A 114070-nucleotide genomic window follows, 5' to 3' on the forward strand; every position below is an offset into this window, starting at 1 on the left:
ACAATCAAATAGTTTATACTACAAATCATATTCAGCTATTGCACAAAAAATGTAGTTATGAGTCACTAGTAATGTCAAAATGTTTAGTGTTGTAAAAGGTACAATGTTGGCCTTTGAAGTGCACAAGTACTGGAACAAATACACTCAATTTAAGTAAAAGTACCACAGAATTGTACTTTAAGAGCAGTAATTAAGTGAATGTGTGTTCATACTTTCCACTACTAGGTGATTTGGTTTCATTGCACTGCTTAGTCATCTTTTATTTATTTATTTTCACTGATGGAGTGGTGTGGATTGAGATAATTTCTATTGAAAATCTGAAAAATCGTATCTAATCGGACTCGGTTTCTTTTCACCTTGAAGGGATCCACCTTCTCAAACATCACAATCTGAGCCAACAGCATTCATTGTTCCATATCAAGAACGATCAGTCTGATTCATACAGATGATTACTGTGGCCCACACCTACAAATTCTCAGATAACCAGGCAATATAAGTTTTGGATTTCTGGTTTGCAAGGTCACTACTCTGACCATTGCAGCGGTTGCCGGTGAAATCCTCCTCACTCGAAGGTATTGTGGAAAACTGTTGAATTTTCTGAAAACCAACTTGATTGGATACTTAATTATTAATTTAACCAATGTTTGAGATGTGTTAAATGTAACATTCTGTCCATATCCTTTGCTAGATTTCTCAACTTTCTGCAAGAATGAAGGCTGGTCACAAATGTCTGTTTTTCCAGCATGTTTTGCTATCTGTCATGTAAGTACTATATTACATAAATGTAAAGAATATGTTGTTTTTATGTGTAAATAACAAGTACTACAAATGCTGCAATTTGATGGCACTGGGGTTATTGTAACAATCAAAATCTTCTACATCATCAGCCTTTTGTGCCACGGGAAAGACGTTTTCTTCAACGACAACGAAAACCTCATACTCCCTGGGTCCTACAATATCGCGTGGATGGCAGGCGTGCAGGATTACCGCACCCTGTCGCTCTTGACCATCCCTGGTACCCACGACACCATGGCCCGCCACGGAGGCCCAGAGGGCAAATGCCAGGCTTGGACCCTGAACGATCAGCTGAGGGCTGGCATCCGTTTTTTGGATCTCAAAGTGTTCGCTCTGTTTGACACCCTCTATGTCATGCACGGTGTGATGTATCAGCGCAGCACTTTCCAAGAGGTCCTGGACACAGTGAAAGCCTTTGTGTCCGAGTTCAAGACCGAGGCCGTGCTCATTAGAGTGCAACCGGAGCCTTTAGAGAAATCAACAGTCAACAACAAGGTGCGGAGTCTGATTGGCAACGACCAACACGTCTGGGTGACCTCTGGGATGCCCAACATGGGTCAAGTCAGGGGGAAGATTGTCTTTTTGCAGGAGAGCACCTTCACTCTAGGGATCCCTCTGGTAGAGACAGAAGGTAAAAGCAAGGTTACCAACGTTAAAGATAAAGACAACAGAATAATAAAACAGCTGAACCAAGCCAATGAAGCCTGCGGAGGGGATAATGCTGTGATGACGTACACCAGTGGCACTGGCTTCGGGACTTTCGGGGGAATGTTCCTGACTCCAAAGCGAGTGGCTGAGAAAGTAAACCCATGGCTTGATCAGTACATGAGGCAGTTTTACCCTAACAATCCCAGACCATGTTTTGGTATCATTGCCATGGACTTCCCTGGCATCGACCTCATTCAAACTGTTATTAATGTCAACTGGGGCGGTGTGGAATAGGGGGTAGAGTGGTCGTTCTCCAACAAGACGTTTTCCGGCTTACTCTTCATTGTACACTCTAGAAAGAAGTAATAAATCTCTTGTAAAGCCAAACTGATTCTTTACTCTTCACTGTCAGTAGATTTCTCGAGAATGCATTATTCACAATTGTTTTCTGACCATAATTAAGATATAAAATAAAGATTACTGCCTCCTCCTCATTGATTTGAAGTCTTGTTTGCTAAGTGACATCACGTCTCTGAGTCTTTGTCTGCTACGTCCCTGAGATACGTCCACTGGGAGAAAAAGGGCGTCACACGTGTGAACGAGTCCAGGAGAACAAACACAGAGGAACGTGATGGTGTCACGGAAATAAAGAGTTTATTCACAATATAACCAAATAAATAAAAGGTGAGATGGCTGCTGAATGGGAGCGTCATCTTCAGGAGCCAGGAGGCATTTGCATTAAATATTATTGAGCCTTTATTTTAACATAGAAATTTATAATAATTAAATTACAATAGATAATAACAACTTGACTGGCAGTGAGTGGAGCACACAGTCGCATCGAGGCCAAACTTGTCTAGATCTTAGAAACATGAAGTAAGAATATAAATGAAAAAAAGAGTCGGTCTCAAAACTGAAATTATTTTGTAACAAAAAACACCGGATGCAACAATAATTGCATACGGTAAATGATTAACATTGTTTGATGTGGTGCCTGATGAAGGGAAAACACAGTTCATGCACAAACCGTCAGTGAAGGGTTAAGGTTTTTCGGAGGAGGTGCTTCTGGGAACAGGCAGCCATCATGTTTCAGCTCCTCTGAGCTGTAACTGCGCAGTTGATATTAAAACCAGAATCATTTCCCCCATAGGCTCGATTCTTCTCTCACAGCCAAACAAGCAGGTGAGTGTCCACGTGTCTGCTTGTGTTTGTAAAGTGTTGTTATAAAATGTTGTGTTGCTGGGTTTGGAATTTACCTGAGGTGAAACGAAGAACAGATGGATTAAAGTAAAACTGATTTATTTAATAATAAAAACATCTGAGAGTTAATAATCGAGTCTGCTTTCAGAAAGTTATTTTGTCTTAGTGAAATGACCCCGATGTATTTGAGCAGCCGTCATAATAATAAGAGCGGTTATAATTCCCCTAAGGATCAGGGAAGGAAAGGAGCTTCCATGCTTCCTAACTTGTTTATTATTTCCTAGCAGAGGAAACATTGGACCTTTTAAGGTAAGGAGAAAATGCAGCCCCACAATTCTTTGCGGCAGCCACGCAAACTCCTAGTTACACCCGGACACATCCACACAAAAAATAATCCAGAACTGAATCCTCATAGGATCAGGTTTCTTCTCTGTCACATCTGTCCAGTCAACAGCGAACATAATGATATCATAGTTCACAACATCCTCATCAGAACCAAATAATTTAAATGTAAATATCATGATCCAAACTACATTATAATATAAATGTCATCATCAGAACCAAATATTATAAATAACATTTTTCTGCACTTGAGGTTTTCTCCTCGTATATTTCTCATATTATTATATTATTTCATCAGTTCAGTCCTCTTTGTTTATTTTCCTTTTGAATTAAATCTATTTCGTTCTTTGTTTCTGTATCTGGTGATTAAATGTTGTCTCTGTATCAATGAAAACATCTTTGCAAAAACGGATATATCAACATCAATATTGTGGTACTGCAACCAGCCACCAGGTGATGATCAACATGTTATGGTTTCATAATTAAAGTTCATATACCGTCTTGTCTCTCGTCTCAGTCTCAGGAAGGATGTCTGTCTCCATAACCAAAGGCGAGGGGGTCACTGTGTTCACTATGACCGTTGACCCCAACAATTCCTGTCCGCCACTGTGCCAAATCATCAAGTCCCTCTGCTACAGCCCAGTGTGGTGCACTGTGTCCCAGCGGCTGAGGACGGCTCAGAGGATGTCTCAGTCAGTACTCGGGGTGAGTTACGACCTTGATCCTTTGTCTCTCAGCAGGATTTTGATCTGCAACCGTCTGCTCTACGTTTCTCTGAGAACTTGAACTCTTCTTTTTATGAAGCATACTTTCTTTTCCTCTCTGACTGGTCCAAAAGCTGCTCAGTATTGTGCTCATCACATTCCAGTCATGTGTTCGTCTAAAATACCACGAAGCTACGTCTGGTAACCGTACAGATGTTTGAAGTCGTGTTCAAACTGTGTTTCCTGCTCCACAGGCTCTGCACATTATGACCGGTTTGCTCCACATTGGCCTCGGAGTGATTCTCCTGAACAGTCAAAGTGGCTCTGGGTGGGTGATGGACGTCACCTTGTTTCCTGTTTGGATGGGAGTACTGGTGAGCAAGCTTTTGTTGGATTAACTTCTAACAAATGTCCTTTCGTGTTCTTGTGACTAGGACCAAACTGAATTTTCCTCTGAGCTGTGTGTAAAAGTGAATTTCTAAGATCTCTCTGTCTCCTCTCTAGTTTACTTTATTCGGTGTGATGTGCATTCTCTCGGAGAAGTTCCCCAGTCTGTGTCTGGTGAGTATTCCAGATTATTTCGTCCATCCTACATGTAATGTCACAGAAGAAGCTGGGTGCTGTTTGTTGCTGTGATTTTGTGTCTGTTTTTCCATTTGGTTTCAAAACTGACAAGACTTGTTTTCTAGGTCAGCATCAACGTGATCCTGAACATGACCGGAGTTGCTTTCGCCTTAACAGCCATCGTACTCTACAGCATCAACATGGCAGACGTGAGCTTGTGGTGGATGTGTCGCGATGACTATTATCAATTCAATTACGACGATCAAATCTCCACAACGTCTACAGAGAAGAACCTCATCCAGGAGAGGGGCCGCATCCTGGAGAGCTGCATCGGTGGCCGACATCTGGCTCTGGTAATCTTTGGGTAATTTCAGCAGACAAATTGAATAAGATAAAACATTTATTCTTTCTTTTGCAGATATAAAGTTAAAAGTTACCATCAATGATTGTCATCTCCAGACAGCTTAAAAAAAAAACAGGACACACAAATGAAACAAAAAGTTGAAAATGATTAGTCCACTGACACAAAGTTAACCACATGATTGTTGGTCAGACAAAACCCGCGTTTTAAGACGTCAAGTTGGACTCTGGAAAAGTTTGATGAGCATTTCTCACAGTTTTTAGATTTCTTTTGTCATTATTGTGAATGTTTAAATAAATGCAATCATGAGAGTCTATCATTTTATAAGATTTAATTAATGCAATGGACAAAAAGTGTTTTTCCCTTACCACCAGATGCTCCTAAGAGGCATCAATGGCGTGTTGATCGTCCTGTCGGTCCTGGAGCTCTGCATCACCATCAGCTCTGTCGTCCTGGGGATCAAAGATCTGAGGAGCAAGGACAAGGGAGAAAATAAGGTAGATTATAAAAAAAGAATCATATTTCATTGTTGAAGCTGTTGTTTAACCAGGAAGTGATGACACACGACACAAATAAGTTTTCTTTCACTTTTTATCCCACGTTCGAGCCCTCGTGTGTGAACAGGGCTAAAGTGTAGGGAGCCTCAGGTTATGATCACTTTTTCAAAATAGTTGACTTGAAATTTAAAAGTTTTAATATCAATTAAAAGAAAAGTTTGACATTGTGAGTATAAGTGCAGGTAGAGCTGTGTGGACAGAGCCCGGCTGTTTCTCTCTAAGCTACACGTGCTATGCTAATTGCCTACTGGCTCCAGATTCATATAGAATGAACAGATGAGAGATGAGAATGCTGTGGATATTCTCATCTGAAGTTTTCTAGTTTATTTATGGTAAATAAATCCTTTAAGAATTTGTGAGTAGGCAAAATAATATACATTCCCTTTAAATCTGCCGATATAGACAAAATTCAAACGGCTCCACATGTCACACACATGAATACGAGACCCCTGAATATGTCGGTTTTCATCAAGATTTATGAATTATTCTCTGGGAAAAGAGTTAAAATGTCAAAAAGATAAAAAATCCTGAAAATCCTGGAGTTGCTTAAAACTGTATGGGTCCTTTCTAGACCCGTACATCCTTCTATTAATTTAAATAGAAATCTGTTTATGAGTATATGTAGTGTGTGGTAATGTGATATTCTTGAAAACATACAAAACATTTGTTCCACTGATTCTTTTCCTCCCTCAGAAAACAGGCGACCTGGAGCAGTACCAACCACTCCTGGAGGAAATCAACACCAAGTAACACTAAAGCCTGAACTAAGAGCTCTGCGATGTACAATCAGGTACCAGGAAGTGTACTAGTTTGCTTTTGTGTCATTGTGTGTTTCCCTTACATCAAATGATTTAACTCCGCTAAACCACTTTTTCTACAGGATTTTGTTAGAAAATATATTTGTACTAGCTCTGTAGAGTTTTGTCTATAATCTAAACTGTAAATGCTGCTTTCAATTTATTAAAGAAAATTGATTTAGATTTGTAGTGACACATGTTTTGTGTTTCAGTTGGTTTGCAGGGAGAAGGGAGATTCATGCATGTATGTATCTGCATGTGGGTCAAGGTCTGATATGCATTTCCTTTGCTATTATATAATGTTAAAAAATAAAGGTTTCAAAACTATTGACTACACTTTCGTTGTTGTATTTCTGCAGTTAACATTATCATGAAAGCTTTAAGATTAAGTTTGAGATGAAGTTTAACTCAATTCAAATTACAAATATTTCAGTTTGTCCAAATGCAGTTTCTGTTTAAGTTTAAGTTAAATAAAATGATCCTACGTGGATATTTTTATGCTATCGTTTACAGAAATTACACAATTAATTGAATAACATAAACAGACAGACACACACACGTATGGTCTGGTCTGTACTGTGCTACTTTGAGGGGTAATGATGCTGTTGCGTTAAATCTAATGAAGAGGCTTTTATTTTGAAATAGTGTCCCACCTGGGCGGGGGCGGTGTCTTTTGCAGTCAACTGAAAACACAGGGTGTGAACTTGTGTGTGTGGGAAAGTGTTTCACGAGGAAGCAGAGCAGGTGAGTTCTCATACAACACTACACAACAAATGGGAACTTTTTAAAAAGACGCCACTGAACTGGGACATTTTAAAAATGGATTTAATGTTTTTAGGGTCTGACTCAGTGTAAGACGATGGACGATGGATAAATAAATAAATAAGGTAGCATCCATGATGATATGATTTATTTTAGTTTAAAAACTATTTGAACTGGTTGTTTGTGTGTGTGATGTAAGAGATTTTAACTGAAATCGTCTTTGTGGCGGCAGTTTGAAATGTGACAGCGAGGAATCAAGTGACAAACAAACTAATGCAGCTCTACGCACATTCTGGGAAACCCCTCCCACCAGATCTATTTCTATATCTATTGATTTATTTGTGGATAAAAAAAAAAACGCACGGTAAGAAAGGCATTTATATAATTTTAGCGTAATATGCACCTTCTTGTTTTCCCTTCTCTCGTTCTCAGTGCGATGAGGAGATTGATATGTGGTGGAGGTTACGGAGGTGGAGCTCAGATATATACAGTACATGTCATATCTTGTTTGTTGAGTTGACGAACAAGCTACACAACTAAATGTCCCTCTTGTAGAACGGAATAACAGAGGTGAGAACAGACCACTTGGAAAATGGGTGCACCAAAATAAAACACAATCTGATATAGTGCTGATCCTTTGAGGGTCGATGGAGGAGCTGCAGCTAAATCCCCTCTGACATTAGACGTATCACAGGTTCAACATACAAACACAAACAACCATTCACACTCACCTTCACACTTAACTTATAGTCTCCAATTGACGACAATCCACATGTCTGAGTCGGGATTCAAACATTCTTATGGTGACGCGACAAATATCTGATATAATCAAGCTAATTTAAAGGAGACACGGACACAAAGTACAAATTTGGAGACTGTATCTAAAGTTGGAAGCCATGACAGCTTGTGGAATCCGAATCATCTTGATAACCCCCTAGTGGCTAGTGGCAGTACGGGTCATAAACAGTCATTAACAATAGATTTTTCTCAAAGATGGTGTCTGTGATTTCAGGTCGTTTCCATCAAAGTATGAATTTTTGAAATGAAATAGGGAATTGACAGCTGAGACTGACTTGTGATTGGTCGAGCACGTTTATCAGCAGGATCTCACTACATGGGCTTGTTGTCTTGAGCCAGGCTAGCTGCTTCCAGCCTTTTATGCCGAGCTATGCTAATCTCCTCCTGACTTCATCCTTGACACCTACAGACATAATGAATCTTCTCATCTGAATAAGAAAAGCTAATTATTGTTATTTCCCTATCAAGGGACATATTTACAGTAGCCTACCTTTCCAGCAGCAGGTGTGTGTGTGGGGTCAGGAGCGTAAAGGATGTCTGTGACTCTCACCAAAGAGAAGGAGGTGACCGTCATCACCATAAAGGCCGACAACAAGAGCCTGTCTCCACCGCTGTGGCAAATCCTGAGGGCTCTGTGCACCAGTGCCGTGTGCTGCTCCGTGAACCACGAGCTGATGAAACCCTCCGTCACTGCGATTCTTGGGGTGAGAAATAGAAAAACATTATAAAACAACACATGTTCCATTGGTGGATACATGAATTGAGCAAAACATAATTCACACGCAGAGCTGCTCTTAAGATGGAAGGGTTTTGAATCTGTTACAGACGATCCAGATCATGTCGGGCATGTTCAACATGGCGCTCGGGCCGGGACGACCTTCCCTACACCCTTTGGATCTGACTGATATTGGTGCTTCTTACTGGCTGGGTGTTGTGGTAAAATAACATTATTATTACTCTCAGTGATGGAAGTACTCAAACATTTTACTTTAGGAAAAGGTACAAATAAATAGACTAAAATCTACTGAAGTAAAATAACTATATTAACCCATATTATATTAACGTAGAACTTGAATAAAATGTAAGCATTTGCATTAAAATGTACAAAAAGTATTTAAAGTAAATGTGAGAGTGTGTTTGTCTACTACATAAAAACTGAAGTAGTACTTGAACACCTACGTGAGACTGCACTCAATGTACTGAAATGTCCCACCACTGATAACATTACAATGACAACAGAGGGAAACTTTTGATAATTTTATTTTAGAAACAGGCTTATTCACCTTCTAGCAGAGAGTCTGAGGTGCAGCCAGCATGATGTTAGCTGAGCTTACAGGGGAAATGTAAATTTGGGTCAACATTTTTCTTTCAACATAACACAGCTCTTCATCTTTTCCTCCAGTACACTGCAGCTGGTATCTCATCCATCTTGGCCGGACAGTACCCTTCTCCATGCCTGGTGAGCAACGTTCTCCAAGGTCCACCACAATTTTCTGTCTCAGGAGATTTTTCAAATATTCTCAGATGCTTTTTAAATTGAAGGATTTCTTCCGTGTCTCTCAGGCGATCTTCACCGTGATCGTGAACATGGTTGGTGCAGTGTTTGCCTTCACTGGCATGATGCTGTACAGCATCGAACTGGGCCGAGTGTGGGTCTGGTCCCATTATGATCGTCACAGCATCAGTTTACAGGCAAGAATATTAACAATTATTATTCCTAAAATTACAGTAAAGGACAATACAGCTTCACTACTACCATTGACAGTCACAAGTCTATTGCACTTAGCAAAATAAGAAAAATAAGTGTATTTCTCATCAAAATTGGCTAATGAGAAAACAAAGTACATATAGTTAGAGGTAGTAAATGTATAAATATTCAGTATTAATGTTGGAAATTGCATAAACTGTAAAGCAGGACAACGTGTTCGGGTTTGTCTTTTTTTGTGAAAGAATCCATTTATGACTTGATTCACTTCTTGTCCAAACAGAGTTTATTGGTGAACTCTGAAGCTGTGTCCGTCCTGCTGGCCGTTCTCCAGCTGCAGGGTTGTATTGGTGTTGCTGTTGTCTGCAGCAAGGCTGTGATCGTAATGAAGAAGAAAGAGGTATGAACCAAAAAATACACAACCATTACAGATCTACAGCAAACTGCTATCGGGGTCTGTACAGGTTGTAGACATAGACTGAAAATATGGATTTCCTTCCACTATCTTGCGCATGTGTACTTTGACTTTGTTTGTTCCATGTCCCATCCAGTAATAAGGAAGAGACAGGATTTGTGATCTATACTGCAGCTGGCCACCAGGGGGCAATCAAGGCACCCTTGCTTCACCATCTTTATAAATAGTCTATAAGTTGTAACATTTGTAAGAGATAACATCTGGATTTGTGTATATGGTGCTACATTTAGATTTTTGGTTAGACCCAAGAAACAATTTAGGAAGATGATGGATATCAAACAAGTGCAGAAAAGGGCGAAATCAGGAAACCACAGTGGCAGCAAACTGGAACATTGGGAAACAGATAAGATGTTCACAGACGCAGTGGGAAAGGAGAGTTGGGAGCACAGAGACTATGATAGACAACTGAACTCAGGTGAAACACATGAGAGACAGTCACTGAGGTGGGAACACCCGACACAGACAGGAAGTAAAACATGCAAGAGACAGGAAAAGAAGAGAAGCTTCAAAGTAAAACAGGAACTAATCCAATAGCTTTTAGACGTGCACTGAACTCCGGATAGTTTCCTGAAATCCTCCACAAGGGTAAAAAGGTCAACTTAGAAACATGATGATATTCTGTGGACAAGGGCCAACTCCAGAAAATGTCTGGAGCCAATTGTGCAGATGTGCTCCAGAGTTCATGTCAAAAAGTCTAAACAGAAGAAGATTACAAGATCAAACCGAATATCACAATTACAGCATTTCCCTAAAAAAGCCCCAAAAATCCAAAAGAATTTCAGTGGCAGAATCATGACTATGAAAGTTGATGTATGTTTTGTTTCTCATCCCATCAGGCTGGAGAACGTGTTGGAGATCAGCAGCCGGAGTTACAGGATATGCTCCTGTCCAGTTCCTGTGCTTAGAGTTCGTCCTCCAATCAAACCACAGATCTCGTAGCTTTCCTCCTTTATAGATGTAGATCTGCAGGTTTGTTAAGGTTTTGTTGGGCGAAGGAAGAGCAACTTTTCGCAAGTGCAAGTGTTTAATTAACAGTTTCTGGGGCTGAGGAGTCTCATTCATTTCAACCCAACACGTTGCTGCATGCAAAGCCACCTTACATATCTAATACAACATCACAACACTTTGTTTTTTCAATGAACCTTTGATTTAGTTTTAAAGTAGATTTTAACTGCTGTGCATGCAATAAAATCAAAGTACACATTTGCTGTTTCTTCATTCTTTGTGTATTTCCTTCTTTTCCAGTGTTTTAACCATTTCTCTGCTTCTTCAAGGTCTTTTCTTCATCATAAAGATGCACTTGAATTCATTCTTTATTCACTCCCTCAGCCGGGGATGACATTACTTGCCACAAGGTGGCGCTCATTCTCTCAATATAAAAGAAAATCCCTGTCCATCAAAGCGCTGGTTCCTTGTTTGTTTGTTTTTTCTTGTGCACAGTTTATTTTGAGCAGAATTCAACATATTCACCAACATCTTCATTCTTGTCTGGTCCCAGTGAACGTTTGGTCGATGAGTCAGGTGTTTCTTGGAGATAATTTTACAAATTAGAAGTAGATCAATTATGTGTTTTACCTCCTCTCTGTTCGCACACAATGCAAAAGCAATATATTGATATATATTGAATTTTTTTAACCCGAATTCCATCGCCGGTGACTCTCGTGCCTCCACTGTACTGTGGGTAGTTCAAAAATAGCTTCTATGAGCTGACAGGAAATTGTGGGATTCTGCTGCAGTTTAAAGAAAAACAAAAACACATCCTCAAACCACTGCCTCACACAACAATGTGCACACAGTCAGACTTTCCTCCAGACTTTCAGAATTAAGTATCTGAACATGGCAGACGCACCTGTCTTGTTTTTGAGTTTTCAGCCAACTACACTCAAAATGACAGCAGGTGCCTCGGATCTGCAAGTTGACTCACGCTGAATTCCTGTTGAACAACGCGGCTACAAACACACAACGTGGCTTAAGGCAGAGCCACAGGTATGTCTGTGTTGTTCATATATCATCAATCCTGAGGAGTGAGGAATCTGCATGTAAAGGTACAGCTTCCACTGCCAACATCCAGGAACACAGGTATTATCAAACAGAGACTAACCTCAACTAACAACAGCGTATAAGTAATGAATTATTTATTATTTGATAGTTTGAACAGTTGAAAGTAAAAACTGAGATCACAGGAGATATTTACGCTGAACTTGAGGCTTAAGGGCAGAGGATGTCACACCCTGTTAAAGCCCTATGAGACAAATTGTGATTTGTGAATATGGGCTTTACAAATACAAATTGATTGATTGCACTTTACTCTACGAATCTTATTTGAATGCAATTCTCACAATTCTCCAGCTGTGAGCCTAAATTCATAGGAACTGACTTGTGAACAGAAGGTTTCTGGTTTGAATCCAGGACCAGTAGATAAAAAGCTACAAGAAAAGTAGAGGAACAACTAGAATGACACTGAGCAAAAAAAAAAATGAGAGAGGCTAAAACATAATATCCATAGGGAACAACTAGGCTTTATACCCGTACCCAGAAAAACAAAATATGATATTTACACAAAAGGCACGTGTGCTGATCAGAATTGATTTGATTTGAAATGCAAAAGATAACATCATTAAGCTTATGTGTGATTTTTTAACACATCTTAAATAATGTGTGCTAAAACATATGATAGCATGTGACAGCATGATAAAATCACTAATTAAGTGTTTTCTGAGAGTCAGGTATCTAACCACAGGGTTTCCTATGGGAATTGAGAGAGAGAAACCAGTTTGGGATTATTTAACTGATGTGAGAGGAGGAGCTGTACAATCTGGGTCGACTCCCTGTTTGTCTTTCTAAGGAAATTCAGATATTCAAAGATGAAAGGTACTAGAGGTTGAGGAAGACGCCTCGGGGTAATTTCTTTACAACGTCCCCAGACACCAATCTGTGGTAGCACCTCCAGCATTCCATAGTAGAGAACTTTCTTTGACACAGCCAGATCGCGGTGCCACACCAACCTGTCGGGTCTTGCCCTGACATCGGAATGTGGATTGAGCACAGAACAGTAACGAGGGCGAAGACGGCGACCAGGGGCAGTTCTGGCTAATTGGAGGCCCTGGGCAAAGAACATTTTTGAGGTCTCTCTCCCCCCCCCAACAAAAAAATAAACAATCCCACCAACCAAAGCACCAATCCACTCGAACCACATACACACTTAATGCGCCATGTTATGTGAAACTGACATTTATTGTGAATAGAAACAACTAAACAATAATTCCATTCATAATGATTAACTTTACAGCAAAACGGCTGGTTCTTAACATCTATTTTGACTGTGTGTGTGTGTGTGAGAGCGAGAGAGAAAGAAAGAAAGAGAGAAAGAGAGTAAGTGAGTAAGTTTGTGTGTGTGTGTGTGTGAGAGAGAATGAGTGAGTGTTTCAGTGAGTGTGTGAGTGAGTGAGAGAAAGGGAGACATGTGAGTGAGTTAGTGTTTGCGTCACACTAACCCAGGGGTGGTCAACCTTTACTATCGAAAAGAGACATTTTCCCCCCTCTTCCCCCAAATTCTGTAAGTCTGGAGCCACAAAACATATTTGATAACACCGGTTATAAAGTTATATATATAGATATACAATATATATAAAAACTATAGTTTGTTGCATTTCTTAAATTATAGTACGACAATAAAAAACTGTTGACATTTAACTGCTATTTTAACCTGTTACAAAAAAGGAAAACACCAAACTCTTATGAATAGGAGGACAAAATACATGTGTAGGCCTACTTTGAAATAAATGAAAAACAGAAATATGCTTTTTTTTTCTGATCTCCAGCTGGGTACTTTTCAGCAGATGCTGTGTGCTTGCTCTGTCTGGAAATATCTTTAAACATTATATTTCTTATTGTTTACTAATTCCTCGCCACATATCAAGCATACAGGTAAACCTGCATCGTTGGCAGTGAAAGCACTATAGATTAGAGACCTGCAGGGAAGAGCGCCGGGACGTAATAGGATGTGACGCATATTTTAGTTGACTAAATATTAAAACAAAACGTGAGAGCAGGTCAGGCCGGGTTGAATTGAAGCTCGGTACCAACCATCTGCAGCTTCTTCTCTGATCAAGAAGCTGCTGCGCTGATCTCTGATCAGCTGAGACCAGAGAAACTCTGTGTTTTCAATGTTTCCACTGTTAAGAAGCAGCCGGTCAGTCACTGAGCGGCTGCTTCACGTTAACGTCCTCTAATCTCACTGTGTATCTCTGGGCGAGTGAGCGGGGCGGGGGGGTCTCTCACTCAGCGACACACAGTGAGATCACAGCTCGTTCCTGTGGAGCAGCCGGTCCGGTACAAACAAGACATGGTGTTCAAAAACTAAGTTGTAAAGAAAGTACGATGAAGCCTGTCTTACTCTTGGGTTCACAGTGAATGAGGGAGGACACGAGGAGTCATTTATTTGAATTATTAAAAACAAAAAAAAAAAAATTAAATAGATGAGGCCCCCTGCTGGCCGAGGCCCTGGGCAACTGCCCGACTTGCCCAATGGAATGCGCCGCCCCTGACGGCAACAGAGGTGGCGAGTGAGGACGAGGGGTTTGAACACAGAGAGTAAAAGTCAAGAGGTTTCTGGTTTCAGATGATTTTATCATCATCTCTGTCAGTTTACTTGAAGCAGAGGCCTCAGTCTAAACATGAACACCCATGGTGGCAGTGCAGCAAACTGTGGACACTCAGAAAAGACCACACAAAGCTATACATGCAGAATTAAGATCTGTAGACCTGAGATGAAAGATGACGACAATGAGGATGTCAACGAGATTTGAGATGTTTTGTTGATGAGTCGCTGCTGATGTCGATGTGCTGGAAACAAAAGCACTGGATTTGTGCAGAAAATGAATTTATACATAAAGTCCGGCCTCCTGCTGCTCTACCACTCGTTTGAACGTGCAGGACATTTCCCCACGTTTGATTCAGACGATCTCCTGCTGCTAATTCCAGAAAGAGACAAGACACACTTATATTTTATTAAGTTCATGTCTAAAAACAGCTAAAGTCATTTTATTAATTACCGTTATAAACCAGAGCTGCTTCAGCCAATTTCCATGTCTCGTCAATAGCAGCATTTTCCCATAGAGCTGAAAGCAAACTTCTCTGATACACAAGAAGTAAATAAACAGAGGTACATCCAACTGTTTGTTTATACTAAAATCTACAGATGACAAACTTTGAAGACTCTTAAAGTTGATAGTGAGAGGAATCCTCCCTGAGGTGAAACCCAACGTTTTTCCGGCCGCTGCTGGAACACTTCACCGAAAAGGCTGATACAGCATCCGACCCACAATCCTTCAGGAGGATCAAGGACGTTATCATGGACGTTTACATGGGAACATATTAGTGTCTGACTAACTTCGTTTTCTTTTGAAGTCTTTTCTACTTTGCTCTGACAAACACAAGCTCCTGAACTGAGCTGCATCCAGAGCCCTGAGCTGACCATGCCTTTCAGAGACCAAGCCCCTCCCCCTCACCGGCCCACATGCACCCTCGGATTAAACCAAAATGGCTGTTTTCTCCATTCACGCTGAATTAAGTGTGCGTTCTGGGTTGCATCGTGGTGCCGGGTGCCAGCACAATGTCTTCCTGCAAGTCGGACGACTCTTTCCGCTGCCGCGTGATGTTTTTCTGCGTTCCTGAGGTCACCTGATGGGGCCGGCGCTCAATGCAGGACTCTGTGGCCAAATGATATTCGTGGCAGAGTAATTCTGGTCTGATGAGCAGCATCACTTCACCGATTCAACCGTTTTGGGTCGGCGGCCCTTCAACCCACCTGGGCGCCGACAGGAATCAACCTGGAGCAGCAGAGGGAGGAAGGAGCTTCTGATAGATCTGTGGTTTTTATTATTACCTTTAAACTCTCTGTCTGTTTTATTTGGATATTCAAAAGTGATAACATTGTTTTCACTTTGTAATTCGATCCCTATTTCATTCAGTTTGTGAGATTTTACAGCTTTTTAAGTTCACCAGAAAAATTCTGATCCAAACTTCGACAAGTGGAAAAGTTTGTCCGTGTGGATCAATTCAGGCCGTTTCTGTTGGAAGCTTCTTTTCTGCTGATGCAGCAGAGTGAGCGTCTGGGTGAGCACTGATGTAAGTGGCTGAGCTGCCAGTGGAAAATCCGAGATTTTCGGTTCATTAAGAAGCAAATGGAAACTTGAATTCCTGCTGTCTCAGCTTCGTTCCATTGGCAAACAGGTATCCACACAACAAGCTCTGTCTCCTCCCTGCGCCAGGAATCATTTTCATCAGACACTGTGAGCCACCCGAGTTTATGACTCTGCTCTTTATTTGAGAATCTATATTCATTATATAAAGCAGTTCCCTTGTCCTAAACATTATATCATCCATGTTACTGTCCTCTTGCACCTTCTCCATTTGTTTCACGGAATGTCACGGTATCAGTTCCTTCTTGTTTTGGCCTCAGTCTCTGACTTTTCCCTGGTTCCTCTCAATCTGTTCACACTTTCTTGTGATAACAGGCTGGATAAATAAAATAAAATGACCTTGAACATGTGGCAGTACACCAGAAGTTCTCACCCTTCAATGGCCAAACAAAGCAAAGTGTGTGTTTGACCTCATTGTGAGAAACCTACTGTTTTATCTTCTTCTTTGATTTCATGATCGCCACATTCATTTTGTGATGAAGTCAAATGTGTTAAAAGATTGAGTTTTCAGGCTGGCATGAATGGTCAGAGGTCAAATTCAGCACCTAGATATCACCTTTGCAGAGGATTAAATGAATTGAGGTTTAGGGTTAGAATTGAGATACAGGTACTGTTTTAGTCGCAGTGTGTTTCCTCATTCGATCATAAATTCCAAAACTTCAAATCAGTTTATCTCATTTTTGAATATATGTTTATATTTGAACCTTGGCTCTTGACCCAGTTTCCTTCTGCTAACGTCCATGCTAAGAAAAAAAATAAACATGTACATTTAGACAAGGATCTGTGACCCACTGGTTTTCCTTTGCACTTGTTGGTTTGTGTCTGGCCACTTGAGCCTATGTGCCGAAGATAGAAAAGCCACAACCACGTAATTACTGAGCACTATGGGTGTTTCCTCACCAGCAAACCAGAATATCCTCTTTCTTTCTAAGCTGTATATCATTGTGACACCTCAGAGGAGTTGATATTAATATGGCACTTCTTGTTTTACTTACTCTGCTCCTGATGCTGACATCTGACTTTTCTACGGCAGAAAAACACTTATTTTGTGCAGGTTTCCAGTTTAAGAGTCAACAACATGTTACAGAAATAGATAAAATAGCAACACTTGACTTTAACACCACTAAAAACTGGTTTATAAAGTTATATCACATTGTAGTTGTATGTAAATATAAGTGTTATCATATGAACATGTGTTGAAGCTGCAGTATAAATAAAGAAAAGTTGCAAAAAATATATAAATTGTCTTAATTAGAGATTTATTCAATGTTTAATTATTTCTCAAAGCAACAATTTAAAGGGGACTTGTGAAGTGTTGATTCTTAGAAAATTAAATGTTACCAAAAACGTGAACATGGTGAGTTTAGAGAATAATCTACACACATTTGGACAAATTAATGTGTTCAGATATTATCAATAATATATTTTTTCTTTTAAACAATAAACAAACTGCAACTGTACAAAAACATACAAACCGATGATGTGTAACTTGAGTTTATTTGGTAGATTTATTACATTCACTGCTGAACCAACAGCATTTTGAACCTTAGACGACTCACATCCCAAACACACAGATTGCAAATGGAGGAATGAAAAAATGAAGGTGAAAACATTTCCCCAAAGTAATCTAAGTAAATATTGGGCTTGTTCTTATCAGATGATAAAATGTTCAAAAGACAGTAATTGAACTAACAAAGTTAATAAACACATTATACAAAGGAACCGATTTCAGTGGCGTTCAATAAGACAACACAAAGAGAACAGGTCAGTAATGCAAAGGATATTTCTGCAGTGTCAGTGGTTAGATTATATAGATTTAGATAGTAAAATCCCCGTAAATCTAAATAAAAAAGTAAATATTCTAAAAAAGTAAATGAAGTAGAGATTTTCTCGAGCAGGTACAAGTAACACACGTGAAGATTTGACACAACCAGCGCTGTGAAGGCTTCTGCGTGTTGACAGAGTGATGCCGTCACAACGCCTCGGAATGTAAATAAAGTGTCATGGGTGCCATGTTGTTTGAGGCCTTTTGTTTTCTTGTGCTTTACAGCAGCCAGTTATGAGGTTTACTACTTTTCTCAGAAGAGGAGAAGACTCTAAGTTCTTCTGTCAGAGTCTGTGTGAACGTCAGGAGCCATTTTCTCTCTTGGTTTGAGTGAATGTGCCTCTGAGTGTCCGCAGCAGGGTGAGGTCACTGCTTATCACTACAAAACATGATGTGTGGACGACAGATGGATTCTTGTTTCTCAGGATATCCCCTTGTAACAAAACAGCTAATCCTCCTGAACTTTACGACTACGGTAGAAAATACAATCATCTAAAAACAGAATCCCTTAGCTTCGATATTGTCAAATTTCAAAATCCACAAATTTCATACCAAGAGAGGAATCTAGAACATAAGTCACGAGAGGTGAGTTCTTTAGAGAAGGAAGAAAATACAACTATAAGAGATCAGGAAGTAAGAACTGTTGGTTTCTGCACCTCATCTCTCTAAGAAACAAATATCAAACATTCATAGAAAAGGAGGAAGATTAACTTACAAAGACGATTGAAGGCACACACTGTGTAATATGAGAGGCAGCAATAGACTCAGTGATTACATCTGTGCAAACATCAAGAAACTTGAGTGACTTGAGAGTTTTTGGAGCATCTGAAACTTTAAGAGGAGTGAACGCAGACGAAAAAGTTATTGTGCTCCTTCCAGTAGTGGAGATCATCACTGAAGCTCCAGGAGCAGGCCAGGTCCTTGCTGGTTCTCACCGTGTGGACCATGCAGTCGCCGGGTAACTGCTCAAACAGGGACTCAGCTACACTCTTCACCGTGACCTTCTTCTGACTCTCGATCAGCTGCTGGATGCGACTCCCGTCCACAGGCTCAGACGAGGAGCTGTAGGACACCCAGACGTTGAGTTTCTCATCCGATGAAGGGACCTGGAAGCGGCTCTTCCCCGTTGGGCAGTGGAAAACCTTCTTCTTCTGGACGAACATGCCTGAAGGCGACTTGAACACACGCACGGACCAGCCGACCCAGTCGTACTTCTTCTTCAGATTCTCTATGATAGCATCAGCTAACTGCTGACTGGTTAAGTGCGACTCGTCTCTCACGAGTCGAAGGGAATCCAACTCGGCCTGTTTGGGGAAGCTGACGATGCAGTCCTCGATCACAGCGTTCATTTTAACTTGGATGGTGTTCATCTTCTCACCCCAGGTTTTCAGGAGTGCATCATCCTCGTCGTACCCCTTCAGAGCGGCGTGGCCCAACAGAGCGATTAGTCCGATGCAGAACAGCTTCTTGAGTCTGGCGCAGAAGTCCTCCACCGGCCGGCGACTTTTCTCCTCGTAGTTCAGGGTGATCTCCAGCACAGACTCCCCGGAGAAGTTATCTCCCGTCACCACGTTGAAGAGGGTGTTCAGGTTTTTGTCGCCCCCCGTTTTGGCAAAATGATCCAGGAAAAGCTTCTTCTTGACTTCTCTGAACTTGGGTTTGGCGTTCAGGATGTCCATGTACTTCCTGAACTGGTTGGTGATGTTCTCCTCCAGTGAGAAATACGCAATATCCATGCCGCTCTTCTTGATCTCATCGTTGATCCGCTTAATCTCCTCGGACACCACATCAAGACGCTCCCGAACTTTCTGAAACTGCTCCTTCATGAACGTGGCCTCTTTGCTCTCCACATTGTCCAGAGCCAGTTTGACAATCGGAGCGGCGATGGAGAAAATGGGGAAGAGGTCGCCCGCGATACTGGCCACCACTTCGGCCCCTTGCTCAAACACCTCCATCACAGTCTCCACCATGTCCTTTCTCTCTGCTACTAGCTTCTGTAGCTGGTTTGCCATCTTTGCCGATGTTGTTCCAAGCTGATTCTGACAAGGACAAACATGGGTGGTTAGAAATAGTTGATCCAGTCAGAGAAATACAACCCGGGCTAAATAAAAAGAGGCGATAGGAGTGACAGAAACAAATGTTGGGTTTATTATATTCACTTACATTTCTGTGGCAGTGCTGTCGGCCTGTGGCTCTCTCCCCTGCTCCTCTCACCACCCGGTGAAAACTGATAAGAAAAGAGAGAAAGAGCCGAGTGAGCTGCTGGGCACACCCAGTGAGCAATGAGTCAACAATGCCAAGGGAGTTCTGCAGTCACAGAGACGCAGTGTGGGTTTACCTGTTACGTCAATAGTAGGAAATAGACTGTTTCAATAAAAGGCTCATGAAAGTTCAAAGTTTATAAAGTTTCTGAAATATTAGGAAACATTGAGGAGCTTCAATACCAAACCTAACCTACTAGTAAAATACATTACATGGTCAAATAATATACTGTAAAATAGGAAATTATGTCAACATGAAACATTTAAAGGTTCAGCGTGTAGAATTGGCAGACATCTAGTGGTGAAGTTGCATGTTGCAGCTCACCTCACCCTCACCTTCCAAACATGAAAGACAGCCTGTGGTTACCTTCAGTCGGCATAAAAACTCAAAAGGTGTTTAGTTTGTTAAGTTTGGGCTACTGTGAAAAACATGGAGGCCTCTGCAAAGAGGTCCAGATGCTGATGTAAATACAAAGAATTTAAATATAAAGTATTTAAACATAAAGGCCCCATTCTAGTGTAAAGAAAACAATAATTTGTAAAATTTAGATGAAACACACAAATTAAAACGTCAAAAGTATTATTTCATATTCATTTTCTGCAAATAGATTCCTTTCACTCACTTATCTATCTCATATTGAATCCCCAAAATAACAAACTACTCCTTCAACTTTGAGCCAAACCAGACGAGAGGTCCTAAAATCGTAGTAATGACGCATAAATAATCAGTATTCTGTCATGCTTGGTGATAACAGTAACTTCCCATCTTGCACTTTGTCATCTTAAATACAAGCTGTGCACATGACTTGGAAAATCTAGCACAGTCGCTGAGAGTAGGAACAGATGATTTCACAGGCATGTTCAGACTTGTCCTTCTATAAAACTGGCAATGAGTTATTCGGGTGGAATTATTGACAATCTGGTACAACTAGTCACTGGGCCTCACAGAGTCAGATCATATTTCATTGCTGTTATGAACCTCGTCCCGGGTTAATCTTTACATCTTGTTCAGGTTTCTGAGGCAGGAGCTGCAGCAGCACAGTTCTCTCCCTCCGCCTCAGTCGATACGAAGGCAGCGGGCGTGGGAGGTGATAGAGTGGACGCGGTGAAACCTGCTGGGCAAGGGTGCGTTTTACACTGGAACTCAGCAAGTTACCACAGCAACAAGACACTGGAAAGCAACCCGTCAGCTGGTTTCGGCCCTATGCTGAGGTCTGCTTGGTCCCGGGGGGGGGGGGGGGGGGGGGGGTATCTGGCTACAGGGGGGAGATAAGAACCGATCCTCCGTCTGATACATCGCACACGTCTGCAGCCGCGCAGATTCTATAACTGTGATTACATTTCAACATCTCAGACCAAAGATGAATCACCTTCCTTCTTCAAATTAAAACAGTTTGATATCTTGTGAAATGCAGTGATAGACGAACTTATTACATTACTCGTATGAGTGTACAGTAAAAAGCTTAGTTTATAACCTGACTCAGTCCACCGGCGTCACAATCTGTCAACAACCACCTCTAAAATCAACTAACTGACAAATTATGTCTCAATCTTTTAATCTGCAACAAAAAACAAAGTGGTAAATCACCCTGTTGTGACTATTTGTTGGTTCGGAGCAGTGACTCAACACCCAACTTAAAAAAAACAACATCATCTGTATTTAGCATTCAGTTCTGTGCTTGTGAAACAAAACAATATCCAGTATGTTAGTCAATGAGCTTCAGAGGAGCTGTCAGGTTTAAATCCTTCAACATAGCCAGGCTAGCAGTTCCCCCCTGTTTCCAGTCTTTATGCTAAGCTACAGATCCAGCTTCATTCAGACTTAAACAAACTATTTCTTTAAGTTATTCCAACATCAACAACTGAGATCTGAAATGACAGCGAGCTACGTTTGTGAGATGAAAGATGCAAAATGCTTGAATAATTTTCTTGTAAGATTTGACAACAGACACAACAACACACATGAGATTCCATAAGAATGTCTGGGCATTGCCAGTTACTACATCTTATTTGATTTGACTGTGATAATACTGTGATTCCTGTTTTCCACTCATCTGTTCTCTCTCTCTCTCTCTCTCTCTCATCCTCCCAGGGGTTGTGGAGCTGCTGCAGTCTTAAGTGCACGTGAGGCACCTTTACACAGTTAGTTCAAACATAAAAGTGCTCTGAGAAATCACATTTTCAGAGACAAGGCGCTGCACAAACTGACGGAACAGAGACTATTGATAATCACAGGCAGCACAGACTTTCACTTGTATGCCTATTCATATTCAGACGTAGTGGAAATACATATTATACTGTAAAACGTACAATTCCAACACACTCTTACTTATTCCCATTGTGTGGTATTACGTATTCCCCACTAGAATACGCGTTACAGATAAAAAAAACATATTATAATCAAATAAAATACAAACAATATTTAAAGGTTAAACCACTGTCAATAAAGCAATTGTCTCGATGGGATCCTTTGACACACTTGTGAGCAATTGTACTAAAAACTGTCATTTCCACTTTAGTTATTCTCCTTTAAATAACTGTGTAAGATCACGTTTACCAAAGCCTGTAGTTTATAAGAATGCAAACAAACAAAATAGAGAACAAACCTATTTGAACTTTCAAATAAACAAGTTCTAAGTATTTCCATCCTGAGCAATAACAGCAAGATCTGCCCAATGAAACATCTGTACAATATTACAATATAATCACATATCATTCAAAGGCCCTTTACTGAGCAGTACCTTAATATTTGATATTTTATGTACATTTATATAGTTTATATATTTATATTAGTGGCATGTCATATTTGATGGTTATTTGATGGTATTGGTAGTACAAGTAATAATCAAAAACTGTTAATATACCAGTGTATGAGATGCAATGATCTCAGGTAACATGTTCCCTCATAGGCATTTTATAAATACTACTTCCTCTCACAGAAGTAGGATTAAAAGCAATAATGAAACCAGTCTGAACACATCAGGTGCTGGGAACCGTTTGGCTCTGGACAGATTCTAAACAGTTCCAGTCCCAGATTCTTCCTCTGAACATAAACACGAGCTGCGTCCCTCCCTGAGTCAGCTGACTCTCCCTCAGCCAGTGTGGCCACAGAGAGAGAGAGATAGAGAGAGAGAGAGAGAGAGAGAGAGAGAGAGAGAGAGAGAGAGAGAGAGAGAGAGAACCCTCTCCCACGTTAATGCGTCTGTTAATGGAGAACATATCGATCCCACACAGAACAAGGCCCCTAATTGTATTTTGTCGTCCAGCCGAAGCACAGAGAAGCAAACAAACATGGCAGGTTAACACCACAGATCGAGCTTTGGTTACCCGCACGTGGACGACGACGCCTTAAAAGTTGGACGCTTCCTGGAAAAAAGTGAAGCGGATCTGGCAACCAACGCCCCGCAGCGAGAGAGACACTTCAAAGTTTAAACTGCGTTAACAACATGTGCAGATTCATCCAATCACCTGTTTCACGTTATTACACGAAGATGCTTTTATGACACGTGTGAGTAAGTTGGGAGTTTTTAAAGGCTCGTGCGTAAAAGAGGATAGAAGACGCACGGTTATGTAAACGAGCCACTCGCGAAAAGTGGATGAAAGTAAAGCGAACATTCCCCCCCCCTGACGTGTCCCGTCGTTACTTCGCAGTTACTCGACGCGTCCCGGTTCACTTTGAGAGGTTTAGATCAGACTCACCTTGAAGAGTTTGCGGAAGAAGAAGTTCAGAGACACTTCCAGAGAGTTTCTTTCTCCTCCTATTGGTCATGTGGCTCCTCGCGTTACAGAGCAGAGGCACACCCAGTCAAACAGGAACACACACACACACAAACTTGGGTGGTGGATGGAAAACAGTTGTGTGAGTATAACAGGTTGTTGCTGTAGCGGTTATTCATTCTGAGGAAACCTCCACCCTTTTGATAAACACGGACATGTTGGCTGAAATCCAGAAGGTGCTATTAAATAACCAGTGAAGACAGAAACATTCATTTTGGTTGTTTATTGCAAATCAAAGTGAAACATACATAAGTGTCTCTGTAAAGATTGTGGACTAAAGATTTCCCCCGCAGAATGATATATTGCACCAAAAGCAGCGTCAAATAAAGACAAATATTGGATAATTTTACTTATTAAATACACATTTGTATCCAGGAGTGGTCACTTGTGTGATACACCTGGAGGTATTAAAAGGAATTAATGATAACAGGTACCGTAGATATATCAGCTGGCAGACTAATATCGTCGTATTGCCCACCCCTGGTCATATCTAATCTTTATATGGTTCATTACACTTAAAGGTAAGATTGGTTTCTTATATATGTAAATCTGCTTCACTTCATAACAGTCATCAAAAAAAAAAAAAGGACCGGTCATTTCATTTCGTCAGTCAGTGCACGTTCATTTGTTCTGTAGCTTTGACAAGAAGGGGGGGGGGGGGGATTTATCGGTTGAATATTTTCCAGAATATTCAACCCGAACTTTAAGAGAAGTATGGCCCCTGAAATTTCCAGAACACCCTGAAGCTGCTGTATCATCAAGCAGAGGAAAGATTTACACTGTTTGTAGAAGAATAAAATTCCAAGTGAGCAGACAGAGCAGATTATACATCAACACAGACAATATTTACTAAACTAAATGTCTTTATCTGATTGATCGGATTTCCGGGACATTCATGAATGTGTTTGTAGCTTGATTCTTTGTGTATGCAGCTACAGTTTGTGTGTATTTTTTTTGTTTTGTCGGTCTACTCAGGGTGGATACACAGGTAGGCTCTCTTGTCTTTTCCAAAGTAGTAACAATCCTCAGGGAAGTTGTTGCTCTCCACCACCTCCTTGTAATGGCTGACCGCGTGGACCAGGCAGTTGGGTAAGCTCTTGTGCAAAGTCAGAGCCACCGTCATCATGTTCCCCTTCATCTTCTGCACCTCCAGCTGCTCCTGGATCTGTCTCTTGTTGAAGGGCTTGGGGTCGACACAGAAGGAGACCACCACTTTGAGTTTGTTCTTGGTCAAAACGTCAAACCAGTTGGCACCTCCGCTGCCGTGGTACTTCTTTCCTGCAAGCCAGTTGAAAAAGAACACGCGCTCCTTGTCGCTGAAGGCCCTGATGGACCAGTTCACCCAGTCGTATTTCTTAACAAGTGAAGCCAGGAGGGATTTGGTCAAGCCGGCGTCAACAGGGCCGGAATGCTCCTGAAGCTGGTGCTCCATGTCCACCTTGGCTTGCTCTGCAAAGTTCTGTGTACAGTCCTCCACTGCGGCTTTCATTAGGTTCTCCACGTCCTCCATGCGTCCCTGCCACTTCTTCACCATGTCCTCGCCCACTGCCCCTTCCTTGAGGGCAGCATGGCCCATGACGGCGATAATGCCCACTACAAAAAGCTTCTTCAGGCGGGCACAGAAGTCCTCAACTGCTCGTCTGCTTCTCTGCTCTGTGGCTACCACTGTGTCCAGCAGAGGGTCTCCTGAGGTGTTCTCCCCAGTGACGGAATTGTAAAGCGAGTCCAAGTTCAAGTCGCCCTCTGTGTTCTCGTAATGGCTGAGGAACTTCTCCATCTTCTTCTCCCGGAACTTCGGCTTGGCGTTGACGAAGTCCTGGAACTTTTCGTACTGGCTGAGCATCTGTGCCTCTCGGTCAAAGTTCTGCTTGTTCATCGACGTCTTCTGCAGCTCCAGGGCAATTTGATCGATCTCATCTTGGATTCCCTCGAGTTGCTGGTTGACCATTTCAAATTGCTGGGTCAGGTAGCGAGCCTCTTTGCCATCCGGGTTGTTGAGAAGCTCGGCCGAAGCCACGAACACGGCCTCCAGCACGGGATGAAGCTGGCCCACGGTGGAAGCCAGCACCTCGGAGGCCTGCCCCATGATCTCCACACCTTTCTCAATCTTGTCCCTGTTCTGGACGAGCCAATCTGCCACACTGTTCATCTTTGCACTAGGTTTTTATCACGCTAACTAAGCTAATAAGATTTCCACAGCCAGAGACCTTGGTGGTTCCTGAAAGTAGAAGAAACACGACACCCTTGTAAAGTTCATGATAGCGTGACTTTATGGCATTTCACAGAAAATACGGCTCTTGTTTTGGTTTTGGTGAGATTTGGCAAAGCAAGAAATCCATCAGCTGATATGAAGTCATTCTTTTTCTCACAGGACATTTTCCTGACAAACAAAATCCTACAATGGAGCCGGCAGGTCATGTCAGCACATGTAGGCATCGAGTTGCATGCCGCACCCTCAGAGCCGCAGCTAATGACAGGGACTCGCTCTTTTAAACCTTGGTGGCATTGACAAAATAAAAAAAGGAACTCATTGAGATACATAAACAAGGCACATATGGATAGCAGCTCAGAACAAATATCAAACATGGTTTGTGTGCTCATGAATTATGACGCGAGGTCTTGTGCAACGTTGCAGCACTGGCCCTCCTGGGTGTCATTATTTCACTGGTCTAACAATAGCAAACACACAAAACTAACACAGATGTTCACAACATGGGAAATACAAGGAGGGGATTTACGCTGGTAACGGTAATATGCTATCTGGTGTAAAATATGACCTAACTGCTTTCTCCCATTCCCTGGAGTCCATTTCCAGTTGAGAAAAAGGCACACCCAGGGCTGAGGAGAAAATCCCCACCACTGCACTTGTTCAATAACGCAATCGCACTCTTCCCTCCTCATTACAGCCTCAACGTGATTAAAACCATTGTAGAGATATCGGGTTTTTAAAGGGTTCCGTGAGAAAAAGATACAAATGCAGATTAGTTATAGAAAATAGGCTCAGCAGTAGTTGCTGCAGGGATGAGATCAGTGGTGTCATTTTACAGCGTTTCCTATAACCGCACTAATTAGATTTACTTAATTCAGTCACATGTCATCAGTGTGTGTGTTTTTAACACATTTCTGTGTGAACCAGCTAATGAAAATAACACTCAAGGACACAATAAAAAAATTGAAGGTGCAATTACATAACAGACTGGAATCCCATTCTGACAAAAAATTTCATAAAAAACAATTAAAGTAAAAATACTTACTGAGTAATTATCTTGCTTTGTGTTTGGAAATATCTTCTAAAGTTTTTCTTCTTTTTAACACAAATAGTAAAATAGATTTTTGTGAGAGGAGAAAAGAAAAAAGGCGAGTCCCACACAAACAGTTGATCAAACACTGGTCTCCTCTTTCACTGTGAAACACTTTGCTGCGGAGCTCTAGAGCTTTAATGGAGACCACGTACGTGCGTCTGTAGCAAAAAACCACATCCCCCAGAGGACTCATCTCCACCTCGGAGCTTTCACTGGAGCCAGGGCCGTGTGTTCAACAGCAGAGAATTTCAACTTTTATGGAAATATTAAGTATAAAATCAACGAATATAATAAAGGCCAAGTTTCAATAATGGAGAGAGAAGCTGAACAAACAATTATAATTTCATTTTCTTTCTTTCTTTCTTTCTTTCTTTCTTTCTTTCTTTCTTTCTTTCTTTCTTTCTTTCTTTCTTTCTCTTTCCTTCTTTCTAAATTTTTCTAATTTTTTCTTCCTCCTTCCTTTATTTCTTTCCTAGTTTGTAGATCACCACAAAATGATGGTAAATTGGTGAAGTAGATGATGGGGATGCAGAATCAAGAATTAGAGCAAAAGAAGATAAAACTCACCTTTCTAGTTAAATATCCAGTGGGATAGAGTCCAGTTATCCAGTAGTCCAGCTGTGCCTGTGAGCACCAGCCTCTTTGGGATGTATATATAGACTCTCTCCCTCTCTCTCCCTCTCCCTCTCTCTCTCCCTCTCTCCCTCCAAGTATCTGTCTGTGTCTCTCTCTCTCTCTGTCTCTCTCTCTCTATCGTTCGTCACTCCCCCTTTTGGAACTCCTCCATCCCATTCCAGCATTCCTCAGAAACCCACTCAGAGGGATGAGGGGCCGGCACTGACACAGATAACATCCTGTAAACACCCCCCATGCAGGGACACCATGCACCCTGGGAAAAAAAAAATTGTTGCTAGTTTTTTGTGCATGTGCAAGTATGTAAGTGTGTGTGTGTGTGGGTGTGTGTATGTGTTTGAGAAAGAGAGACAAAGAGAGTGAGAGTAAAAAAGAGACCAGTCACAGTGGGGCTCAGTGAAGTGGCCCATCAGGACAAAACCCCTCTTGTTGTGGCTTGGACGAGGTTCCCATGGTGACTGCACTGGTTCCACCGACTGTGGCAGAGTTCAGCTCCCTGGGTCCGGAGCCCGTTAGCACCCGAAGTAACAAAAACACAAAACACATCATGCACGACGGTTCAAGGCTGAATAATCCTTTTAATTAGTGATGGAAGGCGATTGGCTGCTGGAGTCATCAGGGAGGACGTTCGCCCTGCAGGGGCCGAGCTCTCCGAATCCGTCCGTCACAGACTGAAAGACGCTCTGTGTTTCTGAGCACACGCCATGACAGCACACACAGACACACACACACAGCTCCATGTCACTGTCAGCTCAGCACAGATAGTCGGGAACAGGAAGAGGAGGGAAGGATGTCTGCAGTGAGTTGATGCCGGTCAGCCGGTGGAAGAGGGTTTGGCGAGCTGGTCAAACCGCCTCGCTCCGGTGTCGACCCACTGTCAGATCTCACACTTAACGCGCCATCAGAAAGCAGAGAGTTCAGCTTTCGCAGGGACTCAACAGTATGTGGCGTGATGGGTGGTACACGCTGATGCTGGAACACACACACACACACATACACAGAGTCAAGGCCTGAGCTGGATGACCTCACTTGCTCCCTCCGAGTGTTGTGCCGGGTGTTTGTTTCCCAGACAGAATCCCTCTAAAGAGCTGAATTTTTGCTGCCAAAGAAAAAAAACAATTGCACAACACTCACATGCAGCGTCCCGACATTTGGAGCCTGAGACGTCGGCCTGTTTAAGAGGCTCTGGCTGCAGCGTCGATGGAAAGTGTTGGAATCTGTAGCGACGCTTTGCCTTTGTAGTCTGTGGCTGTGTGGGCTCCCCAGGTGGAAACATGGCTGAAGTATTTGAGATAATGACAGCCAGCTGAGGGGAGACTGGCAGGAAGTGTTGGGTGCATCTGAACCGGACATGTTAGAAAAGCTAAGTGCTGGGAATCTCTCTCATGATTCATAATCAGGGGTCGTTTATGTTCATTTTGTTAATGCTTGCATCTATTAGTGGAGATCTACACCTGCCTGTTTTGGTTGCAGTTTTTTTTCCTGAAACTGTGAAAAGTGTCATGGTTGTTTTTCTCTTACGTTGAGTCGTACCAAACGGTCGCCTGGTAATTCAAACTTACCGTTTTTCAAAATCGCACCAAATTCAACCCTGCACTTCCTTGGGCCCTTCACAATACATAAGCCAAATTTTGAAGCCGATCAAATGAGCCATTATAAAGATTTCTGGAATTATTAGATAGAGTTGACTCTCATGTTTACAGTTTCAGGAGATATGATTGATTCCACCAATATCCCCAAAACATAAATATATTCATCATAAAAAGATGCTCTGAATAAAAATCTAATTTTCATTAATTTGTGCTGATTCATATAAACATACTGAATATATTCAAATAATTAGGTTGCTTTGTTTCTTTGTAATAAATTAATATTCTACGAAAGTACAAAAGAGGAAAAAGTATATTCTTCATACATTTATTTGATTTTTCATTACTATTTGCTCTCTGATGATAATAAACCTAATGACAAGATCCAGTCCCAGAGGTCGGGCTCTCTCTTGTTTGTCTGGATCAATGGTAAATGACTTCCTCGTCCGAGGAAGCTATATTGACCACTTCTTATCTTCTTGACCTTGTCTGACGGCAAACGCTTCCTCCTCACCACAAGATGTCTCCTCAGCTCACAGGAAAACCCCCCCGGTGGCTCATGGCAGGGCAGAAGATACACAGTGTTTTCTGGAAACAGCGGCTCGGTGATGTGTGAGAACATCAATAGCACTATACCTGAGAGCATTAGAGAGAGATGAACGATCATAAGACAGAAACTCAAACAGGCAGATAAAGACGCTAAGCCTGAAATACAAGGCTTCATTTTGGCAGAGCTTTGAACAGAGCTCTGCAAAATGTTAATGACCTGCTCAAGCCCGGACCCGGTGCCAATTTATCCTGCTTACTGTTGCACAAACTGCACAAAAATGCACAACCTTATTGGTTTTGTTTCGTGTACTACATGCCCACTGACAGTCTCTCTCCTGTCCTGTGCATCCCACACTGCACCTGAGGAGTGCTGTGTGAATAGAAAGTCGTTTGTGGGAACGGTGGGATTTAGCACCCGTCACGCCGGATTTGGCCGGCTCCCATGGGAAAGTAAGTGTGGGCAGGACTAACAGGTGTGGTGGAGGCACCTGAGCCTTAACACCGCTCCCGGTGTAATGGAAGCTTGGTTGTGGGATGTGGCCAGAGGCAGACAGAAAGTTGGTCCGTGTCCAGATTATTAACATTTCCCTGGAAACTGCAGGTATTTGAACGGTAGGAGAGGAAATATCTAAATGTGCTCAAGCAGAGAAATCCTGATGAGCTGCTGAGGTGTAAACTGCTGAAATAGCATCTGTCCACTGTGTGATTCATTACCAGCCGCCATCGAGAAACATAATACATGTAAAATGATTTGAGGTTATAGAGTAAAACATTATCTTTTGCTTACTGCAAGAATTTCATGATTACTTTCCTGCAGCTGCGGAAGGAAGTTAAAACCTTAATATTTCAGGGTGCTCACATAAAAAAGTGATAAATAAATCTTTTGCACGATATCAGCATCAAACCAACAAGAAACAAGTGAATGAATGAGCAAAGAATGAACTGTTTACACCTGGAATAAGGACAGGATGTGTCAGGAGTCATGAGTCATGAGTTGGGTCCGGGGGAAATCTCCAGGTTGTAAATCCGGGTTTCCAAACATTCAGGAAGAAACATGTTGAACCCCTGGAGGCTTCTCTACCGACCCTGCTGGCTGGCCGCGGTATAGGTCATAAGCTCCAACTCATCCATGTTAGCAGACAAGACATGGGCCAGTTTTAAAGTCCAATTAGGTACTTCTCACACTGATGTTTGTTCAAGTGACCCGCGATTGGTTGAACATGTTTTATTAAAATCTCTTTATTGCAGCTTCACTACACTGTTGCTAATCTGTAATCAGGGGAAAAAACAAATTTTGTGATAAAGCAAAGTACATTTAAAAAGTTTACTTGTAGGAAGAAAAGCACATGAAAGTTATTAGAATGAATCTTAATGGAGTTGTGAATGATCAACAGCATTCAAGTGGAACATGAAAGTCTTTTCAACATTTCCTGCCAGTCCATCCAGTAATTGTAGAGATTTTCAGTCTCCACACCCAGATTGTAACTTTCAGCTCAGTCACTTCCTGTTCGTCTCTAAATTCCTCCTTTGAGTAATTCTAGAGATGATGTCAGCAGATGTTGTCTCACAGGAACACCTCTGGTTTTGGTTTGGAGGTGCTTTCAGTCTGAGTAACTCCGGGTTTCCCGCTCCGCTCTCCAGATGTGTCCGGGTCATAGTGAACCGGGTGTTCAACGACACGCCAGCAGAGAGGGCAGGGACGGAGGGAAAGTGCTTCCTCAGCAAGTTTTGTGGAAAGTATAAGTGACAGGGCTTCTATCAGCTCCTCGTTGATGATTGTTCCCTGCTTATCTTATTCTGTTACTTGAGCAGTGGGTATAAAGTCCCAATGAGATCAGGTTTTACCTTAATTAAAGACTTTTAAAAGCTGATCCACATTTTTTTCAACTATTAAATTTACAGTATCATGATCCACCTTTGGTCACCTTGCCCTCTTTTTTATTGAGCCGTCGTGTACAGTTTGCTCATGATCCACATCACCAGCGACCTTTGACCGGTCTGAGTCACGCAGCAACGATCTGTATGCACAACAGGGACTCCGGCAGTCGGACTCGCCAGGAGCCCATCTGTCACTCAACAGGATCAATATTAACTCGAGTCAGATCTTGGGAAACAGATAAAGGTTTTCGGAGGCTGGGAGGAGGTGGCTTATGGATCGCAGGCGGATTCATCCCCCCCCCCCCCCCGAGTCCATCTCTGCCCTTACACCAGTGAGTCAAACCACCTTCAAGCTCCACGTGAATTGGAAACCCAATTACTCATGCTGGCAGACATTTGGGTTTAATCATATTCTTGTACTGCTGATTTACCGAAAGCCTCCAAGAAGGACGTGCATCTTCTGCGGTGGCTCTGAAAGGCACATCACAAAACACAACGAATCACAAACACAAAAGCATTAACATCTAGTGGAAAAGGTGAGTATCTGCCATAGACAAGGCTTGTCTGGCATTTGTCTAAATCTGGGGCTATAAAGGGGCTTCAATTTAAACACTGATAATTCAGTGAGGTGCACATTATGTACAATTAGCATTATCATTTTTTTTGTTAGTATTGCTTGTAAGTGAGTAGTAAAAAAAATAAGGGTCCTAATATGACAACTGCACTTCAGGGACCAATCAGATTTCCGCTGGGGCCAGAGCCCCCTGGCCCTGCCTTTGGATCCGCCCCTGATGGGTGCATGGTTGGCTAAATGTTGACAAAACCAATTTATGTTGTTTAGTGATTTAATTTAGTGTTTTCTTTCATTTCACTTTGTGTTTTGTGATCTGTTTCCGTTGTGAATTGCACTTCAGGGCCACTGTTATCTTCTGATACACACATTGATGTGACAAAATGTATTAAACGTCTGCCACAATAAAACTGTTTGGTTTTTAATGTTTTCACCATTACATGCTCCTGGTTTTCACCTCGTTGAAAGGAAGCTGCTCTGTCACTGAGACTATCACAGCACTGACTTCACAATGATGCACAAATAAGAAGTAGAGCAACAAGAGAACCATTTTGTTAAAGACAGGCCACATGAATGTTAGCATGTCGAGACTTCCGGGACTGAGAGAGAAACGAATGCAGAGGATGGAGCGTGTTTTAAAGAGCAGATCAATACAGCACTTACCAGTGTTTTTTCGCTCTGGACAAACAAACAGCTGGGGGTCTATTTATACTCTGACTGTAGATGGGGGGGGGTTACCTCCCTAAATGTTGAGGTTACACATCATCAACCCTGTCGGCCTCCTTCCAAAATTACAGCATCGCAAAAACCACAGCGTGTTAGTCACATTTAGAAGCCTCCTACACGAAAAGTCAAATAAAGAAAAAGCCCACACTAGTTCCCTGAAACCAGTAAGGTATTCCAGTAACTGGTCTTGGTTTCTTCTCACACCCGATTGAGTAAATCAGTGCTGACTCTGCAGAGAAATCCGATTTCAACACAAACAGTTCCTGGTAACGAGGCCACAACTTTGAGTGATTTGATCACCGTTATTTCAACTGCTTTGAAAATTCCCATTTAACATTCCACTGCTGCACGTGTGTGTCACCTTTTTGTGTTCTGGCAGCCGAACCAAGAACCAGACCAAACGGCACGGCAGCAGAGATGATGGTGGATTTAATGACGCCATCAAGCAACAAGACGCCCAATGCTTGAGCACCAGCACTTCAACTCTACCGAACAGCTATCGGTTCACGTGTTAAAACTCTCTAGTTGTTTCCAACTTCGATCACGTGAAAGCTCAAATCCCCTCAAACTAAACATCATCTCTGTTTGAACGGCTGCCGAGGACCTGAGGTGAATCGTGAAAATTCCAGTTCTTCCCACTTGCGTCTCTAAGAAATGTAAGTTTTTGTCGTTACACCAACATGTGTCCGGTGAAGCAGAACGTAAACTCATGACTGGAGTTGATTAAATCTGCTCCTGCGTCTGATCCTCTGTGTGTTGATGCTCCCGTGAGGGTTTGGTGTAGATTGTGAGTGTGAGCACTGGAGCTGTGTGACGTGGGCATTTCCTGGTTCTCTCATTCTCACGCTTTTACTCATTCCCTTGTGGTCATAATGCACAACTTCAACCCCCCCGCCCTCCATGTTCATGTTGCACAACCAGACGCACTAACGTCTGTAGCTGATGAAGTCAAAGAAAAGGGGATTTTTTTTTTTAGATTAATGATTTCCAGTTTCTTTTAATATATAACAGAATTCCTGCAGTTATTTACGAGAATGAAACTTTAATTCATTATTCCCTGATCACAAAAATATGTGCCAAGTGTGTTTCTTTTATTTTGCAGGCATTGTTGTGCATTTACTAGATTTTCATCCTAACTTGAACAAAGAAAGACAGGATGAGAAAAGACAGACAGAAAGGTGAAGAGCTGAAGATTACACATGAGGAAAGACAGATGGATGCAGCAGAGCAAAGAGTCGTGTAAGTGAAGGTAAAAGATAAACAAGGAGAAAGATTCATATTCTGAGACTCTGACGGGGCCGATGACCTGCTGCAAATCAGAGGAATCTGAGTGTGGGGGGGTGTACACAGACCTTGACGAGGGTGCAGGCAGAGAGCGAGGGCATCGGGGGGGGGACGAGTTGGAAAACACAAGGGAAATTCTGAAGCGCTGCAGATGGCCAGGACACGTGTTTACCACCTGATGGATTTCCAGTTAAAAGCTTTGCTGACAGACGGATTCCCCAGACGTTCCTCCTGCAGCCAGGCACATGAACGTCCTGTAAAAGATTTAAACATCAGGTGAAACTGACATTTAAACTGATCTGCAGCTGCACAGTCCATTTCTATCATTACTTATCCATTTACAGGACATTAAGGACCATTTTAATGATGGTTGACAAGTTTGGGAAATGCAGAAATGTACACATCAAGGTTATAACATTTGAAGACTAAGACAAATAAGATCAAGGAAATGAATAATAAGGAAATGAAACTGTAAAACAATAACAGCTGAAACAACTAGCTTTTTTCTCCACAATTAATAATCACACAACCCCTCAGGTTCATCTCCTCTCCTGGATTTACCTGACTGCAGATCAAACTCCACCTCCACCTCAAAAATCCACCTTACAGGTCCACCTGGTTAAGAGCAATTATTAACTGACCTACATCTACACCACGTCGACCCTTATCAGGTTCAGAAGGTTTTACTGGTGCATCAAGGCAACGCTGACACATCAGTAACACAGAACTAAACTCAGAGTCATGTCAGTGCTCAGCCCCGGGCTCGGAGCTGCAGCCGGTGTGTCAGTGAACAAATGTTTTAAGGCTTTTTATCAGATTAGTCCACTCAAAGAGCAGCAGGCTGGTCGATGCTCACTCGGGCTGATGGGTAATGGCATTATCCTGCGAGGGGCCGGGATTGGCAGATACTGGCGGAGGGAGCTATCTTTCCATTGATCCCCTCTCCCCCTCCAGGGCCGCTTCGACGCTCGCCTCCATATCCAGTCTTTCATTTGTTTATGAAATATTGATATTGGCTGCTGTCTCCTCTTGGAGATGAAGAGATCCAGTTTGATGGAAAGGAGAGTGTTTGGGGAAGGATGGTGGAAAAAGACGAGAGTTGGATTTTCCTCGGCCTGAAGTCCCAGGAGAAGAAAAGGGAAACGCAGACGTTTACCTGCTTCCTGGTGAGTGGGACAAATCAGGATGAGGGTAATGATCGCTCTCGTCCCTCCATTTTCTCTACTGCTTATGCTTTCAAGCTTGTAAGGGAAGTGGAGCCGGTCCCAGCTGCCATTGGACATTAAGTGATACACACTGGACACGTCCCCAGTCTTCAATCACCTAGTGTGACACTGAAATACTAAATAATAAAGATAAATACTTGTTATAAAAATGTCCATTCATATATTCATTATGAAAAACAGAACAAAAGCCACAAAAAGCAGATTTACAAATTGTTAAATCCTCATCCTGGCAACAGACGCTCTAAAATCTGACTGTAGAGCTGTGTGTCGACAGCGCCCTCTGTCTGTGAACCCCCTGTGGTGCCTCAGCAGATTTCACCCTTTTCCTTTTCAGAAAACATTTCTTTAACCTTTCCCCCTCAACCGCAGAACAAACTCCTGCGGATGGAGGCGGTGGATCTCATCAGTAAACAGAAGCTTCAGTCTTCTAATGGCAGTCTGGATTGACGGGCTACCACAGCCAGAGCCTTTTACGCAGGGGAAGAGCCTCCTGGATCAATAGCTGTTACCTCGGCAAAGCCCACACAACCACTAATGAATCCACTGGCTGACAGCACAGGCTGCCACTGCTCTCCATGTCCATACAGGAGGAAAAACAGGGAAAGACCCAAAGCTCCTTGTAATTAATATTAAAGTTTACATCCAAAAGCCGCGAACACATTGAATTAAAACGTTTAACAGAAGAGTTTGGAATGATGAGAGAGTTTATGAGAAGAACGAAGGTTGGACAGTAAAGAGAAAATCTGTACAGAGGAAAGCTGCCAGGTTTTTAAGAGTAAACCAATTGGAACTCATCACCATGGTTTCTTTACACCCTCTTCCAGGACGTTTTATAGTTTGTCTTCAGGTCGAGATCCTCTGGCAGAGGTCTTTTAACTGCTCAAGATTCTCGGCTGAAGACTGAAGGGAACAGAGCTTTTGAAATAAAAGCTCAGAGGCTCCGGCGAAAAACCTTCCAGAGGAAATTCAGCAGGATGAGTCGGTGGTTTCCTTTGAATCGAAGCTTTAAAAGATCGTGTTTTACCACATTCCCTGATTTGAATGCTAAAAATGTTTTCTTGGATTCCATTATGCTTGTTTTTGTGTGTTTTCTATTTGTAAAGCACTTTGTGACCTTGCTTTGACAGGTGCTAAATAAATAAAGGTCTTGTCCCACAGCAGGTGCAGTTGTCTGCTTTGTGTTTGTCGCATTGTGTTGCGTCATCTGTCTGTTGTGGTGTCTGTGGTGCGTTTGAGGACTGAGCTGTCGTCTGGCACACCCGTCTGTCTCACTGTCTGCTCCTCATCTTCTGTTTTTTCAGGGTAAGTAGTGAAACGTAGAAGGTTAGTCACCTGTTTGGGATTTCTCTCATTATAAGAAGGCTTCATGCCAACGAGGTGGCAGGTGCACAGTGACGTGTGTGTCTCTGTTGTGTAGTATTTGGACAGTGACACACTTTGGTGACACTTTTGTGACTGTTGAGAGTTTTACACTTAAGAGCGTTAACATCCACACTAATTCAACACTATATGTGGCATTTTGAAACACTGTTTATTGTTGTTGTGCCATCTTCATACATAAACACACTCAAATACTTCAATTGCATTAATGTGGGGTTGGAATAAAATATATTTTTGGCAGGTAAAATTAACTTGAAATCCACCAAGTCAGAACAACTCACACAAGTTGCAGACGTCATCATTTTTTTTATCAATTAATAATTTTATAATCAGCTAAATTAATTTTAATATGAACTTTTGTCAAAAACAAACTGTCGATCAAGTTTTAGCCAACACAGATGTTCTTACGATTAACGTATTTTGAGTTATTTATGAGCCGATCACATCTGATCCACTTTCTTTGGTCCTTATCGTGCAAATATTGAAGCTACAATAAACACATACAAACACATTTGGTTTACAGCGTCCATGTTTTTTCACATTCCGACTATAAAACACACAAACACACCAAAGTTAGAATAATGACTTCACTCCTCAGGAGCTGGGATCTTCTCAATATTCACCTTGTCGAGATTAAGACGTTTAGATTGATATCAAACACCCCCCATGTTTGTAAGGGCTATTAGCTTAGCTTAGCTTAGCTTAGCATAAGCTCCAATGTCCAAAAATACATCCCACAATGTCACCAAAGCTCAACAAATATAATAGTTTGATATTTTAAACAGGACAACATTTGCTTTCATATTGAGTCACGACTCTTCATTAATTATGAAGCAGTCAGTTTGATGATGTTTTCATAAAGACTGGAAACTGGGAAACCACACTGAACCAGAAATCGCAGTTTCATTTACTTTTACACATAATTATCTTAACACATATTTCTATCCTGATGCCTCATTACTGGAAATAAAGTAATGATTTGATCACTAAAACATTCCAACTCTTCTTTTGCATGAATAATTTGGATTTCGTGAAATTCAAAGCAGTTTTCAGGAAAAAAGTTCACTTCACCTTCATTTAAAATTTGAATAATTGTGGCTTAAAATCAGATCAATGCACAAATTTGATTCCTCAAAAAAACCGATATCCCTCCAGCAGAAGCCATTTCACACACAGAGAGAAACGATGACACAGTCCACTTCCTCCTGCACAGCGATGTGTGTCCCAGATAAAGCTTGATGGCTGCAGGCTAGAGTTACGACAGAGCAGCTGAAGACCCTCCAGATCCTCTGAGATATTACACGATGGCCGCCTCCGCCCGCTCTGCACCTACAACCAGGCATTACGACTGGGGCACCTTTCTGCAAAGCCAAGCACTTCGCTGCTCGTCTGCAGGATATTAGCTCGGCCAGAGGTTATTCATAGACTGTGAGAGTGGAGCTGCGGTCAGGAAATGCTGACTTACGTGTAAATATCCATTAAATTAGTCGGAGTCGCTGCTGCTGAGGGAGCGCGGCCGGGTTCTAATGGGCAGCGACACTAACAGAGCTGCGTAAATCACATTTGTACAAGAAAAGAGAGACAGATATTAGATTATACTTGTTCACGCGTCCATTCATTATTTGTAATTTGTCAATAATTGTCATAAGGCATAAAAAGAATCCGACCATCGATCACGCACTTTTATTATCATGATTTGCTTTGAATGCAGAAGCTGGTGAGGTTTTAGTTTCTGAATTGAACCAATTTACAACTCTGGGGTCTATTTGTCTTTATTGTGATATAGTTACAGAGAAGGAGACACAGGAAATGGAGCGATAGACATGAAGTAAACAGTCCAGCTGGTCAGGAGTCAAACCAATGCTCCCAATGCTCCCATCTGACCTTTCCATGGTTTGCCCTATTGGTTTGCCCCTGATGCACCAGTAGATTAGAAAAAAATTCTAGAAAAATCACAGTAGAAATATGCAGGAAAAACTTAGTGGGAGCAAAGATTAAGAAAGAAAAAGTGTCAAACACACATAGGTAGAAAATTTGATATAAATGATGAAACAAATGAAGATTGTTGCAGCTAAAATCCAACCCACAAGGTATTTGAAGGCAGCAGCGGCTCTGGGGTCCAGTAGCTTTGGTTCAGGCTCAGCGGGTCTGACGTGTCGGGGAACACAAGGCACGTTGTCTCGTCTCCGCTGCCGAAACTCGGAGCCTCTTTGTTTCTCGTGCCTGAAGAAGTAACCTCTGCGCTTCCTGTCACAGTTAAATAGGCCAGTCTGCTGAGCACAGACAAAATGGGAGCACGGCTCTGCAGATGCAGCCTCAGCAAAATGAAATCATCTCTTCAGAGGCAGTTTCTCATGGGAGACTGGATTATGACTGTGATGCTGAGGTGCAGTAAAAGCATAAAGACACGCCCTGTTTTTACATATAGTGCTAGTGCAGAGACTCTTTTAGTTGAACTGGTCAGTAACTCAAAAACTAAAAGTACACACACTTAGTGACATGGTTTATAATATGCGAGCGGTTAATATTTAAACAGCTGCAGCATGAATAAATAAATACATTTACAGGAGAAATGTCCATAATTCAAATATCTACTGTAAAAATAGTAAATTAACACTGACAGAAAATACAAAATAAAAGTGCATTTAGTCAAAGATCTGAAATAGTTTGAACTGCAAAGCTGAATATATGTAAATACTATATTGGCTGATACTACTGATACTATAGTACCAGTACCAATTAATACTCAAGCCCGATGGATATGAAGTTTAAGGGGCCTATGAATTCAGAGAATAATTCATGGACCTTGATGAAAAAATGTTTTAGAGGAGAATACTGTATTTTGAACTAGATCAAAATGAATTGATATTGATACTGATAATGTGAGATTTAGCATTTTCAAGTTTTCATGATAAACTCAGTCTCAGAGTTGGACAAGCGACACACACCTGCACTATGTCAATGCTTAACAGCCAAACAGCTAACCAGCTCTACTCAGAGTGCACACACACGGCCACATTCTTGTGTCTCTCCCAGTAGTGACATTCCTCTGGGAAGCTCCACGCAGCTGCAGACTCCTTGTGGCGACTCACAGCGTGAACCACAAACCCGCACAGCTGCTTCTCCAGCACCTCCACCACCGCCGGGGCGTTCCCCTTCCTCCCCTGACCCTCCATCGCCTGCCGGATGCAGTCCCGGGGCACCGGCTGCGGCTTGACGCTGTACGACACCACCAGGTTGATGTTGTTCACCTGCAGCACCTCGAACCAGTTCTGTCCGGCCACGTGGTGAAAGTGCTCCCCCGCTCGCCAGTTGCGGTAGGTGCTGCCCGAGTGGTTGATGAGCCGCACCGACCAGCTCACCCAATCGTACTTTTTCACCAAGAGCTCCAGAATCTGCTGGGTCGTGTCCTGCAGGTTTTCTTCCTCCTTCTCCTGCAGGAGTCGCTGGGCGTCTAGTTTGGCTTGGTCCGGGAAGGCAGCGGTGCAGGCCTCGATGGTCGTCTTCATCCTGGACTCAACTTCTTCAATTTTGCTGCTCCACTCTTGGATTTTGTCCTCTTCTTGCTCTTGGCCTTGGGTCAGGGCGCAGTGGCCCAGCAGGGCGATCAGGCCCAAACAGAAGAGCTCCTTCATGCGGACACAGAAATCTTCCAGGAGGCGCCGGTTCCTCGCCACATATCTGCAAAACGGACAAACTGTTATAATATATAATACAAGGTATTTATCTTCTGTTTCTATCCAGAGAAAATGAAATTGGTGCAAGTCTAAATTGACCTCAATGCGTGTTTCTACATTCTTGCAAAAGGGGAGTCAAAGGAGGAGTTGAAATACGGTGAAAACAACAGCTTACCTTTCCACCAACACTAACACTGACTCTCCAAAGCTGTTAGTGCCCATTAGAGCATCATATAACACAAACAGGTTCTTCTCTCCCCCTGTTTTAGCAAAGTGCTCCAGGAACAGCCTCGTCTTCACTTCCCTGAACTGCTGTTTCGCCTCCAGGATGTCCATGTATTTCCTGAACTGGTTCCTGATGTTCTCCTCCACGGAGAAGTACTGAGAGTCCAGTCTGCCCTTCTTGATCTCGCAGTCTATGTCCTCCAGCTGCGTGGAGAGCACGTCCAGCTTGTTCCTCACCGTCAGGAACTGCTCTTTGACGTAAAAGACCTCTTTGCTGTGGACGTTGTCTAAGGCCAGGCGGAGAACCGGGGCGGCGGCCTCACAGAGGGGGAAGAGCTCGCCCACGGCGCTCGCCACCACCTCTGCCCCCTGCTGAAACATGTCCATCACTGCCTCGATGGCCTCCTTCTTCTGGGCAACAACCCGCTCCAATGAATTGGACATGATCTGGGACACAGGGACAAAATCTGCTGTCAGACATCAACAAACCTCAAGGAGGAAGAAATTAAATGTTTGACAGAAAGGTCCAAAGACTTTACTCGGCAAAGATCTTCATGAAAAAGTGTCAGTAGGGACACCTTGTCACAGGGTGCGTTTTTTCAGTGTTCATATGAGGCCATAAAGCATAAATGTGTTTACCATAATGAATGGAGTTTTGTTATCTTGCTTTTAAAGGCTGTAATGCACATCTTTTTCTTCTTTCATCAAAAAAGATCATTTTCTACAAAGTATTGATGTAAGAGGAAGCATTCAGAATAGTGTGTGGAATAATATTGTGTGTGTTCTGTTTGAGTATTAAACATCTTTGTGTTTATGGGCATTTTAATAAATAAATTAATGTGTAGCTGCTCTTTGTAACAAATTTTTTTTACAAATAATATGTGTGAGGGGAGCCCTTTTCTCACTTAAGCACCTGCCCCTCAAAATACCTGTGCACGCCCCTGTTGGAGACATTAAATTGTTCATATGTAAATAAAATCAAACAATGAATGTGACAAACGCAGCATATAAAAACAATTCTCTTAAAATCTTGATCGTGCAAGCTATAATATTTGAAAAAAAGCAATGCTCCTCCTGCAGAATAAAATGAAGGGAGGCCGGTAATGACATCAAGTCAACAAAATGGGGGCCTGGATGAGGAAATGGCACAGATGCCCTTGGGTCTGTGGATGACTCAGAGCAGAGCAGAAGCAAAACAAGGCCCGAGCATCTTTAAAACTCCCTTTCGTCGTTTCATCACAACCTGACACACACAAACTGCAGCAGTGTCGTGTCTGCCATGGACCCAAATGCTGCGTCACGCAACTTCTCCACAAATCAACGTTCAAGTTAAATTAGTTTTGTTTATTCGAGTCTGAAAATGATCTCTGATTGGCTCTTTTTGCAAAGAAGAAGGAGAAATGAGTCAATTCTACACTTATGAAATACAATCGGTGGATCTCAATATAAAGCTTTAAAATATATGAAGATGAGATTTTTCCACACCGCAGTGTTTACCTGACATGCGCATCCAAAGAGAAATGCACAATGCTTGGATTTTACGCACAGATGAGAGCATCGGACACACCTCGCAGCCGCTGCATATTTGCCAAAGGGAGATAAGGACATTCAGCACATTCACTTATAAACAGCGTCTCTTTGTACCTCGACAGAATCTGCCCGCTGCTCCTTCACGCCCGACGAGCAGCTGCAAACAAGTTTCTGTCCTGTCCTTCGAGTTTCAGAAAATTCCCACGGTTCTCTGCGGATCCACTGAGGAGCTGAGGAGGGTCCAAGGACAGGAGCCACGGGGGGAAGAGGGAGGCGATGTGCACTTGTTCCCTGCAAAGGAGAGAGAGAGGAAGAGAGGAACAGAGAAAGAGAGAGGTAGATAGAGGTAGACAGAGAGAGAGAGAGGGGGGGGGGGGAGAGAGAGAGAGAGAGAGAGGAGACAGACAGACAGAAACAGCACAAACTGCAGGAGGTGAAGATGCGGTCGGTTCCCTTTTCCTTTCGGTCTTCATGTCACCATGAAAAGACGATTCAGCGTCTTTTCAACACATCGGAGCTAATTTTGATTTTGATTATATGTTTTTTGTGGGTAAATTCTTTCCCACACATCGTGGACGCTGTGTTTCTTCAGAGCGAGGACTCCTGCGCTCTTGGCGCAAAAGCCTCATCGCCATGATGCGCTTCAGCTGCTGGAAGCCTCCAAACTTGAGGTAAGACGAGGGGAAACCATTGTTGTTCTTTTTGTTGTCTTTTGGGGGTTAGAATAATAATAACTCCTAATCTAACACTGTGTTGATTTTTACCAGCAACACACCTCAGATCAGTCATGGATGCAGTTTACACTCCTCAGCTGCGACCTGGGCCTCACACCCTAAATATGTTGTTGTGTAAAGATTCAGAACGTGTTGTGTTATTTGGGTATTAATAGAGATTTGAGTTCTGTGAACTGCACGTTGCTTGTGATCTGACGCGCGTCACCGAGCTCCAAACTGATTTATCTCAAATATAAATATGTCCTTAAGAACCTATTTAAATTTGATTATACACTGTGATATTTATATCAGTGCCAAGACTAAATGAGGAAGATCCCTTTAAACATGCACATCTCCTTCATCCGTGCGCACACGACGCGCCCTGACAGGATCCAACAGAACCTCCCTCCCCAGGACAAAAATCATTACGCAAATCGATTCCTCTCCAGCACGTGAAACTAGGGACTTCGGCTCGTGCGTGATTTCAGCTCGACGCGTGCGTAAAACTCAATTTGAATCATTAACGTTCCTCTGAGGGGAAGAATAAGATTCTCTGAACGAGCTGAAGTCATTAAGAGGAAAAGAGAAATGAGCCACCATCATATGACAGAGGAGGACGTGCGTCAGTGGCTCAGAGACGCTCAGTGCGGGTCTGCAGCTCCTCACAGCTTTGCGCATTTCAAACACCTGTTATGCCCCCCCCCCACACACACACACATTGAGATATATGTCAAACCTGTTCAGCCAGATAATTGGGCATTAGGGCCATTCCAGAGGTACTTAACCTCGGTCATATACTGCAGATACACCCCCCCCCCCCTCCCCATACACACACACACAACACACACCCTCCGTGAATGTGTGTTGCTCCCCTGCAGACATAGATCAGTGTGTACGTGTGTCCACTCAGAGTAGCAGCCTAGCAGCCTTTATCAGCTCGTCAGCGAAGAGACGATGCTTCAGTGTCTGTGGGCCCTCAGGGAGCTGAGGGAGAACAAGGTGAAGAGAGGCTCTCACGCCCTCTCGTGTTCAATCGAGCGAATTACAACTTTACATCCCGGCTAGTGATCGTCAGCAGCAACTGAGAACATTGTACATACCAGTGTAGAGAAGTGTAGTTTTCCAAACAGTTTCGTGTGTCTGGGCAAAATTGAATTAAGTAAAACTACCTTTAAATATTACATTTTAATGGACTGATGTAATACAAAAGATGTGAATATTTGTCAATGCCAGGCACAAACACTAGTATGTGGCCAAAAATACATGGACACCCAGTCATTATACTCATATATCTTTGTTGAACATCTCATTCCAAATCATAAGACATCAGATTTTAGAAACTGGCTGCAGGGTTGATTTTCATACCGCTCAGCTAAAAGAGAAGTAGTGACGTCCAACACTGACGCTGGACGATAAGGCTTCACTCACTGTCTCCATTTCACTTTCACCCTAATGGTTTCTGGATGCGGTTTCAGATCAGGGATCTCCCAAGTTTGGAGCTGAGGCTATTTTCGCATGTAGAATCTGTTTATAGAGATAAGGGATCACCAAACTGGGATCCGGTCTTTGTGCACATGCATTTGTATTATGTTGAAAACAGCTTAAGTCTCCTCGGAACTGCGGCTAAAGAATTAGAAGCAAACAGAGTATCATCTTCTAAAATATTGCATTGGCAGCATTAAGATTTCCCTTCAATTGAGCTACAGGGGTAGCTGTAAATTGTCCACATACTTATGGCAATTAAGTAAATCTGACAGTAATTAAAACGTTTGGTTTGACACAGTTAATGTCTGTTTTAAATACTGTGACAGGGGCTCAGTGGATAAATTAGTTAAAATATTAAATAAAGTAACATTCATTTAGAAATAATGCTCTGATACTTTACCTTTAATGCACTTAACTGATGATTTAACTTCTGTTTTCTATATAGTCAAGAATCAACACCTCCAACTCAGTATTTTTCACTCATGTTTATTTATTGTGCTGCATAACAAAAAAAGGCAACATATTCACACATGAGACATTTATAAGAGGCTCTTTCCTGCATGTCTGCAGCATGTTGACTATATGAACGTAGCATTTACAGAATCTGTTGTAACAATAAGAGAGGCGGCGTTCAGCCAGGGACTCAAACCAGTTTAACACAGAGACAGGTATCGAAAGGCCGAGAGTGTGGACCTCAGTAAAATATAAAATATACAAAGTGACAGGTTTGAAAGCTGGTAACGACAATCGTGTTGTTTAGTGATCACACGTTTTCTCTATTCTTCTACTCAACAACTTTTCGAATGCAGCGATCAAACCCATCCGATACCACCAGTCTGATAAAACAAAGAAAAAACATGATGCAGATTTACAAACATTCTTTTAACTATAGAACACAAACCGTTCAGATAATGCCTTATACAATAATATAAGCCTAAAACCCTCAACAGAAAGAATACAAAAATAGCCCATTTAGGCACCGTTGGTCAGATGAAGACGCACAAGACAAGAGGACGAGGAGCTAAGTGTTAAACTGATGCTGAGAATCAACCAGATGATAAATATTAAATGTTTTATTGGCTCTAAATAACCAAACCCCAGAGAAACCCACTGATCATTTTACCCATGTGCACTTAGTGCAGCTCCTGCGTTGATAAAGACTGTAGGACAAGAGAGGGGAAGTCAAAGAAAGTCAAAGGGAAATAAAAACTTTCTGAGAAAAAGAGAAAGTAAAAAAAAAAGTAAAAAAAGTTATGTATAAAATAAACAATGCAATCGAACATGGTGAAAATGGAAGCTCGGTATATTTGGTTTAGATTTAGTGTATTTGTTGTGGAGCAGTTTATTTAGTGTTAAAAACAGTTCTGGCTTTTATAACAATGCACTAAAGCCACTTAATGGAAAAAATAAGAAGTTTCTTTTGTCAAATTACAAGGATAAAGATTTATGAGAACAAAGTCATAATTTGAGGATGCTTACACGTAATAAGAGTCTGTAAATTACGACTTTATGCTCTTATTAGAACATTTTCAAAATCACATATCCTTTTCCTCTATGTGGCCTTAATGCTCTGTTGTACATTTTATTTGTACTATTAATGTTTTCTTAACGTGAATGTGAGTTAAAGTAAAGACAAAATAAATAACTTGGCACAGCAGCATCTTGAATTAGCGCTCGACAGCCACAGGTGTGTGTAATGTATCACAAGCTCCATGCATAAGACGTGTACACTGTAACATGTGTGTGATAACATGACACAGGGCTATGAACATGTGATTATACGTGTAGTTACATTCATCGCTCACAAGACTTTGGGATATTTGCTCCTTGTTTAGCGTTTTTCACGTTATAGATCAGATATAGAACTTCGCTGACAACTTTGTTTGGCAACTAAAAGTGTAAAAGTTATCTCATCAATGAGAAACAATTGAGGATATTAACTTTGTCTAATTTCAAAGAGGCTCTGTAGTGTTGTTAGGCTCAATAGCAGCAGCCTAAACTCGTTAGTACTTCGTTTCAACATAATTTTCCTTTGTAGTGTTCACAAAATCTGCAATAAATGGCTTATTAGCAGTTATTTTCCACAAGTGCATTGTTCTGGGTGATAGATTGTAATATCACTCACTTAAGGCTGATAGGCCTATTTTATAGAGGTGATATTTCTGCATTACTTAGCTCCCGGTTTAGATTTAAGATGATTTAAAATGATCCCACAGATGATTGATCTCAACATTCTTTCATCAGTTTAAATCATCACAGTAGAATCCAGATCGATCACTAAATTTGAAGAATTAATTATTGACTTGTGGCCAATTGTGAATTAAGTCAAACACAATTAGGTAAATGTTGTATTATGATATTGTTGACTTTACCTCCAGCCGGAGAGAAACTATGTGAGGACCATGGAAAGATGCTTATGCACCAGGTCTTTGGACAAATTTGTGATTTTTAGAACTTGACACTGTTGCTCAAATTTTATCTCTGGGTTCTCAACTTGTGAACCAAGGGGGCGACAAAGTGCTTAAAGGGGAAGAGGAAACTTATGAGGAGGAGGAGGAGGAAGGTACAGCTGGAATATGGACCTGCGAGTCCCGAAGACAAAGTGCAGAAAACAAGCTTTTCATTACACAGCTTCTTCATTGGCACCTGCGAAGAGCCTCCTGCATCTTCTCCTGCACATGCTCCATCTTCTCGGCCCACTCCTCCGTCAGGCTCTCCTCATCGTCCCCGATGACGGCGGCGTAGCCCATCAGGGCGATGAGGCCGATGCAGAACAGGTAGGTGAGCCGCGTGCATAGTCGCTCCATGGTGGGGCGGTCCCCCTGCGAGTGCTTCAGGTACACCTCCAGGATGGGCCTGCTGAAGAGCTTCGGTTTACCCACCACGCCGTCGTAGAGCGTGTGCAGGTTCTGGTCGCCCAAGTCGTTGGCGTAGCTGTCTTCAAAGTCGTCCTTCTTGCCCTCGCGGTGCTGCGGCCGCGCCTCCACCATCTCCATGAACTTTCTGAACTGGTTCTTCAGGTTCTCCTCCACCTGACAGTACTGGCCGTCCACCGTCTCCTTCTTGATCTGCACCAGCGTGTTGCGATTCTGCTGGGACAGCTGGTCCAGCATCCGGTTGACCGAGCCAAACTCACGTTTCAGGGTGCGGATGTCCTCGTCGTCAACGTGGTGCAGCACCACCCGGATCAGGGAGCCGGCCACGCCAAAAATGGGGTTAACCACAGCTGCGGCTGAGGAGATGGTGGCCACGCAGTGGAGCACTTTGACGAGGCCCTGTTTCAGCTTGGCCCGGTCCTCGTTGATGTCTTCGTCCATCATCATGATGTCTTCAGATGCTGAGGTCACTGAGACAAGAGGTGGACGTCTGTGAGAGAGAGAGGACGCTTAATGTCAGCCATGATGTTTAGGATGCTGCACTTATCAAAATGAAGCATTCTGGGTGCACAATTGTTCTCTGAACATTTGGGTTGAACATCAACTGGATGATTTTACAGTGGATGTGCTGAGGGCGTCTGTATCAAGGTGGGAAAACTGTAGGTATTGTCTAAAGGCTGAATTTGATCAATGCTGAATAATTTAAACTCGTCCAACAGCAACATTTACATAATACTGACGTCCGTCTATAATACTTTGACCCGGAGCAGCTCGTGTTCAGCTCATCTCTACGGTTCTTGTCGCCTCAAACTGATTATTTCGCTTCTCAAAGCCTGAAATGTTTTCTGACTGCTCCGTTAGTCACAGAGAACAAAACTATTTCACGGTTCATTTCACAGAATATTCCCACATGATGGACGAATGACTGAGACACAAATCTGCTGGTGCAGCGCTGGAGGAGAGTTTTGACATCTTACGTGAAATGTCTCGCTCTGGAGCTTCGGCTTGTGTCGTTAACGTGCAACAAGCAGGTCGACTCAGGTCCTGATGAGGATGACTCTTGAAAATAAAGACAAACAAGGATTAAGACAAGTTTTTCAGATACATCCAACACAGACACACTGATTTGGTTCATTCTGTCCGTCTCTACCAGGAAGTGAGCAGATTTGTCTGCCCTTCACTTGCTGCAGGTTTCAGCAGTGAAGGAGTTAACAGCCTCTCCCTGTCTGTGTAACAGCTCCACTCAGCGCTGGAGGCTTTCAGCACCAGGCCGCTCTCTGTGTGTTTCTATGGAGCGAGCTGATAGCTCCGCAGCAGCAGCAGCACTGAGCAGCGAGCTGAACGAGGAAGACACAAGGAGCAGGAGCAGCTAGTGGCCGGGACAGAGCTACTATCCACAGTGTAACATTGTTCATGTGGATATTAAAGTTAAACTCTGGGTTTACTGGGACCAGGGGTAGACTTAGTTCTGCCTGGAGGGACGACATATCCCATGTGCCCTGGAAAATCCTCAGGATAATAAAGGGAGAGGTGTAAAGCGTGGCTGGGGAGGGGGAGGTCTGGCTACCTCTGCTATCCGAGCTCAGACCAGTGGAAGATAAAGGATGGATGAAAGTAGGGTTACACAATTTTGAAAAAAATTGAGAATTAGGATTTTTTAGCATAGAAGCTCATCTGGACCTAATCTATAATTGACTGGATTCTAACAGGGAGGATTTTTCCACAGTAGCAGGATATATATGGTGTGTGTCAAGTATCCTGATAACTCCCCCTACACTTCAGTAGCGGCTCCACATGCCTGCTGGGGTGCTTCACACACATTCCACTGAGAGATTACATCCCAGCCCCCGTGTTGTGGCGACACCGTGGACGCAGCCGACGACCAAACGGCTGAGCAGGTCGAAACAGGCCCATGACACACTCACACTTTCGGTTTGACTTTTCGTTTCCTCTTTAAGTACTTGTGTCCACCAGATGGAGCAGTATTTCACCCATGATCACACACAGACACACACCATCTGATTTCAGCACCACCACTGTGGACTGAGAGCAGTGACATCAGGAGCAGGATTTAACCCTTTAACTTCAGGTTAACTTCAGATGTTGTGTTTAAATTTGATCAATTAACAAAACACATGCGTCTGTTGAACTTATTCAAACACACGTGACGCGTACGGTTGTAAGATCTTGTAAAATGTGATGAAATCCTCATAAGAAGCAGTAAAGTGTAAATTTTGCACAGATTTTTTTCAGCTTTTCTCAGAAATTCATCTGCTCTGCCCTTGAATATCACAGGGTTTCATTTTTGTCTCACTTACGAGTGCGTATAAAAGGTTTTTGTTTCATAATAATAGCACAATAGCCATGAAATTATTGTCAAATTATGCTCACGTGTTATATTTCTATTTGTATGCTCTTGTTTCCACAGATGATGACGTCCTGCAAGAGAAAATCCTGCATCCGTGAACACAAGATGGAAATCTGCAGGTAGCGACGCAGGTAGTGAAAGGGTTAACTGCTGCTGTTTTGACACAGAAAACTTTCTCTGCAACGAAACCATATCTTTTATTTTATTGTATTGTATTTCTTTTAAAAGTCCTGTGGAATAATCTGATTCATATTTAATCCCCAATAATCCAATTTTGATTCATCTCACATCTTCATATTTATACACAATGGTAAATTAACCCTTCGTGCAACCGATATAATTCTTAAATTAAGCAATTTTCTATAATATTTCTGCAAAATGATGAGCCAGATAATTAGATATATTTGTTATTGATTCAAGGTAAAACCAGGATTTCTTTCTTCTTTCATTAATCAATCAATACGCTAATTATTTCCCAGTAAATTAAGGATTAATTACGTCTCCTGATTGAATTTTGATCTGTGGATTATCCAATCACAGCTCGAGACAGCAGAGGCCTTTACACACAAACACTCCCACCTCTCAAAGTCTGGACCTAAAGTTGAGTTACAGTGACTCAGCTTCTGCATTAACGAGTCTATACATAAACTCACTATATAGGAAGGTATAAACAATAAAGTATAAAGTAACTGGTAGGACGTGAGAGTGTGTGTGTGTGTTGTTGTTGTGCACAACACAGTGTTAATCAGGAAGTGTCTCACCTGCCTGCTGCAGAGGAGCAGCCATCTTGAATGTTTTCTAGGATCAGATAAACTGAGGACTGATCCAAATACACGCGTTAAATCTCATCACATTTACTCCTGAACTACTTTACTTTCATTTCCACGACTTATTTGAATGATTTTGTTTCTTTTTTTACTTTGAACAACATGACAGTTTGTTGTCGTTCCACATCTCAGCCTTTGAGGCAGCCTCGGGACCCTTCAGGCTCATTTAGTTCAAACTTTGACGGTAATAGTAACGAAGCCTGACATAGAGGTAACACCCCGGACTTCTTCCATGTTTAGTGAGTTTTAAAACAAGCCCAACATCAGCCCCACTCAGCTCAGGCCCTGTGCTCCGCCGCGCAGCCGAGCTCTGGCTCCCCCTAGCCGTGCCTCCATGTTTCCTCGTTAATGCACACCCAACACTGGCCCTCCCTGGTCTATCTCACACATGAAACCACCTCAAACCACCTGAAAACCTCCGTTTCTCTGCCCAAACGTGGAGTTCCCCCTCTCAGGGTGCCTTTCAGCCCGCACTGGGCACCACAGGCCCCAGTGGGACAGAGGATTTCTTACCTTTTCACAGCAGCTGGGCCTGAACCTCCCTCACTAGAGTCCCAACCTCGACAGCCTCCTTCTTCTTCCCAGCAATCCCTGCAAAAAAGGACACTTCCATGTATGCTGAACATGTAGGGGTGAGCAAATTGGACTGGGTCGTTTTTAAAGAGCCAAAAAGGGGCCCAAAACCCCAAAAGGGCCCATTTTGCCCAAATAATAGACTAGCTCCATATTCCCATTTTAAAATTGATCGACAATGGTTTTAAACAGTAAAACCCACTCCTCATATACACCTCGGTCTACCCCTATGGTTTGAACTTATTTCGGCCCATCCAGTTGTCATACAGTTGATTCTAATGAACCGGGCACAGTCGGTGCGCAGCTGAGCTCTCAGAGACTTTCAGTTGCGTTCTGTGCGTTTCCAAAGCCCTGGAGCATCTGTGACAGGCTGCAAATAGTCTCTTTGTGGGATCCGTGGATCAATGAGACCCTTTTCTTGTGGACTGGAACAAGAAAACTCAAATGGAAATATTTTCACGAGGGCAGAGTCCAACAGAACAAAAGGAAATCTATGGATCCATTTGGGCATCTCCAAAAGTGCGCACCTTAATCCAAAGGGACAAAGAGCTCTCCAAAGACTCCAAGGGGGAAAAGTTCAAGTTTATCCAGCATAAAAGGTAATTTAAATCATAAATTTGTCTAAATTATATAAGTTGTACGCAAAAATTTAAAGTTACACTCAAAGAAAAGTCGAATTTAAAGTCCAGTAGGAAGCCAATTGCGAGTGGAGACTTCCAAATGGCGCAGTGGCACTGTAGACACTGAAGTGATTAATTCCTCATATTTAAATGTATAATGTTCTTAAATATTTACTATGAAATACTCATAGAACATAAGCAAACATTACAGATTAAAAAAATATATATAAAAGATCATCAGTAGCCATTAATCCGGCGTAACCCTGAATTGTAAACGCACCATTCAGTGCGCAAAAAGTCCTCCAGCGACGATCCACAGTCTGCCCCTTCAATCCAGGCTGGAAAACGAATAGATTCTTTCTTGTAGCACAAAAATCCGTCCGTATATGTTGTATGTATTAAAAACCAGTCAGACCAATCCAAGTCGATGGTGGAGGGACGGTTGAGGCTGTTTTCCCCAAAACAAACAAGCCCTCATGCAAATCGTGTGAGCAGCTGCCAGCAGAGCGGTAACGCATCCTGTTCCCCCCCATGAGCCTGGGATGGCTGCGATGTTTACATCCAATATTACAACAGCACACAGCCACAAACAGGATGGGCGTTATCTCCCCTGCGTGTCCAGACCTGAGCCTCCAGCCGGTTCGAGACCCCGTGTCCCCTCTCTCTCTCCCTGTCTCTCTCTCTCTACAGAAACCTCCAGCCTCGGGCAGCAGCTGAACAAGTGGAGCCCTGTTCCCCCTCTCTGCAGCATGGGATGAGGAGACGGGAACATAAAGGCGAGCATGTGTTGGGAATGTCAAAAGGCTTCATTATCTGCAGCTCGGGTTCTCCATGTCATCGCTGAGACCACAGAACAGACGCGCATCGGGGGGTCGCGGTCGGTTCTGCAGCAGGACGCACGCCTGTTCTCTATTTGCATTTGTCGCAGCGGCTGTCAGAGAGATCACATTTCACCCTGAAAGGCGCACTGTGAAGAGATGAACACTCACTGGTCATGACACACATGGAGGAACCACACTTGTGCAACGTCAGCTGTTCGTGTTAGTGCTGCTGCGGTCAAGAGAGATGTGTAACGTTATTATCTTTAGGTTCCAGAGAGACACAAACAGCGTTGTGTTGCAAGAGTGTTGTTTTTTTTATTTTTGTGCTGCTGGCAGGTGGAGCGACGTGTTGACGGTTTGAAACCCACTGTGTTGAGGTCTGGAGCCAGTGAGCACAGAGACATGAGGTACAGATCAAACCAAATCCCTGTTATTGATAACATTTCATATTTATTAGTCTCATTCATTATGTAGAACTGTTAATTAAATAAAGTGTTTTATGATAATTAACACTTGAATGCATTTACTGACGTCACTATACATCCCTTGGATATTGTATGTGTCTGAATTCAGTGTATTATTACAAAATAAAATACAAAAAGAAATTGAATTGTTGCATTTCCTCCCTTCACTGTACATAGTGTTGAACATCTAAATGAAACATGTACACAAGGATTCTTAGATAACAAAATGTGAAACACAATATCACAGCAGTATTTAAATTATTTATTATTTAACATGTTAAAAAAAGTTACAAGTTTTCGACAGTAACAAATCTAATATTGCTTCACCTGTTATTAATACAAATATGTTGAGTTTATAAGTTAAGCATGGCAGCTGATTGTAGTTACAGGTTTTGCGCTCTAGGGGGCACTGCACTGATACAGTGGCTTTATATTGCCTCAGAATATATTAATGCATTTGTACAGACATGCAGTGTGTTCCAAAGAAATACAGTCATGAAGATGAGGTTTTTAACACAAAAAATAAAATCTAAATCGAACTGATATAAACGGAGTGACGTCCTCAGGAGTATTAGTTCCATAATTCACCTATGAAAAGTTACAAACGCAAGCAGACAGTTTAGAGATTGAGGTTAAACAGATCGTATCATAACACCTGAGACAAATCAACATGATCAGCAAAATGCAACCACTCACACAGTCCCGTATCGGACACCTCATAAAGTTTTAAATATGCAGAATCTCCTCAAACACCATCGCCGTGTCAGCTACACATGATTCCTTCGCTGTTGCTGTGGGATCCTGCTCCGTCAGGGTCGTGGTTCTCTCCTGACGGATCCGTGTTGTGGAGCAAGTGTCCGTACTGCGTGTGGTCCACCTGGGGACGGGCAGTTTTGCGGGCGTAGTACCTCCTGGACGCGGCTCTCCATGCCTCCCTCTGCGTCAGCTGAGAGTCTTTGGGTAGGTGAGATATGAGCGTCCTCCTCGTGTCCATGAAGGAGAGAGGTTGTGAATACTGCGAGGCCGACATGTGGGGGAAGGGGTTGCAGCGCGAGGGGTTTGGCTGCTGCCGGGCTACTTTCCGGGCGTAGTAGCGCCTGGAAGCTGCTCTCCACGCCGCCCGCTTCAGTCTCTGAGCCTCCTCCGGCAGCTGGGACATCGGCACGCCCTTCTTCTGGACCCTGAGGAGGTCAAGAGGTCAGAGAGGATCAAGCACAGGAGTAGATATGCAGCTTTATTCAGATTTTAGAATCTATGGGCAAATACAATACTTAAGTCCGATAAGATATAACTGACAGATGAACAGATTTATGTTTTACAGGGTAAGTAACGTCTGCTGTTACACATTCGTCACTGTCAGGATATTATTACATGGTAATGTTTGCCAGCTGTCAGAGTCCAGAAGGCACAAAGGAAAAAGCTGAATAGTGGGAATGTCACCATTACTAATTTGATGCTCTCAAACTACTAAACTGTAAATAAAGAATTTGTGCAGCTTCATAGAACCATGTGATGCTGAATGAAGACTGTTGTTATCAACTGACGTGCGTGTAAGTACGGCTAGTGTGGCTAAACAGTTTGGTGTCAGTGTCATCAGTCGGCATTAAATCCTTCTTGACACTATAACTATAGAACTGTTTCACCATTATCCCCAGAAGACGTCACGCTTTAGATCACAGTTTACTGTCAGAGGAGATTTCTACTTTGTCAACCAGGTAAACAAATCAATTGTTTTAATAATTGTGTCGCCCTTTTTCATTTATCAAGTCAATTGGCAGAAATACTTGCTGGTTTTGGTTTTTCAAAAGAGCGTCAGCTGTTTTTGTTATTGTTATAAACCACCAAGTTTAGGGCAAATCTAGTCAAGTTTGCATTTATCTCATTCTGAATATATAGATGCAGAGTTTTATTGTGGTTTGATTGTGGATTTTCCACTTTAAAAAACAGTCAGTAAACCCGATGAGGTCCCTGAACTTACTTAAGTACCTTGTTCTGTGCAGTAACTTACCTCAGGTGCTCTCCATCTGTGATTTGGTTTCCATATTCGTCAGCTTGAGGTTCCTCCCTGAAGTTTGCTCTCTCTCTGCCGTCCGGTGTTTCTAAAATGATCAGTTTCTTGGGTCATGTTATCTTACAAACCACACAGATTCATTTTTGTACAGATTTCACTAAATGGTCGCTGCATAACCCTGTGGCACTGGACTGGGTACATGTCTGGAAATGTTAAACACCAGTGGCAAATCTGATCAGACTCATTTCAGTTGGGATTCAAAGTCTAAGTCGGTTTTATATCCAGCCCTCTTGTCAGAAAACATTCAAACAAATACATCCTTATGCTCATGTTAATATTTATATATAATAGGAATTATATGTTGGACAAATACTTTGTACAGCGAGGCCGTCTTCGTCCTGACATGTACTTCCTGTGCTCTCCTGACATTCCCCGAATCTCTCCTCGCTCATTTCCATCTTGATTAAAACTGCGTCGATGTCACACGGCTCTTCTTTGACCACGAGGCTGCTGGGAGATGAGGGCAGAAGTCTGGCTGCCTCCGATACACCTGAAGTCTGTGAGGAGAGGGAGGCGCAGGCCTGCTCCAGGCACAACCTGCTGGGAGATGACAGAGGAGCCGACTCTGGGCTTTGGGAGGAGACGTGTGAGAGGGGTCTTGCAAAAAGACCCACTGTGGAGAAAGAAACAAAAAACAGCGTCTCATTGGAGGAAGTGACACGTTACATTTAATGTCATTATTGTGAACGGAGCTGCTCTTTGGTTTTGTTCAGAGTTCGTTAGTTCAGCAGGAGGTGAAGGTTGGACTGAGTCATCGCTGCAGCCTGTGGAGGAGGAATGAGACTCTGGACTCCAGCAAAGCGCTCCTCAACGGAGACGCCTCCTGAGGCGGGGGGGGGGGGGTTAATCACCTCAGCGAGGCAGAGCCAGAGGTTGGGCACCTCTTCATCAATGTGCTGGTCACCTCAGTGAGGCAGAGACCTCTTCATCAATGTGCTGGTCACCTCAGTGAGGCAGAGACCTCTTCATCAGTGTAAACAGATGTCTTCTATCACGTATTCCAGCCCTTCAACTATCTGCTCTGCTTGGCAGCATCCCTGTGTTTGATATTGCACGCAGGAACAAGCCCATCGTGCTCCTGGAGTCACTGCTGCAGTTTAGCTTCAGGTCCACTGCGAACCTGACACAAACTAGTTTTCTCTACCTGTTCCTGTTGCCTTCAAAGCTGGTCAAGATTATTGTCAATAATGGCTTCAGACAGCATCTTCATCTTCTTTTCCTCCGTGACAGGGTTTCACGAGAGGAGCGAGAGCAGGGGCCAGAAAGCAAAGTGACAGAAGCAAACAAACAAGGCCAGAGAGCAAATTGAAAACCAGCTGTTAAGGGTTTGTTGATTTCTTAAATATTATGATTGAAACTAGATCACCTGAGTTTTCTCCACCCTATGGTGCCAATCTGATATCTGTGTGCATCTGAGTGATTAAAACACAAACATCTTCTAAAAATAAACAAATCGTTCACACAAAATAACAATAAATCATCTTTAGGGATCTTGTCTAATCCTGATGACGACTCAAAGTGCTCTAAAGTATAGTTTCACATTCATCCAGTGCATCACTTTCTTTATGAGAAGGGGCGATTTGAGGTTCAGTATCTTGCCCAAGGACACTTCGGAAAGCGGACTAGGGAAGGCAGGGATCGAACCCCTGGTCTTCTGGTTCGAGGACGACCACTCCAGTAAAATGCAGTTGTGCTTTCTTATGATTCAAAGTTAAAAGAGGGGTGTAAACATTCATGGTTACTCACAGGAAATGCTCATCTCACACTCCTGCTGCCCCGGTGTCATCTCAGGGTCTAGGCAGCCTGGTTCGAACCCGCTCCGCTCGCCCCTCTGCCGGTCACCGGAGGAGGTGTGAGACCCGCCGGGGCCCAGCTCGTCTCCGAACACCGAGCAGGTGCATCCCTGCCGCCGGAGCACCTGCAGCTCGTGTTCGATCCCCCGCAACCTGCGGTCCAGCCGGCGGATCTCTTTGTCCCTGTCCGCCACCGTCCGCTGGTACTCGTGGGTCCTGGCGCCGTGGACGCCGGACAACACGTTCAGGATGGAGTCGATCGCCAGTCTGATGGCGTTCTCCAACAGCAGTGTCTCGTCGTCGCGCAGGTTCGGCGGCAAAGTTCTGCTCTGGATCGAATTCATGGTTTGACTCGGCCCGTTGTGTTGACAGGAAGCTAACAGGCTAGCTGGGGATGCTAGGCGGCGGCGGGACGTTACGGCTCTCCGAGGACACCAACACGCGCACACGCCCCTTAAATCACATTGAGCACACGAACACAACACCGTTCTGTGAAATGACACAGTTAAAAAAGCAACACAGAGCAACACGTTCGCTGTGTTACACAAAAAAACTCGCTCTGCTACACACAAGACTCCAACGTTTGCTTCCGGTGTCTTTCTTCTTCTGCGTTTAGCGGTGTCGGTTTGGCGGAGACAGTGCCACCTACCGGTTGTAATCCACAAGCCCACAACAACAATATAAACCCACTTGATAAACGCTATTGGTTGGTTGTGAAGTGATTTAAACATAGTGCAGGCGTATTTTACATTATATTATATATTTCTAAGATGAAATGTTTAAATTATTTTTTTTTCAGAACTGTTATCTGTATAAAAGAAAATGTGACAAAGGAACTGATTGCACATACCTCTGACTATCATTTGGATCTGCACTAAATTGCACACTCTCATCTTCTTCAACATTTATGAATTTTAAAGAAAGAAGAATAATTAATGACAGTGTTGAAAACAACTTCTCAATCATCTCTCAAGGTTAAAGAAAGTAAAACAAATAACCATGCGATTTAACAACCTTTGTTCTTTATTTTTTTAGCAATATTCCTTACAAGAACATTTAATCAATGCTGATGATAAGGTAAAATAACAAAGAATACAATGAATTAATTCTCTCATGTAAAAATAAATATGATTGACATTATAAACAAATATTAAATTATGATTAAAAATGGAAGCGCAATGAATGAAGAACTCCAAATAAACTAAAGCAATAATGCTAATAGTGCAAATCTAGTCATTAACTATATATTGTAAAGGAACTGTATAGATTTCTTATATCTACTGGACCTAACATTGAGGAGAGTAAATATGATAAAGGGAACAATAAGTGTAGTTGCATGTATGTGTGCAAGCGTCTACATTTGAGTATAGACATGTTGTTTTGTAGTGTATTGTGTTCTTATTAATATTTCAGACCACTTACCAGTTACACATTAGATGATTCAAGTAAAATGGCTGTATGATATATAAAGTTGTTGCTGCAGATATATCTGAAACTACTCAATCACATGAGTAAACATGTCATCCATGCAGTATTCCTGCAAGCTGGCAGATTCCTTGCCCTTTTCTTGTCGTCTTTTCCTCCCTCCATCTCTGTCTCCTGCCAGCTGCAGCCAGCGCTTTATGAATCGCTCGATCTCCTCATCCACGGCATCCTTGCAGAATGAATTCTGCCGGACTGCATCTGCGGGAGAGGAGGGAATTAGGTCAAGTTTGAAAAGAGGTTACTGCACCCACTGCCTGCCTTTCTAGGGCAACCTAATTTCTCTAGTCCCCCCCCGCGCCCTGCTACCTGCACACCAAATTCTACTTTCCCCCCAAGGTTTAGAGGTACGTTCTTGCTGCATCACACTCACTGAGGATGACTCTTTTGATGGTGAGGTTCTCTATCTTATGCTTGTTATTTCTTCCCCTCCAGTTGATGTTTTTGGCCAAAGTGTTGGTAAAGAGCTTGGCCATTATCCTCCAGACGCTCTCTTTGGTCGTCATCCCCCCAGATAGGCCGAGGTAGGAGATCTGGAGAGTGGACATTACGTCATTTGTTGTATGCAGTGTGTAGCATTCTACACAAATTAAAATGTCAATTTCAATTGAAGGTTTTAAACAGGAAATGTAACCAGGGGAAATAATAAGACCTGGAACATTTGAAATCTGTAATTCGTGTCTGAATATTTTCACTGAAAGAAAAAGAACATGACTGATTTAAGTACTTAGTACTTTAAGTTGTAACCTTTCATTCTACAATCAAGATACACAAAACATAAAAGGACTTCGCAGTAATGAGCAGCCTCAAGAACTTCAAACTGGGAGGAGCTTGAGATATGTCTGCAGATTAGAGTTTAATAGAATAAAATATTTCTAATTCCAGTGTTTATTAATGAAAATCAGCCCTCCAATTGATTCAATGTGAGGAACAAAGGGTTCTATGCTACTTTCATTATCCTGATTACATGTCGAACTTTGCAGAAAACTTGTAACAGATATTAACCATCCTCTTCTTCAGCTCGGGCTCGGCAGAGAGCCTCTGTTCCAAACATCTCAGGTCCTGCACCGACTGGAGCGGAAGGGGAAGCGTGCCGACATCTGGAGGTTCAGAGAGCGGCGCTCCGGGGGATGTTCCCGACTGCAGTATTTGAAGGACAGTTGTGTTCTGTTGCTTGATGGTCTCCAGTGAAACAAGGACCTCAAGAAGTATTGCTTAAAAAATAAAACAAAAGATCAAACACAAAAATAAATTACAGCGTTGACCGGAACAAGACCACTTTTTATTGATTATTGTTATTGGGGTAAGAGGCTGAGGCGTTCTTCTTCTCATGTTTTTTTATTTCGTCACCTCTGGTTGTTTTAAATCCGTTTCATAAATAAACTTGACTTCTTCTTAGAATAACTAATGATAATGCATTTTCAGCTCTTACGGTCGCATGTAGGTTGTGGGGTTGTCATTGTGATGTATGTCGGCTGCTGACATGCTAGCGGCTCTTGTGCATGTGACTCTGAAGTTGTTGAGCTGTTGCTGCTCTGCCAGTGTAGCTGTGTTGAGCCGATTTCGCCCAGATTGTCATTCAGAGCAGCTGCTTTTCGGGCAGGTGAATAAGTCACACAGGGTTTCTTCACAACAACAACCTCTTCCTCCATCTCGAGTTGGCGGCATTCGTTTCTTTCCCTGGATTCAAAATATAGAGTTTGAAAGTGGGTCGATGACGTTTGACTGGTTTCCCTCTGAGCCCATTATAAAACCTTCAAACATAATTCTCACTGTAAATCAATTGCATATATATGTACAATGTTTTTTAGGATTGAGAACTCTATACCCCCATCTCCTTTTCAGATTGTCAGCAGGTCCGTCTTCCTCTTCTGATGTCGTCGGCTTGTTCATCCGAGAATTTGCCACAAATTCAACCCGCGTGTCTGAAAGAGGTAATCTGCATATTGTTAAATCAGGGATAAAAAAAAAAAAAAATCCACTATATGGTCACATGTTTTCATCTTGTTCACTTACTTTGAGATCAAATTGTCTCTGAAAAAGTAGTTCCTACTGTTTGAGCAAGTACCCAGGAAATCAGTGTAAGTCAATTTGTCAACTTAATGTCCTCTCAAGTCATGGAGACACAACTTGTGCGTGCGTGTGTGTGTCGTCACGGTAAATTGTGGTCTTGGAGACACCTTCTGTAGCAGGAAATGCCACAGAGGTGGTTTTGAGCACTCTGGTAGGACATTGTTCTAGGCATGTGTGTATATGTGTGAATACTGAATATATATCATAGTGTTCATGTTGGATTATGATGTGTATTATATATTTATTTATCAATCCTAAACTCATGTAAAGTGTATGTGTTGTAACCGTTGTTGAATTAAATGTAAAATATAAATCTGAAATCATCGCAGTGTTCATTGCAGCCACTGGGACCTGTTCTACTACGACAGCAGCTTACGTTTCAATGCAGCTGTTTCCTGACGCTGATGTTCAGCTCCATCAGCCTCCTGCTGGTCCAGCACACTCCCCTCACACACCTCCCATTTAATGACCGGCTCCAGGTCGGAGGGCTCCTCTTTTATCCCGGAGGTGATGCATCCAGCCGCTGCTTCACCCTCCAATGAGTGGGCTCCATTCTGGGCATGTTGGTGGGGAAAGGCCTCTGCTGTGTCATGGCAGTTCAGGGAAAGGTGAGTGGTTGTTGCTCCACCCGCACCTGATGAACAGATAAATGAAGACAGTGATAAGTGGGTGGAGATGTGTCAACTCAGCTACTTAATTCCACCGACGCACGCCTGTCTGTCTGAATGTGGAACGGATTTTTTTGTGAACCGTGTTAATAATTAAATGTTTTGTTAATGGTCCATGGAAGTGCAATGATATGTTCAAAATTAATACAAATTGAATAAACAGACAACCAGCGCTCTGTATTAGTCAGTGGGGGCGTGTCTCTGGTCGGCGGTGGAAGGTCAAACTGGGTCAAACTGGGTCAAACTCACCACAGGATCATTTTGATGATTTGATTATTTGTAATCACCATATTGGACTGACAACATCACTTCCTGTTAGGCTAATTTGACTAAAAGTTTCATTTTGTTGCGGCTATGCTTCATATTCAGCTGAATATCAGAGCTTAAATTTTGAAAAGTTGTGAACTTGGGTCTGAAGATTGTGTCGGCTGCTTAACAGACCTCTGACAAAGTCCACATGTAATGTATGAAAAATAGCATCAGTGGAGGGAATCATTCAAACATATAAACCACACACATGAATTGATAATACAGACAATGTAGTTACATTTTAATAAAAAACTTCTATAAAAATCTTCACTGCAGATAAACCAGGTAGGATGAGCACAAAGTTTTCTAACCATAAGCTGCAGCAGAGACACAACATCCAGCACATAAACAAGGACAGAGTGACATATAGTGTATAACTGTTTGAGGAGGAGTCACTCTGCACCTCCTCCTCCTGGTCTGACCCACCACAGGCTGGGACTCCAGGCTGCCTCCTCTGCACCTCCTCCTCCTGGTCTGACCCACCACAGGCTCTGACTCCAGGCTGCCTCCTCTGCACCTCCTCCTCCTGGTCTGACCCACCACAGGCTGGGACTCCAGGCTGCCTCCTCTGCACCTCCTCCTCCTGGTCTGACCCACCACAGGCTGGGACTCCAGGCTGCCTCCTTTGCACCTCCTCCTCCTGGTCTGACCCACCACAGGCTGGGACTCCAGGCTGCCTCCTTTGCACCTCCTCCTCCTGGTCTGACCCACCACAGGCTGGGACTCCAGACTCCTGCTCTGCTCTCACTGACTGTGAAAGAATGTCACAGTGAAATGAGCCACAGCTTGGGTTTGGAGTCCAGATGTTTGCAGCTGTAACACACACACACACACACACACACACACACGCAAACACACATGCACACACACGTGCACGCACACACAGTGAGAGTCACGTCTGCTGATATCTGCTCCTCTCTCGCTGCTTCTTCTCGGGGTTTTAAAGAAGTTGGTAAAAACAAAAAACCGTTACGGTGCAATACCGCCACCAGCCGGAATGGAGTGTGAACCAGGATGTGTAAAAGTCCAAATGAGAAAAATGTAGATTTGAAATAATAAATATGAATTAATAAATTCAATTGTCTCCATACATTTTGCTGTCCTGAGGAAATACAATAAAAGTATGATGTAAAAGATCAGAAAATCCAAACCTAGGTTTCAGAGCAGAGACAACTTTTTATTTTCATTTACATCATTTTAACTTTTAAACGTGTATACAAGAAATGGTTGAGAACAAACAGAGTTTAATAGAGAAACATTCACGTGATTGAAATGCTCTTTATTGATCCTCTTATGGAAAAACTGTACAGAACATCAGGAGCACTTGATTCATCCCCTTTATTTTAAGAGCAGTGCCTTTTGCTCCCCCCCAAGAAAAACACTCGTAGCTTTCATCAACATTTCAATAATAGGAATGTCGAGGACGACCCGGCAATTATCTAAAAGTATTTTTCTCATGCCCCAAAAAATCATCATATCTAATCACACCAGTTGTTTGTCTCCTTCAGGGCTCAAAGCAACTGGGACCAGTGGGCTCCCACAGCAGATGTGGCTGATGGTCTGGTGAGTCGACGCTGAGTATCGGTGTTGATTCCACACTTGTGAGGTTGGCCCAACTTTTGCCTACTGTCATCCTTGCTCTATAAACCCTAGGCTCCCCCCCGGACAAGACGTCAGAGGTCAGAGTTATCAGCTTCAATGTGGAAGGAATGCCCAACGAGTTTAACTGGACATAAAATACAAACAAGGCAAATACAAAATAGTTTGGCCATATGCATAAAGGCCTGATTCTGACCCTCTCCTCAAATGACCAGCCGCTGTGGTCCGTGCCACCAGGGAACAGGTTTCAACATTTTGAGCTCTCGTCCTCGTACTGGGAATCAGATGGAATATCTGTGCACCTCTTTCATCTGGACACTAGAACAGGAACCACGCCCTCTGATGTTTTGTTGAGGATGCAGTAATCCTTACAGTAACGTGGAGGCGAACTGGCCTCGACTGGACTGTTTGGTAAACTGCACTCTGGGCTTGGGGTCAGTTCGTCGCAGCTGCAACCAGAGTCGGCGCAGCTGCTCTCGAAGACGTGCTGAGGCGGCGGCGGCGTCACCTGCACTTGCCCCATGCTGCAACCCCAGACAGAGCCGGGGAGCCGGGTGTAAGAAGTGTCCCCTGCAGGATGGACCGTGGTTATCGGCTGGGGCGCCACCTGCATCCCAGGTAAGCCGACGTAGGAGGTTGGACATTGAGGGAATATGAGTTGTGTCACTGCAGTGATGTGGACGTCCTGGTTCTCCTCCGGGTCCTCGGTTCTGGGTTTCGGTTCAACGGTCACAGCATCGTTTATCAAGATCTCGTCGGTTTTGTACGGTAGTTCACATTTACCTTGTGGTGAGAGCCATTCCTGTACATACATGGACAGGAGGAATCATAAGGCTGGAAACAGCTGCATGACTTATTTTCAAATGTTACACAGCATAATACATTGACCTTTAAAACTAATCTGGTCTATTCAGGGGATGGATATTTGCAGGTATGTATTCAACTGAATTCCATTCTAGCTGTTTGGATGCCTTGATTGTTTCCCTGTATTAAATTCTATCCTCATATGTAATTTTGTCAATCAATGTTCTTCCACTGTAGTAAAGCGTCTGTGCAGCCCTGTGTGGGAGGAGCCTGCTCGACCACCTCACCTTCAGGTTTCCTTCATGTTGCTGAAACAGGGGTTGAAAGAAAGGAGCGGGCGACGGCGTGTGGGACAGAGTTTTAATCCTCAATCTGTCAATCAAAGAAAAGTTTACAAATCATCATCCAGATCAGAGAGCATTGGTTGTGATAGAGCTGAATTTTTTTTTAAGTGCACATGATTTACCTTGCAGCGGGGCTGTGGAACACAAATACCAGAACTCCCACAACCACGCACACCGGGACCAGAAATTTGGTCAAAGTTATCATGATGTTTTCTTGTTCTGAGAGAGAGTCTGAAACAATTCAGCATTAGTGAGTCAGGGGTTACAGTGGAACTGACATTAAGGGGGTTTTCATGGTTATTCCACAAAAGCAGTAGAGTGGGTTTTGTTCTTTGAGACTGACTCATGTCTTTCATACTATAGTAACTGTATATCTCAATATATGTAATACCTGAGATACACAATAACTCAGAGACCCACACATGAGTACAACACTAGAGGAAGCAGACTTCTGATGTTTATCAATACATTTACATGCATCATTCATAGTCAGTGCCATGAAGACAAAAGAAAAAGTTTGATTTTACCTTCTTGCACTCCGTTTCTCCAGCACATCTGTGGACCCCATTTACTCCAATTTGTGGTAAACTCTGGCAATTCAAAGACAGTGGACCTCACTCGAGTGCAATATGTAGCATGGGCTTCAAGTTGTATCCGTGGAACTGATAAAAACTTCTCACGGGTGGGAAGTTTCTGGGGAAACAATCAGAACGTTGTCAAATCTTAGGTCTGCAGCGAAACAGGGCGTCTCAGTTTGTCTGTTTGGGACAGTGGATCTCACCTTGCTCTCACCGTTGGGAGATTTCTCCAGGAGGACTTCGTATTCGAGGTAATTGCCAATGTACCAATGGCCTTCATACATGCTTTTCCAGGTGATGTTGAAAACCTCTGCTGTTTGTTCGACATCAACTTTATCCGGGGGTGTCAGCTGAACTGATCACAAACAGTGATCGAATAATATTTACATACATAGAAATCTGTCTACTATGTACAGTACAAAGATACTGCCTAAAATGTGCTGCTGAGTATCCCTCCTGAATAATACTTGTCATAATCCTACAATGTACTATTGTCTCCGCAAGGAGCTTGTGTTTATGTCCATTTGTTTGTTTGTAAGCAGAATAACGCAAAAACTTCTAAACAGATTCAAAATAATGCAAGAAATCCCACATAGGGAACTAACATCTATGAGTGTGGGCACATTGAGGTGGATCTAAATCCAGATGTGGATCTAATGGATTCAAAAGTGGTTGAGTAGCTGAGATAATGTGAGTCCAATAGTTTTAAAACTATGTCCAACAAACATTATGGATTTAGTGCAGAAGGTCTTTACATAGAAAAATCTTTATTGTCATTATAACCAGGCACAATTAAATTGTAAAAGTACAGAAGAACATTTTGCATGTATAACTATACAGAGAACAATTATGACATGTTTAGAGATAAGTCTAGTGCAAAATGGTAAAATAAAGGCTTTCTGCATACTTGTGTGCGTGTGTCGCATGTGCATGTGTCAGTCCCCAGATATCAAATACACACCACTGCATGCATGCACACACACACATGTCACACAAGGTCACAAAGTCACATACGGTCTATTTGAAGTACAATAAAATCCTACTCACTGTGTTCATAAGGTATAAATCCCTTGATGAGTGAAAGGCAGCTGGAGTTCTTATACAGTTCCACGTTGAACTGATGACTTTGGCCGAAAGTTCTTTTCGTCTTTAGTACCGTGCAGACACAACTGTAAGTGTGTTTCTTGAAGATGAGTGGACAAGTGGATATTTCATGGCCTCCCCTAAAAATAAAAAATAAAACCACCATTAACATGTTTGTTTATAGCATGAACACAAACATTAAGAATTCAACATTTTCATTAACTTATAAATATGAATGTGGAAGAAGTGCAGTTACCGGGTCTGTGTGAACTTCAGGCTGTAGGTGGTGTTGGACGGTGCCACAGGATCACCGGTGATGTTCAACTCACATGCGATTTCTCTCCAGTAGGCACTCACACAGGAGTTTCCATAAACTTCAAATGAGGGAGAGAATATCATGTAGATTTGGACATAATTACTTATACCCAGTAGTGGGATGTAACAAAGTACATTTACTTAGTTACCTCACTTAAGTGCATTGAGAAATAGGCTACACTCTGCAAGTATTTTTACTACTTTCAAAGCAAGCACTTGCATTTACTCAAGTAGAGATAATATGACCATGTTTATTTCAAGTGTGGAAGAATAACGTTTCATAAAAAGGAAAAACTCAAGCACAGGGAGTTTAGTAAATGATGAGTCGGGGGCTTTTAAAGGTAAATGCTTCAATTAATTTCCACGAAATTTGGTGGAGGGGTGAGACCTGGACTCCATAACATTTGACAAATGATGAGTAAACCCCCGACTGTGGGGTAGTAAAATGATTTCTACCTCACAGTCGGGGGATTGCTCAACATTTACTCAAATCACTGTGCTTGAGTAAATGAAGACGTGAATAACAACTTGACATTTCAAACATTTCCCGTCTGCTCTGTGGTTTGTCGACCACGCAGGACGTAGGATCCAAGTGAAATTAGCTCTGCACAGTTAAATGGGGAGAAGGTGATCGCACAAATAAGCATGAGTTGAGATCTGCTGTGAGACGCCTGGTTTTATCATGTCAGTGTCCAGAGAGCTGAGCCTTACCTGTGAGGCAGCTGCTCACAGCGAGGATGCTGGAGCACCAGCACACGAACAGGAGCTGGGGACACTTCATGTCTCCATGTACAAGTCTGTCATACAAGAGTAAAACATCACTTTGCAATTCATCTCGAGTTGTGTCCACCTCTACTGTAATTCAACACATTTATCATTCCAGTCAACAGTAACAAGAATCAAAAGTCAAATAAAGTGAAATATAACAATTTATTAAGTTAATCTTCTAGAACAAGACCAAAAAATCTGTATAATTGTCATGATGGTAGAGAGTGGAAATGTGGTGTTACCTGAGGGGCTGCCCTGGTGCTGCTGGTGGCTCACTTACTGAATGAGATGAACCGAGGTTCAATTTATTATCAGTTGCATCACAGGAAGTGAAACCTCAGTTTTTTTTTTGTTTTTTTTGGTGTCATTTCTGGATCATTTTTTCATGCTTTTCTTCATTGTCATTTTTGTTGAGATGAATTATTAATAAATCTTGACTGGAAGAATGTGCATCAGCTTCTCTAATCAGGATTCTTTCTTTTATTTTGACATCTGCAGGCACAGACGGAGCGCACAGAGCACGAAGGAGAAACAAACACCACAACATTCAAATCCAACTTAATATTTACATGGAATTTAAGACAGAGAAAACAGAATTAGAATAATAGAGTGCAGATCTCTAATTCCCCCTAATCCACATCTGCACCAAAATGTAATGGATTCATTAAAAAGCCCAGGTCCCACCCCTCCACCAAATTGAGATGAAATTCATTTAAGCATTGTCCTGCTAATAACGAAAGCAACAAACCAACAAATTAGAATGGCGCTGACTAGATCTGTTACAACTGCAAAAGCCAAACAATTCCCTTAAATTCAATAAAGCTGAACTAAATTACACACTCATATCAGTTGCCTGCAGAAGCCTCATCAACAGCCATGAATTACTCAAAAACATCATAGTTTCATAAGTTTAGTCTTTTTAGAATCTTTTTCCAGCTCCAGCAGTTGCACCTCCGTAGCTGTGCATGTACCACACGAATAGAACATTTGGTGAAAGAGGAGAACTGATATAAAAAATACACCTGCGAAATAATCATTGTTTTTAGAGATGAGGGACATTGCACAAAACAGGACGGGTGGTTGCAGTGATGACAGATAATGGCCCTTGACAGGAACGCTATCAGACATCTTGATAAGGCAGCACGCATTGGTGCATGAAGAAGCCTGAGAACATGAAGAGCAGAGACAGAGTGACAAAGATATTATGCACAAAGCTTGAATGCAGAGTTTTGATCCTGTGTTGCAGTGTCTAAGAGGTCCGGAGGGTCCCATGCAAATAGTTACAGATGCTCATTGCTTTTTTTACGACCCATTAATGGACTGATGCATTGAATGAGCATTTGAGAAACTCACCGCAAGAGACATGAAGGGAAAGACCATTTTCAAACCATATTCAAACACAAATAACGATTATAAAACAAAAGAAAATACCGACAACGACGTCCATGTTTTAAATGCACGACCCACAGAACTCCAAACTGTGTCTGTGAAAAGGGAAAAGTGTTGCATCGAAGTCACAGTCCTGCATAAACGCAGCTGAATGCAATGCAGTGATGAAAGACAATCATCACTGTGCTTCACGCAGTTCACAGTCTGAGTTGCTGGCGTCCTCCTGAATAATGTTACATATCATCCACTGCCTCACGTAGTTTGAGTTGGAGTTTTTTTGCTCCTGAAATAAGTCGGAGTCCATGTGCTCCGCTGTGTCCGAGGCCCCGGGGCTGCTGCACTCTGCGAAGCCGCTGTCGATGGTGTCCAGGTCCACCCGAGGGTAGCCGTCCTCCGACTGCTCGTTGGAGGTGAAGGAGTCGAGGGAAATCCTCTCCGGCTCGTTGAACTCAGCACGTGGCTGAAAGTTTATCTTTCCAACCTCTGATAACTCGATGGATATTTTGTTTTCATACTCCGGTGAAATCGCGCTTTGCCCATCCAGCTGAGGTCCCTCTGAATCGTACCCAGCATGCTCGCTGTCGACCTCTTCAAACGACCCGAAGCTTTCTCCATCTCGGTAGCTGGCGAGGGTGTTCACGGAGCTCTGCGACATGACTTCCTCCTCGTACTCCTCTCCGGACAGGGTCACCGTGTGGATGGAGACGTGTCCGGCGGAGTGGCCGGTGCTCTGCGAGCTGCCGTCGCCGAGGAAGGGCGGCAGCAAGTTGCTCTGAGGCTGCAGCACGTGGAGGAAGTGGCCGCCATTACTGGCCTCGTTGACCTCTCTGAAGCTCTTCTTCTCCTCGCTCCGCTGAGGGACGTCGTAGTGCTTCTCGTTCATCAGCTGAACATGAGAGTCCATCATGTAGTCGTACTCGCTGAATATAGGCTTCACCCACTCCTGCAACAGAGCAAAGGGAAGACATTAACTCAGAGTCTATAGAACCACTGTGCATGTTTAAAGGAATATAAGGAATTCTGGTTGTATAGATAATGGATGAATGGATGGATGGAGGTATAATGTGTTAATTAAGGACTTTATATGTTTGAAATTAGGATTTACTGCAGGAAGGTGCCTTATTCTGAAAGGAGGGGGGGGGTGGGGTGGGGACCAGGGGTTAAGTGAAGTGCGTGAGGGAAGGGAAACTTCCAGGACGACTGAGGTGTTATTTTGTGATTTTATCACAAACGTTCCACTTCTCCTCCAGGGTTGAAAGCGGAGGCAGAAGGTAACGCTCGGTGGTAAAATGTTCCCCCGCCCATCAGCAGCGCCTCCAGCTCCTCAGGCAGGAACCTCTGGCTATTCACTACTTGAGGATTCTACAACCTCCAGCAGGATCTAAACATTTTAAGTATCTGTCGTCATCATACATGATATCACCATAATGGCAATAAAACATGCATTATTCATAATTATTATCCACCAACTTATTTTTGCACATAATGCAGGAAAGTTTTGACATCTTTTCCATTAGACGTTAAGACTCATTGGAGGAAGAAGGAGCTAACATAAACATTTTCACGCTGAGCATATGTGATATATAAGATACAGTGCCGTGAACAGCAGCTTATTAGGTGTGAATTGTCTGCAGCCAGGTTTCGCCTACACGCAGAAAGCTGATGCCCAGATAAGCATGAACCACACTCTCGATGCTCACGTCACCACTTCCTGGAAAAAGATCATCAGCATCGTCGAGGCGTCTCTGGTTTTGCTGAGGGAGAGACAGATAGCACAGGCTGACGAGACCAAAGACTCCTGCAAGGGCCGGGCTCAGTTTATCGAGGTGATCCTGAAGATACCGTGTACAAAACGAATACAACGCCGGATGAGATAGTTCTGAAGAGCAAACACTCGATTTGTACTCAAAGTGCAAACCTGCAGAAAAGCACCTGACACTGAAGACGTGCTGTTGTTTCACATGCCACAGATTCAGGATGATGAACCACAGCTTTACACTGGTGTCCTGCAAGTTTAATTTAAGAGCACGTCCTTCATAAACTTACCAATTTAACTTTAATGAACTGTCGTCAGTTTAAGTGTTTGATGACAGTGAAAATCCAGATGCTGCTATTAAAGAAACTCTTCAGCATCAGAATCAAATACATAAACTAAACTCCTTTGCAGCAGATTGTCTTTTGACCTCTTATTGAAAGTATTTTATTCACATATGTCCTTCACAACTTCTATTATATCAGGTTTGTTATATCTTTCACATATACTTTTCTTGCACGAGCCATAATTCGAATAAAAGCACTTCCAAAACGAATATAACTATATATAAGTTTTATAGTTTGCATTTCACGCTGTGATCTCATGTTTTTCTTTACACCGTCATATTTTGCTCCTATAGATTGTTTTTATGTTTGCATATAACTGTGTGCTTTTATAGTCTTTTATAGACTCTGATCTCTTCTGTATTTCATCATATTCTACTTCTTCCCCTCCCACAACACTGAATGCTCTCTAGGTTATTTGCTGTAGTAGCACACTCTGCTGGGAAATCTTTGTAACTGCACATCAATCCCCCACTGAAGGTGTTGGGTTTATTTGAGCTGAGCTGGAGTGTAAACTCTAAGAGTATATTGTACCATTATTAAAACTAATACTAGATTTACTTAGTGCCAAATATATTTATTGCTCTTTCTGTTCAGCTGTCCACATCACAGGTTTAGGATAAGTGGGATTCTAGAGAATGGCCAGATAACTGGTAACCATGGAGTTAAAGTCTTTTTGTCTTTGAATCTTCGACCCTGAAAATATGATCTAGTTTCAGCTGCTTAAAATCCAATACCTGTCTCCAAGTTGTCAGCCGGGTGGTTTATCTTTTAGGGGCAAAGGTCAATGTGACTATTTTTAGGCTGTTTTGACATTTAGGTGTGTTTCAGTAATCGTATGTTTGGGTGTCGAACCGAGGGAAGATCATATATCAGGGGAAATAAACCAATGGTGGAAAAAAATATCATCGTAATCTGTGGCCGTATCAAATGAAAACAGTCTTATTTTAGGTCTGAAACGATGACACATAAAAGACAGGGGAAGTTTCCACTGTGCTGTCATATGAAAATATCCAACCACAGAGAAACCTCTTGAAGCCCCTGCACACAGCGTCACTCTCAACATCACAGGCCTCATATGTGCGCGAGGGGAAAGTCCCTCACGCGCAGTCTGCTCAGTCCAGATGTGCTGAACAGTCCCGGCAGCGACACCTGCTGGTCCGCTTTGGAAATTGCACTCAATTGGAGTTTAATTCGCTTTATTTCCTTGGCTGTGGCTCAGGGGGCAAAGTGGGTCGTCCTCTAACCACAGGGTCGCCGGTTTGATCTCCATCTACCCTTTTTAGGCATCCTTGGGCAAGAAGACTGAAAACCAGACTACTGTACCGACAGTGTAGGAGGGATGCACGATAGAGAAAGTGCTGGTGGCGTGTGTGAATGTATCTGAATTGGTGGATGTGAGTGTTCATCAACCGTAGAAAAGTATAAATACAGAACATGGACCGTTACCTTGAAGTTTCCTCCGTGGTCGTGGTACAGAGGCTCGAAAAACACGTTTGCTCTGGGGATGAACGTCACCACCTTGAGGCCTTTGGTCAAAAAGCTGAAACAGACACAAAATGATTTCAGAGGAAGGAAGGAAATAGAAATTACATTTATAACTCAAAGGTGCAGAGGCTAAAGATCTTTATAAATCACAACCAGTCATACAGACATTAATGTTTTATGACTCAGCATTTAATAAATAAAAACCTTAGAGTGGTTCAGGGTGTGAATCACAGGAAAAGTAACATTTATTCTTGTTAAATCATCTGACCTTTACCATTTTTCTCCTATTTATATGATTTCTGTGAAAATATGAACGTATGTCGCTCTTTGTTTGCTTGGAACATGAGTCAAAATTGCCAGCGCTATATGACGCCACTTTGTAATTCTGTGTTAATCTGCAGTGATCGCTTCATTTCTGACTCAGTGTCAAAAGTCAGACGTCTGTATGAGGTGCAAATATCTTAATACAGTCCAAAACAATGTTGATTTGAAGACACTCTGACATTATTTGCTGTAAGGACGTTCAATAATTCAGGAGTATATCGAGAATATTGTTGAATATTCATGTTAAAACTATTTAATATTTAAACATCTGGTGTTTTTAAAACAGCAGGGGGCATTTAAGGTCGTCAACAATTATCTTCAGTGGCTCTGTACAATATGATTTCTCTCTGACTTCAGGACAATGCCTTACAAAGTGAAATCAATCTATTGCACAGACAGCAGCACCACCACCTTGATGGGAAATTTCACCTACTACACCTTCATTGCTCTATCGTTCTTTGCCTCTGCGGTGAAACAACATTGTAAAACACCTAAATGCAGTAAAATGCAAAAATAACTTCCCCACAAACTGAAACGTTGCATTTGTTGCTACGAATAACGACATTTGTTTTTAAGAAAGAATCATAAAGTGATGCACTGAACCAAAGCAAAGTTGAAAAATCGTTATGGCTCAAAGAAGAACGGATCTCATGATACGTGAGCTCTTCTTCTTCTTCTTCTTGTAATTGTGTGTGCTCTCGGTGGTGTTCTCACTTCTCTGACACTGCTCTGCATGACTTCCTATGTCTTTTAGCCAGAGCAGTGCACGGTGCACATACGATGCTGCCGTGGTTTAGCTGCTTGTGGGAGGCGATGCCCGGAAAGTGTCGATCGAAGCAGTGAGAACTCATACTAATCGTTTACAGGAAAACAAAGGGCTGGTGATCTCGAGGCTCAGCCTGCTTTCAAACTGCAGTTCTTTCTTTTTTTTGTACAATTGATTTAGATTCAGTGATGTGCAAGTTTAAAAGGAAATTAAACGTTAAACACAATTTACATCTTCTACTTTTCCAAATGTAATGATATCTGCAGGTTTCTCCGAGTACTAGTTGCAGGAATTGTAGTAGTAGTTCTTGGAAAGCCTGATTGAATAAATAGAAATGAAGATGTTGAGCTCATGTGTGATGTTTTAACATGAGAAGCTTCACTGTGTTTGAGAAATGAGGAAACATGGCCCACTGAATTTCTGGAAAGCAGCTTAAGAAGTTAATAAAGTAGACATGTTCTGCTCATATTCAGGTTTTCAATTTTAATTTGGGTTATTACTTAAGAAAGGTTTTCATGCTCTAATGTTCAGAAATCCCTTTCCTCAAACCGTCCATTGCTGCTGCTTCTCTCTTCGGGAGAGGCGGTGGTCTGGAGGCAGAAACTTGGACTATGGGCAGAGAAGGTCTCTGGTTCGACTCCACGGAGAGACAACAAAAGACGAACCGAGATTGATCTGTCCAAAAATCCAAGAGTCTCCCTACCCTGTCTAGTGCCCCTGAGCAAGGCACCTTACTCCCCCAACATCTGCTCCCCGAGCGCCGTACATGGTCGCTCACTGCTCTGTGTGTCCTGCACCAGATGGGTCAAAAGCAGAAGTTAAATTTCCCTACCTGCATGAGTGTGCCTTTGTCTGTGCATGTGTTTGGGACTAATGAATGCATCTTAATCTTAATCTAATCTTAATCTTTTAGCCTATTTTTATTTTGAAGCAGAACTTTCTTACAAACATTAAAACCCATTCAACACACCAGAGGAAAGCGAATGTCTCCTTTAAAGTTGTGAAGGGGCCAAAAAAAAGGGGCCAAAAAAAACAACACAAGTCACTCCAGTGTGTACAATACTCACTGTTTCTTGAAACACCACAAAAAGATGCCGAAGACAGTAACGATGGGGATGAGAGCCAACCAGGGATATTCATTCATCCCTGCACATGCACAGAAAGAAAACGAAGTCAAACAATGAAATGATTTATCGTTACAAAGTTGATGATGTGATTGATTCCAGGTTGAATTCAGTTCATTCACCTTCCTCCTCCACAGGAGCTCCTTCCGTCCTCCAGTCCGCGGCAGCGCTCCACTCGCTCCACGGACCCTGAAGGAAGTAGCTATGGCACATTTTGGCCTGAACGTCCACCGTGTAGTTGACACCCGGCTGGAGTTTGCTGTGGTACAGCGGATGTACTGGGAGTCCACGAGAAGGGAATGAACCGGAGCCTGTCAGGAAGATGGCATGGGAGTCGTCAGGGGGAGAAACTTGAACATTTAAACGTCCTGCAGCCGCATCGTGTCTCCTTCTGTTTGTGCTTTCGAACCTTTGCCGGGTGTTTGCTCTCTCTGATGCGCAGCCTGTACTGGAGACATGTCCTGTCCAGGTTGGGGTTGGCCCATGAGATGTTGTAGAGTCCGTCGGTGTTCGTCACTCGAACGTCGGAAGGAGGCTGAGGCTTCACTGTGAAATTGAAAATGCATGCACGCCAATAAGAGAAGATATTTTTAGCTTTTGCCTGAATATGGCGGCTCAAGCAGGCGGGGGGGGGGGGGGGTGCTACCTGCTCTTATCTCCATGAGAGCTAGCTAGAACAAAGATCAATTAACTCTTCTTCGCTCAACTGCTCTTTATGGTGCAGATCCGGATCAGGGGGCAGATCCAGGATTAATTTTTTCAACTTTCACAATTTTCAAGACTTTCCCTGATTTCTCAAGAGAATAATTCATGGTTCTTGATGTTAACAAATGCAATTAGGAGGCGGTGTAAATAAAACCGTGGATCTGGTGAATTTAAATTTGGTTCCTTAATGGGGGAAGTTGGGCCTTGGTGGAGGTATGTGCCATTCTAGTGCTGGTCTGATTTTATCTATAGGCTGTGGTATGATTTTTGACTTCACAAGTATCTGAATGTGTCAAGACAGATAGAAACTAACATCAAACTTCTCAGAACACGTCATAAGTGATGCACCGCAGAGACCGTGGTTTGTCTGTCTGACTTTTTGTAATGTCCGTGTTCTTGTCTTCTTATCTGTTCAGAACGTGACGTAATGAAAACGCCACATCACGTTTTTAAATGTAACTTACCCACTTCACTCAGATTCCAGCTGGAGGACTGGGTCTCCTGCGTTTGTTCTCGACCCCCCTGGTGACTGGCAGTCGCGGTGCACACTGTCCCGACGCTTGTGGCAATATAGAAATCCTCCGGGTTCATCACGCACCAGGACCGAGGCCGTTTGACTTCACAGCTGCCGCTAACAACATCGTCTCCATCGCAACTGCAACAGAAAAGGCAGGAGCTTTCATTACAGATTAATCTGTCAATTCCCCAATGAATTAAACCTTGGTCTACGAGCAAGACAGTCAGAGAATTGTGATGGATTCAGATTACTACTAGCTTTATATCATGACATATAAGTAGTGACGAAAACATCAAATCATTTTTGAGGAAGGTTGGAAACAGAAAACATTTAACCTATTGCTTGAGAAATAACCAATGGGATTATTTAAGTGACTGGAATAACCCTCGTTAAAGCTCTAAGCTCCACCAAGGCCCCTTAAATTCAATCAGGCTGCACCGGATAACACACACTGATAGATATCTGTACCCTGCATGGGCCTGATCCTGGATCCGCCCACTGATCCGGATCCACGTCAAAGTTTAAAGGGGTTCTTCCCTGAACCATAGACCACATCCTTTGTGTGTAATCTTGCTAAACAACAAGCAAACCAACCAACAAACGTTCAGGGGTGAAAACCCATAACCTCCTTGGCAGTGGGAACAAAAGTTATTAGTTTAGTTCTTTGCTGTAATTTAGAAACAGTGCGACCATCATATAGTTTGTCCAGCAGGGAGCAGGAAGTGTTGTTGTTAGCAATAAAATGTCCTGAAAGGTCGGTACATATCTGAGTCATAATCCAAAGGTCAAATTCAAGGAATCCCCAAGAAGTTTGGTTCTAGTCATATATTGTATTTAAGAAAAACACAGTCCACAACACATAAAGTAGCTTAATACTAAATCAGTCAATCACTCATAATAAACATGAGATCAGTTTTACATGAACTTCTCTTCAGCATCTTGCTGTGTTCTCCTGAGGTAAACGAAGCCATTTTAAATCGACTCCACTGTTTCCAGAGCCCTTTGAGCTACAGGTAGGATCAAGAAGCCACACACAGGAAATAAACATCAACATTAAAGATGGAGATCTGTAACTCGTACCTGCAGCTGACTTGCAGCAGGACGGGATGTGTGGTTATTCCTGAACAGGAGCAATTCAGTGACTCTTCATAGTCCGTCGAGCAGGTGACATTACACAAAGACGTGACTGGAACACAAATGAAATGAAGTGAGCAGTCAGCTGGTGAAGTTTACAAAAAAAAAAACATTAATTTGCATGTTAATTAATCAGTTACCAAGAGAAACAACAAGGTAGGAAAACGAATCTTTAGGCAAAACTTGGCCAAAGGTTTGAGAGTGAAGTCCTGAGCTAAACCGAAGAGCTCCATTAGAGAACTCAGATCAGTAGATTGAACAGAATTGGATCAGTCGACTTACCACAGTGGATCAGCAAAGTGATTTCCCACAGTAGCAATAAAGAAACAGCCTTCAGCGCCATGGGGACGACCCAGTGTTACCAGCCGCTTCGACGAGAGGACACACAGCAGCTGAAACTGAACATAGAAATACCAGTGGTTAAAATAAAAAGAAAATGAAAGATCTAAACACCTTAACGAACAGACAAAATGTAAAAATATATAAGATTAGCATTAACAGTAGTATTTAAACACATTAATTAACGAGCACACACTTTAACAAGTCAGAATTTCTATAAATGTGTCAAAACAAAGTTTTTCCAATAACTTGATCATTTCTCTCTCTCTCTCTAAAAGCAGCAATCTTACCCGTTCTTACTGATCAAAATGAGAACCTTTGCCCCTGACCTGCCTGAGTCACAGCTGCTGTCTGTGTGAGAGCGTTTAGCGGAACAGGGTTCAGCGTGTGTCACAGCGAAGGCGTCAGCGGTGTGACTAAGGATGTGGTTTCAGCCCCTTTGAGTGGAGCCTGTGTGGATGCTGCTTTTCCACCACATCCACACTGCTGCTATGAATATGCAACACTTAGCATCAACAGGAAGCGGAAATGCAAGTCAAAAATAAAAATAATTCTGTTGTTTGTAACAAATAAAGAAAAAAAAACGTTTGATGATTTTACTTTTTGTTTAGGAAATGACGAATTTAATTTAAAACAGCCCCCCCCCCCCCCCCCCCCCCCCGTAGGGTTCCACCTGTCAGACTGAACCTATAACTATTGATGTACAACAGTGTAAAACACTCACAACAGGATCCAGTGTGTTTAATGAGACCTTTCAAAAGACCCTTGTCACACTTAGCGCACTCGGCTTATAGGGTGTTTTCTTTCTGAAAGTTCCAAAAAAAGAGCAGACGTGTTAGAAGCTGAATGAGTCACTCGGTGCCTGTGCAGCCCCTCGGCGCTCAGCTTCAATAACCACCTTAACTCCAAATGTGATTAACTCTGAGTGTTTAGAGGCAGATGTTCACATCAGGCACCAGGAGCTGAACCAGAAGAGTCCAAACCCGAGTGATGCACACACTACGTTAGAGCACAAAAGTGTTTTTAAATGTTTTACTTCAGGAGGGGGGCTGTGGGGATGCAAATCATCGTGTAGGTGTGTGAATGTGTGTGTTTAATGTCACGGTACTGATGTGTGTCAGAGCTAAAGGCCATTCTGCCTCACAGACCCACACAGACTTTGCACCTGTTGCACTTGGTTTGTTCTGCGTGACAAAAGAGCCGGTTTGATATCATACAAACGTCTAATGAGATCCAGGGCATCAGCTCACCCATATACTGTGTATCCAAGACAGGGTATCTGTGCCAGAGAGATATGAATCTAACCACACGGCTGCTTCAATGTTCTGTTCACCTCGTTTACCAACATGAGAGGGGAAGAATATTTCATTTCAATACCAGAGTAGCAGAGCGCCTGTCTCCAAATCAGATGAGCTTCACAAATTTGCACAGACTCACAGAGAAAGTCACGGCTCCCTAAATCTTCTCCATCAGGCTCCACCAATTATTCTCTGGGAAATTGATTAAAAATGATCTCTGACCCACAATGCATCCGTCCACCAGTGGAAATCGGTTTGGTTGGTTCTGTGTCATCTTGCTAAACAAACAAACAATCGGACGAAGCCTCCTTTTGCAGAAGTAAATATATCAGAGAGAAATGAATCTGACCTCATGTTTACTCCTGAGGTTTTAGTTTGCAGTGAACTGAAGCAAGTTGTTAACTCTGTTCACCTCATTTACCAACATGAGGAGGAAGGTTCCACGTCAGTGTAACGTTGCTGTGACCTCTGAGACAGAAACCTGGTTTAACATCTCTCGGAAACTTAACACCATCTGAACACTGTGGGTTAATGCAGAGCTGTTGAATTCATTTGCATTATGTGGGTTTAAAAAGTGTCCTGGGAGTATATACACTTTATATAAAGTATATATATATATATATATATATATATATACAGTGTATTACCTTTGAGAAGCTGCTCAGTTGCTTTTGAGCAAGGCAGTGTGATCAGAACTGGAGTCGGACCCTGGGTGCTGCAGGGAGGCTGTTGAATTCAAGAGGAGAAATTTCACCTTGAGGATTTAGAGACTCCTACTGTAACAGTGTGATAGAAATAAACATATCTGTGAATGTGAATTAAATTTGACTTTAAGTGGTTCCTGGCTCTGTTAACGCACTCTTCATTGTTCACTTTTTACCCCCACCCCCCACCCCCTCCACACACAGAGCACAACATTATGAGAAGAACTGGAAGCACTATCGCAAGTCTCATAAATTGCAATGTGAAAACACCAAGTTGATAAAGATAGAACAACAACAAAATCCTAAAGAGAGAAATGAGTGAAACCAGAAATATGATATCAAAGTGATAACAACTCTGAGTTAATATGCAAGTTGATATGCATAAAATAGAACAAAAGGATTCACCTGTAAAATAATCTCAGATGTGTTAATAAATGTACAGAATAATTATCTTTCGTGAAATAAAAATTCCACGAAAGAGAAGAAGAAGACGCCTCTGCCGCGCGTATGCAAAGTTGTCATGCATGAGATCAAACTGATATTAAAGCCCATGTGGTAATAGAGGATGACGCAAGCGTGAGAGTTTATCTACCTTGTCTCCTCAGAATGTGCCCACGACATCCTCCACGTCTCCTCTGGCTCATCACCCACCGGACGGAGACGGCCTCAGCAGCCGGACAGTTTCCACCGGTCGACGGTGCTGGAGCTGAAGCTGCAGACACTGAGGGAAGTGTTGGTGTTTCAGGAGAGAAGCGGGCGAGGGAAGTAGCAGCAGACCGACAGCTGATCAACAGCCTCTTTGTATAAACTGCGAATTAAACAGAAAACAATTCCGCCTCCAGATACTTGGAAATGTTATTCAACAGGGTTGTGGTCACTTAGTAATATCACAGTCCTCACAGCTGTTTGACTGTATTTCGAAAGAATGACCTTTCAGATCACTGTGATGTGCATCCACAGCAGACCTGAGATCAGCAGACTGAGATCAGGCTGAAGACAGGAGACGGTGAGAAATCAGCATCCTGGAATAGAACCAAGACTATTTTCAGTTTCTGCACCGACTTTGCTGATGTGCAGAGGAAGTCATTCTTCCCTTTATACCGTGGATGATACATTATCACCACAGTAGATTATTTCCATCTTCATGCATAACATGTGGCTTACATTCAGAATAACATTGACATTAGGGAGGAGGAGTAATGTTTGCTTGTCGGTTTTCGAGGAATTTTATTTCCTTCTTTGCATTTCATGGACACAAACATATTCAATTTACCCAGATACTTCTTGAATACTGCTGAATATTATATTCGCTTTCATATGAGACTTTCAGTGCAGTGGGGGGGGGGGGGGGGGTTATCGGGGGTGTTTCCCTTTTAGATTATATTTCAAGGGGAGAATTTATGGGTAAATCCAGGCCCCCTGAGATTATCAGTTCTACTACCTGTATCACTACTTAGGCTTCAAAGTAAGAACAGCTGAATACCAGTGTAATGCTACACACACACACACACACACACACACACAAACACACACACACACGCACACACACGCACACACACACATACATAAGGAGACCTAATTTCACTAACGGTAAGAGAGGCTGAATTTATCCAAGCACATCTCCACGGGAAACTCCACCAAGACGTTCATTCAGTTTTCACAATGAGTGTAATCTCGAGGTTGGATTCAAAGATCAATCAAAGTAAACTTCTGTTCTAATCTTTACCAAGAAACAAACCAAAAGTGAAAGTCCCGTCTCGACTCCGGTGGAATGACCAGGTTTGTCATAATGTCAGCTGGACACTTTACAAGCTCTGGAACACTGGGTTGGCAGGAATCACATGTTTGTACTGATGGATCAAATCTACAATCTATCATTCTGTCCTGAAATGCTTTCAGTATATTTTAAACTAATTTGGTTTCTTTTCTTCTTTCTTTTTGAGATAGAAAACATGAAGAAATCATTAAATTTGGTAAAGTTTTGAGCTTTAAAATGATTTGAATCGCAGAGAAAGTTGAACAGTGACTGAACCTTGAGATGAAGTGAAACTATCCTCTCCCTTCATCAGTGACGAGTGATGAAGACTCCACATGGTGAAGAGCAACATAGGTAGAACTCATCAGAGGCAGGGCAGGTGATCACTTAGGGACACACACAGACAGGAAGTGAAGCAGTGTGAGAAACACATGCGAGTACAAAATAAAACAGGAAGGGACAGGTTTTTATGAAAAGATTTGCATTATAAGTGTATTTATATATGTGTGTTACAACATTTTACTACTTACAATTCTAGGCCACACAGGAATCAGTGACCTCCTGACTGACGCGTTTCTGGCTCACACTCGAGGAAGTGATCCCTTATAGAGGATGTAGATAATGGTTGCACACTGATTGAAAGGGATTAAATCCTTATGTTGCAGCCCGATTAAAACCAATCATCTAAAAGGAACCATAATAAAAACAATAAATATGGAATGAAATGTATGAAAATATAACCTATTACTGGTGAAAATGCCTTTGAGCAAGACATTGGACCCAGTGTGGTCAAGGGGAGCAGCTTAAAAGGCCACTACTAGAAGAATATGCAAAGAGAGTAAGTTAAAAAGAAAGTTTGATTTGGGGAAGAGTCTCTTATTTGGGGGGGGGGGGGGGGGGGTCAATGAGGGGAAGTGGTGTCATATGTAACACAATGGTTTACGTTGATTCTCGTCTTGCAGCGAGTGGAACCTCCTCCCGGTACTTGCTGTTCCTCTCTTTAACAGAACTATAAGAAGAGAAAGCACAACAGACTCTGTGCTGGTTGTACTGGTGGAGTCATCAGGACTCCTCATGTTATCGATCTAACGAGCTCCACTTCCCCCCCCCCGAAACCAATGCACCTCAAATCCACTGTTTTCACTTTACATCTGTCACTGCTACTGAAGCTCCAAGGTTCAATCAGTCAAAACATCCTTCTTTTTATACAGACAAATTATCATGATAGAAAATACAATAATATATATATTTTTAAAGGATTTAAAAACAAACTTATTCACAATATTTATCCGTAGTGTAGATAAGTAGCTGTTTCTTTTATTCAACATCTGTATCATTACAAGCTATGCAAAAGGCTATTGTCTTAAAATGTCTTAATTTATTCAAACCTACAGATTAAAAAATATGGTTTCAATTTGAAATATTTTCTAACTCCTGCATATCATTAGAAGGAATTGTGTTCTGTTCATGATGAATATTAAATTTACATAATGGAACTCTCCATTCATCCTTAAGCTTCGTTTCTGTGAGAGGTTGCACTGCAGATGATTTCAGGGAGAAGCAGTAGATGAATACCGCCACTGGAGGGCAGTATAGATAGTTTGTCTTCATATAAAGGAAGATCTTCCCTGTGTTAGACAGACTGTTTAATTTATATAGTATAAAACATAATCTATCGTCACTTTCTACTGTTTTTCTTCTGTTATGGTTCAACAAACAAGTGCAGATGATGCCCTTTCAATAACAGGACTCCAAGCAATGACTTCCTCAGGCGCTTCAGGCTGCATGTTTATTCTAATCAAACTTTTTCAACTCTAGGACATTGTGAGAATGCTGCTTGTTTTTCAGGTTCTTAGAATTTTAGCATTAGTTTGTTTAATTTGCCCATTTCCCTTAATTCATAAGATCTGTATTTAACTTAAAGTTAAGACAGCTGCTGTGTGACTTCCACGAAGCCTTTACTTTGAAACCTCGATTGGGAAATCTTACTTGAATAGAAAACTATAATCTAGAATATCCCTCAGTAGAGCGGATACCTCCTTACATTAAATCACGCTGCATCAGATTTCACACACTTCTGAATATCATTTCTCATCAAGGTCTCTGGATTTTTTATTAAGAAATTCCCCAATCTGCATCCTCCCACCTGGTTGTGAGGTAATCCTTAGTTTTTGCATAATCCTGCTGACAAATGCAAACTCAATAGTTGTGATGGACATAAGAAAATGTAACAAAAATCATGATTCAAGAAACTTTAATAAAGTACAAAAGCACTGACGCATTAGTACACAAATAGTAAAAGCATTATACATACATGGTAGGGAATGTTACATTGAGAAAACACAGATTTTCTGAATCCTGATTCACTCTTTTCCTTTAACAGGGCCACACATAATTCCAAACGTTGCATGTCTCTCTTGCGAATAAAAATCCAGAAGTATTTTCAAGTACGTGATGTTAGAATGTGTGTTATTTTTTATAAGTCTATTTATCTTTGTAACCTCACACTGGTTTCTGACCAGGGTGCACGTTACGGATGTGAGCTTCCGATTCGCTCCCGATTCTGAAGTCTTCCCCGCATGTACTGCAGGTGTGTAGCTTTGTGTCAGTTTGGATATTTTTATGCTGTTGTAAGTTTGACAACAGACCAGAGCTCTTCCCACTGACGTCACAAACCAGTGGCTTCTCATCCGAATGTGTTCTCATGTGCCTTCTGTATGAATTGGAAAATCGGAAATCTTTCCCACATGGTTTACAAGAGAAGGGTTTCTCTCCCGTGTGGATTCTCATATGCAATTTTAGCTGCGCTATGCTACTTAACGTTTTTCCACAAACTGCACAAGAGTCCGTCTTCTTGGCCGAGTGGGTTTTCATGTGATACTGCAAACCACCCTTGGATGTGAAAGTCTTCCCACACGGTTTGCAGGAATACGGTCTTTCATTCCCGTGCGATTTAACGTGCACCCGCCAGCTTCCTCTAAATCGGAAACTTTTCCCACATATCTTGCAACAGAAGGGTTTCTCTCCCGTGTGCGTTCGCATGTGGATCTTCAAGCTGCTGCCCCACGCGAAACTTCGCTCACACGTTTTGCAGGAGAAAGGTTTCTCGCCCGTGTGCGCTCTCATGTGGAACGCCGCGCTTTGCTTGTGTTTGAAAAGTTTCCCACATGTTTTGCAGGAGAACGGCTGGTCGTCCGTGTGGACTTTGGCGTGTTTTATCAATCGTGACTTCCATTGAAAGACTTTGCCACACGTGTCGCACTCAAAATCATCGCTGCAGCTAATCGAGGAAACCTTTGACACGGTGAGGTTCTGGTTTTGCCTTTTGCTTTTTGCCCGCCTCTTGGGGACGTGACGAATCTTGTCTGAAGTTGATCTTGAGTTTTCATGCGTGTTTTGATTGAGATCTTGGCTCTGGGCTGCAGGAGAGTCGAGAGGGGGGAGCTGGTCCTCGTTTGGTTCTGGTTCCCTGTGGGGTCTCTCCTCGGACGTAGGATTCAACAAGACCTTATCCGGATCAGGCCCCTTGTTCGAAACAAGCTGCAAGTTCTCCTCATCCTCCTCATCCTCCTCCAGCTTCAGAACAAGCTGCTCTCCTTCCTCAATGGAGCAGATCTCCTCCTGGTCCTCTATCACCTCCGGAGGCTCTGGGTCCTCCTGGTCGAGACTCTGGCTCCTCTCCTTCTGGTCCAGACTCTGGTTCCTCTCCTCCTGGTCCAGACTCTGGCTCCTCTCCTCCTGGTCAAGACTCTGGCTCCTCTCCTTCTGGTCTAGACTCTGGTTCCTCTCCTCCTGGTCCAGACTCTGGCTCCTCTCCTCCTGGTCCAGACTCTGGCTCCTCTCCTCCTGGTCCAGACTCTGGCTCCTCTCCTTCTGGTCCAGACTCTGGCTCCTCTCCTCCTGGTCCAGACTCTGGCTCCTCTCCTGTTCTAGACCTGTTCTGTGCAGCTTGATTTCCGGTTGCCAGATGACTTCCAACAGTCTTCGCTGACGGTCGATCTCGCCCTCGTACTTTGCGATGGTCGTCTCGCAAGCTCCGAGTATCTCCGCGGCAGCAGCGTTCAGTCTCTCGCTGATAAACCGCCTCAGACCCTGGACTGTCGCTGTGGACGCGTCCATTATGGAGACACCAGCTAGCAAGCTCACTAGCTAACTCCACAGACAGATAGTTACCAGCACTACGTTAAAGTAAATGGCGTAGTTAGCTGCTACCGAGTGTAACACAAACAGTCGTGAAGGTAACGAGACCATGATCGCTTTTAAAAACAAGGATCTAAAGGAGTTTAGCCAAGTAGCATCTTCTTCTGTTAGCAGTTAGCATGGCAGTGGGGCTACAGTTTTCCTTCTGCCTTAACAATGGAGGATTCTCTGCGCATTACCGCCACCTTCTGGTTTGGAGGGTGGATGAGTTCAGCACTTAAACATTAAATTCTCCCTAAAGCTCTTGAACTATATTTATTATAAATATTATAATAACAATACTGATAGTACTGTCTTTATTAATTACAACACTTTATTTATTAAGCTCCTTTCAAACAGTGACAAGGTTCTTAACAAGTTAAACATTTACTTCTTTATTATTTATTAGTTACTAATTTAAATCCAGTACAAACAGCACAAGATCTCTAGACATCCCTCATGTATATATCGGGAGAACTGATTTACAAACTTCCCTCAAGCTACAGTCTTATGTTCCCCTTGGAGATTTTAAATATTTACTATGTGTTGTCTTTTCAGGAAACTTGTGTTGTTATTGTGTTGTTGCGTTGTTGCTCATGTGTAATTGTTTGTGGCTGATTGTGAATGTTTCTTGTTCTCGGGCCTCTCTTAGAAAAGAGGACTTAATGTGACTGACTCATCAAAGATTAAATAAAAAGGCACACAATAGGAAGCTGTTAAAAACCAATCATTAGGAAACAATTGAATTAAATTCAAAATAATTCATCTTCAATTTGAAGATCACACAAAAAGCAGGATTAAAAGAAAACAATCAGAAAATAGTCTCAGGAGAGGGGACACCTGGCTTCTTAAGAAGAGTTTTAAAAGAGGATAAGGAGTTTCTCAGGGAGTTTGTGATCACCTCTGGTCCTCAGCCTCAACCTGTGGAGTCGGGTCTGTGCTGAAGACATGTTTGTTGTCCAAAGATGTGAAATCTACCTCAGAGGAATTTCCAGAACGGGTCTTTAAAGTCAGCAATAAAATCTACAATCAATTCTAGAAGTTACAGGAACCCAATGTAGAGAAGCTTAACTCAGTGTGCGAGTAAAGATCCGGATCCTGAGCCAATTCTCATCCTTCCATCAGAAGCTGTGGAAAAACGGATCAGTGGTTTCTGTGCAATCTTACTTACAAACAAACAAACACACAAACAAACAAACAGGGGTTAAAACTATAACCTCACTGGCGGTAAAACCATTGAAGAAGATGTATATTTTTCACTGCTGATAAAGATAATACTGGCAAATAATGCAGCAGAGGTCACGACAACTACTCTTTGGCACGAACAAGAAACAACATGAATAATAAAGAGTGAAAAAACTGTTACAACATGTATGTTTGTGACCTTTTGCAAGTTTTTTTTTGTGTGTTCCTGGGGGCATGTGTGTGTGTGTGTGGATGTGTGCAGAGTTTGAGGTGTGTGTGTGTGTGTGTGTGTGTTGGGGTTGGGGGGGCTTTGCTCTTTTTAGTGGAGGTGGCTGAAACAGCCCTCCTCCGGTTGAGGGGGAGTTCTCTCCCTCTCGAGGGCGGCAGCCTCTCGTCGAGTTGTTCTGTGAAGTGACCCGCACGCTGAAGCAAAGTGGTGGAGGTGTCTTCACCGTGAGGATGGTCAGGGCGTTGGTGTGGTTACATGCTCAGAGGTGGTGGTGATGGAGGAGGAGGGGGATGGAGAAGTTGACTGCGTGTGTGTGTGTGTGTGTTTGTGTGTTGAGGGGGGGGTTGTTTGGACTGTAGAGTGTAGATTTTGCAGCTGTGCGTGTGCTTGTCCATGTCTGAGTGAATAAAGGGAGAAAGGGGCAGGCAGGCAGGGAGGGAGGGGAGGGGGGGGGGGATTCAGGTTCAGAAGTGTTGAAGCATAAAATCCTTCCCTCTCTTTCTCTTTCTCCCTCTCTCCCTATCTCCCCCCCTCTGTTGCCGGGCCAGACGCAAAGCAACAACAATTTGTGCGATTTCACAGCTCACCGGATCCCTAAAACTCTGACAGCCTCGCACTGAGGTGGGGGGTAATGAGGGGAAGGGAGGGAGCGATGGAAGGAATGAGGAAGAAGGCAGGAATGGAGGGGACGGCGCGGCATGGGGCCGCTGAATGCAGGAGTGACAGCAGGAAATGGAAGATGGACAGATTGGACGATGAGCAGCTGACGGCTGACGGGATGGAGATGGTGTTTGAAACAGGTGTCATCTACATCTGGTCATTCTTCTTCCTGTGTGTGCTTCTTTTCAAACCTGAGTTAAAATGTTGAAAGATTTGAGTTCTCTTTCATTTTTCTGGGGTAATCAGTCTTGATATAAACATACTAGTGCAGTTATTATGATGAACATTAATTGTTTTTTGTCTCATCCTTGTCCTGCTGTTGTTACAGGACCCAAATGCTAGAATAACATGGAAACAGGCAAATTAGACAGATTTTACACATCATCATGCAATTACTACAAAACAAAACAGCTTTTTCACATCTTTCTTTTTATATTGATTAAGTTAAATGGGGAAAGAAGTAAAAATCAAACAGGCGGAGACATTTGTTTTCATGTTTCCAAGTTCTAATCCCAGGTTCAGCCCAGTATCCCTAGAAATTAGATTTATATTAAGAGATTCTGCACCATTGAATTGCAGTGGCCTCGGACTGTAGCACCACAAACATTATTAGTGAACCCTTTATATACCAATGCAGACAATTCACCCATCCATAACAATCTCTTTTCTTCTGTATTTGTATTTGTTGCAGGATTTTGCAAAAACTACTCCCCCCTGATTTCCACAAAACTTAACGGAAGGATCCAGGATTTTGTTTTAAACTTTCTTTCACATTGTGAGAGAGGGTCGTTTTTCATTTAACCTTTAATTCATTGATCTTGATTGAAAACATAAGAAATGGTCAGGAGACTGATATTTATGAGCGTGTGGAATTAGGAGCAGATTCAAATAAAAGTCTTGGAGGAGTTATGTGCTTGCCGTGCACTTTCTGAGTTTTAGGCCACCAAAGAAGATACTAATACAGAAAAGAATGATTTAAACACCTAATCTCTCATTGGATTATTCTGACTGAATCTTTGAGGGTCTTTACTGGTTGAAAATAATCTTGGATTTTGGCTGTTATCATGATTTAATCCATCCATTGTCCATCAGGCCCCTCTTAGCCCTAAATGAAGCCCCAATTGGGTGGCCATTATTTTGATCGAGACATGACTTACAGCCCTAAAAAGGGGTCGTGACCTTTGAGGACCACCGCCGACCTCACGGACCCTCTTAGCGATCTCCATATAAAGGGTGTATTTCCTATTTCGGCTGAGATTTGTCATTCAAAACTTCACCGCTCATTGTCTTTGCCGGAGTCTCTTGACCTCGGCTCCTGGTTGAGAACACACTGCAACCAAGGGGCAGTAGAGTGTGGGGAAGGACAGACTTATTTCAATGCTCATTCAGAAAAACCCGACCGTGCCCACAGCCCGAAGGACAGCGGGCACAGGAAAGGACCCGACTCTGGAGCAGGAGGCAGCGTGACAAAGAGAAAGAAAGACGTACTGCAGGCGAGATGAGATACCAGAGATACCAATTCAAAGAACTGGTGAGTGCTCTCGTGATAAGAGATATCACCTGAGTGCTTTGTTTTGGTTGTGGGGTCAAGAGAGAGTTCGAGGAGATGGTGGGGGGGGGCTTGAGTGTGCGTAAGTGTTGGTGAGTGGTGTGTGTGTGTGTGTGGGGGGGGGGGGGGGATCAGGACATCTGCGCAGGCTTTGAAGAGGTCAGCCATGGGACAGGAACCATTCTTAATCCTCGCAGCTTGGACTGCAAGAGAGGATTTGGACCTCGGCTCGCCCTCTCCCCCCCCCCCCCCCCCTCCCCCCAACCTACAACAGTAGCTAATTGAGCGGCAGAGCTCTGATCGCAGCACTTCCATGTAAACCCCTGCATGCTTTCACAGGGCTTTGGAGTCTGACCAGGAAATCCCCTTTACTGTCTACCTGCTTTTATCAACTATACCTGGCACGGGATTATCCACGTCCGCCAACATATGTGCGCGTGTGTTTGGCTTTTGTTAGAGACTTTAAATCAGACGTTTTGTAGATTCAGGAAAGGGGATAGTTCAACGAAAAATAAAAAATGAAAAGCCACTCATTATCTACTCATCACTACGCCGATGCCGGTGGGTGAAGAGTTTGAATCCACAAAACCCTTTTGGAGTTTCAGGGGTAAACAGCGTTGCAGACAAATTAATTGAAGTCATTTACACCATGTTTAAATCCTAAATTTCTGTTATCAGAAGCAGCGATGCTAACACATGACCCACGCGTGCCGTAGGATGACCCGATTATGGCAATAGATGAAAAATCGGAGGAACAGCCCTCAGCTGCTGTTGGTATATTTCATTCAAACACAACAAATATATGCATCACAATCACAAAGGCCTTTACGATTCATTGTGTGGGAAGAATGTTAAAAAACTAAGTGTTGCACCAATCTGTCCTGTAGCTGTTTAGTTTGACCTGCTGGTGGCACCAGATGAGAAGAGAGGGATCACCCACGTCATCTGGAACCTGTGATTGCTTGCTCACACTTTTAACAACAATCCATTTGAAAGCTGTTGATATATTTAGGTCTGAACCTACCAAACAACGCTGCCATCCAATAAGATACGTACGTATCAGGAATAATGAAAACATTTACTGTTGCACATATATTTTCAAAAATAATAAACAGTAAAATGTTTTCATCAGATTCATCTTTCCAAGTTCTCCTCAAGGACACCGGTTTTTATTGCGGACATGACAAGATGCAGAGCGGCCAATGGCCTTGAGCTCAGGCTGCATCACCCCCCCCCCCCCCCGACCAGTGCCCCTCCCCCCACGTATATGACATTACCATACAGGCTGAGGGGGGTCAAGTGAAGGTTCTCGCCCTGATCAGCCAACTGGAAAACTGACAGGTTCAGCGGTCATGGATAAGCCGCCCTATTGGGTGATTGGTCAGACAAATCAAATTAGCATCCCCTGGTGACCCCCTCGCAGACCGCCACCCATGAAGAATTACAAGAGGTGGCTGCACATTTCATTTCATTCATCCTGATCGTATCCGATCCGTGCATGTGTTCACATGACGGGTTATCAATTATACACAGCTCGCAGTGAGGATATCTCACAGGTGCTGAGGCCTTGTGCAGCCACCTGTGTGATGTGCAGGCTTGATGATGACTTGCTCCACTGTCAGATTAAAGCTTTCGAAGCAACACAACATCACAGGGGTTGGATGGAAAAAGGCGGAATTGCATAATTACCACACAAACAGTTTGTAGAATAAGCAGCACTTTGCTGTTGACGCTGACGTTCATCCACAAATACGTCCGAGGGAAATGTTGCTGGACGCCAGTGTGTGTTTGTGTGTGTATGTGTGTGTGTGTGTGTGTGATTGTGGCAAAGCTGTCGACTTAAAGCTTGTTCACTTTTCCTCAGTCAATGAAGAGAAAGAGAAATTGTGTAATCTAAGTCAGTGGTTAAGTTGGGCCACCCGGACAAGGGTTAACCTAGAGGTCATGAAAGTTCACGTTATCTTCTGCTCTACAAACACAACACACTGTGGAAAGCCACAAAAACTTTGCAGTCAGAAAATACCTTTTCTGTGCGGACACCTTTTCTCTCTGTCTCTTTCTCAGCATGGCTTCCTTCACTCATGCAGGTTGAGTCCAACTTACTGGTCATGTTCAGATATTAACCCCAGAAATTGGGTATGGATATTTTATGGAGTTTTCCTTTAACAACTGAAGACTGTAGTAGGAAACTGTCTGCGTTCACAACAACAGGAAAATGTCCACAACGTTCAGATGAGCGTGGAGCACTAGGGACTCAAGACATGACTATTGAAGTGTTTTTGTTTGAATTCCATTCACCCTGCCGTCGGCTCTGATCACAAAAAGCTCTTGAATCTCTTTGTCTTTACATGTTGACTTCTTTTTTGCTGTGAATTTTCTTGGTCCATACACGCATGTGCCCACTAAATTAAAATAATTAAAGTAAATTTCAGGAAAACAGCCAGAGTCCAGTGCAGGTTTGAAAGCAGCGTATGTGTAATGTTGATTTAAGTTTGGACCGAAAAGCAGGATTCAGCCAAGAACTGTGGAGCGGAGCCACAGTTGTCAGTGGAGTGGGGTCAGGCAGAGGGGATATCGGGTGGAACAGGCAAACAGAGCAGGTGGTGGAGCAGACAGACTGGAAGTAGATGAGGCTGATGAACCTGAGGCGCAGGGAACACAGAGTTAAACAAGGTGAAGGCAAACACCAGAGAAATACAAATTTGAGTTTGAGCTTCACCACAGAGTCAGTTCTGGAAAACTGCAGATACCGGGACTTATGTTTATATATAGTTTATTTTTCATCACCATTACTGTTTTGTAACTTTAAACATGAAAGTGAGAATTTTAAAAACAACTTCATTGTAATCTGGAGCTTTGCAAAATCAACTAATATGTCAACCAATAAATGAATTATGAACTTTTGAAGGTCAAATTTTGCTTTATTATTTTACAAATTCTGCCATTGTTTTCAAGATGAATTAAATGAAGTGAGAGCTCTGCATGATAATCACTGTCTATAAATATTACCTCCTTCCAGCAAAGCAGGTTTACCAAGTATTTGCTTTGCATTTATTTTATGAATACTGCTCATATGAAAAGTTACAGACATTCAGCTGCACTGTGAATAAAGCCTGTTATTGCTAAATATGCAGTAGAACAGTTGAAGAGAGAGTCGACTGTCAAACTTGATTGGAAACAGGATTATTCCAATGCACAACATCTGTCGCGTCCAGATACTTTTAATAACAAACAAGGATAGATACTGTATTTCTTTGTTGTATTAAAGCAATCTGCTCTATTTGCACATAATCTAGAAAGATGCAGACGATAAGTGTCTCAAATATAGATTTAAATTGTGTGGAAGCACAAACTCGCGGGACATCGGTGTTGACACTCAGCTCAACCTACGATCGCTATAATTTCATTTTTTATTCCCGTCCACGACTGTGACCTTGCACACCACCAGCATTTGGTAAGTAATGATTTATCTGCCAAATAAATTTGTTGGCTCCATTGGAATGTGTTTAAGGTGTAGGGTCATTCACTAGGTCAGAAATGGCAGCTCATAAATTGAAGCGACGCGTGACTTAAAAGAGGAAAAAAGGAGATGGAGATTTTAGGGGAAAGAAAAAGGCTTTTGGCATGAAAAATTAAACGATTAAATATTCTTTAAATAACAGCACGAATATTGAGTGTGAAAATATGGTTTTCTCCATTTTGAAGATGCATTAAAGTAAGACACATAAGAGGCCATCATTGGACACCTTACCTTGGGTGAGATCCGGCGCTAAGATGGAAGATCAGTCATTTTGACAGTGTGAGGTTAGAGGGCTCATTTGAGAAGTGAAGGACAGTGTCCCTCTCAGTGATGTGAGATCATGGAGCTCACCTGCCGGGAAAATCTACTTACCTGCCTCCCATTCAAACTTATGAGTCTCGCTGGGGGCCAGTGTCGGTTGTGACATTGAGTGTCAGCGAGGAGAAAGATGAGTGACGGCCCTGCAGACCACCCCCCCACCCTCACAAAAGAGTGGCTGTCAAAGTTTGTTCGTGAACGAGTGGCTGCAGGAAATGATCGGATCCTTCAGAAGTAGAAATGAAACGGTGTTAAATTACTCTCTGACAAATCAAAGTATAAAACTGTGCAGGGAAGTTTTATAATATTAAAAGAAGATATTTCTGCTCAAAATAAAAGATAAAATAATATCAATTTACATCATAACAGATAACCCATGGCATCTATTAAAAAAAGGTAATTGTTGACAATTGTTTTAAGAAGATGAGACACGACTCAGACAGGAGATTTTTAAAGTGTATGCAGAATGTTAAATGTATAATCAAGCAACCAAATCAATTTCTTTCTGATGAGACACACTTAAAGATTATAAAGTATAATTTAGGTAATACAACTCAAAATTATTAAGCCTATATTAAGTACATTAGTAGCTGAGTAAATCCCCTACTGGATAAAAAACTGTGTTTTAGGCACATTTCTCAGCTCTCATTTTCACTATGGGTAAACAACGTTGTAGGAATTTCAAAATAAAGTCCAATGGCATTCTGTCATTACAACTGCAGTACATCAAGTAATCTGATTTGTAATTCTTTTTAAATATTGTTTGCCTCAATTTGCAATATTCAATATGTTTGAATACTAGTAAGATAAACAGTATATGTTGTTGATGCTTCAAAAGCTGTGTTTTGGTTAAGTTTGTGTTTTATTCACCTTTTTTTTCAAGATGTCATTTTATAATAATATTAATATTTCGATATCAAACCATTGGTGTACGTATGGGGTCATTTACAAGGACATCCGGGTTCTGGTCCAGGTCCAGGTCTTGATTTACTGTTGTGTGTTCCGTCTACATGACACCAAGTCACAGAGTCCCTGTCTGCTCAGCTATTACAAAAAGGACAAGATTGCTACTTTGACAATTACAAAGTTCACAGGGATCGATACATTATTTGGTGATTCCCCAAGCTTGCATTTCACTCATTTTCAATTTTGCATAGGTTTGCAGATAACACTTCCACACAGCTCCCTTCCAACAGCGAGGAACGGCTTTGCCAAGGCAAGCAGAATACGTGCATAAGATATGAGCAGGCACCTGGTGACAGCGTGTATGGATGTGAGAGCAGAGACACAACATGTTACACACTCTATACGTGTAAATGAGATGTGTTAAGATAGATCCAATCGAGATGTTTCAACTTGAACATCGGTTCGATAAGAACTACCTAAAACAAAACAAACTGTCTCTGAGAAAAATGAATTTGTACTTCAACTTTTGGGTCCAAGTTCCCCACATTAACACGGAGGAGGCCCGATTTCTGACCTATGCTGCAGCCAGCCACCAGGGGGCGAGTGCGATGCTTTGTCTTCACTTTTTTCATCAATCTTGATACACACACACACCTGATGGTAATAATTTAAGATGCGTAGAACAAGATGATGTCCACGTTTTACATGAAGCTGTTTAAACCTTGGTTGTGACATGAAATGACTCATTAAGCGAGTATGAGGCTCGTTGGCGTGAGCTCGGCCTCAGTCCGTCTGCAATCGGCCCTTTGTTTGCTCCAATTTGCCACCTGCAGTCAGGCCATGACTGAGGTGGTTAGCACCGGTGCCAGGGGTCGATTCACACAGCTCCAGCCAGACCCCATCGCCGTGGGAGGAGAAGTGGGGAGTGGGAGTGGGAGAGCAAGTGGCCAGTCTTTGGAGCAGATGTTGGAGCCCGACATTAACAAAGCCTAATTACTAATCAGGGCGGGGTCCTAATTAGACCCAGCTAACAAGAGCCCCGGTGAAGGTTTGACTGTGGCACAAAAACAAAAAAAAGGGGGAGGTCGGACTGAAAAACAACTGTAATCATGCAAAAATAATTAGTAGAATTCACGGCCGTGGTTTCACCTAAATAGGAACATGCCATATGCTAATCTGAGTGAGCAGTATACACACAGGGGGTCTAATAACGAGAAAGAAACCCAAGCAAGGAAAACAAAGCTAATGCTCTGTGTTGTTGTCTTTGGATGAAGTCATGGGTGCAGGGACTGGTGGTGATTTGAACTGTACACGACCCGAGGGTCAATCGCAGTGTTTGTTTATGTTGGAATATGACTGACTTTGGTCTGATGATGCATTTGCCCTGTGGACCGCTCACGATGAGGAAATCAAAAGCAGCAGAGTGCGAGAGAGAGAGAGAGAGAGAGAGAGAGAGAGAGAGAGGGGACCAGATGGGAGACGGAGATGGATTGGCCGGGCTAACAGGCAGATGTTTATGGGCCATTATTTACAAGCTCTTTAATCTGGGCTATTTCCTCGCCCTTGGCAATGGATAGGTCTGTGGGTCATGCTGCCTGAACCCCTCCACCAGTGGTCATCCATCTCCCTCTCTAAAAGACAGGCAGTGAGCGGGGGAGGGTGGGGGGTCGGGCAGTTGTGAAAAATAAAAATATTCTCCTCTTTTACCAAGCAATGTATGGATTTGTTTGATTTTCTTAAAAATAACCACATAAATTGGATTTGGAGATTTGTAATTGCAGTTCAATTGGATAAAAATGGCTAAATTATTAATAAATGTCACATTGAGCTGATTCAAATCAACAAATAAGATAAAACAAAAGCAAATTGAGCATTACTGCAAATTCTTGAAGGCACACAATCAGGAAACAAAATATATATGTGCTCACAAAGAGATACCGAAAGAAACCGAAAGAACAAAAGGAACGATCTTTTAAGAAAACACAAAGAACGGGGGGAATAGATGAAAGGACATGAAAGAATGAGTGATGATAACAGAAAGAAAGTGATGCTTGATGAAAAAGAGGAGGATGTCACTGGAGAGGAGGAAAGTGCCACGGCTTGATGAAATGTTGCTTCACCAAAAAACATTATCGCAGCATTTTCATCGTCATCGTGGTCCTCTCCCCAGTTCTCAGAGCTCTTCCCTCGCTGTGCATACTTTCAATTAGAGGATTATGAGTGATGCTGTGATCGTTAGGACGACCGTTCGTCTTTCCTCCGTCTCCTGTCGGCAGACTTGCGCCTAATTTTCCCATCTGCTCGATGGATATTAGCCCACTCGCTGTCTATATCGATTTGTGGAGGTTAAAAGCTTGAGAGACCTTGGCTTGAATACGGGTTGCCTGGCAACTGCTCCGCTCGAGACCTCCGAACCCCGCCCTGCTCCACCCCCCACGGTCAGCTTCGTGTGGGGTGTGGGTGAACGAGGGTGAGGCTGGAGGTGATGGGGGGGCGGGTGGCTGGGGTCTGGCCTGGACAGATAGCAAAAGCCGGGTCCTTGATTTCCATCCCCATCTGTGATTAAAAGCTCCCCCTCCTGCCTGACACTGTGACCTTAACCCCCCAGACCTCGTGCTCCAGGGTCACTTAACCTTGAACCCAATTACAAGATAAGGTTACTTAAGTGTGACCCTCCCCGTGCTCCTCACTCAGTTAATAGGACGGGCTCTAGAAGAAAAGGGCCACGCAGCTGATACGCCTCTAGGTTAATTCGCTGGGTTGACAAAGGTCGTGAGCAGCGGCTATAAAGAACGGGACGGCTCTTCGATTTCTCATGCAAAGTGAGACTCAGCAATACGATATCGTGGCGGGAGCCAAAGAGTCGAGGCAGCACGGCCTGCGTTCTGATAAGATGAGTCCAACGCTGCTGCCAGGGGCAACTGCTGCCGACCACGGTCTGGTCCAACTATGAGAGAAAGCTCTGCACGGAGCCGTGTGTCAGTCTGTCTAACGACTTGATGTGATGAGTGAGCTGAACAGTTCACCCTCAGTGGCACTCGTAGAGCACAAACCTCCACCAGGGCCCAACAGTCTGCTTGAAGTCTGTCAAGCTGCTCAAAATTACCAAAAGATTTTTGTTTTGCAGATTTTGAACAAACGAACAAACCGACAAACCAACAATGGACCAAAGCTTGAACGAGAGGAAATTCAGATTGAATTAAAATGTTCCGCTGCTATTCACCTTGATCCTATTCTCTCAAAAGTACTAGAACCTTTATTGCATACACGTGTACAGAGAATACAGATTTAAAAACGTATAACATTAACATTCGTTAATACCAATTATTATATATATATTGTATAATACAACAGTGCATTCTTTTCCTAGTATTTTAATTAACTCATCAGCCCGTGTGGAGGGTCAGGGGGTCTCAGCTTAACTGAGTCAGTAAAGTGTGACTGGTTTGTTTTGTCTGTGTCACATCCTGACTGTATCATGTGGTAAACTCTTACCCTGCCTCTCACCCCTTCACTCCGGCCGTATCCCTCCTGGCCACTGGGCCGGCTTAACAAGCTGGACAACATCAAGCCCACAGGCTGAGGGGGTGAGGGGGTGAGGGGGTAACACCGAGCAAACATCCATTATGGCAGATCCTGCTGTGGTATCGGCTGTGATTTGGTGAAGCCGACGCATCAACACATCCTCTTTAGTGATTATTGGAGCGGTTCCCTGTCGAGTTTATTCCACTTCGGTTGCAAAGAGACAAGACGAGCTGTTAAAACATTAGGAGAATAATCGATAAAGATATAATATGTTTCAATTCGTCATTAAAGCGTCTAAAACGAATAAACCTATGTTATATATGTCATTGACTTGTGTATTTGCATTATTCAAAATGTTTCCAACAATGTTCAAACCCTAATTTAAACCAAAGTAAAGGGACACATTCCTTTTGATCGCCTTTTAATTGCGTCTTTCCACTTTATCCCTGGCTGTACTAATATATTACCTGATTTTATATATAACCCTGTGAACATTAGTGAAGTCAGGGAGCTTTTCATCCCCGAGAGCAGTGAAGACAACAACTCCCATGATCCCACGCTGCTGCACAAAGTCAGCAAACCAAACCCAACGAGACCCCTGGTGTTCAAAGTTACAGTTCATATGTTTGAATGGAGTGTCTCTGAAACATCGGAGAAACATCTGGTCAGTTACTGTGATTAATGCAACATTTTTTCATGTATCTTAGAACAGAATCTTTAATAACGTTGTGTGTTTAGCAGCATTTGGACGAACTGTACAGTCAGACAGGAAACAGCTGCCTGGAAATGATGCAGCTGGACACTGTACATAAACAGAGCGCCTGACAGACATGGGAGGAAAACTGGGTTAGAAGCACAAGAGAATAACTGAATGTTTGTAGAGTGGATGAATAAAAACATCTCTAGTACTTTGACAATTCCTCATTAAGTCAGTTTTTGAACTAATACAATCAATGAATAAATTGAAAAGTGTCACAAAGTTGAATTGTGTTAGATAAAATGCAACACAATGGAGTTTAGTGCGTCTCTGCTCTGTGAACAGCTGCATTTGGCTTCAATCTCCAATCACAGCTCAGGTTAGTCACTTTGCGTGGCACTGCCCACAAATAAAAAGGCTCTCAAATCGAGTCCCGAACACTCACGGCAGCACTTTGTTTCAGGTCAGCTGCTGAAATAGGTCATGGTTTCCTGTAATGAGAGACAAAGGGGTTTCTGATTAGATTCCGCAGACGTAACGGTCACCGGGCTCACGGCACACGCTAGTCAAGCAGAAAAAGGGACTGTATGTCCTCATCAAAATTCCAATCATAAAACCAAAACAAAAGCTTTCAGGTTCATTTATATGATGTGGATAAATGACCCTGAAAAAAAAAAAAAGAGAAAGGGATTAACGAGTCAGTCGAAGCCAACAAATCAAAACCTTTGGCTTCCGGGGTCGAGCACTTTGCCTTGTGAAGAGAAAACAGACGAATCAGAGGCAAAACAAACACCTGCACACATTTTATACTTACATCTTTCTTTCTCCCTTCACACGTTCATCTGCTTATTGGTCTTTTTTTAACCTTTTTCATTGGATGGGAAACTTTCTCTCCAGAGTCTCTTATGCAGGAATAAAGCAAGTGATTTTGGTTTTCACACACAGACTCACTTTACCAGCTGATTACCTCACAGCCTGGGTCAAACAGAGGGGAAGAGATCAGCTGAGAGAACATGTAAAGAAAGGGAGAGTGTGTGTGTGTGCGTGTGTGTGTGTGTGTGTGTGTGTGGTTGGGTGAGAGGTGAGTGAGGGGTGGGTTGCAGAATAGTAGCAGAGAGAGAGAGAGAGAGAGAGAGAGAATGAAGCTGCTCTAGCTGTGGCCCGCTGACCGCCAGTTGAACCTCTCGCTGAACTGAAGATGAACCCTTAAACTTGAGGATCTTCGGTCACGGATCTCCCTGGGAGCTACGGGCCGTGGCAGCTAGCCCACAGAATGATGCTGACACTCACACACTCACACAATCACACACAGACACACACACACACACGCACACGCACGCACATATTTATACACACAAAACAAACCCTCGCAATCTGCACAAACACTTTCAACGTTACGCACGTATTTCCATCACAACCGTTGTAGCGCTCGCTAATTGGCTCAAAACAATTCCGCTGGTGAGAAAACGTGCACGTGAGCATGCACGAGTGCCAAACACCCACTCGCTCTCATTGATCCTCTAAACATACATGTTAACCTTGCCCCTCGCCCCCTACAAGCCTTTTTTCAGCTGGTACATGCTAATCCACAGGGCTTTGCAATCATGTAGAGAAGTAACATGCTGAACCTAAAGGTGTGCCATGTACACACACACACACACACACACACACACATTGCCATATGTGCAAAAATACGCACGCACACACACAAACACACACCCTTTTGTGCACATAGCATAACACTCCAGCAGACATGTCAGAGGTTGCAACAGCTCTCTAACCACCCCCACCGTGGCACACTCAGGAGGGCACAGCAGAATGCACTGAGGGGTCATGGACAGGTCAGCGCAACACATAATGATCCTGGTTCTGTCTTGTGCTCAGCTGACAGACAGGCCGAACGGGGGGGGGTGCTGAGAGCCGAGGGTTAGAGCGATTAGAAAAACTGAAAAAGGCTCGGTGCTGTTTTTCCCTGCTTTGATATCTGTTGGTAGAATTTATTTTCTAACTGGTGTTAAATCCGGTGAAGCCGTGAGGGGATGCTACGCCCCCCCGCCCCCCAGGTCTGATCTGGTTTAGGGACCAGATCCATGTGTCCACAACAAAGAGGAAACACTGACCCGATTCACACTGTGCGTCCAATCGCAGATTTTTACTGTGTATTTATATATTTTGCGCACACTTCATATATATTCTGTTTACTCATATATTATTTGTATTTTATTCAAATTTTTTACATTTCCTTCCATTTATATTGCATGTTTACTTATTTATTACTTTTACTTGAGCGTCCTCTTTGCTACTGACAATCGTCAAATGTATTTAACTTCTCCATAAATCTCCAGTTTGAACAAAAGTGAAAAGAATTAGATTAATAATCCACATTGTGGAAATAGAGTTAAAACATATTTTTTCTTTAATAAAAACCACATCTCTTTTTCTCAACGCTCACATTACAGTTCTATATTTGAACCTTAATGATTTGCTACACTGCCTCAGTATGTACAGTAGAAATGCATTAAAAAGTTAACACCTACATTATACATTATATATTTTATTTAATAAGTGTCCTGCAGTATAGATGGCGCCGTCCTCGGGCTTCACACATAAAGCGCAACAGCAAAAAAAACACACATTAATAAATATCCTTATAGGTCACCCCCCCCCCCCCACCACCACCACCACCTTTCTCTTTGAGATGTGGACGAACCAGAATCCTGCATTTAACCGTTTAGTGAAACAAAGACTTTCCTCTGATGACTTATTCATATCTCAGAGGTACAATGCAAGGATTGTGCCAGGAGGTGGAAAGTATGTGTCCCGATGAAATGGCCCCTTAAAAGGAAACGTTAAATCAGCTGTTAGTGGTGAAGAATGTTTTAACCTTTCTCCCGAGAGCGGCTCTCAGAGCGCCCTGTGCCCATTTCCAGCACCGCCACACACACCCTCACACCGTTTACACACGATCACTCCAGGGAGCAGCTCGGTGCAGCCACAGCCCGGGACCGCGGGCTCCTCGCAGCTCGGGCCGAGCAGCCGGGGGTCAAGGGCATCGCGGTGGTGGCTGTTGAGAGGCAGATTGGCATCTTAGTTATACAAACACTTCTCACAGGCTGAGCCGAGGCAGACGCAGGAATAATGTCCTCGCTGGAGTTAAACCTCAAAGTGCCGGGGCGAAAGAAAGTTTATTTGTGGAGCAGCTTTCAACGGTCGGATGAAACATGACTGTACCACTTCGGTTGTGTGTTTACAGCCGCGTGTCAGCGTTGCGTTGACGGTTTGTGTTCAGGAGCCACAAACTGTTGTATTAGTCTTATTATGTTTATATTGTGTTGATTCTAAAATGCTTTGCACTCAACACAATCCAACACGTGGGACCCTTCAGAGAAACGTAGCCGTCCCAATCTGGAGCTTCTTGTTTGGACTCAAATCTTTATTACATCAAATTTACATCACGTGTCTATACGTCCAGAGAAATAAAGTCTAAATTCACTTTTAAACTCTTTGAAGCTCTTCAGATAAGAATAAAGAAATGTGGAAACTGCTGTAAACAAAAGGCGGTGATTATGGACGTTTAAAATACCAAAATACATGACACAAGAAATACAGTCACAATGAAGTGATACGTTAAAATACAGTAGAAAATGAATCAGTTTTAAATTTGTAACATTAGTCTCATATTTCCACACTTCTGAGAAATGAATCAAATTAGACACTGACACAAACACAAATACAGTTGTGGTGTTTTTCCTGGAGCGAGAACAGATTCTCTTCACGTTTGTTTGCAAACAACGAGTCTAAACTCCTCAGGGAGGTTATGGAGAGGTTAGTGTGCGCTCTCGACTCAGTCCGGCGATGGACAGCGTTAAATCCGTTACTCCGAATAACAAAACATATGGATATTTGCATTTCAGACACATGCTGGTGGTTATTAAGGCAGACAGAGGGATGAGAAGAGGATTTCCCATTGATCCCCTGTTGTGCCTTAACTCTGCATTAACACTGCTCTGCTGCGGGGTCGCACAGTGCGTCAGCCACCGATCACAGGGACGCTGGGCTCTGCTTTAACAAATTGAGAGATTTGAGTACAGATAATGCACGGGGGGGGGGAATTTAGAACATGTCCGAAATACCATCCAGCCAGTTTGACGGTGATAAAACAGGTTGCAGCGATGGGCAGCCGGGTTCAAAGGGATGTTTCTTGAATGGTTACGACTTCTGTGTTGGTCTGATAATTAGCTGATTTCGTTCCACATGTACGGCTGCGAGTCTGTGTGTGCACGAGACAGAGTTTATGTGCTGGGAGCCCACGACTCCTATACTTAAGTTTAAATGGCCGTTTGAGGGGTTAAGACCTGGTTTTAGGGTTAGAATTAAGTTTAGGTTAATGGTAGGGTAAGAGTTATGGCAAGACATTCAGTTGTAATGGTTAAGAGGGTGTGTGTGTGTGTGTGTGTGTGTGTGTCACATGGACCACATGCTGGTGTCCAGCCTGGAGGCCATCACAGAGTTCTGCCAGAACAAGTCGTGTTACTTGAGCTACAACACACATTGTATGTGAAAAGGTCACGGGACTGTCCCTGGAGGGAAGGCTGGGAGACCCCTGTGTTGTTCATAGACTGACAATGCCTCCCCGTTTTAACGTACAATAGACTTATACTCTATATGTGTTCGGAGTATACACACAAACACACACACGCTTAACCATTACAACTGGGTGTCTAACCATTACTCTTACCCGGCCATTAACCTAATGCTACACCTCAAACCAGGTGTTAATACATATACACAAAAACCCACCCACTGTAAGGTGTCCATGAATCCAGATTTTAGCATTTGCATTTATACATCTATTAAAGATCAGTGAGCTTTAAAAAAATAACACCACGTAATCCCACGTGTTGCAAATATTAAAGAGACAGTATTTGTAATTATCCAACAAAAATTCAGAATGTTTTCCTTCATCTTGTCTTCATATGGCCACTTGTGTCTAGGTTCTACTTTTCAGAACACGCAGATCTGTCCCTCGATGGCAATGACCCCAGTCTGAACTTTGTTGATGGCTCCAAGTAAATTGGCCCAGACGTAGGTCAATATCCTTGTTAAACCCGGGTCCCATAATGTAAAGAGGATTAGTCTTTGTCTGGGAAATCATGTCGCCATCTCTCAGTGACGGAGTTCAGACGGATCCGGCTCAGCCACTGAGGGGGAACAAGGGAATATGGATGTAAACTCTCAGTCCCGCACTAGACGTGACACTGTGATTATTCCATTAAAGAGGGAAATGAGGAATTGACCGAGGGGGGGGCAGCGTTCCCTGAGGTCATGACAGGTGGTGGTGGTGTCGGCCACGGAGACGAGGCAGTGGGCTCCCAGACCAGGTGGAGACTGACAGGTGGTCAGTTGGCTGGAGGGCTGGGGCTGGGGTGGGTGGGTGGGGGGGGGGCCGGTTGGCCTCTTACGACCTGGGATGAGGTTTCACCTGCAGGGGGCAAACGGAGGTCACTGTGTCCAGGAGCAGGAAGTTTCTCCTTGTGAATATTCCCGTTGATATCGTTGCTTAGTGGATGAAATAGCTTCCTTACAATCACTGATTTGATTCCTTTTATTGATCTCTATCAGTGTATCACCTGATATCCTCTATGATTCAGCTCTATAGAAATGAGTGTATATACACACACAATCACACAAACATTTAGATACTGTTAAACAATGCCATATTTTTTTGGGGGGGGAGGGCGTAGGAAGGTATCTCTATAGTGCTCATAATACTAAATAGTACTATGATGTATTTAGTATTAATGTAAACAAACCTGCACCGTGTCAATCAGGTACCCGGGGAAAAAGTCACATACAAATTAAATGATTAAACAGTATCAACATCAGATATGGAGGTCGACCGCAAGGATTTGTTTTATTGTGAAGGCTCATGAGATCCCCTCTGACCCCTTCACTTCCTCTCATATAACCATCACCACCAGCATCAAACCAGCATCAACATCAGAACAGATCACACAAGGACATTAATGGCTCGGGGGTGAAAACGCTCTCTGTGGCTTCGCTGCTGGTAAACATCGTGATCTATGTTCCATCACCGGGGAACTGGAGGAAATGGTCGGAAAAAATCCCCCATGTCGCAATATTACAGAAAGTGAAGAAACAATTCCCAGGTCCACACCAACTGTTTCTTGACCCGTGACACATCTTTCCTCCAAGCTGCAGTTTTTACGTAATCATGCAAACAAACCACAAAAACAATGGGAAGGGGTGAAGGGGGGGTAAAGAGGCCTGCTAGCTAACGTGGCTTTAAAACACAGCCTGCTTTAGACAGTTTTAATCTGCTTTACAGATGTTTTATGAGAAGTGAAATACATTCAACATGTTAGTTAAACCTTGAGCATGAATGAATGTTCCTTTTAAAACGAGCTGAAGAGAAGTCTGCCTCCGCTCTGACATCATCCTCCTGCCGGTCGGCCGACATGATGAACACAACGTGAGGCTGAACGAGTGAAGCTGAACAAAACAGCAAGTTTGTCTTATAGCTTATAACAGCTCTATCAGAATCCACCGTGGAGTCAGCACGCTCGTGACGTAGAGCTGAGAGCGCGTCCTGCAGTTCACCTGTTTATTTATACACTTAACCTTAATCCAGAAAACCTTCACTGCTGCGAGTGCAGACCCACACTCTCTCCATGCTGAAGTGCTGCTGGAGAGGAGGCAGCTGGGGAGAGAGCCAAGTCAGGGTTTCATCTTCCCCTTGTACCTGCTGCACACTAGACGACTTTCACTTTTAAAAAATGTGGGAAACAGACGTAATGAAGCGATTCTTTATATGTTAAGCACGAGAACGAAGGGACTGGACGATCCAGTGGAGACGCAGGACACACATGTGAGAGTCCAGAGAGTCCTGTGATGAAACAGGACTTCAGAATAAAAAACAAACATGGAGGCGGACGCCTGCTGTCTAATATCCAACAAACACTTTGTAGAGTTGATGTCTCTTATAGCCAGGGGACATAAGAGACAACCGTGGGACAGGCCGACACTGAACACACACAAATAGCTCGTAGAATACAGGCATCGAAAAATACTGTCCATACTCGACCTGTGTTCCAGAACAATGGCACACACACACACACACACACACACATTGTACTGTACATGTACACACATACACACACAGCTGCATCAGCGAGCACCAATTACCACAGCTGTGACCTCACACGTCCGGGTCAGCGATTCCCACCGATTGGACAAAAAGAAACTTGTCCTGGAATCTCGGCCGCCAATTACTCCACAGCGAGTTCCCCGGGTGGACAATGCTGCAGGTGAGAAGTTGGACGGGGCTTTGTCACAGAGGAGCCCTGTGGCAGCGGCTGCAGGTCGGCTCTGACGGGCACTGAACTGCATCAACAACATTATACAAATAAAAAAATCTTACTTTGTACCTTTTCTCTTTGCTTATAAACAGTGATGTGACGTTTACTATGTATTTGTGTATTGTTTCATTAGATTATCATGTTGGTTCTTTTTACTTCAAAGAGTAAAACATATACAAGATTTGAAACTTTAAAGTAGCAGCCAACAAAAACACACTCGCTGTGTATGTGCGTGTGTGTGTGTGTGTGTGTGTGTGTGTGTGTTGTGATCCAAGCTTCTCTCTCTCTTCTTTGTTTTGGTTGCAGCTTTGCTCTTTCTACTTGGAGGGAAATCTTTCTGAGATAACAAACCTCTGTAAACACATCTGTCACCTGAGCCGACGAACACAAGATACCACAACTACATATTGTTTTTAGAGGGGGAAAAGAAAGACTGTTGACTTGCATGATAACGTGTCTTTTTTACCCGACACTCCTTTAATTCAGCTCTGATCAAGCGGATGTAGCTGAACCTTCGTAGAAAAGGCTAAAAGAGGTCAAAAGAAACAAACAGGGATATTTGGGTTTTGTTGTTATTACAAACATGACAAAAAGTCCCTGATCATGACCTATAGATGCCACTTATGGGAATAACTAAGGTCTTTTTAACCACATCAATACCGAAGCAGTGCAGCCTGCATCTGCCCCCTGATCAATACCACATCCTGTCACCAAGTTTCATGGAAATCTGTCCTGGAGGCCTTCTGTAATCTTGCTTACAAATAAAACGCACAAACAAACCAACAAACAAGTGAAGCCCACAGAATCTATTGATATACCGGTCATCTCTAACTGCTCATATCAAGCTTAATAATAAGATTCATATAGATAATAGATGCAGAAACAGCAGCATCATCGATCCTGGTGGTCTGGATAACCTCAAAGCTTCTAATGAATGCAATCGTTAAGCAGCTAGAAAAACTTCAGGAAAGTCACGGAGAGGTGAAGCCGAGGGAGCAGAGGAGCAGAGATACTGTGGATCGCTGTCTTAAGGAAACAGTGCAGTGGTATGCGCTGCAGAGAAAAGGCTAAGGTCAACAACAGAGCCCCGCATTGATTCCACATATGTGATAAGGTCAAAAATGATCACAGGACCTTTGCCACTGGGTATTTTCCAGTCATTCTGCTTCTCGTAATCTGTGGGAAACTTGTCTGCTGTTCACAGTTCAATGACCACTCATCTCTGCAGCAATTACAGTGCCCTCCCTGCGCCCCGGCGGTGCGATGCCACGTACAAACGATCTAATGTGATTCCGTTCTCCCATCGCTACGAGCACCTTGGGTGTTTTAAAACCGCGGCGCAGGACGATTATATTCACATCTAATTGATCCAACGGGCTAATAATGAATCATAAACAGAGGATTTCTCATTAAGACGTGTTTTGATGCACAAACAGCTCCCGGAGGAACTGAGGGTTTTAAACGGTTTATTGCTTTTTTTGGAAACAAACACAGTGAAACAAGTGATTATAGATAAATACTGACATTCAAGCAGCCGGTACAGGTCCAGTGTGTTGTTGTAGGACATGTTAAACATGGAACCTTTTTACGATGGCCCTCAATTGATGAAACCCCGGGGCCCAAGCGAGGATGACTTAGTGGGTCAAATGCAGCCTGCAGATAGTAAGAGCATGAACTAATGTGCTCACACACCCACCACCCCCACACACACACACCACCGTGCGCGGCACACATACACAAAAGTGGAAACAGACGGCTCTAAAAATAAACCATCTGAAATATTTAACTCGTTGACCCAGAAAACAACGTCAGCGTAATCATAAGTTTGCACAAGCAGAGGAGAGCGCGGCGACGGAGCCATGATATCATTAAGCCTGATGGGTCATAACACATGATCAGATGTGAGCTCTCCTTTAACCGCCCCCGGGACAAGTCAACACAGGCAAATAAAACCTGTCTATATTTGATGCTTATTCAATTACAGGAGGCTGATAAAGTGGAATAAAAAGAGGGATTTAATCAGGATATCTGATCTGATATGATCTTAGAAAGGGATTGAGTGTTGTACTACCATGAAATTGGGGGACTTATGAGTTTCAGATTTATAAAAACAAGGGTAAACATTGAAGCAGCATAAGCCAAGATTGATTTTAGTGCTTTGTTTGGGTGCATGAACAGAACTGGAGCCTACATTTCCCATAAGGCAACCAACCGTCAAGTGCAGTGGCTTACTGACCTATATTCTATTTTTCATGGACGATTTAGAACCACTGTATATAGTAAGATTAATGTGACAATAAATACAAATTATTACTTTGTTTTCTGTATGCAGCCAATATAATTCAAACATGTTCCATTCTGATATTCCTAGAATACAAGAATTTAACTTTGTGATCCCAACAGCATGTGAGTTGAATCCCATCCACCAGAAAAATAAGAATCCATCCTTTATTCTATCCATCCGCTATACCTGTACATCTTCTCCTGGCAGGGGCAGCTGGAGTCGACCACGACAGAAAGACCCAGGCTGGGTTTCAAACCGGGAACCCTCTTGTTGTGTAGCGACAGTAAAAGCCCAGGATTCTTGATGCTTCTGGGTTCAGTTCCCTTTGACAGATTGAAAAAGCAAACAACAACTTTAATCTCACTGATAAAGTCATGAGAAGACTGAGGCAACATCCACACGACTACGTTTTCTTTAAACTCATCACGTCGGTTGTTGCTCTGTAGTACAGACGGACAAAGACTGAGGTTTATTCTGAAACGAGCCGTCACCCACACTCTCCGGACAGAAACTGCTTTAGTCTAAAAAAAATGCTGTTTTAACGCTTAAACCCAGTTGTTTGTTCGCAGCCTGAAATAAAAAATCAAATGAAGTGACACTTGAAGCTGTGACCCCAGGACATGCCCTTCCTGGGGCCGGTCAGGTTGACGAAGAGGACACGATGATTGGCATGGCCCCCTGTTCTGGTTGTATAGCTAAACAGCCATGTCCATATTCAGCATTGATACTGACCTCTAACCCCTGCTCCAGACGCCATTACCATTTCAGAGTCACACTGAACGTCCGGGGCTGGTGCACAACACTATCAATATTAATGTTCTGTGACTGAGGCGGCTTTGGAAGAACTTTCTCCCACATCAATATTGATGGTGTTGCCATACATTGGAGTCGGGGCCCTCTTTAAGGATTTATGAGAGGAACACTGGTGGGGGGTGGTGTCCTTATGAGAAGGGGCCCTCTGCCAGTTTTGGTCGGCCCCTCAATGATGTACATTTTCCTGCCGTTCAGAGCAATTTCCGTGGGAGAGGGGGTGACTCCAGCCCACGCCTGATGAGATCTGAGTGGAGAGGGGCCGTGTGCGGACAGATCCAATTCCCCCCGCAATGCTTTGCTGGAGATGATAGTTATGGAAAAATGAACGTTTCATTTCAGGGGGATCTGGGAATGCTAAATAGGCGTCTGTTGATTCTGGAAACGGGGGTATTGCTTCTGGGACATCTTCACAAACAGGCGGCCGCTGCTGGGCCACACACGTAGACCCCAGATCCAATTCATTATAATATTAGCTTGGGAGATGCATTGCTCTTTATATCAAGTGTCGGGGGGGAGGCTCCGTGAAGGCTCCTTTGTCATGTGACCAGATATAAATCATACAAAGAGAAAACAAACACCAGAGGAAATTAATGAAAACTCAAAATGACCTTTAACTTCATCTTGTTCTCCTTTGTGGTGGTTTTGCTCTTTTTTTTTTCCAGTTGGATTTGTCACTGTTCGTAAAACTTTATAGGTTTTCACAAGCAGTGACGGTGAATGATGATTCTGAGTGTTTTGTAACGAAGTGAAGCAGCAGCAGAAGAAAAGCATAAAAACACGTGAAACAGATACTGAACCCTGCTGGAGATCAGTCAGGACGGTAAAGCACACGTGTGTGTTTGTTCTGCTGCAGACGTTTATCATCATCATCGACCACAGTGGACAAAATGAGCAAAATTCACTTTTACCTGGAGGTGTGTCAGGCCACAAAAAGTACAAATCACATGACAAGCACAATATGTTAAAAATAATAAAACAAAAATCCTGGATCTGGCCCCTTGTACCTCATCCTTCTGCCAACTTTCTGTTTGTGTGTAGTCTCGCTTAGAAACAAATCAACCACCAAACAGACAGGGGTGAAAACGTAACCTCCTCGGCATCAGATGATGACACATTGAGATCAGAGAGAGAGAAACTCACCCAAGATGGTGAAGACCCAGATACAGAGTCCACAAGAGGACGGAGGCAAAGAAACTGTCTTTATATAATGTCTTACAGGTTAGGGGAACAGGTAGAAATTCAAAACCAGAGGTGAAAAGCAAGGTCAAAAACTCCTGAGGAAATAAACCGATGAAGAAGAAACGCTGTGAAGAGACTGACGAGCTGAACCGACACTGACCGAGAGTCAGTTTGAATCTAATGAGGCGGCGCAGCTGATCAAAAACCGAGGGAAACCAAACAAAGACAGGAAGCTGAGTTACAGAGACACAGGAAAATAAATAATTAGTGCAAAGTTATAAGTCATTAAAAGTCCCAAAAGACTTTAAAGAAATCTGACATTAATAAAAGATTTAACAAGGGCTGAATATGGACAACCAATCAAAACTGCCACGTTCTAAAAAAATAGAAACAATGAGCAGAAAGAATATAAAGTGATCGGAGCTAAATTAACACATTGATTCTTAGTTATTCTGTTTCCATCGATTGATTATCAATATGTTCACGATCGGCCTTATCTACACTACTGCAGATGTTTCTAATCCGTACACACGGACACAAAGAGATCAGAGCTTTGGAAAATCTCCAGTTTGGAATTAGGGCATCTGTAAAAAAACGTCTGTTTCTTATTGACCTAAAAAACGTCTGTTACAAGTGGATGAGAGGCTCAAACACACAGGACTCCTTCTGTGTAGCTTGAGTCTGACCAGTAGTCATAAAGGACCATTAACACACATTGTTTAAGATAAACGTTTATTATTTGAATCTTTATTTTAATGATCGAAACGATTATCATAAATGTGATCGATACAGTTTCTGTCCAACAGAGTGATTGATTAACGAGTTGTCGAAGCTGCGGACTGATCCCAGCATCGTATTCACTCCCACAGACGTGAACATCTTTTTTAAGACTTCATATTCACGCTGTTTAACATTTAGATAGAACCTGAACAACAACGGCCTCATCCCATCTCATTAGGTTATTGATCCCTGAAAGAAAAGACATTGAAAAGACATTGTTGACAGTGACATTTTTCCTCTCAGGACAACTTGAGACCGAACACACACAGACGAACAGAAAAAACCAGAAGGGTCACCAGTACGACTCTTAGGCTCCCCCCCACCGCCTCTCCCTCCCTTTCACTTAATACCCCGGTACACTTTGATGCCGTGCCAGTAAGTGGGAGCTCTTTGGGGAGACAAAGAGTGACCTCAATTCAATTTGACATCCCACCTATCGATCTGGGCCCCGCTGTATCCCCCAGAGACGGACGTCCCACTCGCCCTTGTTCTGCCAACACTCACATTTAGCGACAAGATAAAACATGTCTTTTTAATAAACACAGCCCCTCCACATATCTCGCCTCATCTGCAGCCGAGACGAAATTACACACGGTGACCTGCTTCTTTTCCCGAGCGGCTCCGTCCTCCCCGTGTCGAGCGCCGTTCGTCTTCAGCCGGGCCCTTTTGCTAAATTGAAAGTGTGTCATAACAAATAGAGGAGGTGTCTGGCTTAAATGTATGTGACCGGCACAGATGTCATCTCTGTCAGAGGAGCATCCCTGGGATTTTTTAACAGGGCCGACTGTGACGTGGACCCGGGACAATTACTGTCAGAGCACGGGGGGGGGTGATGAATCTGCTGCCTTATTGTGTTTGTCATCTCGACCTCTGGCTGGGACCTGATTGGTATGGCCGCCAACCTACAGATGAATCAGATAGATGCTTTGTTTCTGGTTTACATGTGTGTGTGTGTGTGTGTGTGTGTGTATCTGTGTGTGTGTGTGTGTGCAACTTAACAGACTCTCCTTTGGTTCTAAGTAACAAACCTCTGTGTCCTGAGATGAAATACAGTCGTCAAAATTAGTATTTGATTTAAAAACCAATGTGGTCACGACTAAAATTACACAATGTTCTTTGATATATTTGCCGTATATATTCGTTTTTCTTTTCCATCTGGTCATTTTAAATAAGCACAAGTCGTCCTGACCCAGCACACAATCTGTTAAATGCCACCATATTAACCCACAATGCAGGCCGACGTGTACTTCTAATATTCAGAGTAATTTACACACAGAGGGATAAGCTGTAATGGCTGCACCTGGAGCTGCGGGTTGTGGTATGGCTCTGATTTGTATCTCGGAGCTTTCTGCTTTTTATGGTTAATGCTGAGCCCAGTGTTTGCCATAAATGGCAGGTGTGCAAAATTGAAGTGCAAAAGTAATTCAGCTCCTGCCATTCAAAGGAGCCGTGTCAGTTTGATTTACCTGTACATATAAACGTGCACACACACACACACACACACACACACACACACACACACACACACACACTCAGACACCTTTGGGCCACATGTGTTTTTTATATTCATATGGTGGAGGAAAAGAAAAAAAATGTGCGCCTCCAAAATGGGGGTTGAGGGGTCATGGTGTTTGGCCAGGAGTGACAGCTCTGAAATGAAGGCATAAGTCAATCGGCTACTCTTCATATACGCACACACACACTTACACACACGTGCACGTCCACACACACACACACATGCACATGCACAATTGGGTCGGAGTGGGAGGCGAGATGGCGGTGGGCGGTTAGGTTAGGTGGGGAGTGAGGGAGTGGGGGAGGTGGTTGGAGGAAGGGGGGGGGAGTAAAGGGCACAAGGTCACCATGTGGGAGGATTGTGGGTCCATGTGTGTGTGTATGAGTGTGTGGTGAGAGACAAGGAACTTGACAACATGTTTCTGAGCCTAAATGCACGAACCTGTACTCGTCTTTTTCGGACTTTCTTTTGTTGTCCCTCGGCTTCGGTCTCTGGACGACTGTTAACACCGCGAGCTATCAGCAGCTATATTTACTCAGACATGAACACGCACACACACACACACACACACACACACACACACACACACACACACACACACACTCACAAAAACACGCTTACTGACACACCTTGAACCCAAAGGTCAAAGACCATGTGTGTTCTTTCTCTCTCTCCTTCTGTTGTACTTATACACACACACACACACACACACACACACACAGCGGGGTCATGATGTGTGTTTACTCTCTGTCACACAACGAGCAGGCCTGTATCAACATTTGGGCTTCATCCCAGCATGAGTTCGGGGAAACCCCCCCGCTTGGTTTGAACTCATTGATTGATCCAGAGTATTGATTGGTCCATGCGCCTCTTTGCCTCATTAAATCAAAGGAATCAAAGTGAGCAGCAGAATAATTCGTCCCAAGTGAAAATGAGATGGACGTGTTTAATCTGTGTCGCTGGAGTTGACATTTTAAAAAAACAGAAACTCCTCCTCTGGACGGACGCTGTGTAGACACCTGCAGCCAATCAGTGTTTTCATCTGGATTGGATAAGATTGTAATCTGTGTGTTTTTAAGAATGATATTGAAAGATCCATTGTGGATGTGATTCAGGGGAATTTACTGGCATATATATTGTATTTTCATGATCTGGTTGGTTTTGGCTTGACTATGAAATAATGTACGTCCTGTCTTCATCCCCTATGTGGGCTGCGTCTACCTTTACTATGACTGTGATTGGTTTGTAGATGGACGTATGTCAGACGCTGGTGTGTTTTCAGTTCATCTCTTGTATTTGCTCACTTCTTTGAATAAAGTGCATGGAAAAATTACTCTTTTAATTTTGTTGCCAATGTAATATCACTATGGTTTTACTACCAACCAAATGAGCATTCCCATCGTTTAAACATTTTATATCATTGGAGGTGAAGACTACAAACACTCCTTCCATGTTTGATTGTCATTCAACTTCCTGCAATCGGTTCAAAAGTCGGTAATATCCATGAAAATGTTTTCACAAACCAAACCATGACTCGAACGGACCCACGTCTATCAGTCGGGCTACATGTTAGTCCCTAAGCTCCTGAAGCTCCCTAAGAATCAATGAGTTTTTGTTGCCTTTAGCATGAACCATTAATATTTACATCAGGGGCAGGTTCTCTTCCATGGAGCCGTGCTGCACCAACATGTTTCTTCAGTGGCCCTGAACAAACACGGGTCATCACCCGTAGGTTCAATTCCCAGCTCAGAAAGCTAGTGGTGAGGTGAGCGGTTTCTAGTTGGTTGCTATCTCCTCCCTCACCTTTAAATCTCACACACAGGACCCTTCAGAGACGCCTCATTATTCTCATCCTCTATCTTGTCTTATCTGTTCGCTTATCAAGCAGGCAGAAGTTGTAAAGAGGCCCTGCACTGATTTCATGTCATTGTGAGTGGAGATACTCAGCCTTTACAAATCATCGTGTAATGTCTTCTGTGGCTCGGGGGAGCTTTCAAAATGTATGAGAGGCTACGGATTCATAACAGAACGCCTGTGTTATGAAGTGGGAGTGTAGAGCTTAAAAACAACCAGCACACTTATGAGGCAGGGAGGGTACAACTGGAACCAGGGAGAAACTAATACTTTCCTCACAGACAGTTTTACTTGACTCACTTCTTTGGCTTCTGTGAGTGGGAAACTCTCTCCGGTTGAATAAAGTACAGGGTTAGAAAAATATCTGTTCTTCAATCCAAAGTCTAAGCTTGAAACTTAAGTACACAGGAAATACGTAGAGAGAATTTAAACATCCAAGAACACTAAGATTAGAATTATGTTATGTGCAAAATTTCTTATTTTTAAATCTGCAGCTTCAATCTTAAAACTCATATCTACTTTTGGATTAAGGGCCAATAACCTGTCTACTTATTCCATGAATCTCTATTTGTGGCTCACACATCCTGAGATCTGTTAATCTTCTCTGCCTCACCCCTGGCATGTGTATTGTTTAAGGTCCCAATGAAGTGCAGCGTCGAATTTGGACGTGCAATACATTCAATATTAAATAAACTTGGCTTCGGACACTATACAGTGTCGGTCGTCTCAGATTAACCGGACAAGGTTGTATTTTTAAAGATCTCCATCTGTCCAGTTCTGGGACAGTCTGTCTCCACCACAGCCTCAGAGTCGAACCCGACAAGGTCCTCTGCTGCTCTAGTCCGTCCAGCTCAAGGTTGGACGTGTTGTGCATTCTG

General features: G+C 42.9%; 10 protein-coding genes and 2 long non-coding RNA genes across 16 annotated transcripts; 4 read left to right on the forward strand and 8 right to left on the reverse strand.

Moving 5' to 3' along the window:
• The first annotated feature begins 445 nt into the window (after positions 1 to 445).
• LOC133964786 (1-phosphatidylinositol phosphodiesterase-like) lies at positions 446 to 1737 on the forward strand. Its single transcript, XM_062399025.1, has 3 exons — positions 446 to 487; positions 689 to 762; positions 888 to 1737. The coding sequence occupies exons 1-3, from the start codon at positions 446 to 448 to the stop codon at positions 1735 to 1737; spliced, it is 966 nt and encodes a 321-aa protein (XP_062255009.1).
• A 744-nt stretch (positions 1738 to 2481) lies between these two features.
• LOC133964846 (uncharacterized) lies at positions 2482 to 6295 on the forward strand. Of its 2 annotated transcripts, XM_062399128.1 has the most exons (8): positions 2482 to 2625; positions 3503 to 3690; positions 3944 to 4063; positions 4194 to 4250; positions 4379 to 4606; positions 4989 to 5111; positions 5865 to 5961; positions 6181 to 6295. In XM_062399128.1, the coding sequence occupies exons 2-7, from the start codon at positions 3514 to 3516 to the stop codon at positions 5919 to 5921; spliced, it is 762 nt and encodes a 253-aa protein (XP_062255112.1). In that variant the 5' UTR covers positions 2482 to 2625; positions 3503 to 3513; the 3' UTR covers positions 5922 to 5961; positions 6181 to 6295. The 2 variants fall into 2 exon arrangements, with proteins under 2 accessions (XP_062255112.1, XP_062255111.1); XM_062399127.1 differs by having other exon boundaries at positions 5865 to 6295.
• A 110-nt stretch (positions 6296 to 6405) lies between these two features.
• On the forward strand, positions 6406 to 10914 carry LOC133964848 (uncharacterized). 2 transcript variants are annotated; one of them, XM_062399129.1, is made up of 7 exons: positions 6406 to 6712; positions 8027 to 8232; positions 8354 to 8464; positions 8931 to 8987; positions 9092 to 9220; positions 9517 to 9633; positions 10545 to 10914. In XM_062399129.1, the coding sequence occupies exons 2-7, from the start codon at positions 8062 to 8064 to the stop codon at positions 10611 to 10613; spliced, it is 654 nt and encodes a 217-aa protein (XP_062255113.1). In that variant the 5' UTR covers positions 6406 to 6712; positions 8027 to 8061; the 3' UTR covers positions 10614 to 10914. The 2 variants fall into 2 exon arrangements, with proteins under 2 accessions (XP_062255113.1, XP_062255114.1); XM_062399130.1 differs by having other exon boundaries at positions 8030 to 8232.
• A 6475-nt stretch (positions 10915 to 17389) lies between these two features.
• LOC133964601 (protein rapunzel-like) lies at positions 17390 to 27792 on the reverse strand. Of its 3 annotated transcripts, none has more exons than XM_062398775.1 (3): positions 27644 to 27768; positions 19900 to 19963; positions 17390 to 19775 (listed from the first exon to the last, which is right to left on the reverse strand). In XM_062398775.1, exon 3 carries the CDS (start codon positions 19746 to 19748, stop codon positions 18570 to 18572), a length of 1179 nt encoding a protein of 392 aa, XP_062254759.1. In that variant the 5' UTR covers positions 19749 to 19775; positions 19900 to 19963; positions 27644 to 27768; the 3' UTR covers positions 17390 to 18569. The 3 variants fall into 3 exon arrangements, with proteins under 3 accessions (XP_062254759.1, XP_062254760.1, XP_062254758.1); XM_062398776.1 differs by lacking the exon at positions 27644 to 27768 and adding an exon at positions 23697 to 23833; XM_062398774.1 differs by lacking the exons at positions 17390 to 19775; positions 19900 to 19963 and adding an exon at positions 23983 to 25992 and having other exon boundaries at positions 27644 to 27792.
• Positions 27793 to 28692: 900 nt separating this feature from the next.
• Positions 28693 to 35327, reverse strand: LOC133964602 (uncharacterized). The gene is made up of 3 exons (XR_009923807.1): positions 34868 to 35327; positions 34375 to 34560; positions 28693 to 29934 (listed from the first exon to the last, which is right to left on the reverse strand). It is a non-coding gene; the product is annotated as an uncharacterized LOC133964602 (long non-coding RNA).
• Positions 35328 to 38533: 3206 nt separating this feature from the next.
• Positions 38534 to 42749, reverse strand: LOC133964550 (protein rapunzel-like). The gene is made up of 3 exons (XM_062398714.1): positions 42459 to 42749; positions 40765 to 41261; positions 38534 to 40593 (listed from the first exon to the last, which is right to left on the reverse strand). The coding sequence occupies exons 2-3, from the start codon at positions 41256 to 41258 to the stop codon at positions 39903 to 39905; spliced, it is 1185 nt and encodes a 394-aa protein (XP_062254698.1). The 5' UTR covers positions 41259 to 41261; positions 42459 to 42749; the 3' UTR covers positions 38534 to 39902.
• A 10-nt stretch (positions 42750 to 42759) lies between these two features.
• LOC133964553 (uncharacterized) lies at positions 42760 to 53294 on the forward strand. Its single transcript, XR_009923800.1, has 3 exons — positions 42760 to 43015; positions 49847 to 49917; positions 52497 to 53294. It is a non-coding gene; the product is annotated as an uncharacterized LOC133964553 (long non-coding RNA).
• Positions 45013 to 51257, reverse strand: LOC133964552 (protein rapunzel-like). Its single transcript, XM_062398715.1, has 3 exons — positions 51126 to 51257; positions 48396 to 48477; positions 45013 to 47908 (listed from the first exon to the last, which is right to left on the reverse strand). Exon 3 carries the CDS (start codon positions 47863 to 47865, stop codon positions 47179 to 47181), a length of 687 nt encoding a protein of 228 aa, XP_062254699.1. The 5' UTR covers positions 47866 to 47908; positions 48396 to 48477; positions 51126 to 51257; the 3' UTR covers positions 45013 to 47178.
• A 44-nt stretch (positions 53295 to 53338) lies between the features above and the next one.
• On the reverse strand, positions 53339 to 57592 carry LOC133964549 (uncharacterized). The gene is made up of 4 exons (XM_062398713.1): positions 56909 to 57592; positions 55476 to 55775; positions 55100 to 55190; positions 53339 to 54272 (listed from the first exon to the last, which is right to left on the reverse strand). Exons 1-4 carry the CDS (start codon positions 57297 to 57299, stop codon positions 53855 to 53857), a joined length of 1200 nt encoding a protein of 399 aa, XP_062254697.1. The 5' UTR covers positions 57300 to 57592; the 3' UTR covers positions 53339 to 53854.
• Positions 57593 to 62655: 5063 nt separating this feature from the next.
• On the reverse strand, positions 62656 to 65150 carry LOC133965616 (interleukin-9 receptor-like). Its single transcript, XM_062400262.1, has 5 exons — positions 65016 to 65150; positions 64762 to 64927; positions 64357 to 64465; positions 64178 to 64262; positions 62656 to 63888 (listed from the first exon to the last, which is right to left on the reverse strand). Exons 1-5 carry the CDS (start codon positions 65094 to 65096, stop codon positions 63394 to 63396), a joined length of 936 nt encoding a protein of 311 aa, XP_062256246.1. The 5' UTR covers positions 65097 to 65150; the 3' UTR covers positions 62656 to 63393.
• A 2855-nt stretch (positions 65151 to 68005) lies between these two features.
• On the reverse strand, positions 68006 to 77209 carry il21r.1 (interleukin 21 receptor, tandem duplicate 1). The gene is given in 10 exon segments (XM_062400261.1): positions 68006 to 69310; positions 71914 to 72007; positions 74110 to 74188; positions 74289 to 74435; positions 74438 to 74477; positions 74576 to 74712; positions 75336 to 75526; positions 76469 to 76574; positions 76805 to 76920; positions 77152 to 77209. Coding segments are annotated over 9 exon segments (1620 nt in total). The 5' UTR covers positions 76866 to 76920; positions 77152 to 77209; the 3' UTR covers positions 68006 to 68545.
• A 5647-nt stretch (positions 77210 to 82856) lies between these two features.
• On the reverse strand, positions 82857 to 84954 carry LOC133965629 (oocyte zinc finger protein XlCOF22-like). The gene has a single exon (XM_062400283.1). The coding sequence runs from the start codon at positions 84736 to 84738 to the stop codon at positions 83122 to 83124; it is 1617 nt and encodes a 538-aa protein (XP_062256267.1). The 5' UTR covers positions 84739 to 84954; the 3' UTR covers positions 82857 to 83121.
• Between the last annotated feature and the right edge of the window lie 29116 nt (positions 84955 to 114070).

The sequence above is a fragment of the Platichthys flesus genome, chromosome 11, assembly GCF_949316205.1.
Source record: "Platichthys flesus chromosome 11, fPlaFle2.1, whole genome shotgun sequence".
NCBI classification, from domain to species: domain Eukaryota; kingdom Metazoa; phylum Chordata; class Actinopteri; order Pleuronectiformes; family Pleuronectidae; genus Platichthys; species Platichthys flesus.

What these genes read in the sequence shown, in the direction of transcription:
- LOC133964601 (XM_062398774.1), bottom strand. Translation starts at nt 25,923, where the DNA reads ATGAACAGTGTGGCAGATTGGCTCGTCCAGAACAGGGACAAGATTGAG.
- LOC133964552 (XM_062398715.1), bottom strand. Translation starts at nt 47,865, where the DNA reads ATGATGATGGACGAAGACATCAACGAGGACCGGGCCAAGCTGAAACAG.
- LOC133965616 (XM_062400262.1), bottom strand. Translation starts at nt 65,096, where the DNA reads ATGTATGAAGGCCATTGGTACATTGGCAATTACCTCGAATACGAAGTC. An exon ending in GAGAAACGGAGTGCAAGAAG is followed by an intron (nt 64,466 to 64,761) that starts GTAAAATCAAAC and finishes GAATTGTTTCAG; the next exon opens with ACTCTCTCTCAGAACAAGAA. An exon ending in AACATGAAGGAAACCTGAAG is followed by an intron (nt 63,889 to 64,177) that starts GTGAGGTGGTCG and finishes ATGTATGTACAG; the next exon opens with GAATGGCTCTCACCACAAGG.
- LOC133964848 (XM_062399129.1), top strand. Translation starts at nt 8,062, where the DNA reads ATGTCTGTGACTCTCACCAAAGAGAAGGAGGTGACCGTCATCACCATA. An exon ending in CCGTCACTGCGATTCTTGGG is followed by an intron (nt 8,233 to 8,353) that starts GTGAGAAATAGA and finishes AATCTGTTACAG; the next exon opens with ACGATCCAGATCATGTCGGG. An exon ending in AGTACCCTTCTCCATGCCTG is followed by an intron (nt 8,988 to 9,091) that starts GTGAGCAACGTT and finishes CGTGTCTCTCAG; the next exon opens with GCGATCTTCACCGTGATCGT.
- LOC133964786 (XM_062399025.1), top strand. Translation starts at nt 446, where the DNA reads ATGATTACTGTGGCCCACACCTACAAATTCTCAGATAACCAG. An exon ending in ACAAATTCTCAGATAACCAG is followed by an intron (nt 488 to 688) that starts GCAATATAAGTT and finishes ATCCTTTGCTAG; the next exon opens with ATTTCTCAACTTTCTGCAAG. An exon ending in CATGTTTTGCTATCTGTCAT is followed by an intron (nt 763 to 887) that starts GTAAGTACTATA and finishes CTACATCATCAG; the next exon opens with CCTTTTGTGCCACGGGAAAG.
- LOC133965629 (XM_062400283.1), bottom strand. Translation starts at nt 84,738, where the DNA reads ATGGACGCGTCCACAGCGACAGTCCAGGGTCTGAGGCGGTTTATCAGC.
- LOC133964846 (XM_062399127.1), top strand. Translation starts at nt 3,514, where the DNA reads ATGTCTGTCTCCATAACCAAAGGCGAGGGGGTCACTGTGTTCACTATG. An exon ending in AGTTCCCCAGTCTGTGTCTG is followed by an intron (nt 4,251 to 4,378) that starts GTGAGTATTCCA and finishes CTTGTTTTCTAG; the next exon opens with GTCAGCATCAACGTGATCCT. An exon ending in GTGGCCGACATCTGGCTCTG is followed by an intron (nt 4,607 to 4,988) that starts GTAATCTTTGGG and finishes CCTTACCACCAG; the next exon opens with ATGCTCCTAAGAGGCATCAA.
- LOC133964549 (XM_062398713.1), bottom strand. Translation starts at nt 57,299, where the DNA reads ATGAATTCGATCCAGAGCAGAACTTTGCCGCCGAACCTGCGCGACGAC. An exon ending in GTGTGAGATGAGCATTTCCT is followed by an intron (nt 55,776 to 56,908) that starts GTGAGTAACCAT and finishes CTTTCTCCACAG; the next exon opens with TGGGTCTTTTTGCAAGACCC. An exon ending in ACAGATGGAGAGCACCTGAG is followed by an intron (nt 54,273 to 55,099) that starts GTAAGTTACTGC and finishes TGACCTCCTCAG; the next exon opens with GGTCCAGAAGAAGGGCGTGC.
- LOC133964550 (XM_062398714.1), bottom strand. Translation starts at nt 41,258, where the DNA reads ATGTCCAATTCATTGGAGCGGGTTGTTGCCCAGAAGAAGGAGGCCATC. An exon ending in GTGTTAGTGTTGGTGGAAAG is followed by an intron (nt 40,594 to 40,764) that starts GTAAGCTGTTGT and finishes TCCGTTTTGCAG; the next exon opens with ATATGTGGCGAGGAACCGGC.